At 36.6% G+C, this 144,179-nt stretch overlaps 1 protein-coding gene across 1 annotated transcript; it reads left to right on the top strand.

Annotated features, from left to right (window-relative positions):
* Nucleotides 1-44,649: 44,649 nt before the first annotated feature.
* LOC128862108 (dentin sialophosphoprotein) lies at nucleotides 44,650-121,010 on the top strand. The gene is made up of 8 exons (XM_054100540.1): nucleotides 44,650-44,891; nucleotides 84,951-85,180; nucleotides 86,082-86,234; nucleotides 87,852-88,097; nucleotides 88,797-88,901; nucleotides 112,758-113,001; nucleotides 117,330-118,038; nucleotides 120,605-121,010. Exons 2-8 carry the CDS (start codon nucleotides 84,955-84,957, stop codon nucleotides 120,752-120,754), a joined length of 1,833 nt encoding a protein of 610 aa, XP_053956515.1. The 5' UTR covers nucleotides 44,650-44,891; nucleotides 84,951-84,954; the 3' UTR covers nucleotides 120,755-121,010.
* Nucleotides 121,011-144,179: the final 23,169 nt, after the last annotated feature.

Genomic DNA, 144,179 nt, shown 5'->3' with positions numbered 1-144,179 from the left:
TCTTGCGTTTGAGCCGGATCTTGATCGAGCAATTCCTCCAATTCGGTATCCATGAACTTTGGCGGCGCACCCTCGCGTTCTTCGTCTTCCAAGCCAAAATCACCACTTTTAAAGCGTGCAAACCACTTCTGGCACGTTCGCTCAGATAGAGCATGCTCACCATAAACTTCCACCAAGATACGATGACTTTCGGCTGCTTTTTTCTTCATATTAAAATAATGAAGAAGAATTCCCCGCAAAAACACATTATTTGGCACGAAATTCGACATTTTCAAGTGTGGTAAAAATATTGTTGTTTACGCTTCAAATAAAAAACTTATAGTGACGTTTGTGCCTTACGACAGTAGCTCTCCAATGAATGTTTGGAAATGTGGATCGATGGAATAATAATCAAGTTACGCCATCTGTTGTAAAACCGCACGAACTTATTCATAGTCCTATTACATTACATAAAAAATAATCTAGCTGGTCTTGCTACCTAATTAATTTAATATCTTAATAATATTGAATACTTAGCCTATCTTTCTGCTTCTACTGCTGCTGCCGCTGTTGTTGCTGCAGTAGCAACTGCTGCTGTCGTTTCTGGGCTTTCCTTTCCTAGTCAATGCGGTTGACGTTTTTGCGGTGTCCCATTTAGTGCAGGTCGAGCACTTATCCTGGACAAATCTTGCGTGGGATGGCGGGTGTTCGAATGCCTTCGCAGCATTGCTCGTTCTTCTCTGAAACGTCTGCAGTGAAAGGCCACATGTTCTACGCTTTCGACTGTATTCGAGCAACTCAGGCATAAAGGGCTTTCGGCCAGCTGGAAACGGTATAGATATTCAAGCAGCCGTGCCCGGAGAGTATCTGAGTTAGGTAGTAGTCAATATCACCATGCTTCCTATTCATCCACCCTTCAAGGTTCGGTATGAGTTTGTAAGTCCACCGGCCTTTGGTTGACTCATCCCATCTTCTTTGCCATTCGACCATCGATCGCGTTCTTTCTACCACCTTTTCAGCTATCGTCGGTTTCACTTCTTTTACTCCTTAGAGGCGATACAACTCCATCGCATAAATATCCACTGGTATCTTTCTAGCGCCGTCTGATAGCGTTCTATAAGCGCATGCAGTAATTAGTGCGCTGCGTCTGTGGGTGCGAACTACCTCACGCATATGGCTAGGTTTAGCCCCAGCCCATATCAGCGTCGCATATAATACGATAGAGTCCATCTCAGTCGATATCAGTTGTCTCCTCTCTCCTTGGGGGCTACCTATGTTAGGCGGAATTCTCGCTAGTGCGCCATTGACAGTCACTGCTTCACAATTAACTGCTGCCAGATGATGCTTGAAGTTTGGTCTCGTGGGGAGCATGACTTCGAGATACTTAATCGCCTCCTGTGAGAAGCGTTTTAGTTTTGGCTTCATATATATGTATCTAAGCCCATATTTTTCTTGCTTTTTCTATACTTTCGAAGGCTTCTTTCAAATTAAGCAGCGATGATGCAATAATGTCCCTATCATCCTCGTAAGTCAGAAAGTGAACCATTTTAAATAAAATAGTTCCCTTTGTATTTACGCCTGAATTTCTGATAACCTTTCCAAGGGCAATGTTAAATAGAGCACATGAGAGTTCATCCCCCCCTCCCGTGATAGATCGTTTTGAACTTTTACGACGTTCTTTAAAATAAAACACGAGAAAACGAAAGCCATGAAATAGTCAAAGAGCAGCCTCTTACCTCTTATCAAATTGAGAATGTTGACCCTTTTACTTATTTATCATTGCCGCTGAACATGCGAAACTATCTACATAGACGTTATCGCCAGAATAAATAAAGCAAACGGCGCGCATGCGCAGCTCCGATTTATTTGGTCGTCGAGCATCTGCAGCGTACACACAAAATTACGGATTTTTAGGTCAAATGTCTTGAATGGATCGGAAACCTGAGTCAATACAACTGGATTGAAAACAATATTCAAAGCTGTGTGAACAGCAGTTTACGGAGGATATTCAAGATCTATACTGAGAAAAGTGGAGGTGGATTGCGCATACGCCTCGCAAAGATGCAAATGAAGTGTGTAATCAAGTACTGGATTGGAACCCACAAGGTGCTAGCAAGGTTGGCCGTCCAAAAATATCGTGCGGGAGAACGGTCCAGAAGGAATTTGAAATGACAGGAAAAACTTGGAACAAAATCAAGCTTCTTGCAAAAAAAACCCCCAAATGGAGGTGTTTTATTGAGACTCTATGCTCCAGTGGGAGAAAAAGAAACCGATGATGATGGCGACGTTTCTTACATTGTGCATAATCGTCCGCGTCACGCATATTAGCTTATCGGGAATAACGAACTTGGCCATCATTGAGAAGAGCTGGTTTCGAATTATGCTGTCGTCAGGTGCTTTGAAATCTATGAAAAAGTGTTACATGGTCATGTTGTATTCCCGAGACTTTTATTATATCTGCCTTAGTACTAAAATTTGGTCAATCGTTGATCTTCGTTTTTGAAATGCGATTTGGTAGCTACCAAGATAGAAATGTTTATATATTGTATAAGCAGGCCCAATTTCAGCAATGGGGCGTGAAATCTAGAATTTGAGTTCTTAAATTACTCTTGAGGAATTGCCAATGCAGTTACTTTCAAAAAACTAGAAAGAAAAAAGGCAAGCGATAATATGTTGCATGCTACTCTAGGTAAGCCTCAAAGAGGTTACAATTCACTTGTCTTCTAAAGTCGAATTTGTACTCAAAATAATTACATTGGGTTATTATTATAATTGTGCGGGGACCTGAAATACCTATTGTGCGCCCTTCATCGATATGAATAAAAATTTTGTCTTACCGTCTTCATAAAACTCTCAACACAACTACACAAACACAATATTTCTACCCACATTGTATACCCACTGAACCACAATGTGTACATAATACTCGGGCGCCCTAACTGAATGGTTTCGAGCGTGCCTACCATTTGGAAGTGCGTAGGTTGGAATCTCCGTGCATGAAACACCAAAATGATAGAGAATAGCTGTCACCCTTCGGCAAGCAATGGCAAACCTCCGAGTGTATTTCTGACATGAAAAAGCTCCTTATAAAAAACCATCTGCTGTTCGGAGCCAGCTTAAAACTGTAGTTTCCTCCATCTGTTGAAAAAATTCAAGACGCCTAACAGAAGTGTACGCGAATTTTTTTTTTTTTTTATAATTGGGAGGAAATCGAATGAGTATTCAAAATTTGCTTATGAATTTGAACAAATAAAGCAAATATGAATTTTTATGCGCACAACCAAAAATTAGCATAAACATAATCCAATGAAGGGAAAAAACTTTCTTTTAAATATTTTGCCATTTGCCTAAATGCCAATTGACTGACTAGTTATAGTGTTAACTAAATATTTGGTTGATCGGCTGTTGCCTATCTGAATACTTGTGTTGAAGTACTATGTTGTTGAAGTGATAGTTGAACGAACGAATTGATTAAATGTTGGCGATATATTTGCGCATGCGCAATCGTAGCACAATGTATGTAGATTATACGCACGCAAATTGTGTAAACCTGAGTATGCATGCCAATTTACGTCGGTAGAAGTATGCTTCCAGTGTGTCGAAATGTTAACGCATCGAATTTTTTCGTCAGCGCGTGCATAAAAGGCATTTGCCAAAACTATTTACGTATGCTCATATATGGGTATGTGTGTGTATATCCGCATTAGGGATGTCTTTATTTTTAACGTACGAGTTATCATACACACCGTTAGAGACCCTTGCTTGGGGATAGCCGATATTGGGAAAAACTCTAATTATATTGGGTGATTTTTTAGTTGGGGGCTAAGATCCAGGCATCTTGGCTCTAACTTCTTTGCTACGCCTGCTGATATAGCTGGCGTTGACATTAAAAATCCGATGAATTTCATCAGCAGCACACAACGGTTGACGCAAAAGTCATCGTTCGCAGCACAAAGGAGAAATCAGTTTTTCTTCGTCCAAGTGTGCTCATTCCTTTGGGCAGCCATACCAACCCTAGCCCTAAGCTTTGGCAAGTCATTATGCATCGTTTAATGATAGAACAATGCTTCGAATTTGTGGAAATCTTATTTGATTATTAATCACTTAATTAATTAATTAATTAATCTGCTCGCGAAGCTCATGGAGCGAAGTGTTGAAGAAGGCGCCGACCTGTCGATTCGTCGTCGTTATCAGCTTGTTGGCCTTTGTCCTTCGATTACGTGGAGAATTTTACCTAAAAATTTGGCTTACGCCCCTATCAAATACAGCTCGTCCAAGAATTGGAGCGAAATGTCCATCTTTTACGTCGCATTTTTACTGATTGGGCAGTCGCATTATTCAAATTTATTGCAAAAAGTAGTCAAAAATTTGACTGATCGAGTCGACCATGTAACTCATAGCCGCAGCGGACATATGCCGGGTATAATAAATATGCCAGATTATATAAAAAAAAATTGATTAATAATATTTTTGGTTTGTATTATCATTTTAAGTTCTCAAACTCTTAAAAAACACACTTCACTATTAAATATAGTCTCAAGTTGAAAATAGCTTTGAAAGTTGGTAGCGAAGAAATATATGATATAATTTCCAGATCATAACTGACTATGTGACATTCAAGTATGCAAGTATTTCAAGTAACAAAGTGCTAAACTTGTTTTGTAGACGGTGTTGGGTGTTTTCTTCCCTATAAAAAACTTGTCGAACATTCGTTGTATGGGGCAAATGCAAAAGGCCGCCAGGGAAAAATATCAAAATGTCAAAAATCAGCGCAATTTGCAATTGCAAACTTTCGAGTGTATTCCTACCATGAAAATGCTCCTCATAAAAATAAAAAAAACATCGGCCATTCGGAGTCGGCTTAAAACTATAGGTCCCTCCATTGTGGGCAAACATGAAGAGGCAGACCGCAAATTGAAGAAGGAGGTTAAGCAAAGACCAAATAAAAAGTGTAATCGCGCTCTAAAACTGTTTACTCACAAAAAAAAAAAAATATATTAATTTTTTTAAAATTCTGATTAAAAAGTTTAAGATTTCGATGAAAATTTGTTGACCTTTTCTTGAAGGCGAATGAATTATATTTTCTTCGAAAATTTTGTAACGAAATAAGAACCAAATACAGTTGTTTAACACATTATAGAATACTTATAGTTAGCCTCGAACACCTCCAATGCGCACGTGGCTAAAGGATCTTACAATCTCCCATATTAAAGAGCTCGCCCGTCGCTCGCTTGCTGAAATAAAGCCCAGCTACTTAAGAGCAAACCGCATGTAGCTAAACGAAACCCTCACTATATTTTCTCCGCAAAATTACCCCAAGATTGTCTGAACATCCCTAATGCCGCGCTTTCAGTCAAAATTTAATAGAAATTTTTTCATGTGCATGCCAAAGTAATTGACAGCATTTCACTTTGTGGTAACGGTTCGTTGTCTATTGCATAGGCTTCCATACGTACATATATGTAAGAGTATAGGTTTTTGTCACTTCCAAAACGCGTATACATAAGTGTGTGCCTTGAATATAACTTAATTTAATTTCCGTAATAGTAGATTGAGTTTACTGCACAAGTTAATTTCAATTTCTAGCTCCTTTCTTTTGAACGCCAGTTAAAGCGGCGGTAGTTGAAACAATTTCAGTTTACATATAGATATATAAATATATTTTAAATTGTAAATATGTATGTACCATATAAACTCTTTTTCAACGCACATTACAATTTTTATTTACAATAAATAATTAAAATATTAAATATCAACGGGCCAACTGAGTACTTTTCATTGAATCATTGTCAATTTGCCTGCCTGTCATGTTTAACGAATTCATGCACATCAAAGAGACAGCATAACGAACAACAACAACAACCGCACTGGAATGCAGGTGACAATGCCTGTAACTTTAATGGCGACAGTGGTAGAAAATGATATGCTATAGCTACTGCGTCACTTTCCAGCTTATGGCATTAATATCCATTTGTATTAAAAAAGCGCAAAAATACGTGTGTATGCGCGTATGTGAGTTTATGTTTATTAGCATTGACTCATTGGCATTCATACTGTGGTTAGCGAAATTTCGACTCTACCATTGCTGTCGCAATCAATGGCATTGCTGTTGGCTTTTAGTTAGCATTGCCGTCGCTTTTGTCATTCATTTGCCATACCTTTACTCGCTGGGCAAACGAAAGTGCCCTAAAATCGAACAATTTCGTTTTCTTTCTTATTTGGAAGGCAATGAACCTATTTCATTATTCCTAAATTACTAAGGCGGGTAGAACGTTGCTTATTTAAACTATTTAATAAATTCTCACAGCATAGGAAAAATCAACAAATGGAATGAATGAATATTTTTATATAAAGTTGACCACTATTTTTAATATAAAAATTTGTATTTAATTTAATGTTTAATAAAAACATTACGCGTATGTAATGAAAAATGTTTAGTTAAACTATATTCATCAAAAAATTAACTCTAAGAAATAACACTTACATTTGCTATGAATGCGCGCAAAACATTGAGCCAAACTTGACAACTTTTATGTACACCCAACTCTTCTTTTACACGAAGGATACCTTCTGTAGAAAAGCTTGCGAAAAAAATCGTGTAAAAAATACATGCGGCATATGGTAAATTTAGCGATATGTTCCACTTAAAAAAAATGGTGTAAGATGAAAGAATTCTAAATATTGTCCCAAAAAACCGTGTAAAAAATAGCAATGAAATCCATCTAACATAAGAATTTATAAAACAAAAACAATTCATTTTTATTACAAAAAAACTAAAATTAGTCCAAAATAAAAACTCAATTACAGGTATAAAGCATATAAAAATTCAAATTGATATTAGGGGGAAAAACAATTTATGGCTCCTTTATAGGTTAGGTTATGGTCGAGTCAGTCTGCACAACCAACTCACTTAGACATAACAGGTCCGTTCTGATACTACTGTGGAACCACTTTTTGGTTCTTATGAAACGCCAGATAGCTCTGTAAGAGAATTAAAAAAGTATTTACCTAGACAACCAGCTCTGATTTTAGCTAGGGCTGCACAATTGCAAAAGGAAGTGCTCAACTGTTTCTGTTCCTCTTCCTCATCTCTGCAACTTCTGCAATATTCATGGGAGAAAACTCCTAGTCTCAAGGAATGCCTGCCAAATAGCCAATGATCAGTTAAACAAGCCGCGACCTTCGAGATATTAGCTCTTGACAGACTAAACAATTATTTTGGTATTTTCTTGTTTATTTGCGGCCATAGAAGCCTACCTGTTATACATGTATCTTCATCTCTCCATGACCTATTGGCTTCTTGGATAATGTTCTTTTTGATTATTAGTTTACTCGTGGACATGGGTATCCCAATGGTACTTTTATCACTGAGCATTTGAACAGCAGTACCTTTTCTGGCTAGATCATCAGCTTTACAATTTCCCTCAAAATCTCTATGCCCCGGAACCCAAAAAAGGCTGACCCTGAATACGACACTAATATCATTTAGGGCTGCCCGGTATTCCTGTGCAACCTTCGATCTTAATAAAGCCGCATTCATTGATTTAATGGCGTCCTGGCTATTCGAGAATATATTTATAGTCGTTTTTGTTACGGCATGCCACTTCTTTTACAGCTAGAATCTCTACCTAATAGCTTGGAATCATCTGTATACAAATTTAATTCCGCCCTTCTCCATGGCCTTGGTGTCTGCCACTCCCTTCTTGACGGTATACTCATCTTGAAGAGCCTTTCGAAGATGAGTCTAGGAATATAGTCGTCAATTTCTTGTTTATGACTATTCAGAGAGTGCAAAATAGAAGCGTGGCCAAACCTCTTGATAACAAGCGTTCACGTTTATTGTGGGCTGAACCAAAAATGATTTTATCAGTAGAAACCGTATGTCAAATACTTATATGTCCAGTCCATCCGTGGCGTTTTATCCAAATTATTAATAGCTTCCTATCCGAAAATTTATAATTTTTCCTAATAGTGTCACACATCAGTAATATTTCACCGTTGTAAACTAGACAGCTGCAGTGTACAAACAGATAAGCAATGGAGTGCGTAAAGATCAAATAAAGAATTACATCACTAAAAATTATATTTTTTGTTCAGTAGAGAAATGATTTAAAAACATAATTGGACGACTAATTTTGCGCCACCTTGAATGAAATTTTGATACACAGTCGGACTTGGTTAGTTCATCGCATTGTTTTTGAAGAAACATCGGTATGTCATTTGAATATCTTTACTTAATATTACACGAAAAATGATTACTTAATAAAGCTTTCTTTTATGAAAATTTGTTTTGAGATTCGTGCAAGAACTAAAATTTCGTGTAAAAGAAATATTAGTGAACAGTGTTATTTCAAAATCGTTTAAAAATCAACCGTGTAAAAGAGAGCTTAGGGTACATATATGTATAATTATGTAGGGTGGGTGGCTACTATTCGGGAGTGTTTACGATCGAAACTCCGTGCATGAAACACCAAAATGGTAGGCAGTTTTTCTAACAGCGGTCGCCACTCGGCAATGGTAATGGCAATGGTAAACTTCCGAGTGCATTTCTGCCATAAACAATCTCTTCATAAAAAGAATATCAACCGTTCTGAGACGGCTTAAGCTTGTAGATCCGCCATTTGTGAAACAACATCCAGACACACATCACAAATAAGAGAAGGAACGCGGCCAAACATCCAAAAAGGGTGTAAGCGCCTATTATATATACGAGGCTGGTTCAATGAGTGCCTGTATTAGAAATGAAAGCACCATTTTTCAAAAAAAAAATTTTTATTTTCAAAATAGTTCACTTTTAGAATAATGTACTTATCCCAACGCTCTGGCTTTTGTTAAAGCCCTCCAAAAAATGGATCTGTCGTACTCCTCAAATACGCCTCTGTCTCGGCGATGACTTCCTCGATTGAACTAAATTTTTTTCCCGCGAGCTATTTCATCATGTTAGGGAGCAAGAAAGAGTCGCGGGGGCTAGATCGGGTGAATACGGGGAGGAAGGCAGCAATTCATACATTATCGTGGTGAAACAGCACCTTCTTTTTCGCCAAATGCGGCCATGTATCTTTGAATTTTTTGTGAAAGCGGTCCAATAACTCACTGAAGTATTGCCCAGTAGTTGTTCTTCCCTTTTCTAAAAAATCCATGAGGATGACGCCGCCTGCGTCACGAAAAATCATCGCCATGACCTTTCCGGCCGACGGGACTATCTTCGCCTTCTTTAGAGCAGATTCACCAGGAGGAATCCATTGTTTTAATTGTTACTTAGTTTCTGGTGCTTCATCAGCGGTGACAACTCGATGCAAAAATTCCTTCGGATCTCGCTTAAATTGCTCCTAACACTGCTTCGAAGTTAACAGCCGCATCCGCTTGTTGTTGCTTGTGAGCAATCGCGGCACTCATCGGGCCGACGTATCATGTAAAATATTAATTTCCGTTCCGCTTGACACACCCATGGCCTCTGTTACTTTATGAATACTCGAGATTACTCGTATCTCCTTTGGAGGCCAGGCATAAAGAAACTTTGTTTCACTTTGCGGGTTTACATATTGTGGACATGGTTTCAGTCATGTTTTTTTCTTTATATAGGGTTTTTCAGTAAGAGCGCTTCAACTTTTGAACTTTTTTGAATAAAACACAAACGGTTTGACTTTTTTAACTATTTTTTTTTTATTATCGAGTTTGAACATATACATTTAAGTATGAAATTCGATTTCTTTTGCATGACCACCGCGTGCACGTTTTACGAAGTCCAATCGTTGAACCCAATTTTCGACCACTCTTTTGCATAAATCGGCCGAAATTCCAGCAATTTCGCGTTCAATATTGGCTCTGAACTCACAAATCGTCGCCGGCTTGTTACTGTAGACCAATGATTTCACATAACCCCAAAACGGGACGGCTTGTTAAATGGACCGTAAAATGGCCGTAATGCTCTTAAAGTAGCAGCAACAGAACGATTATTTTCATAAAAAATTTGCACGATTTGCAATCGTTGCTCAAGTGTGTAGCGTTCCATGATGAAATGTATACTAATGAAGTTTACAAATGACAAGCGAAAAATAAAAAATATTGCGTCGTTCGCCCTCCCTATCGGAAAAAAATTGAAGTGCACCTATTGAACAACCCTATATTTGAATTTTGCTTAAAAATATTTATATACGGCACAATCTACTTTTTTTCATTTATTTTTTATGTATACACATTGAGTTAATAAATTTGAAAGTTTTTCTTAAAATAAGAACGCCGATTTCTTGACCTTCCAATCACGATTCCACCAGATTAATGTTTGTAAAAATAACAAAACATAGGTTTATATGCAGTATGTCAGGGCTCAATAATAAAAGGATGGCTCAGTAAACATCTTATTCGTGCCCTCTGGATAAATTTGGCTCTCTTAGCAAGACACTGGTTTGAGTCTAAGAATTTTGTATCCCTACGAATTTTGATCTAATGTGGAAGAAAAGTACATCTTGTAGAACAATCATTTCGTCTTCAAAAGTCTACTTGGGGGGTGCCAGAGCAAGATTAAGTAAAACTTCGAAAGACAGTTAAATTTATTTAAACAATTTTCAAAAAACATTTTCTTTCCCGAATTTAACTTTGACCTGTAAACAAATTTGTTAATTCTTCCATTGAGATCCCTTGTAATGGCGGCATATATAGATATTTCTGCTCCACTTCGCTTTCTATCTACTCTATTCTTAATCCCTAATCCAATCAGCAGAGACGAGTTGATTTCCCCACTTCTTCAACTAAAAAAGTTCTGCGCCGAGAGCTTGTGGGTTGGAGCCAGCGTTGGACCATTGCTCCGATAGTAATAAATCCAGTAAGACTTTAACTTCTGCCTTTTCAGTAGCCAAATTTTATTCGTGTTATGTCCCTTTAACCTTGGCTCTAGTGACCTTGAAAGCTCACACGGGTCTTCCTCGGTTTGTAGGTCATTTGTTACGCCTATAGTGTATTCGTAAATTTTCTCCAGTTGATTACAAAACGGTGATTGTTTAGATGCGCCTTCCCGCTGATTTAAATTTCATGTCTGGGCCATGTCAACCACCTTTTCAGTATGTTGAATAATGCAAGTCCACGAACACAGCAAATAATAACGTTGAGATGGGACAATGGTGCCGCTGTGATAAGTTCAGTAAATTTTCACATGAACGCTTCTATTTTTTCTTAAAATTTTTGTGTTTTTCACTTTTTTATTCACACTTTATTTTTGATAGCATTCATTTTATGAGAAAAATACGATAATTAACCGCACCAAAACGCCAGCGGAGGTGGTTGTAATGCTGCCACCACAGCTACTGACCCATAAGTCTTGTAACCACTAGTCAAACGCGTTCCGCAATCTGCCATAAAATCAGTGAAGCAAGCGAGCTTGTGAGAGGGAAAAGAAAAACCATTGTGTGTGTCACTACGATTAAATTAATTAGCAAAAATGACAGACTGCCAACCAACCAGTCTGTCAACTTACGGTTCAGTGATTTATTTACCCCAAACGGGAGCAAAAGTAACCTGAGAAATGAAGAAGATGAAGCGCGAATGCGATCAGGTGGCTTGGGTTTGTCATTGACAAAACTAGCGTTGCTAAACACATACAAACTACCCAGAGTTATAGCCACAAGTGTATGTATGTATTACTGTAAATAAAATAAATGCAGTGAGGTGAACATTAAACCAGGAGTGGCGAAATCGAGGGGCAGGCAGGTAGTGTGGCTTTAGATTTGCTGCTGATTTATTAAATCGTTTAACTAGTAGGGCGTGAAAAGCGAGAAAAGTAAGCAAGAAGTGGAGTGAGCCGAAGAAAGCGTACTCTTGCCAGGGTCTCGGACTTTTGTGGTTGGAAATCAAAGGGAAAATAAACAAAAAATAATTAAAAGGCATCTTGAATCCATTGCCGCGCGAGTCAAAGTAACACCCACAGTTTACCCCATTCCATTTTCCGGGACAGCTACGAAAGTCGCCGGCGTGTTTACATGGTTGACTAACTGGCGCAAATGCTTCGCACTTTAAACTCTCTTTCACAGATTTACAGCTGGGCGTTGAAGGCACGGGTGGTTGTTTGTGCTTGGTGTCTCGACCAGTGAACGAAATTTCAATTAAATTCAAAACAATTTCACTTTGTTCTGTTGCTTATACGGTGGATTAGTGCTGGCTTATTATTGACTTTTAACATTTGCAGGTATGGCATATGTTCGTTTCATGTCAAGTAAAGATACTTAATTACATACGTACATACCATAGATATGCTCATGATGGATTTGCATTTCTATTATTTCTTTCGAGTATTTAACAATTACGCTTACACTAGGGCATCTAATTAAGAATATTACTAAAACTTGTTTTAGGCAAAGAAAAATTAGGGTCGTTAGATGTTGAAATTTGGTTATATTCGCAAATAGCTATTGGCTGAGCACTGCGGGCATTCATGCGTTCTAATCTTATTATCATAGAAAAGCAACAACGTGCGAAAATAAAGGGTTTGCCAATAAAAGGTGTTATGTATCGCTACCGAGAGATGATTAACGATTTTTTATGGCCGGAGTTGGATGGTATTGATCTGGACAACGTTTATTTTCAACAAGACAACGCTAAGTGCCACACAAGCAACGATGCCATTGATATTTTACGGGAAAATTTTCCGGACCGTATTATCTCTCGAAGAGGTGATCACAATTGGCCACCGAGATCTTGTGATTTAACACCTTGTGACTTTTTTCTTTGAGGCCACGTGAAAGAGAAGGTCTACGCCAACAGCCCAGGGTCAATTCCAAACCCCAAAGATGGAATTCGTGAGGCTATCGAGGGCATAGGGCAGCCACTTTGCAATTCGGTTATGGAAAATTTCATGAAAAGGATATTGTCCTGTAAGCGTGGTCGTTGTGTTCGTTTGCCTGATGTTATTTTCCATTATTAACGGCATATTCTCCTCTTTATAATGAAATAAACATCCGATCATTTATATTAAAAAATAGCATTTTTCTTTGAATATCAAAATAACACCTCTTATTGGAAGACCCTTTACTTGTACGGAACATTAAACTCTTTTGAAAAGTCGTGGACAGTCACAAACTCCTTTTATAATGCAAAGTTCAAGATAGTATTGACTTTCTTTCGTCTAGTGATTTTAAATGGAACAGCAATTAACGTTCACTGCGGCCACTGAGCCGAGTGGTTGGCGCGTGACTACCATTCGGGAGTACGTAGATTCGAATCTCCGTGCATACACATCAAATAATATGAATCGTTTTTTCTGCTAACGGTCGCCCCTCGGCAGGCAATGGCAAACCTCCGAGAGTATTTCTGCCATGAAAAACCTCCTCATAAAAGCCATTTGCCATTCGGAGTTGGCTTAAAATTGTAGATCCATCCATTTCGGGCGCAACATGAAGACGCGCACCACAAATAGGAGGAGGAGATCGGTCAAACACCTACCTAGGAGTGTACGTCTATTACTTTTTTGTTTCTGTATAAAAGTATGGGATGCGAAAAGCGCAACGAACGCCAGACAAATTTCAGAAACGCTCTATACAATCAAGCTGGAATTGTTTGATAGTACGTCAGATTATTGCCGCATACTTATGATGTGTGCGTATAAAAACGTAAAAGGTGGCGCCACATGAATTGCCTAATAGGAAAACTTACACGTCAATCAGCTGCAGTATACAGTATAACAGACAAATGATAACGCCTAATTTTACCCCACCTCGTATATAGCAGTTTTATAATGTATGGATAAGAAAATTCAATGTTATTTCGTCGCACAAAACCATCTATTGCTTATGATTTTGAAATAACCAAATTAATGTGACTGCAGAATGAAAATTATACAGCGAATATGTACAACGCCAAGATCCGTAATTTCTTCGACCAGTTGCTTATTACGAGTGGAGATACTGGAGATACTACACTAAGTCCTTAATAAATTGCGTAATTTTGAAGAGGAAATATTTTTTGAAAACATGAAAACGAGAAACATGAAAATGATTTGATGTGAAAATATGATGTCAAACACCAAGAATATAAATTATCCGTTCCGAGTTGGAGTTTTATCTACATATCTGCAGTGTTAACTACTAAATAAATTTTAAAATCATCGGAATTGAAATTTTTTTTCTTTTATCGGAGCAAATAAGCAAGTACAGCAGTCGGGTTTCCTTTTTAAATTTGTTTAAATCTGCCCAGCCTCCAAAGAAATCTGAGTAGATCTTGTGCTGCCAAGGAGCCAAGGTGATCGCTTTTTAACTCATCAGTGTCAAAGACCCCAATTCTAAATCGAGCGAAGGGTTTAAAGGTTTCTGCACTTTTCTACATAGGGGTGAAGGTCCTCTTAACAAATAGACAACGTCATCCGCATATGCTTGTGCGTAGACACTAGCATCATTTATGGTAATGAATAGAGGATCGACCACCATTCAATGGAAACATCACTTCGGCGTGGAGGCAGCCTCTATTAACCCTGGATGACATCAGCAGACCTTCTCCTGCTCGCACCGTGACGATTCTTTGGGCTAGAATCCAACGAATCCATTCACTAGCACCCGGTTTATGCCATGCCCACTAGCAGAGCTGCAAATAATGTCAAAAGTGGCATTTTTAAGCGTCTCCTCTATGTCCAAAAATATGCCCATAGCGTAGTTTCTCCTATCGATGTCTCGCTCTACCCTAGCACCAAGGTTTTGCAGTGGATCGCAGGATTTTCCACTTTGATAGGCATGCTGAAATGGAGAAAGAGGCTGAACCTTCAGCGACTTCTGACGTATGCGCAATTCCACTAGTCGCTCGAGATTTTTCAGCATGAAAGAAGTCATACGAGTACTGATGGGTCTAACGCTTTTGGGGCTGGTTTAGTAATCTCTTCCAACCTTAGGGATGAAGACGACCCTCGCCATCCTCCAAGAGCGTGGTGTATATACCAGTGCCAGGCATGCAGAGAAGATTTTCTTCAAGGCTGTAGCCACGGAGTGTCTATGCCTTCCTTAAGCATGACATGATATTTGCCATCTGGTCCGGGCGGCTTGTAGCTGCCAAAAGATTTTATGGAAAATCGAATTGCGGCCTCATTCACCATAGATCTGGCAATGTACTAGTGATGCGGAGAAGGTGTAGCAGCTCTGATAACAGCCTTTTTCAATCCGGCCCACATTTATCTGATAACCTTGAGAGTGAGATGTCATCAGCAGTCTGAATGTCTCACTTTGCCTCTGCGTGAAGTAGCCATCGGATTTCCTAAGTGACTCCAGATGTGCGGTTGGACCTCTTTTCAGGATCCTTACCAATTTTGCCGTGTCACTCAGGGATTCAATACCGCCACAAAATTCCCTTTAAGAAGTTATGTTCGATTCCCGAATAAGCTTCTTGTAGTCCTTCTGAACATGACGCCATCGCTCCTAGTCTTCAGTAAGATTAATCTTGCGGGCCCAGCTTTGAAGTTTTCTCGACTCACTCCTCAACGCCTGGAGCTCTTGATTTCACCAAGGAACGGGAGGCCGGTCAAGGGGAGGTCGAACTGGACAGGCTGACTCAAAACATTCAGTTTAGGAGGTGCTGAGTTTCTCAACAGCCGCCTGAATATCTTGTTCATTCCAAAGTCTTGGTGGCATCTGTTTTTCTGGGGTTTCTTGAGGGCAATGACATTTTCACCTCCTCACCACACTGTCGCAAAAAGTTGGCGAACAAAAAAAACAAGAACTAATAAACAATGTAAAAATACAAGGAATGCTATATTGGGGAACGCAAGAAGTGGCAAAATGAGATTCTGATTGAGCATCATCAAATGTGATAATGCTTTAACATCAATTCAAATAGTATTTAAGCCATTACAGAAAATAGAATGAGCTGGATCAATCAACAGAGAGCGAAGGGTTAAAATTAGTATAAATGCAATATAGTAACGAATACCCTTTTGTACCCTGTTAGACACAACGTTTTGTTATATAAGTATGTTTAGAAATACATACATGCGTCTACATCAATATATTTGTTGGCTTACAATTAATTACAGTCATTAACAGCTAACGACTTGAAAAGTTGTTGAGATTAAGCGATTATTTGCAGTTGCCCAAAGAAACCGATTGCGATTTGTTTCAATGGAAAGGCCAAATTTGATATGTTGCATTCATACACATACATATATACATATACATGTGTGGATTATAATTATATCAAACAACAACTGCTCTATAGTAGATTTTTTCCTGCTAAAAATAAGAACTCTAATATAAAATACGCGCCAATCATCAGGTTATTATTGTTTAGTTTTATCAATAAATTTATGGTGAAATATGTGCGAATTCGAATGCCTTTTACGTTTCGACTTCGCATATTCTTATAATTTAGTGCATTTCTGACTGTAGAATGTTATTAATTCGATCTAGATTGCTCACCAAATTTGTTCGCAGACCTCATCACCAGTTGAAACAAGCACAAAAGGTGCTACTTAAATTTGATCTCCTTTGAGATTTTCTGACCTACATAATTCTTTAGAATTTTGAAAATTTCCACTATCGCTGCCTTAGAGCTTGGTCTGCCACACAGTGGGGATTTTTTAACACTTTTTGTTCAAAAATGGCCACAAAATCCAATTATTGACCGATTTTAATAATTTTTTCTTAAAATGCTCCTACATGATTTTGAAAGAGATTGTCTAGGCCCTAATTTCAATTTTTTTTATTACACCAAAACACGTGAAATTATAGATTTTATATAGTAATTCAGCAGCCATCCACAGTATTTTATTGAGGGAGAATTTGAGTCTAAGTAATGGTAGTACAATGGCGGCCGCCGTAGCCGAATGGGTTGGGCCGTGATTACCATTCGGAATTCACAGAGAGAACATTAGTTCGAATCTCGGTGAAACACCGAAATTAACCTTCATGTGCCCGGGATATAAAACTTACGTACCCGGTCGGCTTACTACATTTGTAGTAACTACGTAATTGCATGCAAAACCAATGTAATGTTAAGAAAAAAAGACTTGTATGGTGCTGTTTTTTTACTTGTATCTGTGTAATAACCTTTTTATTTAAAAATATTGAATGCAGGTGATAATGTTAATACAAAAAATGTTTTAATTTTCAGGAGTTGAACAGCATTTTCCCAAAATATATGTTTCGGCATGTGCATTACACACTGCTTTTTTGCACCAACTACAGATTTTTCGTGTGTTGTTACGACTTCCTATTTCACAGTATTGACAAGGTGCAGGATATTTTGGTTGTTTATCGTTGAAAATGTCAGGTAAAATAGATGAATCAACATTAGATGTAGCAGAAAGGGATCGATCCAGTGCCATTTAGATAGCTTTACGTGTTTGATGGAATCCCAGCACCCGGGAAACTTGAGAGCGCTGTTCAATTGCTGGCATAAAAAGCTGCTTAGACAAGCTCCGCAAGAACTTTCGTCGCGCGTCTGTGCGACGGTTATATAGATTGTTTTCCGAGTAAATGATGAATGATGCAAGTGCTCTTATGTCCAGCATGTTATAAAACATGGCCAAGGGCCAACGCAATGTTGTGCGTTTCGTTGAATATGCAGAAAGCATTTTATCCATTACGCCGACGCCTCCTTTGTTTGCATTGTAATCAAGGATGTATTGCGGCTTGTTTTTCTTTTCAGCTAATAGGACTATGAATAAGTTCGTGCGGTTTTACAACAGATGGCGTAACTTGATTATTATTCCATCGATCCACATTTCCAAACATTCATTGGAGAGCTACTGTCGTAAGGCACAAACGTCACTATAAGTTTTTTATTTGAAGCGTAAACAACAATATTTTTACCACACTTGAAAATGTCGAATTTCGTGCCAAATAATGTGTTTTTGCGGGGAATTCTTCTTCATTATTTTAATATGAAGAAAAAAGCAGCCGAAAGTCATCGTATCTTGGTGGAAGTTTATGGTGAGCATGCTCTATCTGAGCGAACGTGCCAGAAGTGGTTTGCACGCTTTAAAAGTGGTGATTTTGGCTTGGAAGACGAAGAACGCGAGGGTGCGCCGCCAAAGTTCATGGATACCGAATTGGAGGAATTGCTCGATCAAGATCCGGCTCAAACGCAAGAAGAGGTTGCAAAAACTTTGGGAGTTGATCAATCAACCATTTCCAAACGTTTAAAAGCCATGGGAATGATCCGAAAGGTAGGCCATTGGGTGCCGTATGAATTGAAGCCAAGAGACGTTGAACGCCGTTTTATGGCATGCGAACAACTGCTTCAACGGCACAAAAGAAAGGGTTTTTTGCATCGAATTGTGACTGGCGATGAAAAGTGGGTCCATTACGACAATCCAAAACGTCGGGCAACGTATGGACACCCTGGCCATGCTTCAACATCGACGTCGGCGCAGAATATTCATGGCCTGAAGGTTATGCTGTGTATCTGGTGGGACCAGCTGGGTGTTGTGTATTATGAGCTACTGAAACCGAATGAAACGATTACGGGGGATGTCTACCGACGACAATTGATGCGTTTGAGCCGAGCACTGCGAGAAAAACGGCCGCAATACGCCGATAGACACGACAAAGTTATTTTGCAACATGACAATGCTCGGCCACATGTTGCACAAGTGGTCAAAACATACTTAGAAACGCTCAAATGGGATGTCCTACCCCACCCGCCGTATAGTCCAGACCTTGCGCCATCCGATTACTATCTCTTCCGATCGATGCAACATGGCCTGGCTGACCAGCACTTCCGTAATTACGATGAAGTCAAAAAATGGATCGATTCGTGGATTGCGGCAAAACCGACCGAATTTTTCACAAAGGGAATCCGTGAATTGCCAGAAAGATGGGAAAAAGTAGTAGTAAGCGATGGACAATATTTTGAATATTAAATTTGTAACCATTTTACGTCAATAAAGTTTCAAATTTCGAAAAAAACCGCACGTATACCGCATAGTCCTATTACAATTGAATTTGTCAAAGGTGTGCTGGCAAGTATTATAACTGATCTGCCTCTTTTTGGAACATAATATACCAAAGAAAACTTTCCATCGAGAAACCCGAAAATGGAAGATTCTTCAGCACGATTGCGGTCAGCCTTCATTTCCTATGGTACAAACGTTTTATTTTGACGAACAGTACCAAGAATAGCAAGACCTTTGGACATTAAATACTTGCCTAAGTTTAGCGATGTAAAAAAATTGTCACAAATAATAGTCCTTCCGGTGTTCTCCCAATGGCATACTAACCTTTGCACAACACCTTCACCTACGCTATTTGCTCGACCAGCATTTGAGTTTTTTCCAGTATACATTTCACTTTTGAGTGGATAGACGACTTAGCATCGCATGCAAACCAAACCTTTATCCCATACTTGGCAGGATTAGAGGGTATGTACTGATTAAACCTAGTTCGACCGCGATAAGCAAATAATTGTTCACCTACAGTAATTTCTCCAGATGGTTGGTAATATTTGCGCAGATTTGCCTTCATTTGTGTCCACAATTCAGATATTGGAGCAGCCTTATCGGCTTCTAGCCTAACTGCTCTTGCACGCTCGCTGTCAAATCTAATGAATCGAACAATTGATTTGAAGCGTGACTTAGGCATTACTGCTCGATAAAAGCAAATGCATTCTTGGCTCCATAGCACATTCACATCTTCGTCATTTCATTTATTTACACCTGCTAGTAACACAAGACCTATAAATGCTCTTAGTTCAATTAAGGTTAATTTCTCCCAGATTCTTTTATCTCCAGTGCAGTTTTTCTCGTTCCAAGTCTCATAGGCTTTCCGTGCTTTTTCATTCGTATCTACTAGAATTTGTTGAAGCATTGGTGGAGTGAATATCAACTCAAAGACGTCACACTCAATTAGACCCTGGGTAGCCCGAGTGGGACCCACAACAGTGCTCCGAAATACATTATGGCTACTTACGCGAACAGCTTGGCTAGGAAAGTTCTTAAGCCATGCAGTTTGATCTTTAGAGGTCAACGCATCATGTCGTTGGGTAATGGGCGGTTCGCCTGAATCAAAATCATTCTCGAAATCTGCTTCGAATATTGCACCCTCTTCTTGCTCATCATTGCGAATGTCATCCTCTTCAATAATTAATTCACTTTCAGCGTCGGATTCTTCTGTATTGATACCAATCAAACCACCAGCGCCAGTATCGTTCGGGTTGGAACTCTCATCATTGCCGACATTGCTATCATCCTCCAAGTCGAAATGCTCTTCCTCCTCATCAAGCTCGGGCAATATGTTTTGCACATGATCCTGAAGTTCTTCGTACCTTATGCGGTTACTAAGCGAAGCGACAGTTATAAAAAATCGTGTTGCGACAAGCTGAAGTCAACTATAAAATACTATTTTGCATACATTTTATATGGTTACTACAAATGTAGTAAGCCGGCCGCAAGATGATGTTTTTTTCAAGTAGGGTCTAGAGGTCAGGCAAATAATAGTTCGAGTGTTATTATACTCTTAATTGACTTAGATTTGATAATCAGGAAGCTACTAAAAAATTCGGGCATTGTTGTTTCGGAAAATTTTTTTTTATCTCACTTTTTTTCACAATTTACTACAAATGTAGTAAGCCGGGCACATGAAGGTTAAGAAAAACATTTTCCTAAAAGCGGTCGCCCCTCGGCAGGCAATGGCAAACCTCCGAGTGTATTTCTGCCATGAAAAAGCTCCTCATAAAAATATCTGCCATTCGGAGACGGCTTGAAACTGTGGGTCGCCCCATTTGCGGAACAACATCAAAACGCGCACCACAAATAGGAGGAGGAACTCGGCCAAACACCCAAAAAGGGTGTACGCGCCAATTATATATATATATAATGGTATTACATACAATGGACCTGTATGCCTAAGTGGGTCCCCTCAACACCCTTATGGAGAGTGGCGGGCACCGCAACCTAAATGAACTTATACATATTATTGCTTCATACTGAGGTTTTCATTTTTTCACCTTTACGAGTAATATTTTTAAGGGCTTTCAAGTTTCAAAGGTCTACATTTTCAAAAAATAGTTTTAAATGCTTTTACTCACTATGGTATTATATTAGCATGGATATTAAATGAAAGAGGATATATTCAGCTATTAAACAAACTTTTTACTTTAGTGGCCTTGAAACAAGTTAAATTGATAAAAGAATGAAAAACTAAGTACGCAGCATTACTATGTAAAATTTGTAGTTTCACGTACATATGCAAATTTTCCTAGATACCAAAAAAGTTGCCTTTTTTCGCACGGTGTAGTAATTGTATTTGTGTATCTAACTATACAAATTAAATGAATGGCTGGGCATAGGTCACTAAATAATTAGCGCAATAAGCGGATTTTGCGATTTGAAGATTTAGTGGTAATGAAACTCTTATTTTAACGACCACTAAAAAATTTATGGTAGTGCAATTTAGTGGTAGTGTAAAATGCCCAAACGGGTATTCAATATTGTCGGTATTTGTTCACTTTGTTAGTGTAATGAGTTATCGAATTACATTTTGCTTGTTATATATCTATCGTAGTATCTTTCTCTCGAAGACTTCAAGCGCCGCCTCATGGGATAGTGTTAACGCCTAAACTGCTTCGCCATACACATACATTAGGGCGGCTATAATAGGGATGAAAATTTAATTTTTACTCATCGAGAAAGTCGTTAGTTCAGTGTAAAGAAACACTTGTTGGAGACATTTTAAAGCGGATATTAATATATTTTATTTTTTTCTTCAGTCATACTTCTTCCAGGTGAGCCTTCTATCTACAGTCATGCCAAGATATTTTAAACTATCATTTTTTGGGATGGGATATTTAATATATTTTTTAAAGGTGCATATTTCTCTTTCTTCAAAGCTAATGTTGTTTGAATACACATACATCAATTTTCTAAGCACTAAGCCAGAGGTCCAGCTTTTTTAAATATTCCTGCAACTTAACATATTTAAAGCCTCTTCAGGGTCTGAATGAGTGCACAAGATATTATATTTATATAACAACGTCATCAGCGAATGTTGATATGCCTAAGTTATCACCCGTTGGTAAGGCGCTAATTCATATTGCATATATAATTGGCTCAAGAACACTCGCTAGAAGGACCATTGCATATACAGGGTGTTTTCTAGAATTGCATGCATATTTACAGAAACTACTATTTTATGTGTATACCAAGCCTTCTAGTCAGAAGTTATAGAAAGCTTGAGAGTCGTCTAAAAATACGCTTCTGCGATATTGCTTCATCTAAAACGCTTTTTTAACACTGGAAACAATCCTATGAACTTACTCTGTAGCGCCAAGCTTTTCCTGAAAGTATTATTTGTTTTCGTGCAAGTAGAGGTGGAATTTTGTTCAAGAAAAGCTTTGTTAATGTTTTTTTGGTAATAATTGATATTATAAAGTAATAATAGACCTTATGAATATACTACCGTTGAATTTTTGCCTTAATATTATAATTAAATAAATTAATTTCTGAGACTTTTCATGAGTCGAGAAAATGCTCAACCTGAAACATACTGTTAAAATATAGGTACGAGTGTTACAAATCTGGGTACTAAGTAAACGATGTACTCTACTTTTTCTAAATTCTAACTGTCACTTCTAGATTTGTTCGCTTCACTTTTTATCCCATAAGGAAAATGTTGAAGTGACGGTGCGCTTGTTGGCTAATGGTATTAATATCTTCCGAATATGCGCTGCATGACGAACAGTGTGAGCAGGTGTGGTACTAAAATGTTCATGTAAAATCTATCCAATTTCTTCTTCACTAATCTCTAGCTCTTTTGCTGTCTATCATAATTTAGTTTTTCGATTAGACGCCTATCATTTTTTGACTTTCTGCACATTTATTCCGGTCAGTGGTTTTTTTTCACTATTGAAATAGCTGAGAAATTGATTTTATTGTTTCTATTAATCGCAATTATGTTTTTTGTTTTTTCCGTTCTGTTGTGAGTTACAGGGTGCTAACAATGGAAGTCAACAAAGAGAAAATTCATCGTTTCTACAATTTTTCTTTGGTAAAGGTGAAAATATAGGGGGCTTCAATAGGTGCGCTTCAACTTTTTTCCGATAGGGAGGGCGAACGACGTAATATTTTTTATTTTTCGTTTGTCATTTGTAAACTTCATTAGTATACATTTCATCATGGAACGCTACACAGTTGAGCAACGATTGCGCCCTGTGGCAGCCATTTTGTTTTGGTGACATCTGTCAAATCTTTTGTTTATTATTCAGTTGTTTATGCCAAATCATCATGGCAAGTTACACGATTGAACAGCACGTTCAAATGATAAAACTTTATTATCAAAATGAGTGTTCATTAACGCAAACGTAGTGCGCATTGCGCTCATTTTTCGGTAGACGTGGTGGCCCTTCCAATTTCTTATGGCCCATATTGAACCATATGGACCTAGACGACATGTGGTTCCAGCAGGACGGCGCTACGTGCCACACAGCAAACGCCATTTCATTCCATTACAACATCTACCTGCTCTTATTGAAAAACCCTATACAAGCCATACCGCTGAAATTGTGAATGGGGTTTATAGTGTCGATAATGTAATTGCTAATTACGTGCAATTTCGGTATCGGCGATTACGTTCAGGCATTTTTGGTGTTAAAGAAAATGTAGATAATATCGAAAATGTAGATAAGATTACAGAAATAATCGGAGTTGAGCGGCATGTTAGTAGTCGTACCATCGCCCAGGAGTTAAGGTCGACCATAAAACAGTTTTAACCCTGCTACTACGTTAGGGTCTTTTGATGACCCAAATTGCATATAACATCACCGTATTTCTAACTGGTGGAATATATTTGAAAGTTCTTACTACTCAGTGCATCAATTGTTGAAATATATTGAATTCAATTAGTTTTATCACCATTTTGGGCTTAGAAAATTGTTTATTGCAAGTGCTTACGCATATCATGTTCATATCATATATAATGTAATATCCCCAGTTGCAGAGTCATCGTCTGGAACACCTCTCTGTTGTGAATGCGGGAATGCGTCTACAGTTATAATTTTTGTATTCAATAACAACGAAACCAAATACTTTCAGTTCTGTGCTAAATATTGTAGTGATCAGTTGCTATTGTAAATCTAAGTTTATAGACGATAGATTTTGATAAAGCATGGAATCTAGACATACTGTAAGTATTTATAATCTACATTTTTTTCTAAATTCATACTAGTATTTATACGGTAAAATTCGTTGTTGTATTTACTTGGCCATAATGTCAGCGTGGACAAATGACTGAGCATGACATTGGTGCATTCTTGAGTGACCTTGAAGACGATGCAAGTGATGATTGTGATGCTAATTTTGTACTTGAGGAAGACGAATGTTTATCTTCAGAACAATCCATTTCCAGTGGCACAGAAGCCTTCATTTCATTGACCGTAACTAATAGCACAGAAGTTTTTGATAAAGATCGGATGATAAAGTGGACAACAATACCTTCTTTGCAATGTCTAAGTCGTGCAGCAAGTGAAAATATTCTTCACGGAAAACCTGGAGTGACTTCTTATGTTATTCATCGTATTTCAAAAATTCGTTATACTTTTGATGTATGCCTTACAGAAGCTATGAAAAGGGATATAATTCACTACAGCAATTTGCAAGGAAGTGCTGTTTTCGAAAATTTTCAAGCTATAGATGCTACTGAGTTCGATGCTTACCTGGGACTTCTTATACTTATTGGTATTTATTTACAATATATTTTTCCTATTATAATTGTATAACGGGCATTTTATTCTTTTAGGAGTCTACCGGTCATACGGTGAAAGTCTTAACTCCCTGTGGGACGAGTTTCATGGACGTCCGTTTTTGAGAGCAATCATGTCTTTGGAGCGATTTAGCAATATTTCTCGTGTACTAGCATTTGACGATAGGCATAGAAGAAGATCAGAACAAAGAGGAGATAAATTTGCCCCTATTCGCCCATTTTATGAGCAATGGACTCAAAACTTGAAGCGGCTTTACGTTCCAAGTGCTAACATAACGATTGACGAACAGCTTATTCCGTTCCGAGGTAGATGTCCTTTCCAAGTAAACCTGGGAAATATGGCATGAAAGCGTGGATAGCAGCGAATTCTGACACCTCATTTTGCTTACAGTTCCAAATATACTTAGGCAAAGTAGAAGACAATGCTGCGTAAGCTTCCAATACATGCAGGTAAATTTTTTTTCATGAAAAAGAAACTGTAGTTTTGTATGTGCCTAAAAAATACAGAATGATTTATTTGCTTAGCATCCTTCACCATAATAGCAACATTCTGGAAGATCAACCAAAAAAAATTCCGGAAATAATTGAATACTACAACTCGACAAAAGGTGGAGTCGTCACATTGGACCAAATGGTTCGTACATATTCGTGCAAAAGGAAAACCAATTTATTAGATATTTCTGCTCTAAACGCTTTTATAATATGGACCTAAATATATCCTGAATGGCAAAAAAATAAATTGCACAAAAGGCGCCTATTTTTAGAGCAACTCGGTGAAGTTTTAGCTCAAGAACTTATCAAGAGGCGTAGTCGGTTTCCTCGCGCAGAAGCCTCTGCATCATTGGTACGAAGAATTCGAGAAGAAGACAGTGCATCACCATCTACGAATTCGCCTTCTCCAAAACGAAAATGCGCTAGTGAATGGAAAAGGTGCAAAGGAAAAAAAGACCTTTACTGAGTGCATAACTTGCAAAACACCTGTTTGTCCGTCACACCGACATACAACCACTCTAACGACGACATATTGCATTGATCACAAGCCTTAAAAATATTTTCGAACTGTACAAATTTAAATTTTCTCAATAAAAAATGTGGGGTCAAAATAAGACCCGAACATAACATGTGTATTTTTTTTCTAACATAGTAGCAGGGTTAAACCATTCTTTTACTCCAACGTAATATTTCCTCTCCAATTTACGTATCTCAAATTTGCGGGTTGATTGCTTTCAGAGGTATTGATCTTTACTGGTTCAGTGATTTGGTCGGTCAAATAGGTCGGTCACGCATTGTCATGGTGATGACAGTAATCTGTTTTGGGGTAGCATTTTCGTATTTTGTCCGGTGCTACTCTTTAGTAATTTAACTATTCATTACTGGATGATATACTTCTACACAGTTCTTATGTCCAAGAAACAAGCAATCATATGCTACGAGATGCGTCATGCACAAGATAATTTTATCAAATTTGAATCGATTCATTCCTTTGGCTTTATTTTAGGCTTTCCTCTATAGTTCTATCAAATGTACAGTTACTTACGGACTTATGCGATTAGAAGCTTGCATAAGCTAACGCAATACTTCATACGACATAACCAAAATATTATGGTAACCTAACACTCCACACGCGCAACCAAAAGTCATTGAGGAAATACCAGCAAGTATTAGAATTAAACTAATTTGTAAGTTCTGTTGTAAAATATCAAGCAACCAATAAAGATCGGCCTCTTCCGAACCAATTATTTTGTAAACCACCTTAGCTGGGTTGTTTAACTTATATCGTGACGGAATCTGGTTGCTTCTAAAAACTTACACTCTTTCACCCATCATTACCGGGACTTCCTTGGTGCTGTACTCAGGGAGGTAAAAATCGCAAACCATAGAATGCCTTTGTACGAGTATGAGGTAAAATGAAAATTTCTGACCATTTGTGGTTAGATTTCTTCTAGGATGTTAGGATTTCTTAATCACAAAATTATGAAATTGCCTTCAAAATTCACAAAAGTGATCTTATAAAAGCGTCGCCATATTAATTTCGAGCGTTCGGAAAAATTGCAAACTTTAGTTGTTCGAAAACAAAATAAAGTTAACAAGACTATAGTTATACAAGACTCGTGTAAATATATTATATTTAGCAATATTTTACTACCACTCACAATAATTTCTGCCATGTCTTTACATTTTAGAGGAAGCTGTAAAGTACTCGTGGTTTGCCCGTATTACGCTACTTATTAGCAAAACATATGTATGCACATATCTAGGCGTGCAATTAAATAATCGTGAAAATTGTTCACTTTCTTTTTAGCACGAAAAGCGTAGACCATAAAATGCCATTGTCCACTGCTGAGTCGCAGTTGATAAAAACAATGCTTTTAAGGATTGCAAAACTGGTGTCACACATTTTTATCTAACTAATTTATGACAACATTTTATTTGAAGAAAGTAGAAATTTTTACGTGTGACAATAAAGTTACATTTTGTTTTCTATTGTGCAATGCTTTCAAGTCTTATGGAATGATTTTGTAACAAGAGAAATAAAAACATTGCGAAGCGTTTTGTTAGTTTTTTCTATAAAATAAATTACATATTTACTTACAAGTGGAAGCGGCAAAAAAAGCAGTGGCAATAAATAATCGCTGTAAGCTGAACAAGGGAAGCAAACGAATTAACAAGTTTAAATTAAATAGAGATATCTCTATGTACGTATCTACAGTGGAAGGCAAAAGTTTTTAGATACACGCTTGAAAATTTTTCATTTAAAAATACAATAGAAATATATAGGAAAGAATGCTAGTACTCAGTCTTTTTTTTTCAATTTAATAATAGTAATAAAAACGAGGATACGTCTTAAGTTTGTCACGTGCGGTGAAGTAATTACTTGGTACTTTTTCTAATAGGATTTTTTAACACAACACACCTGACACTTGTCAAACGAAATAGATATTTTTTCAGAATTCATTGATATCACACCATGGAAAGACTCCCGCCTCTAAAACGATTACAAATCGTTCAATTGTATTACGAAATTCGATGCTTTGTGAAAACTGCGCATCGCGCGATCAGGTCAACTTATGGTGTTCAGCTTAATACCCATGTCAATAAGCAAATTTTCTATAATTGGACTGAAGATTAACCCGAAGTCATTCAAGCACAGCTAATACATCCATTGAAAATAACCGTTTGGTGCAGCCTATGGGCTGGGGGAAACATCGGCCTATATTTCTTCAAAGGCGTGGCTGGCGCCAATGTAACAGTTACCGGCGAAAGCTATCGCGCCATAATAAACGATTTTGATGCCGGAAATTGAAGCCCATAATCTCCACAATATTTGGTTCTTACAAAGTGGCACTACTTGCTGTACAGTACGTGAAACGATGGATTTACAGCGTCGTCGTTTCGGTGACCAATGTAGCTCTTGTCTCAGCGCAGTGGATTGGCCTCCAAGATCGTATGATATCACACCTTTCGACTTTTATTTGTGAGGGAATGTAAAGTTGTGTATAAACCAGCTTCAAATGAGGCCTTGGAAGTCTTGTCTTCCACCGAGTCATAATAAATTGGTGTTTACAGATGGGCTAATTACAGTGCAGTTGCGACCAACATTTCAAAGAGATTATCTTTAACAAATTAATTTCGTAAATACAAGAAAAATAAAGATAGTCAAACCAATTTGAAGTTTCGTTGCTTTATTTCAATTTAAAATCCGATACAACGAAAAAATTTAAATATGTATTGTACCAAAAATATTTTCTTTGACCTACCTATTTCTATTCAGTGTTAGTTATTATTGGAGCCTTGTCGGTACATTAAAAATAAAGAAAAACTTATTAAATAGAATGTATGGTCAGATATGGAAAAGAGACTTTCTCTTCATGACTTTATGGCCGAGACTTTGAGGAGTAGACAGATATTCAGAAATTAATATATTATCTATGTTTATAGTTAACTGATAAGGTAATGCCGGATTCGGCGAACATTTTCACCCTATAAATGGTTCAAAGAGCTATCGAAAGACATACTGTTAAAAAAATATCGGAACTGTTCATTTAAAAAGCGCGCATTACACATATACTCGTATATGTCTAAATTTTTTTTGCTTGTATTTTGGTACATCTGTTCTCTATGGTGCCGCAGAGCTTGAGCGTGATCTGTCAATTAACTTGTTTTAGGCATTTAATTATATCAGTCAACCACAGGAGTGCTCTGCGATTTTCACCATGGATAAAAATATCGAACAAAGAATTTGTCCTAAATTTAGTCTTTTGAACGGGATTTCGTGTGCCCAATCATTGAAAATGTTACAAAAAGTCTATGGTGAGAGTGCTTTATCAAAAACACGGGTCTACGTGTGGTATAAGGCTTTTGCAGAAGACCGAGAAGTCGTGAAAGATTTGCCCTGATCTGGGAGCCCATCAACATCTTCAACGGATGAAAACGTTGACAAAGTCAAGGAAATGCTGCTGGAAAACCATCATTTAAATTTGAGGGAGGTAGCTCGTGACTTAACATGTCTCACGAATCAATTCGCAACATTTTACACCATCAATTAAACATGAGACGCGTGGCTGCTCAACTCGTTCCAAGAGAGTTGAATTTCTTTCAAAAAATTCATCGGAAGAGGGTAGTTGAAGAAAAGCTTGAGCAAGTGAATTCGGACCCAACGTTTATCCAGCGCATCATAGCAGGTGACGAAATGTCGGTATATGAGTTTGACATGCAAACCAGTCAACAGGTGGCTGAATGGCGCTATCCACATGAGTCAAAACCCAAAAAATCACGTCAAAGTCGGTCAAAAGTGAATGTCATGCTACTCGTTTTCTTTGATTATCTTGTTTTTGTGCACTCAGAATTCATTCTAAATGGTTCTACTGTAAATAAAGAATATTATGTGGAAGTTATGCGACGTTTGAAAGCGAATGTGCATAGGAAACGTCCGATTTGTTGGAAGAAAATTCATAGATCTTCTACTATGATAACGCACCGACCCATAAGGTTCATATTGCGAACACTTTTTTGACCAAAAACTCAACCAACATCATGGAACAATCACCGTATTCACTCGATTTAGCCCTCTGTGACTTTTTCCTTTTCCCAAAACTTAAATTCCCACTCCGCGGATGCCGCTTTGAATCGATAGAGTTCATTAAGGAGAATTCGCTGAAGGAGCTGAAGAAGATCTCTTCAAACGTTGATTTGAAGGCAACAAAATAAAGTTTCATGATTAAACAATTATATTGCGCTTTATTGAACAAACCCTGCCACTTTTTTGACAGAATTTAAATGCTATCGGAGCAAAAATTACACGGAAGAGACTTGTAACCACTTAAAAAATTTGTTTAGGAATATCCAAGGACACTTTTGGAGGAAAGCTCAGGACTCGGAGTTTGATAGTTTGTGGAGATCGCTGAGCTATTGATGCGAAAATGGGCAGTTAATTTAATGTAAGGGACCTTCGCGCTCGATCCTGGACGTAATCTCGTACGTACAGCGGCCATTATGGTGAAGACATGCCTGTTAAATTTGGCCGGAATATTTACGTATGTTGTTCTATTGTTATCCATGAAACACTACAAAATTCTAGAACTTGCTGAAATTGTTAAAATTTATTACTAATTTATTATTAGTTTTATTTTCGCCATTTGTGGCTGGAATTTGAAGAAAAATTTCGGGAAGAAAATCATCTGCTGTGATTCAGGGCTCATTTCTGGTTGGTGGATTCGTAAATAAGTAAAATTTTCTTATACAAGTCACTCACTTGTTGTGAATTTTAGTTCGGCAGTATGAACGGCTCTTATTACATTGCTTGGAGTTGCGCTCACCCTCCATTATTGGACACAAACTTTGTGTAACTTAGTGTTAAAGGTATTGATTTTACAAGCCTGGGCTTTAAATAGGATGACGACATTTGCCCTAATGCATGGGAACAAATTAATTGATTGGATGCGAAGTTCGATCCTATCGTCATCTCGTTGTGATGGCATGTTCTTTCGGGCTTTTCCGTCGTACTTGTATGCAGACAAACCACCGATAATGTCGCCGTGAAAGCCAACATAAATTGCGTTCTTTATAAAATTGGGCACCACCCAATGGTGCTTTGGTCCACTAAGGTGAGGTGTATCGTACATACCGTCATGAAGTCGCGGTGGTTATTTGTTTTAAATTTTTTTTCCAAACTGAAAGTCATAAAACGCATACAAAAATATAAAAAAGCAATTGTGTCAATATTATTTAAACTGTTTCTTTTATTTAAATTATCGAGGAATTATTTTCAAGGTGATGCGTGCTTATCTGATATCATCTCTACTTTTTAGATATTTTAGCGATTTGAAATAGATTGAGAAGTTTTGGAAGATGATCTAGTGTCTGTGAAAGAAAAACACCGTTGAAGTTGTGCGAGAGTCATAAAAAGGAGCCGATATTTATAAGTTGTATATTGCGTTACTTAGGTATCAAAATATTTTGTTTTCTGTTTTTTATTTATCAATTATAAACTGCGATCTGTTTAATAACATTTAACAATATTTATACTTAAAACCAAGATAATCTACGAGACATGTATGGAAAGCTCCAAGTGGTGCAACCATTTCTCAATTTTTGCTTTTTACCACATGAGATCTATTGTTGATTCCCTCTTCAATCTGTTAGAGGAAATGGGATTGGTGGTAATTTTTGTTATTACCGTTTACGTAAAGTCTTATATGTGTGATAAGGAATGCTTTTTGATCTTCTCTGCTATTGTGAGAACTTTGAGATCACTGTGAATTTGGGCATTTGTGTATAGTGCGTTCGCGATCATTCTGAGAGTTTTCGATTGCGGTAGCTGCGGTACCCCAGCGTTGTATAATATGTCATATGTTCATACTGGTTTTCGGATAGCTGATCTGAGTGAGAGCTTATTTTCGAGGGGTGCAGGGGATTTGCGATCTAACAACCAATAAAGAGTTCGAAGTTTGCGTTGCGTTTAGTAAAAATATGGGTTTTCATGTGAGTTTGCAGTTAAGATTCATTCCGAGTTATTTTGGAACATTACTTTCGGGTATGATTGTAGGTGTTATTGAGTTTAACGTATGGGCAAGTGTTTCGCTTGAGTGTAAAAGTTACTTGAAACGATTTTGTCTCATTTGATTTTATTTTCTAGCCTTTGAGTCATTGAGTTATTTCATTAAATTCTTTTTGGAGCTTAAGCGGTGTCATCTGCAAAAGCTCCGACGATAGTTTCCTTAGTAACTGGTACATCGTGAGTGTAAAGCAAATATAAGATAGGCCCTATACTACTTCGTAAAGCTGAAATTGTTTTACTTTGTTTTACAAAAAAGGGCGGATGTTTTAGGTAGAATTCGGTAAAGATAGAATGTGGTTGATGATGGAATGTGGTGTGGAATTTGTGGTTAGAGTAGCCTTTAATTTGCAAAGTAAACCGTCATGCCAGACCCGGTTGAAGGCTTCAGATATGTCAAGAAATGCATCTGTGCAAATGCGCAGCCGAATTTGTGATTTGGAATTAATTTTTGATCTTCAATTATAGACATCATTCTTTTGAGAAATGGTGACTCCAAAACTTTTGAGGTAAAGGGCCACTTTTTCCGGGCTTAAGGGTCATTTTTATTAGTGCAACTTTGCATTGAGGAGCCATGATCTGAAAGTACCGGGAATGTTTAAATAAAACAAAACAGAGTTAAATTTCAGGTAAATTTATTTTATCTCCTTCAAAATATGACCCGTCTAAAGGAACCCACATGTGGCAACGTTTAACCCAGTCCTCCATGCAACCCTGGTAGGCCGACGAAGGGATGGCTTTCAGCTCCTTCGTCGTATTCTCTTTAATCCCCTCTATCGACTAAAATCTCCTTCCACGAAGTGGTAACTTCAACTTGGAAAACAAAAAGAAGTCGCGCAGGGGAATACGGAGTGTGCACGATGGTATTTACTTGGTGCTCGTTCAAATAACCCAGCACAATTTGGGCTTGGTGCGATGGCGCGTTAACATCATGCAAAATCCAAGAATTTTTTGCCCACATTTCCGGCCGGCCAGTCAGACACTAATGATCCGATGGCGCTAAAAAGTGACAGATGTGTGTTTTACAGTCATACCAATATAAGAAAAAATATGGACTGGTTGCCACGTGGGCGGTTCGTTTAAATTAAACATTCGCGGTACTTTCTGATCATAGGGTAAGCGTGTGGAAATATATTCCATCTACTGGGAGTTGCTTGAGTACTTTTTTGGGAGCTTATTTATTCACTTTGTTTTTAGAATTTTTTTTATAGTTGAGTGCATCTGATGGATGAGCACCAAGGTGTCTTTAACTTTTTGAGCAATGCTTAGCGTAGGTTCGATATCATATTAAAATAAATAGACATTTCCTATTTTAGATTTATGATTTGTCGTGTTCGACCAGTATATCCTGAAAATGAAAGTTGACGCTTGTTGCACGATAATACGCTGGCTCGTTGTTCAACTTAATTGACAAATATTTGACCAATATTTTGACCAAAACTGGCCTCTGCCTATTAACCGCTCCCAGTGTTACATTTGGCCACGAAAACCAATTGTCAGGCAGATTGAAGACTTTCAAAGGTCGCTATTGCCATCCAGCACCAAATTTCTAAAAATAGTTAGCATAGCATTTGATATGCTGCACGATCATGCAAAGCAATGCACAGAATCCGAAGGGAACTATTTTAGGGAACCTTTTTTAGTTTTCTCCCAATTTTTAATAATTTTCCCAGGCCGGAAACTTTTATGAGAGATCTTATGTAATCTATCTCGTCAGCTCAGTAATCATCCAGAAATATTGAAACATATTTGTGAATTATTTCCCCAAAACGATTTTATTCGACGTCTTCAAAGTGTAAATATTGCTTAAATATCGGAAATAGGAAAATTGGTTTTATCCATTGCCGTCAACGGGCAGCAATTGAGATCAAAATATAATTTCAGCTTAACTTTACCAATTGAATGAATTTTGGGCGAGAAAGATGCCTTTTTGTATCTGTATTTAAATCTTGGTTTATTTCTTATGCTTTTTTGATGAATTTCCTTTTATATAAACATACACATACGCCGTAAAATATTTCTTTTCATTTATTTTCCCTTGTAATATTTTTATCGTACAATTTTTTTATGGCTGTACTTAAACTTTTACCTCTAACTGTTTGGTAGTAGTTGTGCCTGCACTAGCAAGTTCGCAGCTAACCCTCTGACCTGCTGTTAGTTTTAGACTACATAAAACGATTTAAATGGCTTTTTACTTGAATTGCTGTCGTGACTTCTTGCCTCTCCCACTGGCCTCAACATTTGACATGAATCATTTTAAATAGCAAAAAGAGACTTCGGCGCTGCAGAATGAAGCATGACAAGAGCAGAAGAATTATAAATATATTATATACTACATATGTACGAGTATGCATGCTTTGTATGTACCTATGTATGTTAAAGAGGCGCTCTGATAGAGACTACTCAGAACATTGGTGCAAGCGGCTGAAGACTTCAATTTAACTAAACCAACAACAATTCAACATCGATCCAGTAAAACATGTTTGAATAGAATTTTCTTTTTGGGTTTTATATAAAAAAATAGAAGAAAATCGCGTGAGTCGAGCTGAGCGCACATGTATGTAGGTATATGCATATGTTTGAAGTGTTTTTGCTGTAGGAAACGCCAAAGTAAAATTGAGTGTATGAGAAGTGGGTAAGGCCTGTAAAACCGAAGATGCGTGAGAAACCAGGCCTCTATTTGACCACTGTAAACATTTAGAAAAAAATAGCATCTCGTCTTTGGTTACCGAAGATGAATTACTGAAAACATTAAGGTGGGAAAAATTTATTTTGAAATTTGGTGCAGTGTGCACCCAGTTGGATGCGTACCGCAGCAATTTTTTGTGAAACTACCACTTCATTTGTTAAGTCGGCCGGAATGAGACTTATAGTTTATAGCATCAGCCGAGCGGACGGAAGTTTAGTTATAACATCTAAAAAGTGGGAATGGTTTTTATCTGCTCCCAATAATATTTATGTCGCATCTAAATAAGGTGGGCAGCAATACGTGTCCCAAGTTTTGGCGAGATTTATTAAGCCGTTATCTACGTATACGTATTTCCCCAAAAGTGGGCATGGCATAGCATTTTTAGGTTAGGATAGTTTTTTGTGGCAGTGAGTTTTAAAAATAGCTAAAATATTTAGATCTTGCAGATCCGTTGTAGTACCACTGTGCAATATGGGAACCTCAGTACTTATTTATCATGGAACCAGTTAGACTCTGTTAAGAAGCGTAGGGTAAGTTTTATCCCAACAGCGGATAGTTCTGTGAGAGAGTCAAAATGGGATTTTCCTAACAACCTTGCTAGCTAAGGCTGGAAATTGTCCATTATTCTACTGTCTCTTCCGCGTCTCTACAACTTCTGCCGTAGCCTAGAAGAGTACCTACCTAACAGCCAATGACCGATGGCATAAGCCCCGACCTTCGAGGTGTTCTCGCTTGAGAGGTCAAACAACTCTCCCGATCTTCTCTTATCTATTTGCGGCCAAATTAGCCTAGCTAAATTACAACACACACGTATTTTCTTCTCTCCATGATCTATTGGCCTCCTGGAGAATATTATTTATTATCCTTAATTTCCAAGTTGCCATAGGAATTCCAATATTGCTTATGTTTTCAAGCAGTGGAAGATTAGTATCGTTTCTGGCTAGCTCATCGGCCTTGCAATTTCCTTCAATATCTCTATATCCCGGAACCCATATAAGACTGATTTTGAAGAAGGTGCTAATATCATTTTGAGCTGCCAAGATATTCCTGCGTAACCTTTGATTCTAGTATAAGTTCCTCTATTGATTTGATGGTTTCCTTCTCAACGAAAACTGGGATGTGTCAACAGAAATAAGATGTCACATCGAAATGGCAAGGTCCGCATTAATTAATTATGGCAAAGACCTAAAATGTCGCGATTTCAATCTTCAATTAAAAATGCATTCATAAAATCGTATGTATGGTCAGTTTTACTATATGGCATGGAAATATGTACCATAAAACTCTCCGACGTGAGTAGACCGGAAGCATTTGAAGTGTGGCTTCTCCGGAGATTGCTCAATATATCATCCATGGACCGACCACGTTTCTAATGAAGAAGTGCTGCGAAGAGTTCACGCTGACAGACAACTACTCAAGTGAATGAAGCGATGAAAAATTTCATATTTGGGGCATATTCTGCGGAGCCCGAAATATAAACCGTTGCAACTTATATTGCAGGGCAAGATTCGAGGAAGAAGAGGTATTGGGTGTAAGCAGTTTTCTTGGTTGGGGAACATAAGGCGGATAAATCGTGAAGTCCCCTCTTGGAAGCAGCTAGAGACCGCGAATTTGCAAACTATCACAATTAAATCAAATATAGTTCAAACTTTGTATTAAAAGTTCGAAAAAAAAAAGCAATTTGTGAAAAAACTTTATTACTTTTAAATTGTCTAATCGCTTACGTTCGATTACGAATAGCAGATAAAGACGAAGAAGAGGAAGAGGAGGGCGTGCTTATTGTTCGATATCACCCATTTTCACTATACCGATTAAAATTTACCTTTCCCAAAGAGTAATACGTGTACCAAGATTCAATGGAAATGGGAATGGACAGACGGACGGACAGACAGACAGACATGGGTAAATCGAGTGATGAGAGAACTCTAAGCATTTTGGTATATATATGTCTATCTTGAATCCTTTAAGGTGTAGCATACAACCGTTTTGTGAACAGAATTATAAAACCCTCGTACACAAGTGCGCACAGTACCTTAATTTAGTTTATAACACGAATGAACAGTCAAGACGCTTTTTCAGAACTTTCACTTATTTCATTGGGCCATTGAAAGAAATTCGCAAAATATGCACGTATTAATTTTTTCCACAGACCTCAGTGGTCTAGCCCCTTAATAACTGCACTTTTGAGTAGACACGCTAGCACACACACACACAACACAAACACCACTAACAAAACATAGCCCAGAGTAGTGAGTGAATGCCCATTTCAGCGTGTCTGCTTTGAAGTGCCATTCATGCTTTAACTTGGCACTGAACTTGCAAGTTAGCTGCATGGCTGCCGCGCAACGAGTATACATCGCCGTTTATAGTACTTAAAGCACGCCCATATGCCGCTTGGTATGCCCGCCAGTCTCTGTCTTAAGCGCCAAAAGCAGTTAACTAGCTCAACGGCTTACTTTGTATGCACAACCAGCCTGCCTACAAATATACATACGTTCATATGTATGTATGAATAAGCTTTTTGAATGCAGTGTTGGTATCGGTTATTCTTTCGCCATTTCGGGCCCGCTGAGTCCAGCGTATTGTGCCCATGTCAAGCGAAGTTTAAAGTGTCAGATGTGTAAGCTGCCAATAAGTTGATGATTGCATTATACTGTGCCAAGGCATGCAATATTCAGTTGATTAAAGTACGACACTCCAAAAAAATTTTCAATTCTAGTTTCATGATTAACTTGAACAAAAACCATAATTTTAGTTATATTTACTATGCGCTTGTTAAGTCATATGTAGATTAGAAACGATACATTAATGCATTTTCATCTGGGAGCAAAAATGGGTTGTGGTAGAAATAAACATTTACTACTCATGGTTATTCAATGCAACGATATTTTTTTCAGATGTCGTGCTTTCGTCATAGTTGCAAACACTTATTACAACCCAACAGCAAACTTCGGAAAATCCTTTAAAACTTGGAAGCTAATATAGCCGAAATATCGGTTATTTCAATGATGATCGAAGAAATACTTATTACACTATATTTCAAATAAAATTATTGACTTAATCAGGGTTGAGCATATTTGCATTGCTGTATTCACTATTGAGTGGTAGTTAATATGTGAAAAGATTTAGTGGCAGTTAAAATAAAAAATTAACTCTCACTAAAAGTCACATTTTAACTATATTTTAATTTATATTTTATGTCTGATATCAACTAATTTGTTGATAAAAAAATGCTTCTTGGTGTATGGGCCGTGTAATTAAATGATGTCATTAAGTTAATCTTCCGCATTAAGTCACGAGGTCAACAGCAAACCGATTTATTTAGCACTCTCGAAATTCTATTGGGTATGGGAATAAGTTTCCGACCTCGTAAAAGAGGTGTCACTGCTGATACTATTTTTATGTTCGCTCCAGTAATTTGATTTGTGTATATGTGATATCTCGATCGCAGTAGTTGACACTCGGTTGTAGCGTAAAGATCCTTTTTATCTGAAGAAAGGACTGTTACTTATTTCCATACCCAATAGAAGTCAAAAATAGATTAGAAGAACCATGCTACAAGCTGGAAATTTAGACCTTTAATGAGGAAGAAATTGAATGTTTGGAAAAATATGAAAGAGTAATGCAACCTATCATAGAGAGGTCGTTGGTTCGAGTCTCGGTGAAAGCAAATTAATAAAAACATTTTTCTAATAGCGGTCGCCCCTCGGCAGGCAACGGCAAACCTCCGAGTGTATTTCAGCCATGAAAAAGCTCCTCATAAAAAAATCTGCCGTTCGGAGTCGGCTTGAAACTGTAGGTCCCTCCATTTGTGGAACAACATCAAGACGCACACCACAAATAGGAGGAAGAGCTCGGCCAAACACCTAACAGAAGTGTACGCGCCAATTATTTATCTTATTTATTTAATGCATCCTATCGCCTTCCTTTGGCGAGAATTAAATATATTACAGCAAAAGTTTGAAAAATATTGCTTAACTCCTGAGATGAAGTCCAAGCATTATCCCCGATATTAAATTAAAATTTTGCAAAGTCTTGCTGAAAAGTGGCTAGTTATATACTCTAGATGATGTAGAAGATTAAGTTAAAGAATACGCCCTGCACCTTAAAAGACAACCGATGGGAGAAGAACTTAATTGCAGCTCTCCATTATTCGAATTTGAGGGGGAGTTCACAGGCATTCGATTAAAATAAAGCAACCTGCGAAATTTTTGTAAATAACTCCTTTTTTTAATGAAAGTTATTATATGTATACATATACACCCATGGCGGGCCTATAGCAGCCGAAGTAATTTGGTATTAGAAGAACGATGATAGAGTATAGAGTTTGAACCGCTTTGGTGCAGTATAATTAGAAGCTTCTACTCAAAATTGTGGTTTACTTTGGAAACATTTCCTTATTTAGCTCATATAATTTCACTTTTAATTTTCAAGAAGCATTTTTATATTATTGAAAAATGTTAATTATCACTAACGATGTTCACTATCACTAAATATTTATTTTTTTCACATGCACAACTCCCATGGTTTTTTATTGCAAAGAGTAAACCTTACCATATGGAGCACAATTTCATTCAAATGTTTTCCACCGCTGACTATGTAGTGCCGCGTTCTATCGAACCCTATATTCCAATACATTTTCGTGAGTTTCGTTGTCTTGTTTAAACACCTGAATTATTCCAAATGGTTGACTTAACATTTATCCTTAAGGGCGCACAAAAAAAATACTGTAAAGTTGCCAATTGGCATCACCGTTTCAGCTGACTATTTTCGATTATATTCGAATCTTTCTAATAATTCCCATTCTGTAAATATCTCGCCATAAACTAAATTCTAGCTTTTTCTTCTTACTTACCCAAGTGACTGATAGCCTGGCTGGGACAATCAACGGGTGGGAAGTTCTGCAAGAATATACTGTATATCACATTCCGGATCAGTGCGATTACTGATAACACCTAAAACAAAGATCACTCGTAAATGGAACATGGCCAAAGTGAAGCGTTTGAAGTGCGCAAGAAGACGACCTGTGAAGCAGAGGCGGAAGCTGCTGATTTCAGACAATCCCGAAAAGCGCTGAAGCAAGCAATCATCGTCAGTAAGAAGGCAAAATGGGAGGAACTTATAAAATTGTAACGGGGAAGCTAAACGCCAACTCCACAGCCGTAAATCTAGACAGTGATGCTATCACCAAAATAGTGCACAGACTGTTCCCAACGCACCCTATGCAGTGCGGGGACCGAGACCCCAAGGTGACGAGATGCTCCCACCCTTCACCGAGGAAGAGCTTAAAACCGCAGCAAGAAGCTTCAAAAGAAATAAAGCTCCAGGCCCAGATGGCATCCCAGCTGAAGCTCTCAAACTTGTGGCTGAAGGCCGACCAGACGTGATGCTCGATGTTTACAATGCATGCATTGCTCAAAGCATCTTCACTAAGCTGTGGAAAATACAGAAACAGATGCTGATCAGTAAGGATAAGGATGATCCAGCGCAACCGTCAGCTCAGCGTCCGCTTTGCATGCTGGAAATTTCTTAAGAAACTCATGCAGCGCAGTCTGTGGAGAATGCAGGAGAATTATCAGCAGGGAAATACGGTTTCCGACGGGGGAAATCAACCCTTGGTGCAATAGAGGAGGTGGTAAGCAGCGCTCAACGCAGACCCCACTACCCGAACCGCATCACCGTCCTGACAACGCTTAATATACGAAATGCCTTTAGCAGCCTACGATAGATAGAATACCTCCAGAGCTACCTGAGTGAGCTTGAACTGCTGTAAGACACACCAGATGGTCTGAAAACAAAAGCGACAACGTCTGGCACAGCTCAAGGATAAATTCTCGGCCCTGATCTCTGGAAGCTGAGCTACGATAAGTTATTGAGCATAGAAATGCCAGAATATACATATCTAGTGGGGCTACGCGGACGATATAGATCATACCATACCTGCTCGGGACACTGAGGACATTAGAAAAAGTTTAGCCAAGTCATGATAAGGACGCAAATATGGCTTGAGGACCACGGCTTGGAGCTCCCAAACATAAAACCGAAGTCATCCTCATGACACGAGATCACATGCCACTCGAGGTCAGCTTGCAAATAGGCGACATGTCCTTAGTGACCCAAAAAGTAATGAAATACTTAGGTATTCAACTTGACTGCAGGCTTACTAAGTTCTGAACTGGTTTTGCCGAAAAAATTTGTTTTTATAGGATAATTTTTGAGAATTTATGTGGAAATCTATTGGCATCATAGGCACATAAGGCCTTATGAATATGCCTTAGGTAAAGTTGTAATATGTATATACAACTGATTATTTGGAAAGCCAGTTTCTAAAAGGATACAATAAGACGGAGTATTTGTAGTCATGTTCAAAAATCTTTTTAAAAAACAAAACTCAGTTTTATCTACTTCAATAAGAGTTTCTTGATACTCCAATGAAACCGCCGAACAAGACGCGTAGTAAATTTAATATGATAAAATAGGAGGACATAAAACTCAATAAAATAGGACAAATACTGAAATTTATAGAGGAAGTTGAGTTTAGAAAAATGCTCTGAATCCATGGCACAATATGTAGATAGTTTCTTATTTTGAAATGTCGTATGAATCTGTCAAGGAAGTCAGTAGTTGACTTCCTTGGCATATCCAACAGAACATTGAAAACGTTCAAAATTTAGGGGATTGCATACTCGTATATTGAGTTTACAACGCTCAACATTTCATCATCTGAGATGCTTTATCGCCAAAGCGTAAATGTCAGTACTCCCCAAGAAGTCTGCCTTCTATTTGTTATTTTGAAATTGATTACAGCTCAGCTTCTTTAATTGCGTAAAAAAATGTACATATATTGGATTGCGTTTGATTTCTTTTAATATGAATAAAATAACTTTATTTCAGAAGTTTTTCCAAGCCTGCTATGTATACATGAAAGTAATCACTTGCTTCTGCACAATAAATTGCTGAGTGAAGCTGGTTAAAGTGGTTCGCCGACATCTATTGAATGACAAATCATTGCCTATCGACGTGAATGGCGTATGATGATATGTGAGAAAAAGTTTACGTATTCGCAAATGAAATGCGTCCTATGGTAGATCAAGTGTTTTCAATACAAGTTTAGCCGAGTGTATGGGCTAGTATGCGAGAGTATGTGTGTGAGTATGCACAAGCCCACGATTTCACTTCACTTGACTGGAAGTACTTTGATAATTACGACTGAATGTGATATTTTTATTATTATTGTTATTGTTATTCGCTTATGTGTGTTATTGTTAGCTTGAAGAATATTAGTATTTTATATGAGTTCGTTAATTATATTTTCTCTTGCCATAATAATACATATATACTATATAGCTGGCTTTAGGGGATTTTGAATAATTTTTAATTATGTATGTATAGTATGCATAGGCCTTTATTTGGAAATTTTGCCTACTTTTTCAGATAATTTATACTTAAAAAAACAAACAAATGTTACCTAAATGAGTAAATTTTAGGCAATTTATGAATGACAAAAAATATTTTGATTCTAACCAAAGAATATAGCAGTACTTAAGTTTGCTTGGAACAATTTGGAATTTTGCAAATATTCTTTTTGAAATGAAGCAACGTCAACGTTTTAAGCTTGTAGGTTATGGAATAGTTTTTGGGGTACTTTGTTAATTTCGTACGGCTGCTTTGGCTGGACTCTTTTGCCAAGCAAGCCTTGCTATGCCGAACATAAAAAATGGTTTAACTCTGTGTACTTGATTACTATGCAATATACAGTCCGGTTCCCCTGATCAGAGGTAGGTACTCAATTAGCTTATATTATTTGCGCATCAAAACTGTGAAAAGGGATCGTTTTTATAAGCGTTCATTATGTTGAGTCAATAACTTCTTAATTCTAATAAAATGGAAAATCAGAAAGCTTTAAGACATCACGAAAAAGGACAAGTCAATATCTTGATCTCAGAGGCACTTTTAAATCGCCAAATCGCCAACAAGTGGTCAAAGTCCAAATATAGTGGATCTTCACGTGAAACAAATTGCCTCTTATAGTAAGAACTAAGATGCAGAACTACGATGGCTTTAAAACAATAATATGATTCTCTTACGGGTGATAGCCATTGATCTTGTGAACAACATATTAAGATTTCAAACAATTCGGTTGAATAGGTTTTGTTTTTTTGACAACACCAGGCAAAAAAAAGCCATTTTCGAGAAAAATGAGTTTAAAGATTGAGGTACAGCGCGCGGACCGCTCTCTACCTAATTAAGGGGGGGGTAAGGGATAAACGCTAAAAAAAAACACTTTTTTCATGAATTTATTGTAGCGAAACGGTTCAAGTCAGTTTATTAAAAGTTCTTGCATATTATAAAGTAACATTTCAAGAATATTTGATAAAATTTTCATGTAAAAATATTGCAAAATGAGCGAATGAGAGCACATTTACGTAGACGTCTTTTCAAAAATACATTTTGCAGTAGTCAGCATATCTCAGCGTAGAATCATCTGAAATCAAAAAAATCGAATAATTTAGTTAAAGTATGAGTTAAACTTCTCCCCAACGTTTATTTTGACGATTTATTTTCATTTTCAGCCATTTGGTAGTCGTTTGAAGTAAAAAGTGATTTTTGACGAAAAAATGCCGCCATTTTGTAGGTGTAAAACCACCTTAATATAAAAAAAAATGGCGAAAAAAAAACGTTGGGGGGAGGTTTTTTATATGTAAAATATGTGTGCAAAATTTCAAAAGGATCGGTTGAGTAGTTTTCAAATGCCAATGACTACGCACTTTAAAAAAAAGGTTCGAGAAAACCGCGTTTAAAGTTTGTAACGCGCGCAACTGCTGCGTCTCGGCAGATGTTTGAGGCGGCTCGGCTTTATGCTCTATAACTTAAAAAGTTTTGCTCGGATTGACTTAAAATTTTAACACGGTATTTTTGAAATGTTTTACTACAATAACATGCAAAAAAAAAATCGATTTTTATCCCTTACCCCCCCCTTAATGGGCTATAATATTGAAATTTTCCACATGAAAATTTCACAGTATATTCTTAAGAGACTATACTCTCGAAATATCGAAAAAAAAAATAAAAAATAGATTTTAACTTTTGTTGCTGCGAAATACTGTTGTATGGAATAATACTCTGATGCGGGCTTATTTTCAGCAATATCCCGTTTATCCTTGAATTATCACTTGATGAAATACAAAGCCTTATTCTATAAAAATTATTGCTTTGCATCAAGTGAACCGCAGTGTAAGTATTCATGGTAATAAGAAATCTGATCTGAGTGGAAATCTGCACAGAGTGGATTATGACTAAGAAAAAGAAAATAAAATATGGCATTAACTGTACGGAAAATGGCTTAATAAGTCGCTCAACATGGACTGAAAATTCTTGAGAGGCTGCATCTGCGCTGATCTCAAACATCAAAGGTCTGATTAGGTAAATGTTATCACTGAGTAAATCGAACTGCTTATAGCCTTTTGCATAACGCGCAAGAAACTTTTCATCGTACAAATGTCTGAATGCGATCGACATATATGACAAACTCATTTGCCCAACTTGCCTTGAGGAGGCTGAACATTTTCTTCAAGAGTGACCCGACTTTGCTGGGATTTTGCTGGCAAATTTTGGAAAATATATAATGAAAAGTATCTGAGCTTTTTAAGACCAAGTGATCTTTTCACATTCATTCGTGTTGCGGTAGATTTAAAATGCATTCAAAAGAACTCGAATATTGTAGAATGAATGTTAGCTGTCTTCTGCACGTTTAAAATATATATACCTGTTTATATACTTATATATGCATATGCAGCTCAGTACCTGTCCTCTTTTGTTTACATTTGGTGGGAAGAGAAAGTGATTTGAGAACATTCACCCAGACTCAATGTGCGACTGCATACGTAATTAGCAAGTAAAAACTTATACAAATTGGAGCAAGTAACTAGCGAGGCTTCTCCCAAAAAATTTTCTCAATAAAGTCACGCTGCACCTCTGAGGCTCTCAAGTAAATGTTGTTAATCGATATAGCTGTAAAAAGTCACATTCTTCTGCTACCTCACTTCTGCAGACAATATACACTTAACTGTAAAATGCTGCTTCAACGCCGCCAACTTAACGAGCCAAGTTTATTTGCACCGAAACTCTCAAATCGCTGCCACTAACCAAAATAGCAAGTGCCCGTAGCAGAAGAAACTGAAAATGAACACCTTGGCAGCACAACTAGCGTGGTATGATGGTAAATCAAATCACAAACAGCGATCAGTTGCAAACTTAAGCTCGTGTTGAACAGTTGTGCGCATGCGCGTCGCGTCGTAAACAACAAGTCGAACAATCAACCAACGAAAAGCCTGAAGTTGCCAATTGGATAATTTAAAAGCAAAATAAGCATCTAAAAAATAAGAGGTAACAGACGAGACGCGTTACGTTACATACATACATATTTACATACCCGTATACTACGCACAATTGTTGTTATTTTCGTCGTTCATAAAGTAGAGTTATTGTGGTAACCAGTTCCCGAAGAAAGGTAAAAAGCTAAGCTACACACATAAATTCATAAGTACTTGCAACAAAGAAAAGCAAGAAAGTTAAATTGTAATATAAACACGCTTACATCAACACACGTACTCGTACTCACATACATACATACATAACTTAAAATGCTCACCACGTCTTGACGGCACTTTAGACGCTAGCCAAGACAGTTGCGCAGTCGCAGTATAGCTGTTGGTGCGTTTTACTAACAAACAGTAAAAACCGTAAGAGAAAACTTTTACCGACGTCAGTCGTGCGGCAAATGGCCAAGAGTGAAGTGTTGTGGTAATGGCTTAATATTTTTCAAAAACAAAAAACAACATATATTAGTGATATGCATTTATGAGGAATTGACCGAAATAATAAATAGTGCGCTTTTTTCTGGCAATAATTTTTAGAGCGACAAAACTTTCAATAAAAAAAAATTGTTTAACACCTACAACACAGTCGGCGTTTTGTTAAACAAAACTAAAGCTCAAGGTATATATAAATGAGACGCTTTTATTTGATTTAATATTCAACCTAAAAGTGGTATATACATAACAAAAAAACATTGAGTAAAATAATGGAAAAAGAAAATAATGAAATAGAAAAAAAAAATATTTATAACTAAAAGTTCAGAAAAGCACCCAAAATTTGCCAACTATGGAAATAATATAGAAAAAAAATATATTTTTATTTTAAAATTAAAAGATAATAAAACGACTAGAAATTTGCTAAATATCGAAATAGAAATACATTTTTTTTTTTTTTAAATTAAAAGTTAATAGAAAGACCATGAATTTGCTAAATATGGAAATGGAAATTTTGTTTCTTTTTTAATTTTATATTTATAAGTTAATAGAAGAAATAAAAATTTGTTAAATATGCAAATAGAAAAAAAAACTATTTTTATTTTTTTAATTAAAAGTTAATAGAAGGATTTTCTAAATAAGGAAATAAAAAAATATAATTAACAGTTACGAAAAGGATTACAATTTGGTAAACATGGAACCATATCTTAATAAAAATTCAAATAAAAATGAAAAATAAGGAAAATATTCATTGAATAAAGCAAGGCATGGGAAGGAATTTTTCATATTCAAAAATGATTGAGTACATAAAAGAAATTATATGAGTTCGCTGAGTATTGTTACGAAAAAAAAGTTCTTTCATTTTAGTTCATTTTCATTTTTTTTGAAGTTTTAAAAATTTGTAAAAAAAAAGAAACATTTTTTTTTCAAAGTTTTAAGAATTAAAAAAAAAAAATTTTTTTCAAAGTTTTAAAAATCAAAAAAAAAAATTTTTTTCAATTTTAAAAATGTAAAAAAAAAATTTTTTTTTTTCAAAGTTTTAAACATTTTTTTAATTTTTTTTTATTTGTAATTCTAAAAAAGAGAAATTATGTGAGTTCGCTCAATCTTGTCACAAAAAATTTTTTTTTCAAATTTTTTAAATTTCAAATTTAAAAAAAAAAATGTTAGATATATTTTTAGTTCTTTTTTTTAATTTTGTGTTCATAACAAATATTGAAGTAATTAACAAAATCATTGTTGAGAAATCTACCATTGCACGCGTTTTATAAAAATAAGCATTAAAGTAATAAAAAAGTTGTATTCAATATTAAATCATACATAATAACAGTAATAATAATATATAAATAAATAGTACCATTTAAAATGAAAAAAAGAAAACAAAAATTATTAATGCGATTACAGAAAAAAAAGTCATCAAAATAAAAAGTAAAAATAACAAAACTCGTATAAAAGAAGTTTACTTACAATTAATTACAAATTTTATGCAACTAAGTCCATCTGATATCGCTAGGGACCAAAAGGTCTATGCGTAGCTTATTGCCAACTAGGCTAACCTAACCTAAATACAAACGAAAATGTTTCTTCAAAACTAAAATAAATAAGACATACTACGATTTAAATACAATAAACTAAAATAAATACAATCAATAAATAAATCGTAAATTCAGTTTCGAAATAAAATTTACAATACATACTTATAAAATATAATGAATGAATTAATGTATGAATAGATACACACATACAAACTCAAAGATAAAGATAATCTCCCAACTGCCTGTATTATTATTCTACAATAGTATTTAAGCATAAATAAGTAAGCAACATGCAGTTGAAAGCGGAAATAATATTTGGAATAAGATAAAAAATTTTAATAATTAAGAATAAAAAATAGTTAAAATTCACTCAGTAAATAAGAAAATTTAATAGATTCAATAAAATAAAGAAAGAAAACAAAAAATCAAATAAACTCATATCAAGTAAAATAAGTAAATTGTGGAAATATTTCTAGGAAATAAAAAATATTGCAGAAAATATTTACGCTCACTAAATGCAGTAGTTATAGCTTCCTTAAACACATTTCGAAAAATTTCTTTAAGCCAATACATATTTATGTGTGTTTGTTACCTTACCTGTTTGCATTCTAAATTTGAAACTTAATTATGCTTTTTTAAGCAAGAACTATCAAAAGGCTCTATAACGACTATGTAGAAGTAAGATTTAGTGTGTGAAACTTCAAAACGGCATTTAAGAAAAACAAAGATTAAAAAAACAAATGCTTTTCTTCTGAACTAAGGCAATTTTCCACATACAGTATTAGCCTGCAACTACATAAATTTCTCGCATCTGCACACTTTTTGTCGCAGCCACTTTCGAACAAGTTCATAAAACTACTCAATATCACAGCACAGGCACACGCACATAAGCACAATAACCCAGCAAACACAAGCAAACATTTAGTTTCAGCATTCATTGCACTTTTCCCAGGCCTTGTCCTCAACTCATGCTGAAGTTGAATAATATTTGGGAATTCATTAACAACTCTCTTGCAGCATTGAAGTTTTCCTTGCCATTTTATTTTAAAAATAATGCTATTATTTAAAAAAAGTGTATGTAACTAATAGTTAAGTAGCTGATATTCGAGTTGAACTTGCGTATTTTATTTTGATTTTTTCATGTCGTTGCTAAGTAATTGCAGTACCTGATCAATTAAGTATCGAAAATTGAAGTAATTTTATTTTATGTAATTTATCTTTTTTTAAATTTATATAATTGATTTTCAATTGAAACAATTTATTCAACTTTGGAATATGTGAAATCAGTTAAAATTATAAAATAAAAAAGATTATTCCACTTTATACCAATTGGAGAAATCTCTGTGAATCAAGTGAGGAATTATTTATAACTCAACTTAACAACTAAAAAAAAATCACTATAAAAGGTGCCTGTTAAGTTAAAATTCTGCTGAGAATTAACGTTGCAAATTTGAGAAAGCAATTTCACATCATATTCATCTGAAGTTGATACCAAACTAAGGTGTTATTGGGGAATGGCAAACTGAAAAGAAATTTTCACACGTAGTACAAATGTACGTACGTACGTTCGTTAGCTGCTGTACTGAACATTCATTCACGTACGAATGTATCGTACAATAATATAAAAAGAAAGTGTTACGAATTGGGTGTGTTCGAACTGGTTAAATATACAAAAGAAATGCTCTTCACATTATTCAAAGCCAAGTGGAAGTCGGCAATGCCAGAAATCAATGGTTTTCTTATGCACACACACACTTGCGTGTAGGTATATTAGATGTGTAGGTTTGCTTTACAGCTCGTTAGCGTGCTGAGCATGCGCGACCAGTGTCAGTGCCAACCAGCTTTAGTGCCGACAACCAATCGATGTCGGACAACGCCTGCCGTATTGTGCTCTGGTGGATATTGTTGACCCAGTTTTCACTTTGATGCATATTTACCAATTGTTTTCTTGTTGTTTTTATTGTATTGCAAGTAATTAATAAAATCCAAAAGGATTGAGTTAATTGAATTGTTTTCGTACTTCCGGCACCTTCAACTAAGCGAACTTCAGCAATGTAAAGATACATAAGTAAAGACATACTTACATACATATGTATGTATGTATATATGGATAAGAAAAGAAAGTGAGTTTGGACCCCCAATATAGCCTGAAAAATATCTACCTCAACTTGTATGTAATTATAAATAGAAAGTGGTGTTTGTTGACAATTTTGTTGATATATGCGCATTCAGGTATAGACATATGTACAGATGTTTACAAAAGAAAAACCAGTATATTTGTAGAGAACGACGTGCGCATGCAATTTTTGCATTTGCTCCCATTTGCGACATATTCGTCCCTATATTTTTCATAAATGAAATCTAATATCACTTTTCTGTTGCAAACAAGTAAATGCGCAGTACTCGCCACGTCAAAACTACTGAAAACCTTAGATTTATGCCGCTTCTTCTGGAACTCGTGCACTGCATATCCTGGTAAGGAGTTTCCACCACGAGAACCAGCGAAATACTGATATTGCAGTGAATAGTGATCATTTTTGTGAACCTCTCTAGACTGGGTATCAGCCAGTAAGACATTCTAGATCAGCATATGTAAATAAAGAGCTTAAAATTAACAATAACTTTTTTCTAAATTTAAAAAATTGAGTTAAGGAAATGTTTATTTCTATCTTTACGTCCTCCATTGCTGGTCGCTTTGCATACTGCAGCTGGGTAAATCACAGTTGACAAATTTGATAGACTTACACCAATTCCAAAATTTATATAAATTTTCCGATAGGGTGATTAATTTTTTTCATAATTATATTAATATATAACTGCAGATTACTTACCTTTCGGAGTTCAAACTACCCCACAAGAACTGCATTTGTCTTGTCTATTTTGAGGAAGTTGAGCGGGAAGAAGACTTTCTCTCAGCCTGAAAATGTGCACCCTTGCAAAAATGTGTATATAGATATATATATATATATATATATATATATATATATATATATATAATTCGCGCTTACTCCCTTTTTGGGTATTTGGCCGAGCTCATCTTCCTATTTGCGGTGTGCGTGTTGATGTTGTTCCACCAATGGAGGGACCAACAGTTTCAAGCCGACTCCGAGCGGCAGATATTTTTATGGGGAGCTTTTTCATTGCAGAAATACACTCGGAGGTTTGTCATTGCCTGCCGAGGGGCGACCGCTATTAGAAAAATGTTTTCCTTAATTTTGGTGTTTCACCGAAATTCGAAAAAAATTTATACTCTGATTTATTGGTTCAAGCTGCATAAGCCTCTTGCAGAATAACTACTGCTGGTATATGTATGTAGGTATAAAAAGGGTTTTCCACTGGTGGGTTCTGAATGGTAATGATGCAATGAGTTCCAAGTTCTAATATCACACTCTTAAAGGTAAGGTACTCGGCTGCAAAGAAGATGCCTCTCTTACCACTTATATTCCTTCGAACGCCACCATAACAAAGAGCTGAATTCTATCAGAGAGTAATCGAATAAGACTCAAATATTATCAGGTGCAACGGCTTAATTAGTCGAGAAAATATTCCTAGACCGCCACTAGAAGATCTTGTGAACTTACATATACCTTAGTATACATCGCTCATTTATTGCAAGAGTGGAACAGACCAAAATATATTTTTACAAAATTATAAAAATAAAAAATGTTTAAATAGATAAGCTGTATAAAAATTCATGGCAATATCAGTTAAAAAGTATCTCCTTAAATGTAAATATGTATTTACTTTCAGTTAGGCGGACATAGTAAATTGAAAACTTTGAAGCCGTTCTTCACGAGATTTTGATTTTTTTTCTTTTAGATTCTGATAGTCCTAGAGCAAACGAGAGATATATCTTGGTAGTCACCCAGCTTTTTAAGAGCAATCCGCAGCAAGCTAAAGGAACTCCCCCATACTGGCATTGTCTGAAAAACTACCTCTAATTAGCTCGACCGCCGTAGCCGAATGGGTTGGTGCGTGACTACCATTCGGAATTCACAGAGAGAACGTAGATTCGAATCTCGGTGAAACACCAAAATTAAGAAAAACATTTTTCTAATAGCGGTCGCCCCTCGGTAGGCAATTTCCAACCTCCGAGTGTATTTCTGTCATGAAAAAGTTGCTCATAAAAAATATCTGTCGTTCGGAGTCGGCTTAAAACTGTAGGTCCCTCCATTTGTGGAACAACATCAAGACGCACACCACAAATAGGAGGAGGAGCTCGGCCAAACAGCCAAAAGGGGTGTACGCGCCAATAGGTGCGCTTCAACTTTTTCCGATAGGGAAGGCGAACGACGCAATATTTTTTATTTTTCGTTTGTCATTTGTAAACTTCATTAGTATACATTTCATCATGGAACGCTACACACTTGAGCAACGATTGCAAATCGTACAAATTTTTTATGAAAATAATCGTTCTGTTGCTGCTACTTTAAGAGCATTACGGCCATTTTACGGTCCATTTAACAAGCCGTCCCGTTTTGGGGTTATGTGAAGTCATTGGTCTACAGTAACAAGCCGACGACGATTTGTGAGCTCAGAGCCAATATTGAACGCGAAATTGCTGGAATTTCGGCCGATTTATGCAAAAGAGTGGTCGAAAATTGGGTTCAACGATTGGACTTCGTAAAACGTGCACGCGGTGGTCATGCAAAAGAAATCGAATTTCATACTTGAATGTATATGTTCAAACTCGATAATAAAAAAAAAAATTAGTTAAAAAAGTCAAGCCGTTTGTGGTTTATTCAAAAAAGTTCAAAAGTTGAAGCGCTCTTACTGAAAAACCTAATTAAGCATATCAGCTATGGCTAGAGTCTTCAGAAAAAGCCCAATCCTCAATGACAGCCTAATCATACTAGACAGAGACAACGACTTTTGACGCTTTCAGATATACCAAAAAAGTTATTAAAACTGGCACTGGTTTCAATCAAGAATTGCGCATTAATTTCTGTAAGTTTTTATGTGTTTCTTTTCTTTTTTCTTTACTTTTCGTTACTTACTTACTTTTCCCATTGAAGAGCCTTTGTTGCTCCTCTTATTGACCAGGCTACACTGCATGGAGTTCTCACTGCATTTTGTAAAATGCAACACTGCAACAATTGTAAAATTTATTAATCAAGCTCACGTATTGTAAATTAAGTTCAATTAAAGCCTGATTTACTAAAAATTTCCCATACGATCTTTTGTGTGGTTATGCTGGAAATGGAGCAACTTGCAGAAATAGCTTGCAGAAATGGTGTATTCGGTCTGCATACCGAAATCAATAACACTGCCCTCATGGTGATGCTGAATTCACCTGAAGGTACAGGGTTTGATTCAAAAGTAATCAGCCTTATTTTTTTAAGCAGTTTTATTAAACCTTTTGGCTTATACAACTAATATTCTTTAAAATAGGACCCTTGAGCGTCAAAACACCGCTGGTAACGGTCCTTCCACTGCAGGAAACATTTTTTGAACTCATCCGCCGGAATCGCGTTCAATTCGGCTGTCACAGTTTTTTGGATCGCCTCGTTGGAGTCGAAACGCCTCCCCTTCAGATTTCTTTTCGGGTGCGAGAAGAAGAAGAAGTCCGAAGGGGACAGGTCTGGGCTGTTGGGAGGGTGGGGAAGCACCGGAACCCCCATCTTGGCCAATGCAGAGGTGCAGAGGAAGGCGGTGTGCGCCGGTGCATTGTCGTGATGAAGGGTCCAATTGTTGACGAGGTCGGGCCGAACCCGGGCGACGCTGTTTTTCAGCCGAAGGAGCACTTCTTTGTAAAATGCCGCGATTACAGTGCTTCCTGGAGGTACAAACTCCTTGTGGACGATGCCTCGAGAGTCGAAAATGATGATCAGCATGGTTTTGACCTTGGATTTCGACATGCGGGCCTTCTTGGGTCGTGGCGACTGGCTCGTGTGCCACTCCTGTCCTGCGCACTGGATAGAGATTGGTCACCGTAAGCCTCCTTGAGTAGCCCAATGGTTTCGGTACTCGTTTTGTTTAGCTTTACGCAAAATTTGATCGAGTAACGTTGCTCCAACGATCGCTGCATTTTTGCCACTGCAAAATCCTAACACACTTTTAAAACAGCTTTTACGCGCGGAGCGATGTTGACTGCACCGCTGTTGCCAGCGAACTGAGACCGGTTTCTAGTGGAAGGGCACCAGCCAATTCGGTTGATCGCTTGGCAGACGCTCCCTGCGGGAAGGCTCATTACTTTTCAATCAAACCCTGTATACAGACGTATGTGTTATGTATACACTATGACGCTTACAACCGTTGCTTGGGTGTTTGAGCGAGCTCATCCTCTTATTTGTGGCGCGCGTCTTCATGATTGGCCCCGAATGCGGTATGATGCCGAATATGAAGTATTTTTTATGCCCTATTTTCGAAACTGTGCACTACCAAAGGATAGTCACGCACCTACCCGTTAGGCCACGGCGGCTGTATGTATGTATGCATATATATATTTATTTGTGAAAACAAAGAATTAAAGCAGATTGTGCGCAATTTTTTGTCAGCATCATTAAAAATAGCATTGGTTCGAATCAAAGGTTTCGCACTAATTTGTGTGTGTTTGCTCCTTTTACTGAAAAGGCATCACTGCATGATGTTCTGACTGAATTTTTGTGTCAATAAGTACTAATTGTGAAATTTATTAATCAAGTTCATGTATCGTAGGTGTAATTAAAGCCTTTGTGTAGTTATGTTGGAAATGGTGCGGCTTGCAGAAATCGCGTGTATGCTCTGTATACCGAAATCAATAATCACTGCTTTCCGCGTCTTCATGATATGCCACAAAAGGAGGTACCTTCAGCCTTATGCCCCCTTTAAACGGAAATACGCTCGGAGGCTTGCCATTGCATGCCGAAGGGCAAGCGCTAATATAAAGTATTTTTTTATGCCCTGTTTTTCGAACCAGTGCACCACCAAATGCTAGTTACGCACCAACCCGTTAGGCCACAGCGGCTGCAAAACTTGTTTATTTTTTAGCTATTCTTGTTTGTGATATTTTTCACTTTTCTTAATTTTATTCATCGAGTGATCTTAATTTCTTTGCACAAACATTAGCTAAGAACTCTGCACTTAGCATCGTCCATGACTTGAAACAATTCAATTTTTACGAATTGCTTGTTTTCACACTGCTTGAACTCGTTGTATGCACTTCCAATTGACCCACATTCGGCCATCAGGCATGTGCTATGAAGATACATATGTACATATGTCTGTATGTGTAAGAAAACCTAGCTATTTATAAAAAACACAAAATCAAATGCTTGTACTTAGAGGAGAGTTATTTTATTTTACAAATATTTCTATTGCCTCTTGGATATTTTTGTAGCTACGAGTTTTGGTTTTTGAATTTTTTCGTCAGATTGCGTTTAGCTGAATACACATACATAGATACCATATATGCTCTTTTGCTTTTTATGCAACTTCTATTTACTTCACGCTCGCTTGACTTGTATGCGGTGGTCTAGATTTAAATGCATTACCAGCCACAGCTTCTTTTCTTAGTTTACCCACAAAAGCAGGCACTTAACTTAAGTAGTGCTGTACAACAAAGTATTTGCAAGGAAAGTTAGACCTCAATCCAAAACAAAAAAGACTAAATTAAATTATATGGAATTCAAAATGGTGTCATTTATTGCTTCTAAAAGTTTGAAGTTGGCAGTCGAGTGACTGGTGTTTGCGCCTATTCTAAAGCAAATCAACTCTATGTATTATGCGTATTTTTGCAATCCAAAGAAGGAGCTGCATATGCAGAATATCCGAATATGGATAAATTCGTTTTTATTTTGGTTTTATGTGGTCCACCTGAGTTTTGATCCCATGCCCCCAACTATAAATATGTATATTGGGTATTCAATCTAGCCACTTTCTTTATTTATGGTGTGCGTCTTGATGTTTTCCCAAAAATGAACAAACCTACAGTTTTATGACGCCTCCGAAGGGCACATGGTTTTTTATACGGAACTGTCTTATGGCAGAAATACACTCGGAGGTTCACCTGCGGAGAGTTGATCGCTGTTAGAAAATGTTTTCCATCATTTTAGTGTTTCATGCCAGGAGATTCGAACCTGTGTCTTACCGAGTGATAGTCACTCACCAACTCAAGCGGTTACGATGGCCGCTGCCAACCGGTGCACACCCAGCTACTGTTACGTTAATGCACAAAATCTGCATCTAGTCTGCGAAAAATATTTTTTATTGTATATTATTTTTTTTCTACTTCTAATAGTGGTTAAGGGTGGTTAAGTTTTAAAGGCCACTGTTGATTTTGAATACAATACAATTTTTTTAAGAAATTATTGTCATTTCTCTTTATTATAATAATACTGGTATGGCTCAATTACGTATAGAACAAAATATTGGCCAAATGGCCACCGCGGCCTCGGCGGCACACTTCAATCCGATGGTCCAAATTTTCGATGACTCTGAGGCATAATTGAGTTTCTATGCCGTTTATGTGCCGAATTATCTCATCCTTTAGCTCTTGAATTGTTGCTGGCTTATCGACGTACACCTTTTCTTTCAAATAATCCTAAAGAAAGAAGTCCAACGGTGTCGTTGACGTTTAGGTGTGGTTCACATTCAACATCGGCCCTTGAAATTTAGCCACCCTTTATTTAGAATCGATAGGATTACAATTGTTCATAACAGGCAGTTCAGAGAAACCGATTTAATAGTGTCTTGTTCTTGGATTTCTTATACGGGCTGTCTTGAAAATAATAGTCATTAGCAGCCTACGCTGCGTGCTGTGAAAAGTAAAATGTGTTAATTTTATTGGCGGGATTTTATACTATCCAGCAACCTAACAACACATTATTCTGTGGATTCAACAGAATTGTAAACATTTTTATAAGCGAAACTATTTTGAAATAGCGCACAGTAGGCCGCCTCATACATGTAACTACTTTCTAACGCCAGCAAAAGGAGCGCACGTTTTTCTTCTATTGTAAGCCAAAATACGCATAGTAAATCTCACCCTATTTTAAGTTTTAATCATATTTTAAATAGCAATCATTTTTGCTTTTAATTTTCATAATAGGACTATGAATAAGTTCGTTTCGGTTTTACAACAGATGGCGTAACTTGATTATTATTCCATCGATCCACATTTCCAAACATTCATTGGAGAGCTACTGTCGCAAGGCACAAACGTCAGTATAAGTTTTTTATTTGAAGCGTAAACAACAATATTTTTACCACACTTGAAAATGTCGAATTTCGTGCCAAATAATGTGTTTTTGCGGGGAATTCTTCTTCATTATTTTAATATGAAGAAAAAAGCAGCCGAAAGTCATCGTATCTTGGTGGAAGTTTATGGTGAGCATGCTCTATCTGAGCGAACGTGCCAGAAGTGGTTTGCACGCTTTAAAAGTGGTGATTTTGGCTTGGAAGACGAAGAACGCGAGGGTGCGCCGCCAAAGTTCATGGATACCGAATTGGAGGAATTGCTCGATCAAGATCCGGCTCAAACGCAAGAAGAGGTTGCAAAAACTTTGGGAGTTGATCAATCAACCATTTCCAAACGTTTAAAAGCCATGGGAATGATCCGAAAGGTAGGCCATTGGGTGCCGTATGAATTGAAGCCAAGAGACGTTGAACGCCGTTTTATGGCATGCGAACAACTGCTTCAACGGCACAAAAGAAAGGGTTTTTTGCATCGAATTGTGACTGGCGATGAAAAGTGGGTCCATTACGACAATCCAAAACGTCGGGCAACGTATGGATACCCTGGCCATGCTTCAACATCGACGTCGGCGCAGAATATTCATGGCCTGAAGGTTATGCTGTGTATCTGGTGGGACCAGCTGGGTGTTGTGTATTATGAGCTACTGAAACCGAATGAAACGATTACGGGGGATGTCTACCGACGACAATTGATGCGTTTGAGCCGAGCACTGCGAGAAAAACGGCCGCAATACGCCGATAGACACGACAAAGTTATTTTGCAACATGACAATGCTCGGCCACATGTTGCACAAGTGGTCAAAACATACTTAGAAACGCTCAAATGGGATGTCCTACCCCACCCGCCGTATAGTCCAGACCTTGCGCCATCCGATTACTATCTCTTCCGATCGATGCAACATGGCCTGGCTGACCAGCACTTCCGTAATTACGATGAAGTCAAAAAATGGATCGATTCGTGGATTGCGGCAAAACCGACCGAATTTTTCACAAAGGGAATCCGTGAATTGCCAGAAAGATGGGAAAAAGTAGTAGTAAGCGATGGACAATATTTTGAATATTAAATTTGTAACCATTTTACGTCAATAAAGTTTCAAATTTCGAAAAAAAACCGCACGAACTTATTCATAGTCCATTAGTAAATTTTATTTTGAGCTCATGTGGCTCATTTTAACTAGTCAAAAACTAGGCCATTTCGGACTAGTAAACAAATGCATATGCCTACATAACCAGATGCTTTTATTCGCCATTTAACTAGTTTTTTTGCCTTTTAGTAATAATTCTCCTCTCTCACGTCATACCCCATGTTCGTTAATATGTATTTCTCCTTTTCACATATCACATGCACATTCAACTACATATGCATACACACACATATGCACACATTTAAAAACTTATTTTGGTTTGCATGCTAAAAGAATATGTCGAAACATTGCGCATTAAGTGCACTCGCATTGCAATTTTAACTTATTTTAACTTGCGAATGAGACTTGCAGAAGGAGATTATGACACACACACTACGAGTATAAGTGCATATGTAAGAACTCGGCTGTATGAGCTCTCGCCGGTTTGTGAAATTTGGCACTTTCAAGTATTCCATTTAACCCAACTATTTCCCTCCTTTGTTAAGCTGCAAGACAGAATAAGCAGTAATACAGATAAAGTAGATATGTGAGAAAAATTCTTGCGAAATTTCTTTCACAACGCTTCAGGATGTTAATGAGTAAGACAAGCAAAAAGTGTGAAAGCGTGCAAAAATGAGCGCACAATGAAGAAGTTTTAAGGCGAAATTGATGTAAAAGAAAATAAAGCGGCAAATTGTTTACCACTCGAAACTAGGTGCATTAGGGTGCTAATTATTTTCTTGTATCGAAATCATTTAAAAAAAAACTATGTTTTAATTGAAAGTAGTAAATAATAAATTCGGTAAATATTTTATGAGCACTTAAAAAATACTAAATTGCTAAGTTGATGTTAAGTGAAATATTCGGAACATTATCTCAGTCCCTCTTTCGCTCTGGCTATGACACTACACTGTTTTCCAAATATAAAACTACTTTTTTTAGTGTCTGGCAAATCTGATTTGGCGCGCATTCACAACATTTACCACCTTATTAAGCGCACGCAGTGGATAAAATTCACTGAATTATAAAGGAGGAGTGATTTAAAAAGAGTTGGCTTTTGTCGAGAATGATTTCAATTAGCAGATTTTTGTACTTTGCATATTATTCGTCACGTTGCACAGTAGGTCAAATCACCACTTTTTCTGTGCGAAATTAGTAACAGCTGCAAAGCCATATTATATTATATATATATATATATATATAATATATAATTGGCGCGTACAGCCTTTTTGGGTGTTTGGCCGAACTCCTCCTTCTATTTGTGGTGTGCGTCTTGACGTTGTTCCACAAATGGAGGGACCTACAGTTTCAAGCCGACTCCGAACGGCAGATATTTTTATGAGGAGGTTTTTCATGGCAGAAATACACTCGGAGGTTTGCCATTGCCTGCCGAGGGGCGACCGCTATTAGAAAAATGTTTTTCTTAATTTTGGTGTTTTCGCCGAGATTCGAACCGACGTTCTCTCTGTGAATTCCGAATGGTAGTCACGCACAACCCATTCGGCTACGGCGGCCGCCATATTACTTGCAACAAAAATAGTGAAAAATTGTATAAAGCAGAACAGCTTTAGTAAAGATGCCAAATTAACCCAATCACAACCAAAAATACATCAGTAGTTGTTTTCAAGCCATTAATTTAATCACAAATTATTCTTATCGTCAATTATTATTTTACATTATTTGAAGAGCAGTACTAGCTACTGAGGCCTTTGGCTTTTAAACAGAAATATACTTATGTACTTGCTTTCATGCTCAGTCAACTACGTTTTTGAAAAGCGCCTAAGAGCTCTCGCCTCATTTGAAATGGTATTTTTTGGGTGTTTATTTAAAAGCGGATAAAACGGAAACGAAAAAAGATTTTTAATTTTTGTTTTTATCATTTTTTTGATACATTGTTAAAAATTTATATTTTTTTGAACATACGAGGTTTATTCAAAAAATTGTCAGGCTTCAAAAAATGGTCTTCCAAAAAGAAGTGTGTCACTGGCGACACGGATTTCGGGACTCTCAGGTATCTGAAATCAAAAAGAAAAAAAATGTTCTTCTTCAGGATGAATGTGGTTATTGTGTGAACTACGATATTTAAAAATAATTTTTATTTTTTAACAATGGATCAAGAAATAAAATACTGAAAACAAAATTAAGAAATCATTCTTCGTTTCCGTTTTACACACTTTTAAAGAAACACCCAAGAAACACCATTTCAAATGAGGCGAGGGCCTAAAATCTTCGTTCGTTTGTAGGTTCTCCCATCCAAGTTTCAAATCGGGCACTTTATTAATTCCGTGGCTACTTGCACAATTTGCAATTTATAATACATTGCACGGAACTTTTATTATTACTAAATTTAATTTTTTAGCTCCTTAAAAGAAATCAAAAAGGGTTAACATTTTAAAAGTGTTAAAAGTGGTAACCAATTTTAAGGCTAAGGTTTATTTTTAAGGTTTCTATTAAAAAATTACTGCCTGCAAGAAAACAATTATTTCATTCTACAAATAACATTTTATGACGTAAAGAAAATACGTTTCCATCGCCTTTGGTAACTCCCTCCGCTTTTCTAATTAAGTTAAGTACAAGTATAAATGTGTGTGGGATAGCATTCATAAATAACTTCAGTGTGTGTTGAGCACTCATCAAAGGCTTGAGCTAAGAGTGTATTAGTGTGAGTGCTAACAGGCTACTAACTATCAGGCAGGCCAGCATATATGGGCACAGTATTGCTCGTTTATATAGTTGCAAGCATTTTTTGTACGCGAGGTTCTAAAGTGTGAACATGTCTAATCTCTGTTATGTGAACATCACCCGAATTTTTCTTGTTTTTATTTAAAGATCCACTATCCTTTGCTTTTAAGTAATTTGTAACGAAAATAGCAAAAAAGAGTGCAGTTGTACTTAGTTAAAGGGACGCAAAAATTTCGTAACGCAATGAGTACAGGCAATTAGATACACATTTCAATATTTTGCGACGAGTAGATGTGTGTAAAATTAAGCGCAAAACAAATAGAATAAATTATCCGTTCGTTAGAGAGAGATGGCATTAAGAAATTCATCGAATGGGCTGACGAAAATTCTACCAGGGATGAAATGCACAGATAAACCATTGCAAAAAAAGCTAAAGTCTTATAAAAAATTACAAATAACAAATAAATAAATAAATAAAAATTTCGAAACTTTGTAAGTTGCAACTGTGCACTATGACTATAAACTTTTCAATAAAAACCTTTTATTATTTAGAAAATAAATTTTTGAGGTTGTCGTTTCGTTTATGTGAAGAGGGTTTAAATAAATTAATTCACCTAAATAAACGTAATTTGGCAGAAAAACAAAAGCCAACCAATTGTCGTATTGACATTTCGCCCAATAAACTTCAAGAGCAGGTTTATTTATTTATTTTTTTCAAAGTAAATTTCCATAATTCAGAAGCGTTGTTCTGGCACTAAACGATGCATGATGACTTACATACCAAACCTTACTGAACAGAAATGTCAACACAGTTTGCGTTCTCAGCTGTCAAACCATAGTTATCGATATCGATAGTTCTCATGCAGCTAAACAAATACCTGATACAACAGCGTTGGCAATAATAGTACCGCGAAATTTTGTAAAGTCCTCACTTTTTGTTTATTTCTTAATTAATTTTTCCTATTTCCTATTTACAAAATTATATTTCATACAACTTTGAGCAAAATTATAAAAAAACCATTCAAAAATGTTTTTCAAATTTCAATGCTTTTTAAGTGATTTAGGAGCAATTTCAAGTATGTATGTAGATTTATAGCCCAATAAATTTGGTTATAACAAAATGCAAGTGCAAAGTGACCCCAAAATCGAGTTGAATTTGGAATTTTTTCTTTTAAGCGGGCTTGAACATTTTCTCCATACAAAAAACTATAAGCGTTCGTTATATGAAAGAAAATGCAGAGCACCGGCAATAAAATATATCAAAAATCAGCACAAATTTGAGCTAATATTAGCTGGCACAGTAATTTATAAGCTACATAACTGCATAGCCAGAATTTGTTTAGAGATTCTGAATAAAAAGTTTAAAGGGTTCATGAAAATTTATTTTGTTTTCAATTTGTAGAAAGTTGAAACTTTCAGTTATTTAATTTTTGTTGTATTAAAAAAAAAAAAAATTGAATAAAAAGTAAATAAATAGTCAAAGCTTTCCAACATGCCACACCGCTATTATTGTGAACACAGGGGTATGTGTTATGTTTGTTTTTATTTACAAGTGCGCATTTATTTTGTACTTTTCGCTTTCCTCTTGTATGTTGCTGTTGTTTTAACGCATTTTAAGTTTAACAAGCAAAAGAACAAGCACAATTTGCTGTTTCCTTTACTCTTCTTACACAAACATCGATGCACTATACTGTATATGTAGCAGCTACACGCAACGCAGCGCATCACATTGCTTATTTGAAACTTGCTGAAGCTTGGCGGTGTTGTGCTGACATGGCTTATACGCCCCAACGTCTCAACGCTGCAGCAGAACTTTTCTTTATCTTATTTCACTTTGATTTTCCTCTTTTTGTGTTTTGTTTTTAGTTTTGTGCAGTTTCCCACACACATATTCGCGTGTTCCTTTAACCCACTTTTCCGCATGTGCATACAAAGATACATCCAATTGTTTATATGTTAGGTGGTGTGTGTGTGTGTGTGTGTGTGTGTGTAGAGACTCTGTTATCTACACCCAAATCGACGCTTGCGCTTGCCAAATTGTTGTTGTTTTAATTATAGTGTTTGCACTATGTTTCAGCAACGACGCTGACGACGAGATTGACGATGACGACAATGAAACCAACAAGGGACCTAACTATAAATTATGCATGCAACAACAGTTCACCGCTTGCAACATGCAAGTGGCAAGTGGCAAGCGTCTTCATGGCAGCCAGCAGTAGAATTTGCACACTCCCATACACTTGCATACACGTGCATACACTATACATAAAAACATATTATAGTAGAAAGACAACAATTACAAAAATATCATCCACAGCAGCAGGCAACTATTTTCACCTTAATTCCTGCTGCGTACGCTTGCATTTAGCACCGTCAATAAGGCAGGCACTAGTTGACGGGTCTGCCGCCTTCCTTTTACGTGGTAAATGCTAGCTAGTTGGCCAACGCCGGTACTACCGAATTTATTGCACGATGCTGCGGAAATTCAACTGTGATCACAACCTTCGTTGTTCCTCGCTATTTGCTGTTTTGCCATTTTACCATAAGGTGCCAGTTTCGCCTTCGATTTGAAGTATTTTGGTTGGCTACAGTTTCAGTTCCGCCTTTAGGTGATTTTTAACTATGTTGGAGTTTACTTTAAGTGCCATTTTACAAGCATCACGTCACACTTTTGCTTTTGTGTATTGAGTACAAGGTGTTTTATGTTTTTTACATCACACAGCATTTCCAAAACTAGCGGCTTAACAGCTCTGTAGAAATGAGTAAGTAAATAAAAGAAAGCGAACGAATACAGTTAAAAATCAAGAAAAAAACTGTGAAACTAACGTAAACTTTAAAGTTATATACGTAGTTTCAAATCAAACAAAAGTCACGACACAATTCCCTGCAAAGTTTCTTCTATGTTGCGACACATTATAAGCCACAGAATTGCATTCCGAAACGGCTGGTGTTGTGGCTTTCTGCGCAAAGAATTGCGGCCAAGAGTAGACTTGTAACTGATACTTGAAAAGTAATTGTTTCGTGTGTTACAAAGTTTTTTGAATTATTTAGGAAGAGTTAAATGTTTGCAGGCATACATTCGAACCAATATTATGGCTCACTGATACAAAACTTATCGCCCTTAGGAGAATGTCTTTGAGCGTGGCATGTCGCTAGTTGTTTGTGGATTCAAGCCAGCGGTAAAAAGGGAAGAGAAAATCTTTTAGGCAAGCAATGACATGCCCCGATCGCTTGCTATTGGTAGTTATCAAGTACATTTGTAGCAATATTGCTAATGATGATGGTTAGTTGCAAAGTTATTACCGATAGTTACCAGTAGAGTATCAGAAATCCAGGAAAACACAGGAAAAATGAGTGAGTAAGGCCAAAACATATTTCTAATAAACGAACTGAGCATACTGTAATTCTTTTACAGCTTAAGTAAAACTCAAAAATGTATAAAAGAAATTATCTGGCGGAATCATTACATTATTTTATCTGACATCTAAGCTTCAATAGATATCGACTTCAGGTTTCAGTTTTCCATCTTAAAACTAACTCGAAAGTATTTAGTTTCACAGCTATATTCTGACTCGTACAAGGATTACTATTCTTACTTAATTGAAGACACAGACTAGGCTAGTCTAAGTGCATTTTAATAAAAAAAAAGCTTCATTCGTTTTCAGCTTTGAAATCACTTTTTGTACTACAAGCCATTAAAAGTCAAAGTGACATAAAATCTTTATGGAAAACAAAGGTTTTAAAACTATTTGTTGCTTTTTTTAGATTTTTTACTAGATAAACGTAGAAGATAGCACTGAATGACTTCTAACGGTTCTTGTTTCACAATTCATCAGATCAACATTCCACATACTTTAGGGCCTGTCGCTCACATTTTCCAGGAAAGCAAACGAACGAAGAAAACGAACAAAGTGCATGAAGTTTGTTAAAAAGTTAGTTTGTAATTTTGCAAATATGAAAATTCTTAAGCAAGCCAGTAAGAGGATTGAATTGTTCCATAGACATTAGGGTGGTCCAAGATCCTATGGTAAAAACTCAAGTTGGATGTAAAAGCCAATGGACCCCCCAATTCTTTTCTATTTGATATAAGAAGTAAAGAGCTAAATTTTCAAGGTCATAAGTCACTTGGAAGGCAGTGCTCAACGCTGTTTAAAAAATGAAAATGGGAGTTTTTTTTACAATTTTTGAAAAAAATGACAAGACAAAACTTAAATTTATTTGGTTATTTTACATTATAAATCATGTTAAAAATATGTACATTTTATGGTGAAGACCATAATAAAAATGCAAGTTTTTACGTTTTTTCTTTAGAAGTGGATGGTTTCTGTAGGCTTTCTAGAACGACCTTCTTCGTTGGTTCAGTCGGAAATTGTTTCCGATTAGCCTCTACAATCTGCAGCAACAGCTGTTTTTCCTCCTCATCTTGAAATAGTTTAACACCTCTTTCTGCGATGTCATTGACCACTTTGATTTTATTTACAGTATTTTTTGCCTCTTTGAATTCTGGCGTCTGTTCCCATTCACTTGGGTGCTTGTTCAAAAAGCTTTGCTTAATGTTTAGCTTAGTAAACAACATCATTGTTCTATATTACTATTAGCGAAATCTGCCAATTCACATTCATCACTTAATAAATTGGCATTTCCTCTAATCATCCTGGGCGGTGCAGGGACAGACATCTTATTCACGATGCTCACTTTGTTTTCAAGGCTCACTTTCGTGGAAAAAAGTGATAATCCGACCAGTTCGTCGGATAGATACCACAAATGTTGCCGGAACGCTTTTTTGATGGTTTTAGCTATCTCTCCATCAATCGCGCTGTATTTCCTAGCCTCTTTCCAAAACATTAGGTCGTTGAAAGCTGCATTGGCGCTGATTGGAGCCTCAACCCAGTTTTTCACGTACAAAAGTGCTCCGAAACGGACAAATCTGTCCAAGTTTTCTTTCTCCTTGTTTGTGAGATGGTAAACTCCCTGACCTTGGAAAAGGTACAATTTATATGCATAAATAAGCTTAGCCATCCACCGAGCGTGGTGTATAGGCCCAGGTGCTCTCCAGTGAATTTTTTCTATTGTTTGTCCCAACACCAACAGTGTCAGTTCAATAAGTTCGAGGTAGTCATCTCGAGGCTGGTCTTTCTTACTAAGATGATGTATCAGGGATTCGATGGCACTGTTTTTTAACTCAGCTTCTCCAGGGGAAAAATTTAATGGTGTGTAATCTGATCGATCAACTGCATTCCATGATTCCTTTAACCTTTTAAATATGGGAATTTCAGGAGAGCTTGAAGGTCCCAAACATAATGTAAGTACTTTGCTCAAAATGATTTCCATTATGTGATGGCGACACGGCAACCATAGAAGTTCTTTGTTCAGCGTATTTTCAATGAAAGTGCATGCACCACTCTTGACACCAGTGTTGACGGCTGTTGTGTCAAATCCCATACCAATGATTTTATCATCAAGATTCCATGTTTTAAGAGTTTTAAGTACTGCATCTCCAGTTTTCGAACCTGTTGCACTAGCCAATTTTGGCACCCCCAGTAGTTTCTCATTTCCACCAGCATAGGAAACTAGCACTGGTAGTATATCTACTTTTTGTGAACCTAAAATGTCGGGCAAGATTTTGCTGTCCCAATGAACAACAACTGGTTCTTTGATGTCTAAGTTTGATTTCATCTCTGTTGAAAAATTCTGCCTTGCTGCTTCTCGTTTTCTTTTTATAGAACTTCTTGAAAGCGGCAATGCCGCAGGATCATGGCCAAGTGCGGCGGCAATAGGAATGATAAGCCTTACAGCTTCACGATCGGAAACTTTATTCCTGTCTAAAGCCCCTACCACATTCATGTCAAAAAGGCTCTTCTTAGCCTTTCGTTCAGAAACATCTTCGCTCTTGCCACCTAAATCTTTTTCTAAATCTTTTTTGGACGAAGGTTGATATAATTCATCATCAGAACCACTTTCAGAAATGCTTTTGGCACTTGAACTATCATTAAAGTCACCATCGGGTGGATTAATAGAAGAAGACGTGGATTTTGCAGCAGAAACAGACTTTTCTCTTCTCTTCTCTTCTTTTTCAAATCTTTCTAGTGCTCTTTCTTGTTTTGTAGTATACTCTTTGTCTTGAGATGAAATGATCATTTTTCTCTCAGTTCTTTGGTCAATTAAAAAATCTTTGTCTTGTTGTATTTTCATGAGAATTAGAGCATCTTAATGGGCAATGTCAAAAAGCTTTTCAATTTTGTCTACAAATGATTGCTCGTTTGTTCTTTGTTTTTCTGTTTTTCTGCCTTTATTTTTCTTTAAAAGTAGCCACTGTGAATGCACACTTTCAAGTTTTTCAATCGAATCCTTGGTATATTTAGTCGGGATTAGGGCTTTGCTCCAAACTTCATTCAATTCTTCAATTGTGCTATGACTAGCGTTCCTGACAGATTTTTTTTCACTTAAAAAAAAGTGAAATCTTAACAAAACTTCTTTTGTTGTAGGAAGTTGGTTCTTCTTTGTTAAAGGTTCTAAGTCCTTAACACCAATTAAGTAAACACTGTCCGCCTGACGCGTCTTAAGAGCAGTCATTTTGATTGAAATATAGTTCAAACCTGAAACAAAAAAAGGCGTTAATTACCCGAAAGTATGAGTTTTTTATAGAAATTTATGAAAACTAAACGTTGTTGAGCACTGCCTTCTATATGTTCTAGGGTGCTAAGATTTTGCATAGATTATTATTTTATTAGATGTAACAAAATGAGAGGGTCCCTAGGTCTCTAAAAAAAAACTTGAGTTTTTTGGACCACCCTAATAGACATTCTAAGCACACAATTTTAGTAGCGTCCATCCAAGCGGAAAAACTCGAGGGGCAAAAAGCTTTGTCCAAGTATTCTTCCGAATAATTAGACTGCCTGATCAATCATTTGAAAAAATTTCAATTTCGGTGTTTGCCAAGAATATTTTTCATATTTATAATTAAACAAAAATAAAATTTGCCATTTTTGTTTCAGAATACAAAAAAAAAAATATTAATTCTCGACATAGAATATTTTCAAATATCTACTTAATAATTTCTAAAGTGCACAGAATCGATGCATATATGTATGTAAATAAGTTATCGTATATACCTACATATAAACACGGTAGCGCGGAAGCTCGCACCCAATTCTTATAATTTTTTGCTAATTAAAAAAAAAAAGTTGTTTGTCTATTTGTATACAGCAGCTTTCTAGTTCACAATCATCAAATATGGCTTAGGTACGACACCATTTGCAAACATTATATATCTTCCGATAGCATGATTAATTTTGCGCCACCTGCAGAATATCTATACAATTGGCGCCTAACTTCTTTAATTAGAGCCTTTATTTGGTATCAGGCTGAGCTTCTCGTTCTATTTACGGTGTGCGCGCTGAGGTTTTCGCACAAATGAAGATATCTACAGTTTTACGACGCTTTCGAATGGCAGTTGGTTTTTTATGAGGATTTGTGCTATTACCTACCGAACGGCTATTAGAAATAACTTGTTCTATCATTTGGCATCTCATTCCCAGGATATCGAACCGAAATTGAATTGAATAAATTTTGTATTATTTTGGATTTAAATTTACAGCGAATAGATCATTAAAAGGCCTTTTCTTTAGTAAGTGGTATAAACTGTATAACTGGTATAAATGAATTTATTTGTAATAGCAATTACATGTGTTCTTAAGAAAGTGAATTATACAAGTTTTATGACGTAACATTACTCGCTAGCGGTGAATCTTGCTCGATAACTTTGTTCTCGCTTTGACATGCAAATGTTTCATCAAGTTATTTGAGCAGAGAGCAGCGAGCAGAGAAGTGACGAATAGAAGAGGTCTAATACTTTATTAAACAACCTTCACCCATTCTGAAGTGAACACTCCTTCCTTTGAAACCTGTCTGAAGTCGAAAGAGACCTCTCTCTCATTTTCTTTTGTTTGCCGCCAATAGTTAGGCAATATTTCATCCATACGTCCGCGATATGCAGTCGTATGCTCAGTAAAATCGCTGGTATATTCAGACCGTGTATATGAAAGATTCATTAGTCTTTATATGGAAGTTGACGCCTCCTCACTTCTCAGTAGATTTCATCAGCGCTTCACCAAGATTTCACTTCAGACTCTTACAACTGGGTCAATAGTTGCGCTGAACTGGAGTTATAAAACGAACTTATGAATTCGGTTCCATATTCATAGCATAAATGGAGCCATACGATGTCTAATTCGGAATCATAAAACTTATTTCTTTAAGATTATTTTATATAATTGATCTCAGTAGAAATTGAATTTGAATTTAAGTTTTTCGCACTATTCCACTAACAACAACAAAATCAACAACCTTGAGTTATTCTACTTTACAGTTATAAAGCGGCATACGTCCAGTCAAATGCCTTAACATTTCTTAGCTGTAAATAAAGGACACCAAGCACAAGTGCCACCACCACTTCGGCCACATGAAATTCGAAGCTAACTTTTCTAATATATTTCAAAGTATAAGAAATAATCAGAAAGTAGTTCATACTTTATAGTCAACTACATATTATTAACAGCCTTAGTGTACAAAACACACGATGAAGTTGTTAGAAACATTGTCGATTGCAGCTGCAGCATCCACGTCAATGGCATCTGTGCGTATAACTACTTAGGTAGTATTTATGTACACATACATGCACATGCGGGCATACTTGCATACATTCTACATTGCTATATAGGTATAATATGTATGTGTGTATGTATGTATGTATGCATGTGTGTATGTATGTGAATGTACAAGCTTACTTCTACAGACGTATGTGCATAAAAGTATTAATAGTTCTAGGAGCTGATAGCTTGTATTTGTTTTTATAGAAATGCACACATTGCCATGTCAGGAATATCATTTAAACCGACTCGACTGCTGAGAACTCTCGACCTGTACTCAGCGATATCAAGTCTGTGAGTACGTGCAATATCACTTACTTATGGGTTACAAATTCATTGCCCTGTTGCTACTCATGCGTATGGGTGTGCGTTTTTAAACTTTGCAGTGGCATTACATACAACTTTGTCAATTAACTTACGATATACCGTCAGCTAGTAAACAGACTTTTAGTTAAAGATAACCCAGTTGAACATTGCTGACTTTGAACTTCTACAGATATATTAGAATTATTTCGAAAATAAATCGTTCTACTGCTTGGTATGTGTACTTACACAGCCTTCGCTGGAACCAGACTTGAAGTCATTGGCACTGATGTGTTAAGAAGCGACCACATTGGCTCCTTGGCGCTACAAGATCTACTCAGATTTCGGCGGAGGTCGAGTAGATTTAAAGAAAATTAAAAAGGGAATCCGAGTGCAGTACAAAGGACTTAATTGTGACTGAGTGCTGTACTTGCTAGTCTGCCCCGACAAAAAAAAAAATTGAAGTTGTTATTAAGTACCTTTATTGTGAAATTGTTTCCCTTCGGGATGGTGGCATGTCGTGTGCACACCAGAATCGAACTAATGAAATAAAAGTAAATAAAACTTTATCGGTGCTAATTTTATATATTTATATATAGTTTATAGTTTTGCGATGAGAAGCTTATTTCATATACACTCGAAGATTAACCACTAACAGCTCTTCATAGGGTGGTGCTACAGGTAGAGAAAGCGCTGCACTATGAAAAATATTTGATGGGAGTCTTTCTTGATATATACGAAAGCTTTGATGGAAGGCCTGGAGTCAACTGGTGTAAAATCTGCATTGGCAGCCTATTAAACTGTCGGATAATGGTGGCCGAATGGAGGTCTAGTAAAATTTCAAAAAAAGTCAAACTGTGGGTCTCGAGAGGGGGGAGTGCTCGCCCCTTTTCTTTGGAATCTAGTAATGAATCAAATTCTCATTCAACTTGGGGATAGCGGACCAAAACTGACGACAGTTGATCACGACTTTACTATTATTATCTCAGGCAGGTGTCATCAAATGATGAGTGAAATACTTAAAAGGACGCTCAGAGAAGCCTTCACAGTGGACTGAATTGGTCGGACTAGAAGTAAATCCAGATAAGGCGGACTTCCTACTATTCACAAGAACAAGATTCCCAACTGGTCACCACCGATACTTGGTGGAGTTGAATTAACACTTAAAATATCAACCTAGCGATTATTGCGGATAGTAAAATGTCATCGATATTTAATTTGGAAGAAAGAGCATTTCTTATATGCATGTGGGAAAGTGCTCGGTAGGACTTGGGGTTTACCTCCTCGTCACACATCCTCACACATTGGATATACCTGGTGGCTATCAAAGCAATAATGCTCTAAGGTTCGCTAGTACGGTACACTTCTCATCTCTGAAGGATATTGCTGACTGTCCTGTTTATTAAAATTCGCCAAAACTTGTCTCACGCACTATGTTTAACATGACTCCAGTTAACACTGATAACACTACGGACCCTTGTCGTCTATGTGAGATCTATCCAGATTAGCCATATATACCTAACCTAACCTTGTCGCTATTAAAAAAAAAACGTTTTCTAATAATTGGTGTTTCATGCCGGGGATACCTGTGAATTGCCGAATGGTAGTCACGCACCAATCCATTCGGCTACGGCGGCGACCATAGTTTATATAATGAAAAAACCAAGAACGAGAACTTGGAATATAACAGATGTAGTTTGTTCAGAATCTATTCAATTGGAACGGATATTCATTAAGAAAAGACTTTAAGGGATCGAAAAGTAGGTAGGTAGGTAGAATGGTTGAAGTACAGGACTGGCATTCCTTAAGTAGTACTAAAGCGGCGTTTTTATATCACTATGAGACCTTCAACGGGCAAATATCTACAGCCAACCAGAGCTGTTGATATGATGTAGAAAATTGATGGAACTTAGGTTGGAGCACTGCCCCAGGCCGTCGAAGAAAGAGCACCCATTGACCTTATTCGTCTAGCTGCGAATTCCGAACAGTTGAGACATTTGGACACCAGAGAAAGTGGTCGATAGTATCTTTCTCTTGAAGTAAATGGGATCAAATGGTAAACCTAGCTTTTCTGCCCGAGGGCCGGTCATGCAATGACAGCTAAGTATAGCTACAAGTTTTGTCTATGTCCTGTTCCTATTGTACTGGGGACATTCGAAATACCACACGAAGAAATAGAGCTCCATCAGATCGGTGTTTTCCTGATATAAAAGTAGTGAAATTCCCCTTTAACAGAAGTCTGTGGAATACCTATGACCGGGTGAGTCACCTCTGAGACCAATTCAGTCGACCATTTACTGGCAAGCTCATCGGCAATTTTATTTCTCTCCATGTTAATATATACCGGAACCCAGATCAGAGAAATTTTATCTGCACACCCAAGATATTATATTTGATTTCCTCCTTACGGAGTAGACCAATTTGATCTATTCAATTGGTGTCGTCAGAGCCTTGGCCGCAGCTTGACTATGAGAAAAAATGTTGATATCTCCCTTGCTTCTGCGTTCCCTAAGAATTCTGAGTGCCTGCAAGATCGTAAATACTTCTGTCTGAAAGACACCTGCAGTATTCGACAGGTTTAAGGAAATATAAAAGTTAATCCTTTCTAAAAGAGACGGCCAGTCATTTTAGCGGGACTTGCATACTTATATGACGGGACAGGATGAGAGTAATTCAGTGCTGACAGAGCATACTGAAGGAAAAGTTTTTGTAATCGTTCCGATTGAGAACTAATGGTAAGGTCTAAAACACGGCATATGCTAATATAGATCACACATTTCTTCTCATAAAGCTAGAATATGAATATATACAGAATAAAGTTTATATGACTTTAAAATGTAGATCGCGCGTCAAAAATAACACCCAGATCTCTGATTTTTCCCACAGCTTGAAGAAAAGTTTATTGAAAGCAAAGATATAGAAGTTTTGCTAATAAAATTGTATGCGGTACTTTATTGAATGCTTTTAAAAAGTCCGTATAGATATATATATATATATATTATATTATATATATATATATATATACAATTGGCGCGTACACCCCTTTTAGGTGTTTGACCGAACTCCTCCTCCTATTTGTGGTGTGCGTCTTGATGTTTTTCGATAAAATGGAGGGACCTACAGTTTTATGACGCCTCCGAAGGTCAGATGGTTTTTTATGAGGAGCTCTTTTATGGCAGAAATACGCTCGGAGTTTTGCCATTGTCTGCCGAGGGGCGACCGCTATTAGAAAAAACATTTTTTATCATTTTAGAGTTCCATGCACGGAGATTCGAACCTATGTAGTGCCGAATGGTAGTCACGCACCAAACAATTTGGCTACGGCGGCCGCCTTGCGGCGTAGTTGTTTGATAATCTATTTAACAGAGCGCTTAACTAGTGTTAAGTGCTTAATGGAATCAGGCTATTAGGAACTTAATTCCAATTATTATGTTTTTTTTTTTCAATTTATAAAAATATTTTTTTAACGATATTTATTTTCACGCAAAACTATAGTTGAAAAAATTATAAATAAATATAAACGAAAAAGTAATATAAAATAATAATATATTGTATATAAAATAGTTTCTCGCCATTATTTGCGTCCTGACACATGATTTCATTATGTATATTTATCATATATTGAACTTACATGTATGTGTGCATATTCCTACATTGTATGTGTATGCTTTAGTGCATGCATATATGAGGAGAATTCGACACATCAAAAAAGTTTTGGATTAACATTTAATACTTTTACAATTATTTCTCAACTCTAAATAAGCATTCAAGCGAAAGCAACAACGTACCTTAATTTCACAGAAGTCCACAAATTTAGATCAATTTGTAATGCTTATTGTGTTCACCGTGCATATGTATGTATCTGTGTGTGGGCTTATTGAAACTTTCACTTGTTTCAAGGCAAACACTTCCAAGTTATGTGACCACAAAAAATAGAAGTTAATACGAACTCAATTCGAGAAAATATACAACACGCCTGCCTGCATGTATTTGTGTGTCATTGTAAATATTTACAAGTATATATAAATACAAGTTTTCTTTTGGCAAATCCACTTTAATTGCTTGTATGAACTGATTCATGCCATCTACGACTATTGCACATGCACTCGGATATTTAGTAGAAATAGTAAATAGGATCATATTTAAGCCTTAATTGCCATTTTATTTTAATAACTCTTTAAATACAGGGTCGAGAGTTTAAGTTGGAGTTAATTTTTGAATTAAAATTAAATACATACTTTACATCGGTATTCCGAATCTTCTATTTACTTATGCAGCAGCATTTGGTTAAATTTATGAATGACAGATAATATTTTCCAAATGTTCCCCGTATGCACGTTTACAGATGTAGCCATTTTTTGGTAAAATTTTCGAAAGCATTTGAGACTCTTTGTGAATGATTTGATGCCGAATGTTGTTTTTCAATGCTTCAGTTGTTTCTAGGTTATTCACACAAACTCTATCTTACGATGGCTCCACAGAAAATGAGCAAATTGATGAATATATAAGTATAATATCGTTAAACTATATTTCTTGGGAATTCCGTTTATTAACAACAAATTATTCCGTTTTTCTTGCATTGGTGAGTGTTACTTGAGCTTCGGGGTGAGGTCCTTTATTAGTTTATTTATTTGAGCTTTATGGCTCAGAAGATATTTAAGGATACATTTGTGTAGAATGACGCTAAATACTTTCGGATGAAATTATTGGTGAGCTCTTCAGAGGTTTTGCTCCTATTATAAAAGTTGATGAGGGACAATGCGTGCCCATAGTAGGCATGCAGGCGTGCTTCAATTTTACCAATTTAGATCTTTTTTGAGAGATGCAGCGATCTGCTCGGCAGTGGAAATGATAAACAAACAAAAAACACTTGCTGCATACTTACGTCAGGGAATAAATTTAAGCCGCTCAAGCCACTCTTGTACATTGTATTCATACCGTAAACAGTAGACTAAAATCCGTTGTTAACGGTCGTCGATATCGTAACTTGTTTTCGAATTCACCACCAGACAAAATTCTCACTTGAAAGGCCAGGGTGAACGTGCACTGTTGTTTTTATTTCTTATACCGAACAGCTCAGTTCTAACTTTCTAACTCTAACTTTTCGATTATCCTTTATATTCCAAGCTGTCAAAACGTCCACAAGTATTAAAAAGTTCGCAGACTTTCATGGATGCACAAAACTATTTGGTAGCGCAATCAAATTCGTACAAAGCTGTCAAGCGAAGTCATACCCATTTTAGTAAAATGTAGATTTTCAATATCTCATCAGTCAAAAGAAAAGTCGAACTGTGACAGCTCCAATTTTAAATACCCTTAACATTGAGTTTTTTTTTTTTTAAGTTTCTCCACAACATCCATGAAAACAACTCCATGTGCCAAAGATTTCGTTTTATGTTTTCACATATATATGTATGCACATTGTGCCTATTCACATATACATTTGTGTGTATGTATTTATATACTACGCTTGTGTAGGCGACAGTACGTGCCAATCCAGTTATGTCTATATTATAACACCGGGTAACATTTTCGAAAATACTTTCTTCTTTTGGTTGTCACAGTCTGGATGCCAATGTTGATTTGTTGTTAGTTGTTGTTGTACTATAAGATTATTGAAAAGAAAGTTACACTTCCTTGCGCATATCTCGCATGCATGCACATGCAAGCACATAAGTAACAAGTGCATGCAGACGTAATATGTGTGGCAGTAAGGTAGTATGGCATGCAGGAGTTCAAACCATTAATGGCAGTATGCATTATTGACTTACTCAATGATATTTTTACATTTCTACATATATATAAGTATATAGGGTCTCTCAAAAGTGACGCCTACTACTACTAGCGGACTACTGACATTTAGTGAATAGTTCCTAGACGGTACCTTTTTATACCATCTTTGACATTTATCATCGACGTTCTCAACTATTAGGCATTCATAAATCGACGGTTTGGTAGATTTTACCTGTAGACGTGCTCATGATGGGCATTCAAATGAAGTAATTCTTCGCGTATAAATGTTAAGAGCCCTAGTTTTTAATAAAAAAAAGAGGTTGTCTGTAAAGTCGGTTTACTGACGATAGTTTAACGTGACAACGTCATAAGAAAATACTGATGTAATGGTTGCAATTTTCAAAAGAAAATTTTAATTTTATTTGTTTGATAGATATTTTGTATGGACATAGAGAAGGAGGTAAATGGAATCGCAATGGAATTGATCAAGTTACATTTACACAAACGTGAAAAATGACGAAACATTTATCAAATTCATGAAAGATATGTTCAATTTCGATTGTGCATCAGACAGTTAATAGATCAAAAACACTAAGAGGCAAAATCATCGATTTGACTTTTTCAAGACACTTTACACTCGAAACACTCCCTTTCATTTCCTACATTTCCTATCATCGCCCTTTTCTCAGAAGGCATATGCAAATACAAATATGTGAATTTATATACATATGCACATATACAGGGCCCGCCATCTATCGTTACGGATTTGAACTAGGTATTATATGAAGAATGGTAAAACTTAGCTGTCATCTGATTCGACAGAAAATTAGTTTTATTCTTCCGCTGAACGAAAATGGTTGAGTATACGCTCAAAGAACGCTGGGAAATATGGCGACATTACTTTGAAAATCATGGTAATGTTGTAGAATGTGTACGAAAATTACGAACGGCAATGGGAAGAAGAAAAGCACCGAATGAAGCGTATGTTCGTTATGTTAACAAGCAAAATTGCCGCATTTGGGGTTTAGAAAACCCGCACGCACTCGAAGAAAAGCCGATGCATTCACACGGAGTCACTGTTTGGTGCGGATTTTGGTCGAGGGGCATCATTGGTCCATTTTTCTTCGAAAATGAGCGAGGAGTGGCCGTAACTGTCAATGGAGAGCGTTACCGGGCCATGTTGAACGAATTTTTGTTCCGAGAAATTGAAGAGGAGGATATTGGTGGCATTTGGTTCCAACAAGATGGCGCTACTTGCCACACAGCGAATGCTAGGATCAATCTTTTGCGCACTGTCTTCGAAGATCGCATTATCAGCCAAAATTCTGATATCGTTTGGCCGCCTCGGAGCTGCGATTTGATGCCGTTGGATTATTATCTTTGGGGTGCCGTCTAAGACCAGTGTTATGCCACAAACCAATAACAATTGATGCACTGAAGACCAACATACGCTATGTCATAGATGAAATACAGCCGCATGCAATCGAAAATGTGTTGAAAAATTGAACCGATCGTATGGGATGGTGCATGGCTAGCCGAGGCAGCCATATGAATGAAGTTGTGTTCCATCATTAACCGGAAGGATTGTACTTCAAAATAAAAAAAAAACAGTTTGGAAAAATATTGAGTAGTTTCTTTTTTATAGCATTTTTAATTCCGTGAAGTTATATGGCGGACCCTTTACATACATAAGTATATAGCCTCACTCAAGTAGGAGAGCCAGATGCCGAACGTTTCCGAACGCGGGGGCCGATTGTGCCTCTTTGTCGTTCGTTCCGCGCTCTCCGCGCAAGATAGCGCCGCATAAGCAAGATAACAACGCATTTTTTGGTGCGCGCAGCCGGCTACATCGAATTATAAGACGACAATAGTGAGACCTGTAAGAATCTTAATGTTTACATATTTTCTTTTAAAACAACATCTAGACGCGTATTTTGAAGGACCCTTTTCTTGCTCATATTGGAGTAGTGCTCGTATATGCTGTTTGAAGTCGTAGTAAATTAATTTAATGTAATTGATTTTTGGGCCTTTGTATGCTCGTTTCTGATATCTTAATTACTTCAGTATACAATTGAATCTGTTTCGATTGAGATGGCTGATAAAAGTGAATGCCTTCAGTATACTTCATACACATAATTAATAACTAGAATGCTGCACAGGAATACAATTTCGGCTGTTCGAAACTATTGACTAGTTTAAGCTCATACCACCTCAATTCATGTCGACATATCGCATGTGATATTATCTATGTACGGTGTGAGAAAGTACTATGGAAATACTGTTCTATATTTTGTCGAACTTCGTACTGTGCCGGAAATATAATGGGAGAAATATTGGTTATACGTATGCATTCACTTTTACATATATATATATATATATATATATAGTATGTAATTGTAAATCGTACAGGTTTGCCATATTAGCGACGTTTAATTTTTTGGATAATGCAGCTTAAAAATATGGTACATACATGTATACCATCGAAGCAGAGCTCAAAAGAGTTGTACAAAAGCTAAAGAACTTCAATTGGCATCCCACTGGACTAATCGTAAATATTGTTTCAATATTTTATAAACCTCCCTAAGAACAAATTGAAAAACAAACAGAAAAGAACTTAGAGGCGAAGGAATCCGCAATATAACATCTCTTGCTGACTCTGCGACGCATCACCGGAGACAGCGTTACATTTGATTCTCGAATGGGTTGTCATAAGAAGATTTTCAAGAAAAAGTAAAAATCTCGTTCTTGTATAACCGGAAGTAAGACTTATGCGCTCGACTCAGATTGGCACTATCGTAGACTTCTGAAAAGAACTGGGTTTGGATGGGATAGTGTGAAGAATAAAGGGCACAATGAACTGAGTTTCTCTACGTGGCTTGGTGTTGTTTTACGAATGAAGGGAGTTGCTTCCTAACGGCAGGTGTTTTTTATGCGAAAAATACATTCAGAGATTTACCAATACCTGCAGAGGTTTGCCAGTACCATTAAAAACTTTTCCTTTTGCAATTTGATGATTAATTTTCCCAATCGGCTTTGAGCCCGAGCTCAACGAATGGTAGTATTGTACAAGCCCCCTTTATAATCTCCAATGAAAAATGGACAAAATTTCATCAAAATCTTAGTTCGAGTTTTTACGGCATTATTCTTTAACTATTAGCAATAGAGACTGAAGATTTGCATCGTCCTGCACTTAAACTAAATTAACATACCCAAAAAACTAAAAAAATAATCTATAAATTGTATTGCAAATTTTGAAATACTTTGGCAATTTTGCGATTAGTCTGAGGCGATAGTGAGGCGGTACTCATGGCCCTATCGTCCTTTGCCATCGAAAGACGAAAGAGTGGACACATTGGCGAGAGAGGCTGTGGTCTCGCCTTTAATAGGGCCCGAGCCCTTCCTTGCTATCGGGCAATACACCATCAAGGAGAAGCTTAGGAGTGAAGAGCTAGGGCTATAGAAGTTTGCTGGCACCAAACTATTTGGCTATGCCAGGCGAAATCCCTACTGCCAGGGTACAACCAAAACAGGTTTAAAAATGTCGTAACCTTTCCCAAGGATAAACTGAGAAGGCTCACGGGCATCCTGAGTTTAAAAGTGAACTGGATCTGGATGAGGTACTGTGATGAGTAGAGGGCACAAGAGGCCATGGGGCCGAAGTGTAAACCTCATACAGCATCTAAACTCTATGAACTCTATTGCATGGAAGGACAGGACCAGTAAAAATTTAGCTACATACTTGGGGACCAAATGAACTCTGTAATTTATCCTTGACTAATCTTAAATTCTTGAAAATGTTCTATTTTGACTTTGAGAAATATGTTATCTTGCCTAAACTCTCTGTCATAGGTAGCTAAATAACCAATAGGCAATAATGACGTAGTTTATTTAAATAAAAAAATTATATTTGATAATTTAATACGTCTTTTTAAACGGTTAGAAATATTTTGAATATGTGAGCTTTAGCGGGCATTCTTACGCCTCGAATATTCGCAGAAAAAGTATTTGAATGATAGAGTTGTCAGTTAGAGTCAGAGAAGAAAAAATTGGGAAAACGAAAATAGGAAATTGCTAGCAACAGAATTTTTGGAAATAAAAATTTAAACCTGCCACTTTTTTACACTCAAAAGTGAACTATTTGTGACTCTTCGACGTCACCGCTTACAATCCAAAAACATATACGAGAATTTGTGAAAAGGTTGTATTTTTGATTTTTAAATTTTAACTACCCTACGCTAATTAGTACGCTTATCTGTAGGTGTACATACATACATACATACGTCATATGTATATTCGAATACTTCATCATAGAAGCGTAGACATCGTGGAATTGAACTAGATATTGAGTGTTCTGGGAGCCAGTAAAAATGGGCGCAAATTCCTTTCCTAAATGAAGATGTATAGATTCAGATGCTGCAGGTGTACAGAAAGTGGATGTGTGTGTTAAGTGTACATATGAATATGTGCTTATATTTGCAAATGTACAGTGAAACCTCGATATAATGCCTACGAATTTTCTCCACATTTTCGTATATTGAATTGACACTCGTATGCTCATTATATCGAGGTTCCACTGTATTTGTATGAACATTTGCGCTCATGTTGGTGCCATTCAATAGCCTACAGTGGACCTTACCGAAAAGAGTTCAGTGAAAGCACATACTTACCGTTAACATACATATGTATGTATACTGGAGCATTGGGGCTGTTGATGAGGCAAATATGAGTATTGAGAGGTACAAGTTTGCGAGTATTGCATATTTAGGTCAATGTATCGGAAAAAAGGGTTTACCGCAGCCTTGCTAGGAATTGCAAGTGTAGTAGTGTGATATGTGTTTAAGTACTGGCTTCTGCATATGATAGCAGGCGTACTGGAAAGCGCAAAGAAATAGATTGAGCGTACGAAGTGTATAGTGGTGGTTGATGTTGAAAACTGCATAGCTGAATTTATGCACTCTCACTTTGGTGGCCGAGATTATGGTTTTGCTGCAAGGCGTTTATGTCTAAAACGGTTTTAGTAAAACCTATACAATGACTCGAAATATAAAATATTAGTTTGGGTAAAAAGTAATACATTAATTTCTCGGTAGATGGCTCTGTAGTGATCGATAACTCGTAAAGAATCGGTTAAACAATTTAAAGTTTCTGTTCGTTGCTAACTTGACATTTCACACTAAAATGTTTTTTTGCTGTTTCTTGCTTGTTTCATTCAGTTGTGAGTTACAGGTTGTTACAATAGAAATCAACAAAGAGAAAATTCTGTACATTTTACCGTTTTTTCTTTGATAAAGGCAAAAATGTGAGCCAGGAAACTGAAATCGTGAATGGTATTCATGGTGTCGATATTGTAACAGCTAATTTCGTGCAATTTCGGTTTCGTCGATTCCGTTCAGACATTAAATTTGATATTAAAGAGAGTTTCAATCATGTCGAAAATGTCGATAAAATCACAGCAAAAAGCGATGTTGCCCGGCATGTCAATAATCGTAGCATCGCCCAGTAGCCATCCATCCATCCGACCATCAATTTTGAGCCATTTGCACAAAATAAAAAAATTTAAATAATGGATTTATTTTTCTCCAAACTAATATGATAAGAGAAACCTCAATTTTTAAATGATTATCTCCGTTTGAAGTATGCTAGATGGAGCTATAAGTCTCTAGGTTTTATGTTAGTTTAATACCGCGGCGAAAAGACTAAACGCCATAGTTACACCAGAGTTCCCAGATGACTATTTAAAATCAATCAGCGCATTTACTAGTATTGTGGAGCAGAATTGAGAGAATACACTCGGCCTCGAATGAAATTGAGAGAGTCAGCTGCTGAGCTGACGTAATTGAGGAGTTCTGTTGAAATTTTGTTGTTGCTTTATTTTATATATATTTTATATATTGTATATTTGTTATAATATGTAAAAACATCTGTTTTCCTTCCATCATATTTTATATTATCTTATCTTTTTGCATTAACTTAACCTAACTTTTTTCAGAATTTTATTACAATACATATTTTGATATTCTTTTCTTAGTTTTCCTAGACACCTCATTTTCAATAATGTCCGATGCAAGTTGCCCTCATTATTCCACATAAATCGAATGATCGAATCGTTATGGAGGTTCCTAACTAAAGCTGGACTTCTATGAAATTCTTTCCTGGCTTTGCAAATTCATTGCATTTAGCCAATAGACTAAGAGCGTAAAGTCAATGCGGTTAACCTAGGCTTTGTAAATATAATGCAGGCTATTTTCAGGCCAAATTAGTTTGCTATTTCTCAAGAGTAGTCAGTTTTATCCAATCTATTTGGACGAGCAACCAATCTTCATTTCATATAATCTATTAACTCTCTATTTTCCTTTCTATGATCATGAACTTATTGCCTCTACCGGAGCTGATTGCATATCTCATGCTAAGGAGCCGATTTGCTCCAGAAAGTTGACAAAGCCCAAATAGCAGCCTATCCATCTTAATAATAAAGCGACGAGGTCTTTTTGAAGTTGTGGAAGATTTTCTTTCTAAATTAGTTTCAACAATTGAGTAAAATTTTGATATTATCGTTGGACATAACACAGAGCACGATTGGTACTGCTATTTTAGCTGATAATCGACTCTTTATTGCTATCAAAACCTTGCATCTTAAAGTATTTCTGAAATAATTTTGCAGTTATCCACAAGCTTTGATTCCAAGTACTTAAGGGTAGCAAGTCGTCGATCCGAATAACAAATAATAGGGTTACCTGCTGGTTTATAACCTAAGCATCAAAGCCTATACTGAAAAACTTTGAGAACTATTACTACTTCGTTTTTTACCAATTAAAGTCATGAAGATATAAATATTGCACTTCAGCTGCTGCCTATTGGTAAAAAAAAACTTTCTTGAGCGAGTCAATGAAATGAAAAAAGTGGAATAAGTAATAATTCGAAAGTCGCCTGCCCACTTGCTATGTAAGCATATATTAAATATGAGTTCGTGCCGACAACTATCAGCTCTCACTACTTTTTATACCCGCGCACACTTCTTATTCTTTTCTGTTTTTATTGTCGGGCAGTTTTTACCCTCAGAGGAGTACTAGGTCTGCATACATACATGTAAATATATGTGTATACATACCACATGCGAGTGTGTGTGCCCCATTTTATGTGTTACATTTGCCTAGTTTTTAATGGCATAGCGAATACGTTTGTAAATATTGCATTGGCCTTGCCTTAGTGAACTTGCAGAATGCATGCCCATAAATTGCGCGAAGTACCCTATAAGCAATTCTGTAGTGACTGCAAAAATAACCCACCTCTATTTAACTTTTATGAACCAATATTAACTTAGCTATAATATGAAACAGAACTTTCTCAAAATCAAAGCGCGCATATTCGGTGCATACATTTTTTTTTGTTTCTGATATATTTCTCATATTAGTTTAAAGCGCAATTAATTGTAGTTTTCTTTGTTTTGGAAAACTGTTTTATATACCTATTCGGCCGCCGTAGCCGAATGGGTTGGTGCGTGATTACCATTCGGAATTCGCCGAGAGGTCGTTAGTTCGAATCTCGGTGAAGGCAAAATTAATAAAAACATTTTTCTAATAGCGGTCGCCCCTCGGCAGGCAATGGCAAACCTCCGAGTGTATTTCTGCCATGAAAAAGCTCCTCATAAAAATATCTGCCGTTCGGAGTCGGCTTGAAACTGTAGGGCCCTCCATTTGTGGAACAACATCAAGACGCACACCACAAATAGGAGGAGGAGCTCGGCCAAACACCTAACAGAAGTGTACGCGCCAATTATTTATTTTTATTTTTTTAATTTGTTTCTTTTGTTCATTGTGAAATGGACTTCAATATCAAGTACTTGGCTCTCAGGTGGAGAAAGACTTGAGGAATGGGTTACAAATTATAACAAAAGGCGCCTATCCAAGCGAAATGCATTGGTAATAGAAATGAGAAAAGTTAATTTTTTTTTTAATTTTTAAATATGGTATATTAGTTAAGTAAAATTGTGAATTAATATAGCGGCCGGTGTTGCCGAATGAGTTGGTGCACGATTACCATTCGGTTGTGCGTAGGTTCGAATGTCCGTGCATGAAACACTAAATGAAAAAGTTTTTTCGAATAGCGTTTGCTCCTCGACAGCCAATGGTCCACCTTCAAGTGTATTTCTATTACGAAAAAGTCCTCTTAAAAGACCATCTGCCGTTCCGAGCCAGCGTAAAACTATAGTTCCCACCATTTTTGGAAAAACGCCAAGACGCATGCTACAAATAAGAGGAGAAGCGCGACCAAACACCTAGCAGAAGTGTGCTGTAGAATGTAGCAAGAAATATTTTAGTTTTTACTGAACAGATTTAATCTTGTTTTATTGTCCGTAAATCGTTATCAAATATGTATGGAAGTAAATAGTTTTTGTTGACCAAGCTATTTAATTCTTCCAATAAAGCATAAAGAAAACGCTTTGGCAAAAAAAATAACATCTTTGTGTAATTAGGAAAATTAGGAAATTCTCGTGTATTTTACCATGTTTTATTATGAGTTAGTTAATAGTTGAGTTACGCCTTACACTTAGCACTTTAACATTTGGAACTCTCTACACTCTACACTATTTTTCTTTTCTTATTATCTTTATTATTTTTTTACGTTCATAGACTAACAAAAACCATATTAGTTCAAAAAAATCAGCAAAACTCCACAAACTTTTCATCCTAATTTCACGATTTTTAGTTAAAATTTCTAGAAATATTTTGGGTAGCAATTTTATAGCCCATTAAATTCCAATACACCAAAGTGCATGCTTCAAGTTGCCAAAAAACTTCTTTAATTTTTACAATTTTTTAATCCTAGCATCAACCACCTCTAATTGCAATGCCGTTAGATTAAGTACAAGCACATTAAAAGTTAGCTGAGTTGCCGGCAGGGTACCCATATTTGTACATACAAGCATATATTTGGAGACATTTATGTACATACATATATGGCATTGAACTTGAAGTGGTGGGTACGCCATAAATATTTGTATCTTTTGTCTCTTCCTTCTTTCTTTATCAATTTAACGGCCATATATTTGAAGCCTTTTCCTTTTTTATGTAACGCTCGAAATTCCATTCATATATCTACATACCTATAATAATTCGCTGAAATACCATGCATACTTCCTTAGCATAGTGATTTTTTTATTTAATCTGCATGAAATTACCAAAAAATATATTTTTAGCAGCTAACCGAAATTCATAAAATTTCGGAATTTTTTCTGTGAAAAAAAAAATATTGTCTGAATACGAGTTTACACGGCTCACAATTATTTAATGTTTATCGAAAATATCAAGTTGCAACGAACACAGGTTTGTCCAGAGAAGTTGGCATGCTAATCACTGTTCAGCGACGATTTCGTTCATTGCACGTGTAATTGGCTTAATATGGATTAAGTTCTGGATGCGGACATCCTCTACTAAACAGGTAGTGACTGGTTTTGACGTTTTGTTATTGACAAATCGTCAAATCACAATTTTAACAGCAGCCATTCATAACTTGCGGTGATTCGTTCTAATTTTATTGATGATTTTTACACGCCCTTGAATAAAAAAAAGAACAGAAATCGGCCCCTCTAACTATAAATTGAGAAAAAGTGGTTGTACATGCATAAAAAAAATATTATTTCTAAGTAATATTTAAAATCGTATACCTCGAAACCCTATTATCAAATTAATCAAAAATTATATATATTAAATAATATTGCGCTTAAGTATCTCGAACGCCTTCCCTGGTAACCCTCTCTATAACGAAGCTATGCTTAAAAGAAAGGTAAAATGCATTTCTTTGCGGGCTTGCTGACACCAAGGTAAAATTTTTACTGCGATTGTAGCAGAATATTTCACACTAGTCTCCAATGAAAGTTGGCCTCAGAGCTGTTGATATAATGGAGAAGATTGATGGGATTTAGGTTGAAGCACTGCCCCAGGCGCACTGCCCCCCAGTCACCTTAATCGTCTAGCTGCCAAACCCGGACGTTTACAGAGAATGTTTCCTTCTCTGAAAGGTCCCCACAGCTTCTGCATTAGGGATTAAATGGTAACCCTAGCTTTTCCGTGTGTGTGGCGATCATCCAGTCACCGGTAAACACAGCTACGAGTTTGGAAGTTGAATGGCGAGGAGTCCAAAGGACTTTCTGAGCCATCCGTATATTGTACTGGGGCCAAAGGGTTTTCCAAATAGCACATGAAGAAATGAAGCTCCATCTTTTCTGCGCTTTCCTGAGAAATAATTTGTGCAGTTCCCCTTTAACAACTGTCAAGGGGATGTCGATACCCGGGTAGGAGGTCTCTGAGGCCGATTCAGTTCCCTTCCTCGCAAGCTCATCAACAAATTCATTTCCCTCTATGTTATTATGTCCTGGAACCCAGATTAGAGAAATATTACCTGCACACCCAAGACGTACCCGTGCACTAAAAATACGTATCATTCATATACGCAAATACACTTCAGAATTATCAATACATAAATATATACATCACTCATTTTAATTCAGAGCAAACCAACTTGACTTTAATTCTTGCCATCTGCTTTTATCTATCTTCCAGCACCATGAAATTCGTACTATTACTTTGCATCCTCAGTGCTGTGCTGCTGCAAATTCAAGCATCTCCCGTACAATTGGTCGAACGTCAGGAGCGTGCCATTGCGCGACAACAAGCTGTCAATGATGTAGCGCCCGCGGCAGCGCCGGCCGATGATGATGATGATGATGACGATGATGATGACGATGACGATGACGAACCCGACCTAGGTGATCTTGTGGACGATGATGATGGTAAGTAAAGAACCAGCAAAGGCGTTTTCTCCTTGCTAAATACCACAACATTTCTCACAAATCTATTACCTACACATACTTATGCAATTTAACACAATAGCAATACAACAATTACCTAGTTTTTGGCTTAGCAAATGAGCAAATTGAATTTAGCCATTTGTGGTTTCTCCACCTGCACCTTCACCTCCAACTCTACCTACTTCGGACTCTATCTACTTCATCAACTACTCATCTGTTCTGCAATTCGAATTTTATAGCACCGCTGAAGACTTTGGTGACTTCACGTAAATTGATTTGCTTGTTTGGTTTTGCATTTCTGCGGCGTTTACGGAATTTGTGTTTCTCTACTTTGTTTCTTCTTTTTTTACTTCTTGTCTTGCTGTTCAAAACAAATGTGCACGTATTCTGCCAGCTATCACCAGTGAGTTGCGGTGTTTTTACAATAGAAGAGCAGCACGATTTTTTGTTGTTGTTGTGAGCTCGTTCTTATACTGATTGTATGCTATTGTCAACTTGATTTTCAACTTTACACTGAACTGAACTAAACTTTCAACCAGCGCAATTGTTATCACCAGCACCACTTTCGTCAGCACATTTTCCTCATTTTCTGTTTCTCGATATCTAAGTAAATATGTTTGTACGTACATATGTATAGATGTAGCGGCGCTAGCAGCACTGTCACGTAAATGTGCACGCACCGTCACTTGACTGTCATGCAACCAAAGCTACAAAAAAAAAAATGTTAGCGCCAGCATTGTTTGGCATTTGGTTCGCATTGACTGAATGAATTTTATTTGTTTATTTGCTTTTCCATAACAAATTTTGTTCTTTTATTTCCATGTGTTCTCTCTCTCTCTCGTATGTGTTCTAAAAACAGTTGTATTTCTTTCGGGGCTTTCAGATGATGACGACGATGAAGAGGACGATGACGACGAGGAGGATGACACGCCACAGGGTCAGGCGGCGCCAGCGGCGGCTGCTTCTGGCAGCGATGATGATGAGGATGACGACGATGACGATTATCTAGATCGTTTGTTCGATGATATTCTAGGTGGTACGTAAAAAAAAAGTATCTTCGATTTGAAATCGGTGCGATTTGCAAACAAATTTTGCATATTTATAATGGAAGTCATAAACAAACACACATCTTTTTAGTGGCAATGCCAATGATTTAGTGGCAAGTTTTTAGCTTTTTGTATGAGAATCTCGCAAATAGGTTTAGCAAATCGCACTGATTTCAATTCATAAGATGTTCCGAACATGTCTGTATATTAAATAAAAGAGTTAAGTGGAATAGTTATTTATAATTGTTACTCTTTTAATAAAAAAAAAAAAAAAAAAAAAAAAAATAAATAAATAAATAAAAGAATGTAGGTAAAGAGAGGAAAGGTAGTGCGTAGGCAGCGAGACAATTTACCAAGCAATAGGCCAATTTTATTACGATGGTGGGTCAATACGTACTTAAAATCTGAAATAAGAAAAACCCTATTCAGCTAAAGAAAAAAAAACTATTTACTTTTGAATGTATTCTCTTCAATTCAATATGTGTACATATGTTTGAGCTCAATAACATACGATTGCTTGAGGCATCTGAAATAGTAATTTTTTCATTGACAGTCTCCTCTTTCCGCTCCAAGTTTAAAGCTGAGCCATTTTTTTCCTACTGAGATAACAGGAAGGGATCACCATTTTCAAGGGAATCAATGTGAAAGGCATGGTGAATATTCCAAAAAACTGTCGTCACTGGCTGGCAGACCCAACTCTGCATTTTTCGGCCTCGATCCACTACTAAAAGTCTACATATTGAATATTCCCGATATCTGGCGTATTGTAGCAAACATACTCGTATATTTATGCATGTCTCGTTCACGGCTACCACCCGCCACAAAAATTTGTTCAACTCTAACTTCAGTAGCGTGGAAGGTAAAATCCCCATGCAGTTGGTTCTACATTACAACAACATTGTACGAATAACCTGAAGCCGTTAATATTTCGGTAAGAAGTCATATATTCATTTTTGAGAATCTCAGATTTCTAGATTAGGTCACCCTCAACTTGAGGAAACAGGAAATTCAGTGGGGTTTGGATGTTTGGACTCGATTGCTAAAGTCTTGTCTCATCTTGAAACATCGAAAAAAAATCTACTTATTTATAGGTATAGGGTCCTGGGAACATATGACTCTGTCACTCATGCTACAAGTCGGCAAAAATCGAAAGGAAATCTAAAGATGAGGAAGAATCAGAATTCATTCACTCTGCGCGGATGGCCCGCAGAATGCGCTTTAGTCTTCTGAAGGGTAAATTTTCCGTGGCTCTGGTAAACTTAGGCAAAGTCTTTTGGAACTTACGATCGAACACGATGATTTAAGGACATGATGGGATAGGACCGTGTACATATGTCCGACTAACTACTTTTTAAGTGCTGTGGGTCTACTCTGTAATGTAAATTATGGCCTTAACCCGATTTGATTCCAGACAAATATGAGTTGAAGCTTGGTTTGAATTTTCTTCCAAAAATAAAATGACATTTAGCATCAAGTTAAATAAAGTTTTCAGATTTAACTGATTTTCCTGTGAAAAGGACTCGTGTCTTCCATATAACCAGCAGCAAATGCGCTCTTATTAATTTTGCAAAATACTATATTAACTAAACACACATTTTTTCTCGCAGATGAAGATGATGAGGATGACGACGATGAAGATGCCAGTCCCGCCATTGCAAGCGCACCCGTTGCCGCTGCGCCCGCGGCACCAGCTGCCTCTCTAGACGACCTTGCACCCGTTGGCCAATCAGCTCTGACTGCTGGCATTTCAGATGGTGTCGATTTACCTGCCGAAAGTGCCAATTCTGCCGACGCAATAGCTTCTGGAAACTCAGCGGATGATGCCATTGCTGCTTCAAGCAACAACAACGAAGGTGAACAAAATGTTTTTTACGATGAAGAAGTTAGTAGCAATTTTGTAGAAGATGGCGGTAGTTTAGAACCAATAATTGATCAAGACGTAGAAGAAGTTGAAGGTAGTATCGTTGAAAATAGCGATGGTAGCGATGTTGTTAGCGATAGCGATAATAGCGGTAATATTGCAACAGATATTGCCGGACACATCACCAATACAAAAACGAATCTCATTACAAATCATCATACAAATACAAAAATCCATAATAGTCAGACACCATCAAAATCGACATCCACGTCACAGAATCTCAATCAAATTCATAATCATAACAAAAATTCGCTAAAAAAAACACACATATCAACAGCAACAACAACATCAGTAACATCAGCAAACACGCAAACAATAAAAAAGACTACACCTAATACAAAAACAAATGGTAGTGGTAGTGATAGTCAAAATAAGAAGCAACAGCTGACAACGCAAAGCGCCGCCGGAGTACTCGTAAATGCTGTGGCTGCTGCTAATTCGGCTGCCAAGCCTGCGACCAGCATTGAGGCAGCAGTAGTCAATCCAGCGGTTGGCGTAGCAGCTGGCGTTTCTAATTTGAATAACAATAATAGTTTAATTAATAAAGTTGATGAAAATGATGATGATGATGATGATGATTACGATGAGGAAGATGATGATGATATTGATGATGGAGTCGCTGATATTGCAGGTGCCATAACAGGTGATGACGATGAAGATGACGAAGCCGATGATGATGATGACGACGACGATGACATCATTGGTGACAATGTCATTGAAGCAAGACGTGAAGCACGTGAGTCCAAAAATCAATCAGCCACTAAGAAACACGTAGCAACAGCTAAGGCCAAAAAATCAACAAGTGCTTTGAAGAGCAAAAAGGCTCTCAAACAATAGATTATGCCAATGAGTTTGAAAAAGAAATTAATTTATTGAAACAAAAAAACACACACACAAATGGACTTGATCATGCGTAAATGTTGAGAATTAATTACGGAAATTAGTGCAAATCGAGAAACGGCATTGAATAAATATTATTAGATAATAGAAATGAACTACGGATTCAAGACGATTTTTGTTACGCCTTGTCGCTTAACGATTGCAAAAAAAAAAATGTTGCTCAGAAAATTTCGTAAATTTTTAGTCCTTATTTTCTCTTCCTACACAAATTTGAGTTGTTAAGAGTTTGGTGCTAGTCAAAATAATAACAGTAAATACGTTGCACAATGGCACACAACAATACAAAGCAGCCAAATTAACTTAATATTTCATTGAAAAGAACAAAATAATAATTATTACAATATAATAATTGTAAAAAGAAATAGGAACAACAATAAATGTAAAATAGAAAAGGTTTTTTATAACAAATTTGAATGGCTGCTTTTCCATACACTGCACTTGTTCGTACATAACGTTTTATAAAAAAATTGTTTTCAAGCACAAACGAAAATTTGTAAAAACTAAAATCTTCAAATATGCCAAAAGCAAGCACAAAATTGTTGAGCAGGGTTAACGACTAAGAGCCGTTGGCTAGCCACCAGCGTACGCTAGTTAGTCGCTTGCCCGCGCCAAAAAGAGACATAAAAACAGAAAAAAAGAAACCGAAAATGCAAAATATTTTAGTTTTTAGCTTAATTAATTAATTTATTTATTTTTGTAAATTATTTAATTATTTATTTATTTATTGTTTTTCGCTCTATAAGTCTTTAAGTACACATTGTCTGTCTATTTGCTAGAACTAAAATGAAAAAAATACTAAAAAAAATAAAATTGTAGTTTGTAATCTTAACAATTTAAACTGGTTCTCCACTGTTTCACTATCATCCGTGCATACTTAAATATAAATATTACTAATTTCATTAAATGAACTGTTTTTGTAAAAAATAAAATCACATTTCCTCATTTATATTTCTGCGCTCGCCTCGCTTGCTTACGCTCTACTTATGGCTCCTTCTTTCTAATGCAAAGAAATCTATTATATTTACTCCTTTCACTCGCTCACATACTCTCATACTATGCTTTCCTTTCCTCGCACTTGCGTTCACTACTCGCTGATTATAAATATTTTATATTAACGCGTAAAGTAGAAAATCCCATGCGATAGTCTGGGCGTTGAAATAATTGCATATGCACTTATTTATATGTGCGTATGTATGTTTATAATTCCTTAAAATTGTATTATGGGATCTAAACTGACACATACATACATATAGAGTGCAATAAATGGGTTGTTGGTTCGAGTGCCAATACAACGCTTGAAAAGAATCAAATAGCATGCCAAATATGTATGCCCCATCTCGAGCACACATACATACATTTATTTTACCCTCGCTTGGCTGCCCGCATCCACTTGTGATCATTATCAGAATCAACAATTTGTTGAAAAATGCAAAATTAATTTTTTTAAATCACAAAATACACTTCATTTTAAATTCCAATACGAAAAATCATCATAAATCAGTCAAAAATGCATTGCAGGCGAGCGCAGCGCATTCTTCCACCCAGTGGTTCCAAAGCAATTAAATTAATAGTTAATCATCTGGATACAGTTCAAAAATAAAATCCAAAAAAATAGTTAAAATAAAAAACTAAAAAATGCATCACACTTTGTTTATCGAAGATAAGTGAAAAAGTCAATAAAATTTTTATTAAAATGTTGAAATTTTGTAAAAATTACAAAAAAAAATCTGGCGTTTTATTTCATTTGAATTAGGTGCATGCTTTATTGAGGTAGACTTAGTGCAAGAATAAATATTTTCAAGCGGTGATTGGCACCAGAACCGAGTTTTTTGGTTTGAAACTTAACTTATCACTTTGTTGGTTGCAAATATGGTTAAGGTGCTGAAAACAAAAAAAAAAAAAAAAAAAAAAAACGAAGTAAAAGTATATTGGTCACGGTGATCTTAACTTAGATATAAGTATGCAATTATTCTTATGGAAGTGGTATCAAAAAGTAAGTGATCCCTTCATGATCACTTTTTAATCACCGATCAGTACGAATATAACCCAATGCAATGTGTGGATCTTTTTTTTTTTTTTTTTTTACGAGGTGTAAAAGCAATCGAAAGCTTTAGTCAGTGTGGGACTTTAACACCACTAAAAGCACCTCAAGTCCGTTCATCCTACAGGGATACCGTTTTGGTAATTACGTCTGGAGGCCGTCGTGAGCAATAAGCTCAATCGTCAGTTATATTCGTCTACAGTTCGTCTTGCTGCTTTTTATCAATGCGACAGTTGTGGTTGCTGCCGCGTGCGTCTTGCGTCATTCCTTCGCCTCCAATCAATGTTGCGAAGTTCCACGATAATTCGAGTTGCAGAAACTTGCACTAGCCTCCATTTTTCATTCGACTCAATCATTTGTGGGACTAGGCTAATGGGAGTCAGAAACATACCAGTTGTTCTTGATAGGGCCTCGCGTTCCTTAACGAACCTGCTACAATAGAAGGCCACATGTTCGACCGTCTCCTCTTCGTCCAAGCACTCTGGACAATAAGGGTTACGGGGTTAAGGGTTACAGTTAAGTCTAGGCGATGCAGATATTTTTGGGAACATCCGTGCCCACTTAATAGCTGTGTTAGGAAGAAATCAACGTCTCCGTGTTTCAACCTATGCGTCCACCGGCCTTTTGATGACTGGTTCCACTTTGATTACTAGCCAGCTATCGAGGTAGAACGTTCTGCTTGTTTGAATTCGTCTGTTAGCTTCATACCTTGCGAGCTGTGCAACCTCTTCTGTAAGTTTGCCCGGATGTTTATAGGCATTTTACTAGCTATGACGCAAATTACATCGTCCGACACCGCTCGATAGGCACATGCGGTACTCAACACTCTTAGGTCTTGAGAGATAGTTCAGTGGAGACAGACAGCAGAAAATGGTCGGAATTTTTTACGCTGGGTATGGGCTATGCCCATAGCGTACACTGCATTCAATTACGTTAAATTACTATAGCACAGGAACTTATTAAAATATTTTGACCATTTATATGCTTCTTATTAACTTTTAATACTTTTTTACGAAAACATAGTTCATTTGCCAACAAAAACCATATAAAACCGAGTTTCAAACTTTGTGCAAATTAATAAACAATTAAATGAACTTTCAACAAAATTTCACATTTCTCAATTTTTAGGGCGCGTAGTTTTATAGCCCATTGAATTTTGGTATAGGAAAAGAAAAATTTCAACTAGCTCAAAAATCCATTTGATTTTTAACAAATCTTTATTTCTCTCATTATTTCTCTTCGTTTTCACTCACTGTTAACTATAGATAAGTTAATAAAATATCTCACTTAGACCCCAAGGGTGCATTGTGTTGGCAGTGCTGGTGTTCGGAGTCGAAGGTATCATTTTATACAATCTAATTCATAGTGCATCTCTTCGCGATTTTTAACAAGTCATTCAGCCTTTTGCCAACAATTTCCTTCAAGGAAGAAAAATATGCTGATCCTAGGCACATTTTTCGAATCCTATAGAGAGCAGGGCAGTGGTAAAATAGGTGTTCCCTAGAGTCTCTAGCATTCGCTTCGTTGCATGCATTACACGCATCACTCTGGACTAATTCTAATTTGGCTGCTAGAGGTGGTGTGAGACAGTGTCGCTCAGTACTTCAACTAATATTTTACAGTCTTTTCTAGACAGTGATAAAATAAAGTTTGCAGTTTTGGTATTTCAAGTCTTAAGCATTATTTTGACAGTTTTATATGAGGTTGAGTGTTCACATATCAACTGCATTTCCAGAGCTAGTTCTTCATTTAGTTTTGTTTTCAGAAAGTAGAGTGATGTGAATATGACTGATGTGCTCAATAGCGGCAAGCGAATATTTGCCTTAGCGAGCTCATCAGCTCTCTCATTTCCTTCAATTTCTTAGTATCCCGGCATTCAGTAAATACTGAGCTGCCCGTTTACGTAGAGCTCCTCTGTTTTGGATCTCCATTGTAGAATGCGTTCTGAGTTAGTACAAGCAGCCATAACTTATCTGCTTCACTATCAATGAAAATGTTTGTGTGGGCATTACGAGGAGTTAATTCCAGAGCTAATTCAGTTGCTTTTGTTGCAGCATAGATTTCAAACTGAAATTGCGAACAAAAGACAGCGAGATCTACTCCTTCCGCCACTTTGAACCCAACTGTAAATAAATTGTGTGAATGCTATTTGGATCCTAAACTTTTCTGACATCCATTTTTCCCTATAAAGGCGCTAGGTTTTTTGCCAAATTTAACTCGTGGAATCACTTAGTCTAACCTACCGTTCGAATCCAGAATAATGCTGTGATCAAAAAGCCTCTGTGAGAATTGTCCTGACATCTTCAGCCTTAGAGCAGATCTTTCGGTTGAGTTTTTTACTACTAATTCGATTGGATGTGAGTTAAGACTTCTTTCTAATGATCGCCATGTATATCCAATGTGTGAGTTGAGGAGATAAGCCTCAAGTCTTACCGAGCATTCTGGTTTGCTTTCAACAACACTGCCTATGTATTTAGTCGACGTTTTTGGTGTCAACTTAACTCTTCCCAGCCGCGAAGGTGACCAGTTAGGAATCTTGTACTTCCTTGTTAGGAGTACTAAGTCCGCTTTGCCTACATTTACTTCCAGTCCGACCATTTCCGTCCACTAGCAGATCTCTTTAAGGGTGAAGTTGATCTATATTTTATACTCATTTTATCATTATTTTTCTTACATCCCTTAAGAACTCTCTATGAATTCTTACTTAGTCCTTTGTGACAGTTTGCAACACGCAAATTTGAAGCTTGAAGTGTCCCAATCAACTTTCAGGATCTAAAATAAAAAAAAAAAAATTAAATAAACTTTTCTCGGTTTTAATCACTATAAAATACAATCATAATTCTGAATAAGTGCTGGTAATTACTCGTAAAAAACTCGAAGTGCGCAAGCCAATGCGATTTAGATGTCTCGTACTCTTGAAATGTCCGTCGCAACACTTACAATTCGGTTAAAAGTGAAAGAAAACAACTTCCGTAATCATTAATATTTTGACTGACAAAAAAGAAACACTTTTTCAGCAGTTTTTAGGATATACGTACTTATATACCCGGCGCATGTTTCCTGTGAAATTTCTTAGTCGAAAACATTTGGAGCCACACAAAATTGTAACTTTTCAGAAGGTTTTTTACATCCTGAACTCAGAACTGCCATAGCGCGTTGTATTCTGGTTTTAACTAAAAAAAACACATTTTTTCATGTCTATAAATATTTGAAGTTATGCATGAGATATCGAGATTTATAATTTTTAAAGAGCATAACGGTATTGCAGGTAAAACTCTGTCTCAGCGAAACTCAATACGACAAGTAAAATATCTGTATTTATTGTCCATACTCAGGTTCTAAGGTACTTTAGTTGTTAATTCAGTTATTCTTTGTTAGGCCACTGGTCGGATAGCATTCAGAATCTATGCTATATGAAAGGTGGGCGTGGTTTTTGGAGGATTTCAATTATTTTTTAAGCATGTTTTTGGAGATTAAATGCATTATATACAGCAAGTTTGGTAGAACTTGATAAAGAAATTTCATAGATATACAGGGTCTTAAAAAGGGAGCAAAAAAATTGAAGAAAACATGGGTCCGCAAACTAACTGTTATGGTATTTGAAACATTTAGGTATGCATCTTTATGTCTATGCATTCGCTGGCGTCAGCTGTTATTTCAAACAACAAATATAAACAACCGTTATAATATCGTAGTGCATCAGTGCTCCCGAGTATAAAAATTACCTTATTTACGAGTACACGCAACCTGTGTTGCTCTAATTTCTGGTTATTAAAAATTCTTTGCAAAAAGTTTTCGCTAAGTTGCCAAAGTACGCTGACGATGTTGAAATAATTCAAATGAAAATTTAAGACAACCTGCGCTTTCACTGATTGTTTGAATTTGTTAATTGCCCTAAATGCCCGGTTTACTGAAGTTTTTTTCTCAATATGCCAGAAAGTTTCGTATTTTGTTTTTCATTTGATACAATTTTTTTCTTTGTTTTTTTTTTTGTTTTTTTTTTTTTTGTTTTTTTTTTTTTTTTTTGCTACAGTAACGTTTTATTAGCAGAAATTCCATTGGAGCTGCGTGAAAAGTGGCAATTAAAAAGTTTTGGCTCAACAGCCAATAAATGTAAAATATCAAGTGGCTATGTATATATACGTATATGTTTCCGTGTTGTAGTGTAACTGTATATCTATGTGTATATGTTTGTACTAGGGAAGATTATTCGATTTTAAAGCACAAATATATAAAAGGTTCGGTGAATTATGAAATTTGAACTGGGAATTTTGTGTAAATTTCTTAAGAAAATTCAACTCACAACTTTCGCTTCATCTGCTCTATAGTACTTGAATTTGTTATATCAAAATTATTATATTTAATATAAGAAATATAGAAATACGCACTCGTCCAACTAAAATTACAAATTTTCAACAAACACACATTCCTCATACCTACATATACATATGTGTTTGTAGTTGTTCATGTACTATGTATAATCACGTATCGAATAACAGTTACGGACGAAAGGTTCCCGAAGTTCAAATTGCTCTTAATCGAATTACTTTTCTGACATACTAATCATAAACTTACGCTGATTAGTACCACCGATGCCTTATGTGTTTTGTACAGGACATATATAAGTATATGTGTGTGTGTGTACCAACTTGATCAAAAATATGTTCAGAATATTAAAAATACAGATTTATTCCCCAAAAATGATATCATCGCTTTCAAAGTGCTATCCATCAAATGCAACGCAATTATACCAGTAGTTAATGCAGCCCTCGAAACATTCTGGAACATCTGGAATTCTATTTTTGGTACATCCATTAAAGCCGTGTTCCATTACTTCCTTTCGGCTGTTAAAATGCATCCCACGTAATAATTTTTAGACTCAATGAAACAGAAAAAAACATGGCATTGAGTCATATTAAGTGAATTCGGTAGCGCTGGATGGTGTTTGTTTTGTTCTTGGTAAAAAAATTCGCGAATAATTGCACTGAGGGCCGGTGCGTGGTGCAAAATCCACGAGTTATTTCCCCAGAAATTCTTTGTTTTTTAGCGAATCGCTTCACGTAAACGTCTCATAATGCACAAACAGAAGTTGTTATTAAATGTGTGATGTGCTGGCATACAATACCGTTGTAATGCAAAATCCATAAAAACCGTGAGCAGTACATGCTGTTTAGAAAACGATGTCCTTGTTTAGGTCTTCAGAAATCACCACTCACTCGTATGATATCTGGACTAATATCGTACTCATAAACCTACGTCTCGTCTCGAGTAATGATGCGTTTGATAAATATTGGATCGTATTCAGTTTTGGAAACCGTCTTCAGCAATGATGCGTTTCATGAATATTGGGTTGTATTCAGTCTTGAAAATCATGTCTCTGGTGATGTTAGTGAGGTCTCTGCTTTGCATGAAATTCAGGTCCTTTGCTACCAACTTTGTAGCAAACCCAAGTCATAAACTACAATGTCCAGGACGGATCCATAAGCAATGCTCAAATCCTCTGCATATTCTCTGGTGGTTAATTTGCGGTTATTGATCAACTTTTCATTCACTTTATTAATACTGCCATTAGTTTTCGATTTCAACGGCCTACCACTACTTTAGTTATCCTCGATGGTCTCAAGATCTCTTCTGAAGCTTTCATGCCACTTGTAAACGGCAGTTTTCTATAAAATATCATTACTGAAAGAGCTTCCCAACATATTTAAGGTGTTCGAACCACTGACTCCTTTTTAATGAAAAATTTAATACTAACCTTTTGCTGCAAATTCAAATCCATTTTTAAAACAGTAAAAAATCGAAAACACGTGCAGTGGTATATTTACTCTAGACGGCGTAACTTTCCCAAGGGGAAGCAATGTTAGGAATTTTAATCACAGTTGTGGTAACCTAACAAAAGAAAAAACAAAACTCTAATCAGTTGACTTAGAGCGTCACCTGGCGATTGTTCCACAGACTTTTTGCTCAACGTGGTATACATGGCCATGGTTCCGATCACCGAGCTGACATAAAATATCAAACAATTATTTATTCTTATAGCCAGAGGCGCATTCATTCTCTGTGAATGTATTTCTGGCATAGTTTGTTTATCTGTTGCGCAAAACTCTACGTCCCCAAACTTGTGCTATGAGCAAATATGTATAATATTTATTATTGATAGAAACGTAAAACCGTATTCAGTTTCTAAAATAATCTTCCACTTGTTATCTCCCTAATACAGATGACTTTTTTTTTATTGTACCCACTAAAGATTCTGTCTTTCGCCTATTCGACAAATTGAGGGTACCTCCAACATATGGTTACCTGTCAGTGAAAGTTCTATTTCATCTTCTTTGGCCCATCGTTGCTGTTGAGTTTCTTTACCTTTCAAAAACTCACGGCTGCGACGCCCATAGTTATGCTGATGATCTCGTATAGTGACTAGTGCCCAGTTAGAAGATGTGTTCATAGACCGCCTCCAAATGGGTTAAACGAAAACCAACATTCTAAGAAAAAACAGCGAACAACGAATTATAATTTCGATTCTGTTTGGGGAGAGCAATTCTTTCGCTGAAGAAAGAAATATGCGGCTGATATCAAGGATACTGAGCTCCTCGCCTCTTGAATTCTTAAAAATACACTACGGAGAGCTCGTTCAACGATCTGCCAAATAAAACATTCTCTAATTTTGCTAGCTTGTTCGTCTCTTAGTATAGCACAGAAGTTTCCGGACTGAAAAATATTTTCTTTATCATTTTCCATAAATGTGATGAAAGAAGATTAGCGCTCAGTGACTTCAGTTCTACGATCAGCTCGTGGGAATGGACTCAGTCCTTTTCTTCACATGCTTGGAAATCCTGCTTATAGGGCGAAGTAAATAAAAGGAAAGATAGAGAAACTTGACTGCGTGCGGTCTATATGATAACCAGCCGCCTACGACAGACTAATGCATTTTATTGAGTATAGTTAGGAGTTCTTACATACGTAGTTTTAAAGTAAATACAAATCGGAAAGCAGGAACTCCACCAATATGTTTGCCTTTTTAATTCTTTAAGCGTGTAACTGCTGCTTTAAACTTTTTATGTTCGCGTGGTGAAATGTCAATTCCGCGAATGCAACTGAAGATTCTACATCAGCTTAATATAGTGATTTACAATCAACCATCTGCGTAGCGTTTTCAGTAGTAATTTAAGCTATTCACAGAGCCCAGCAGCAATTTCGTTACTGTCGTCACCAGCAACAGAATAGTAAAAAATTCTTTACAATTTTTAGCAGTCGACATGGAGCTTAGAGGAATAGAAAGTCTGATGTTAAACCATCCCCTCTTTAACTGATTTGGGTTACACAGGAATTTATATGTACGAGGATACAATAAAGCCATAATGGCTTTATTTCATTTTGCAATTGGAAATAAAACCAAAATTTCAATATGGCGTAAATTCCAACTGGAAATGGAAATAAAGCTATTATAGTTTTATTGCGCTTTTGAAAATTTCAGTTTCGATTGTTTCGACTGTTTGAGAGAACAGTGGTAGCGTGAGCATGTCCCGGGGTGGCCACCATATATAAGTCGTCAAGTTTTGTACTAAATTATGTACTCACATATATAATTATATACTTACATATAAGTAATATAATATATATATACATATATATATAAACATAATTCCAGAAAAATTAAATAAATTTATTAGTAATAATTTGTTCCAATTTAATTCTATTATGACAATCGGGGAAAGTACCTACATATCTACAATACGTATACATATATTGTATAAAAATCTAGCAAAGAACACTTTTCAAAATGGAACAAAAAATTCTAGTAAAATGCGAACAATATTTTATATGTAAATTAGCATCGAATTTTACACAATCGTACGCAAAATTGAACATAGAATTTTAACTCCAGTATAGTCCGTTCTTTCATTCGATAGCAACCAGAGATTCTCAGCAAACGGAATTAAACGATTTCGGTACGTTAACGAGTAAAAATAACTTTACAAAAGAATTTCGTTTCATTTTAAAGCAGAACTAACGAAATAAAATATAATTGTTAAAGTTAACTTTAACGAAAAATATTAACAAGAACACCTTTATTTTGCTGGCAACGTACATATAAGTGACGCATTAGGGCTTTGCACGTAAACACACGAAGGTGTACTTCGTTTGAGGACAATGCCGATCTTATAGTTCTCTGCTAATGGATTTCTTCGAGTATTTGAATTTGTTCGATTTTTTCTTTCGATCTTTTGCTTTTATGTGGCCTGTGCTGGATAAATCTCTGGTGAAAATCTACTTTCCCCAAAATTCCGCATCGCGTTTCCTATTCTTTCCGGTGTTTAAACCTTCTCATTTGGAGAGCTGGTGCTAGATAATTTAGGAACACTCAAGAACTTAACTTAAAAACTGTTTTAAATTGAATAGATTTGCCACTTTTCCCCTAATTTATGCTTTCAATAAAGTCAGTTATGGAAAATAAATGTTATGTGTGAGAACACGCACGATGTACCTGAAAAAAATTAAGGAAGTGGTTACATACGTCCAGCAGCTCCAAAAATGCGCTAAAATAAAAACTGTTTTAGAAGGGATAACAATAGAAATATATATAAAAAGTCTTATACATTGTTTATTAGTACTAAAACTTTATAAAAAAATATATTTTAATTTTTCTTTACAAAAATTAGTATATAAAAAATCACGTGACCCAAAGTACTATGAAAAAAAGTTTTTCCACGGTCTGCATCATTTCTTCTTGAAATATTGATGGATCTGTAAAAAGTAAAAAAAGTCTTGTAAAATAAAGTTGTCGAGTTGGATTTTTGAATTTCGAAAGATTTTGCAATTAATGGCATTTTAAAAAATGTATGCGTTTTACGTCATAAATGTCACACTTTAACTATGTTTATAAAGAAAACACTTTCGAATATTATATTAAAAAAAAAGCTTCAGAAAATATTAAAAACTGTATGAGTTATCCCGCAGACCGTGCCGGAAAAAGTATATTAGTTTCGAGAAAAACGAGTTTAAACTTTCAAGTGCATCATCAAACTATCGTCGGGCAGTTACATTTTCTACCATAACTTTGTACCTGTGGGGATTTTTTACAATCGACTTCCACAGAAATACGCCTAAAACTTTGCAGATCGATTGAAAAACTTGAAAAATCGATTTTTTGAAAATTCTGGACTTATATATAACCCCTTCAAAATGTGTTAATATTGATTAAATGCCAATAATACCAAATGAAAATAAACTTCTTTAATAAAAAATCTACTTCATTGCCAATTGAAATCAGGAAGTTTTCAAGAAGGCCTTTCTTTAAACTGCTGTTCTGATAGTCTGTTAAAAGTTTTGATTGCGTAGTTTGCAACAGTAATAAGGGTATGCGGCATAAAAAACTGATTAATTTTCAATTTGCAAGCTACTGGATGAAGCCTGTTTAGCAACAAGTACAATGCTTTCTATCCTTTTATTCTGAAGCCTTCATTTATTCTTTGGCCAGAATATGAATCCTCAGTTACATTTAGGTAATTTATTTGGAAGATAAACAAAGCTTCATACAGAAGTTGCGAATGTTTTCTGGGTTTATGGTTTTTCTTTCTATATTTTTCCATTTAGATACCCTGGTGATGTATGCCCATTTCGGTATTTTCTGGTTAAATTTTGTGTTTCCCCTTTTATTGAAGGGATTCTGAAGTCCCGATGAATTTGAGCAATTGTGTTGACTAGGGTGCGTAGGGTCTTGGACTGAGACTTGAGCAGGACTTCGAATTTTCATTTTGATACTGTGTCACACAGTTGGATTCCATATATACAGACTAGTTTTGTTACAGATTTGTAAAGCTTGATTTGTATAAGCTTGTTGTCCATTGAGTGGGTAGCTTTATGGTTTAACAGCCAATACATATTTCAAATTATTAATCCCAGAACTTTTCTTTTGGCAAAGATATACGTTTTCCACGTAAACAATTTATCCAAATGAATGCTTAGATATTTAGCAGCATCACGCTGGGGGACTTAGATACGGTTGAAGTTGATATGTGGGCAGTTGGTAAAGGTTACGTTTTGAGATTTATTTTCTTTTACTTTCAATCGCCAATTGCGCAATCATTTGGAGATTTTATTTATGCTTATTTCGAGCATATAAGAGGCTTCTGGGAGATCTCTTGTTGTCATAATAGCAGTCTGATCAACAAAAGTACCGGTTAGTACACCAGTGTGGTTAGCAGATCGTGTGTAAAAATTGGATACAGGATTGGACCTAATATACATATCTAATCTAAATAACAAATCTAAATAAGACCAAAGAGTAAATGCGACACAAACGACGGTCATTTGACGTCAATTCTCGCAAGAGCTGTATTTTATAGGCGCGTGAGCTAAGATCGTTAAGTCGAAGGACAAAGGCTAACAAATTGAGAACGATGACGAATCGACATGTCGGCGTATGCTTCAGCACTTTGCTCTATGAACTTCGTGAACATATATTTTTTTTTTTCAAAGTAAATTTTCACAATTTGGAAGCGTTGTTCTAGCCCGGAAAGCTTCATGAAGATTTGCCACACCTTACTGAATAGGAATGGCAACACAGTTTGCCATTTTCCGCTTTCAAACTATAGTTATCGATATCTATAGTTCTCATGCAGTTAAAAAAAAAACACCCGATACTTCTATCGGAGTATTTTAAGCTCCAGATTATTTAGCACATTTCAAGATGCCGCTGTATAATTAAGTTCTATAATATACTAAGTCTGTCTTTTTTAACCCTCGATGAGTCGAAAGCTCTGTTACTTACCACACTCACTAGTTTCGGGTATTATAGACAAAACGGACTGGAATTTGCTTCTGTATTGAATTTGGAATGAATTGCTCTCAATTCGATAGCGAAAGTTTCATTAAGATTTTTAACTCATGGCTCATGTTTTTTTCGAAAAAAGGTAAATTTTGTTTCAAGGGCGATTCTCCGTCCTGTCGAAACTCGCTGGCTATGAATTACGGCTCGCCTTTTCCTTTATTTGTTTCAATGTTTTATCAGTTTGAGCTGCTGACCCGCAACTGGCAACTTTTTGGTGAAGAGTTGATGTTACGCTTAGCTTTTACGAGAGCATCAACTTGTTGTATATTAGCTTCTTTCAAATCTTAAGAAACAATTAATATGCATTTAAGTATTCAGGCTTCAAGCACGGCGTCACTTCCTCTGTAATAAAAGCTGATGAAATATGAAATTTTTAAATATGCTTGAAGGCGTAATTTATTTGCAACAGTTTCTATATACGAGCACACTTGAATGTATATATTTACAAGTACATATGTAAAACGAAGTAGTGTAGCTATCTACATCTCCAGCACTCCCACATAAATTAGCACTAGCCAAACTTTATGTCAAGTAATTACTGTGGCCAAGCCATAATACGCACCATCAAACATGCATATGAACATACAAGCGCACGAACATGGATTTGTACATAAGCACGCCCTTATATGTACAAGAATACATACATGCCCATATATATGAACTTAAATGACTTCGGGCGTAATTATGTTTAGTTACTATGCATGCATATGTTGCACGAAAATCTGTGTATGTATATAGTAGATCCACGAATAATTTACGAATAATTCGCGACTTTATTCAAATGCATATTAAATTTCCATACTTTTACTTTTCGTTGACCCAAATTAGATTTGCGCGTAATGAATACAGATATGCTCTCATGCACGCAAAAATGGCATTAATTTTACATTTAAATGACGCGGAAAGTATTAAACATAATTCAGTTATATACATACATGCATACATACATACACTCTTACATTCATACACGCATACATGCATACACTCATACATACATATATAAATAAATAAATTCATAATTGGCTCAAAAGTTTCCGAGAGCTCTCACCATTGGTCACGACGGGCTACGGACGGCGAGTTCACTGCGCTGCTTCAATGTCATTTCATTGCGTACTGCTTTTTTAAATTTTTAATCTTTTGTAGAAACAAATAGTTACTAGGTATAATAAATTAATGTAATTCTAATGCGTGTGTACATAAAAAATGATTATTTCAATGTTTTATAAGTACTAATCCAACTATTCCTGCGTTAGTTCATCAAAAAATCTGATTTGATGGTAATAATGCTCCTATCAAATTTTTGTCCGAAAAGTTTATTTTTAGTTGAAAATATGGTAGTTATGTTAGGAAGCTTTGCTGCACTATATTCGCAGTCACATAACTACCCGCAACCTATCAAATCCCATAGAATTTTTTTTTATTTATAAAAAAGGAAAGTTTTAAGTGTTTTAGCGAATTTTTTTTGTCATCAGAAATGGCATAGAAAAACACAAAGGCGATAATGTTAATATTTGCAGATAAAAAAAAACTCATTAGAAACGTCATTGACGTGAAACCGCTATGCGAAATGCTTACAGTAATTTCTTTGGCTTACCAGTGAAGTTACTATTCCAATAGGTTAGGTTGGGTTAACCTGGTTGGCCACAAGCCACGCATAGACCTTTTTGTACCTAGCGATACCAGATGGAGACCGGCCTCTATGAATACCTAAAGTAGACATCATGTAGAATGTCAGCGCTTTTGGCGAATCTAAGCAGCGCTGGGAGTTGCGCTTTTGAGACGTCCTCCAGACCCTCAAACAATGGGGCTCCCAGGCATTTTAAACGCGTTTTTGATAATGCCGGACAAACTCACAGAAGGTGTTCTAAAGTTTCCTCAACATCCTCTCTGCATTTCCTGCGTTTGCCCGTGTTAACAATGCCTATCTTGTACGCATGCAGTCAATAGATTATGACCTGTTAGCATACCTATGATAATTCTGCAGTCCTTTCGCGAGAGCGTAAGTACGAATTGAGTCATTTTTTGTCGGTAGTTCTCCACGTGACTTTTGCTGTTTTGCATGCGATTAGATTAGTCCAACTAGCTTTCACTCGCCTTCCATGTAGTTGTCCATTTCATTGTATATTGTGTTTAGCGGTATGTCGTTTTCTTACTCAAAAGGTAGTCTAACAGCACCTTTTGCTATTTCATCTACTATTTCGTTCCCCATAATGCCTTTGTCACCAGGCATCTAATAGATATGCAGCCTACTGTTTGCGGTTAGCCTTTCTATGGCCTCCCTGCTCCTTCGAACATTTTTGGACTGAATACAATATGAGCTTATTGCTCTTATTGCTGCTTGACTATCCACGTATATATTAATGGTTGAGTTCTTTCTTGTTCTAGTGTAGGCTAGCTCCGCGGCTTTCCCCACAGCAAAAACTTCCGCTTGGAAAATACTGCTGTGGTCTGGCAGCTTGATAGGCTGCCTTATCCCTAGTTTTGAGCAGTAAATACCCGCTCTCACTCCATCTGAAGTTTTAGAGCCGTCTGTATAGATGTGAAAAGTTCTATGGCCAGGCTGCATGCCTTTGTGCCATCCCTCCTCTTCAATTGTAGTGCGAAACCTTCTCATCCAACTAAAGTATGGAGTCATGTAGTCTGTGCAACCTGAGCTCCACTTATTCTGTACTATTCCCATAATTGCAAAGCATTTATGAAGTAAGAACCGGGTTGCCTTTTACAACCTACTGAACCTACTGAAGGAGAGGTCACAGCATCGTATTAAAAAATTCTAAAGTTAACGTGATTATTGAGTGGCTTCAAGCTTACACTTCATTGTACCAGAATTTAATGAACTATAAAATTGAATACCCAAAAATATAAAAATAATGTAGCAACTTTTTTAGTATTTTTTTTATTGGTTTCTTAATATTTTTCAAATTTCGGCATTTCTATTGCTTTTATTACATTCAAGTGAAAGTGTGAAGTTTTTCTATTCAAATGACTCTTAGCTTTTTAGGGAGAAAAAAACTTAATGGATAAATTTTGATCTTGAACGCAGTTCCAGTTCTGCCATGGCGTAGGGAAATCGATCAAATCAAGTTATATTGAGATAATGCCGCTATTTATGTTACTATATATGTAGTGGAACCTCTCCTGCTAACGTTCATGTGGGGAGCGCACTTGCCTATCATCCCAGGGGTCGTGTGATCGAATCGCACCATGGGCATGGTTCTGCACTCTTCATATTTTCCGCTTTTTCGTCTTTCTGCTTGTACAACCATTCTTCTAATTGTTCATAGTACCTCCCTTCCCAAAAAATAATTCAAATCTAGGCCCTAATTTTCTCTAACACTCATCACTACTTACATACTTCGATTAAAACAACCAACATCTAGCAGCATCTAATTGCGTACGTTGGAGTTAGCGCAGTAAAGATCAAATGATTCTTTTAGGATATGCTTGTAATGATTCAACAGTTTCATGCCCCTCTTTTCCATGGTATTTGAACTTGGCACTTTCCTCTTGGCAGGATATGCTAGTCTTGAAAAGCCTGTCGAAGGTGCGTTAAGGGAAAGAGTAGTCGATTTCTTGGTTATAATTACTCATAGTAAACGCCAATCACCCCAGGATCCTGGTAAGTGAACTTTAATACAATAATAGATTTTCACCGCCCCAATGCGTTTCTCTATACATGCACGTAATAATAAAATTCTATATGAGTTTTAGTTGATGTTGCGAAATAATTCTTAAGTTCAAACGCAGCATGTGAAAATCCGTTGTTATTAAGTGCGCACATATGCAGTCACAAACACATGCGCATCATGTTAAATGAGTTTTACAATTTACATAAAAGTGTATTCGCAGAGCTTGCTAATTATTTGTACAGCTAATTTACTTGTAATAATGCGATTTGCACAATATCAGTTCATGACAGGCAGGCAGTCTGACTTGAGTTTCGCTTCCAGCTGTGTCTCGCATGCACACAGCGCAAATGCCACCCCAGCATACAAATGTATATACATCCTAGTACACATACTTATACATATGTCGCCCTGTACTTGACTAAAGTTCTACCTTGCGTTGTTAAATGCGGACGGTATCCTTTTGATAGTTTCCTAAATTGTTCAGTCGAAGTGATTTCATTATATGCATGGCGTACATATGCACATACGAGTATTACGAGGATATTTCATAATTTCATAACAAATTAATTTACCACCGCATTTTGAGAGGAAGCTACTAAGGGAAGTTCTATTTGTAACAATTTTCAAATGACTGGGTGTGGGTGACGTTTTAGTGCGGAACATGAAAACCAAATCCTTAAGCATGCGATAAAACGAAGCTGAAGGGGTGGAAACATGTTTCCTTATAAATATCTAAATTTTCGGTATATTATAGTTATGGAATATCAAAACCTCGATGCCACGAAAAATGCAACATTTTTTTAAAACATTTTAGTTTTTATTGCCAGAGCAAACACTGTTTTGATTTTTCGTTAATGAGTCATCATTAAAAGTTTTCAATTGGAACAAAAATACTATCTTATTTAAGTTTGTTTATAATGCGGTGTAGATTTCTTTATCTGGAGAATTGTTTAGGAATTTTTGATTTCGGTTTGGTTGCATAGGCAAATCGATTTGCGCTATAGTGATCACTCATTTTAACAACAACTGAAACAAAGCTGAATATAACCACTCAAACACTACATTTCATTATGTAGAGACTTCTGCTAATGAGGTCAATCATCAACATATTCAGAATTCGGTATGTGGAGGGTTTTGAGTCGACACTTCGTTGTACATACGGGACTATAAATGTATATTGTGTACTCTCTCTGAATTGTGTACAGTCACTGAAAAATTTGTCCGCTAATGAAAGGTGTCCGCTTATGAGAAAATTGTAAAGAAAGTTAATAGTATTTCATAGAAAGGTTAACGTATTATGGGAGGGTTGTCCGCTCAAAGGAAACAAATCTTAAGAATTTGCGATATGTATTGAAAAAATTGTCCGCTTATGGAAGAAGTCCGCTGTATAATATACCTATATTCCATAACGGACTATACAATATAATAAAAAGTTGTTCATGCTCAAAATTTCTTTGTTGCATGCATGGAGCATTTTTGTATAAATAACTTCGCAATATCGAGGTTTTCTCGGGGGGCTCAGCAAAAAAATTTAAATTGACTTTTCCTTTTATTAAAATTCCCGACTTCGAGGTTTTACTGTAATACTTTTTTTTACGAAATTAGGTCCACTTTAAAATTTTTGCCTTAAATTATTTTTGTTGTATGGAACTACGGGAATTTAGCATTCCGAAGGTATTTATTGCCTTTGCAAAAATTCTAAATTTGTATATTAAATTTTATGACTGAGTGTTGAGTCCTAATAATAAATAATGAGACTGTGTTGAATTTAAAACCAGAAAACTTAAGTTAAGTAGAGTTTCCAAAGAGAGCGAATCGACACAAACTGTATGAGACTTATTAACGACACCGATTAACGATGAAATGCACGCCGCGGGTTCCGCGTGAGATCTGTGTCTAATTCTAGGCCGCATAACTCACGAGAAGGAATGACAGCGTCTTTACCTTTGAAAAGTATAGTCAAGAGTATTTCGTCTTCGCTAGTTTTTAAAAACACTCTTGGACTAGAGTGCGAAGTTTTGCCACTTTGCCGTAGAATAGTTCGCAAAATTTTTCTTAACTTAATTTATATACTTTTTTTTACTAGAAAATGGTGTCAATCTTTTACAGCTGAAGTTTCTTTAAATATATTTTATTTAAGAGCAATTTTAAGTTTGTAGTTTAACCATTAAACTAAAAAATATTTATACAATTTCTTTCATTCAAAAATTGGAAACTTTGCTCAAGCATTTTTCAGAGACGAAGTATTCCCGAACGCATATCCTCTAGTTTTCTTCTTCTTAATTGGCGTGATAACCGCTTACGTAATTTTGGCCGAGTTTAACAAAGTGCGCCAGTCGTGAAGCCAAGTCCTTCTTCACCTAATCTTTCCAACGCAGAGCAGGCCTTCTCTTTTCTTTGCAACCACCAGCTGGTACCGTATCGAATACTTTCAGAGCCGAAGCGTTTCTTTCCATTCCGACGACATGACCTAGCCAACGAAGCCGCACGATGTCTATGTCGTCGTAAAGCTTATACAGCTCATCGTTCCATCGCCTAGGATATTCGCCTTTGCCATCGTGCAAAGGTCCAAAAATCTACCGCAGAATCTTTTTCTCAAACACTCGCAGCGTCGCTTCAGCGGATGTTGTCATCGTCTATACATCTGCGCCATAATCCAAAATTGCACCTATTGGCATGAGAGGTTCTACGTTGGATTTCCAGGCTGCCATTATTATCGGTGTTAATGCTGGAGTTTGTTAAGCGTTGGGATCTTTGTATGTGGGTTTATAGAAAAAAAAAAATCAGCAGCTAATTAGTTATTTCATTTTAGTTTCCGGGAAGGAGGCAACCCTATAACGTCTAGAACACAGCTCTGTCAAAGGAATATTCCAAATTTTTATCAGCCTACTTGTACTTATATATAGTATATTTAATTAAAAAAATTGAAAAGGTGTTAACCCTACTTAAAAATATTTCTGCAAAATCTTCTTAACTGCCTTAAGTTTGAAATTCATACTGCAATATTTTAATCAGCTTATATATTTATTTCGTTCTAATTTCTTGTGTAGTTAGCAACCACATTCAGAGGTATGTTTACATTAAAGCACATTTAAATTCCTTTCTGTTAATATCAATACTGTAATTGGTTTTGCTACTTTGTCGAAAAATGTGTCTTCATGAATACGATCATCGAAAAAATTAATTTACTTGAATGCAATCTTGTGTCGAAATTTCAAGCCAGACATCAGTTATGTGCAACTATGCGCTGAATTTTCCAACTGAATTTTTGTATATAAAGGTTTCATTACAATTAAGGATTTAAGTTTTCAAAACGCAATATTGAAAGCCCCATTTTAGGAGAGTCTCGAAAGAGAATTTTGATTTTAGTTTTATTGATTTCTGTTCTATAGATTCATTTCTGGTACGGAATACAATTGAAAGTAAACCTAGAATTTTTCGATTCTAAGCTTACATTTCTTTTTAAAGAAAAAAAAACAATTTTGCTTAAATTAAACTTGAATTCAAAATCGGGCATTAATTATTCTTGATTAGTTGTCATTTATTCAAATTTCCATGAAGGTTTCCATTATTTTTGTATTGCAGTAAAACTCATAAAACAAAGCTGAAAAGTCAATACATTTTCCAATTTATTATTCTTAAAATATTTTTGTTAATTATTAATTTAATTGCTACTGCTTTTGCTTTCAGAATGACCAAACCAAATATATTTCAAATCATTGCAAAAAGTGACTTGAAAAAATGCACACCACAAAAACAAATAGGTATACATACATATGGTATGTATATAAGGCAATAAATAACGAAACTTGTCAAAATAATTTATACAAAAAGCAAAAGCTCTGACATTTATCACTAATTTATTAATCAATATTTAATTAATAGGGTTAATATATTGCTCAAATGGAACTAAGTTCGTGAATAGCTAAGACCTCTTTTGTAGGTATATTGAATACCATATTTTAGGAGGTGAAATTTACTGATCGGTTTTGGATTCTCATCTAACCCTTTAAGTAAGAAAAGGTCTGCGTATAAAGTTTTTTTAAATGGCACGATTATTGGATAGTTGAAGACTGAAAGAAATTAATTTTTCTTGAGTTATTTTTCCTATTTACAGTCTGACTAACATAAGTGTGATCGTCATAAATTAGAAACTATGTGGCCAACTTGATTCAAAAAAACGGCATTCGATGGGCTTATAGTATTTTTTGTGCGCAATATATTCAATAAAATGTGCAGTTAGCTCTATTAGCTTATCGATCCCTCTGTCACTATCTGATTAGCAATATACCAGATATACTGAGAGGCTCCACCATTGTTACCGTTAATATCAATTCTGCTTCCTACTTCAGAAAGCGTTCTACTACCCAGAAAACGGGTTTCAAGTAGAGTATTGAACGTTTCCGATTTGAAAATGGTTTATGAGCGTTTACTGAGCATTCTAGGTGAAGCTTACAAATCCTAGCTGTTTCCTTCGTTTCTTCGACTACACTACAGAAATTACTATATGTCTCAAGTTTGGCTTGCGTAAAATTTTTTTTGGATTTTTTGTGTGTAAGTCGATGATACTTTGTTTTAATTGTGTTAATTTTTGCGCAAGCTGTGGAGCTAATCAGCACCAAATCATCCGAATTTGAGTCGATGACTGTTTGACCATCCATATTTGATTTCCTTCGCGTTTTTGCGTAATTATTGTTCGAACATTTTTAATAGTATTGGCATTTGGCAAGTGTGAAGGTCAATCCAAAATTTCAATCCCATTTTGCTGTTTGCACTCTATATACCCTCGGATTCGATAGTTGGGATCGGGATCTTCGTGTGAAATTAAAATATCTACGCAGCTAATGGTAATGATGGTTTTTGATAAATTTTACTCATTAAATCTGCATACAAATTGTCGATAAACAAAAAAACAACGGTCACATCCTTTTTCGGAGAAGCAACGCCAAACACGAACCTTACCTGGATGCTTAACAGTTCATCGAAGTTGTCGTTTGTCAGCAGAACATCAAGTGTGACGTATGTAACTATTCGCCCAATTGCCTTTAAACTAACAAGGAAGCCTTGTCTAATGTGGTCAATCAAACGATTATATTTTGAGGTAGTTGTTTGGTGGTTTGAGATTGTATTGCATACTTCTTTCGTATTGGACCCTTTTACAAAAAATCAACGGGGAAATTAGTAGGAATCAGTACCTAAAGCTTTTGAAGACGATTTATCCAACGGTATCGCCTTTTACTAACCCCGGCAAAAATTATTATAATAATATCGTGTTAGCTTCGAAAATGATCTATTTACGAGTATCTACATTTATTTTGTAGCTGTGCCGGAAATTCTTCTAAGCCAGTTTCCTAGGCCATGGAGTTTTTACAAAGTTCATGACTTGAGTAATTGAATACGTAAAATATTTTATATTAAAAGCATCTTTAGTTGACGGCAACGTGCTCCGAATTTCCCCTGAAACCACAATTCCCTTTATGCAGGTGTTGCTGTTGACCTCCTATTACCTGCAGTATTTGGTTATCATTCGGATTTTAAAACCTTGTTTTAATATGTTTTCAAAAAGAACAACTCGATTACGTTTTAGAGGTAGGTAAAGGATTTCGGAAATCTAATTTTTTTTTTTACGGGTTTGAGCTACATAAGCCCTAAATCTGAACGATTTGTCTAAATTGTGTTAATATTTTTATTAAAAGGAGCATCATAATAAGTTGTCATAGGCTGTCATTAAGAAAGCTTTTGATTTGGAGAAATTTTCTTGAGGTCTTTACTTTATGTTAAATGCATTAAAATATTTTTATTATAGTGGAAGAATCGACATACGTCCATCGCGGCCACGAGTTACAGCATTCATTCGATCAGTCCAATTCAATTTTTCCAATGAATCTGGCCGTATGACGTCAATGGTGGCTTGAATATTGCAATAAATAGCTTGTTAATCGCGCTGTATGGCAAGTTACGCCATCTTGGAATCAAATATCGTCGATGTTCAGCTGATTAGTTTAGGAATTCAAAAATTCAGTCAGTTTGTCGCGATAGCGATCGCCATTCAACGTAACGGCAGCTCCTTCCTCATTTCGAAAGAAATAAGGACCGATGATGCCGCCAGCGTGTAAATAGCATCAAATACTCAATTTTTATGGATGAGTCATTATTACATCTTTCACTCTAATGAATGTTTATGGCTAGAGGATTGTCTTCCCTCCATATGTGGCAATTTTGCCTATTGACGTAGCCATTTAACCAGAAATGAGCTTCATCACTAAACACAATTCTTCGATAAAAATGAGTCAGTTTCAAATGAGACAAACCAGCAAAAATGCGACGCAATCGACGGTCATTTAGCTTCAATTCAGGCACGTAAGTCAAGATTCTTAGGTAACATTTTTTATATCGTCGAGGGACAAAGGCCAACAAGTTGAGAATGACGACGAATCGACATTTTGGCGTCTTCTTCAACTCTTCGCTCTATGAACTTTTTCAGGCGCCCTTCTCTTGATTATTAGTATTGATATTAATTTTGATTTTTGGAATAGATACGAAGGCTTTGACTTGAACCAGTATTATGGACATTTTTACTAAGAGTTCACCATGCACTTTTTGGACTTAGGAGTTTTCCCGATGACCTCGTGAAGTAAAACTTGCAAGGTGCAATTTTCCACAAAATCGTAGTTCTTGAAAATAATACCCGTTACACTTTAAAATTTCCTTTTTTTTATTAGGCTATTATTTTATCAATCCAATATTTTAACCTAACATAACAGCTGATTTGCTTATATCTCCACTACCGTGCGTTTACCTACATATTAACTTAGAGCTCGATACACAACACATATTAACTTGTCTCCCATAATTATTTATACAATTGCCTCAGACTAATTATTGCATAACAAATAAACTGTTCAATTGCTTAGTATTGCTTGGTTAGTGGTTTACCGAAACGTTTAAAATAATAGATATGGAATTGTTGAAGTTAGGCTGCAGCTATTTGGGGTATGTCAGCGGAATTGTTTGCTTTCTAATTATGTTTCACAATAGAAATTAACAGGAATTCTACTAAAGGAATTTATTTACATATATTTAATTATATACTAATATAATGCATTATTACTATGTACATATAGTTGCAAAAACACATACACGCACATACCTGTTTATTAATCGGCGTACTCACCCGTCAATATCTAGGAAACCTGAAGAATAACATTATCGAAATGACCAATGACGCCTTCCAGGAGCGACACAATCAATTCATTGATTCGATATTCTCGCGCATCAATCGCATTGTGGCTGACAATTACGATCCCTTTGTAGTGCGCTTGCATACCAGAGCGGCGACTAAGAAAGCACCTACTGGTGGTAGCAGCACGGCGGGACATGTGACGGCAGCAACCAAGGCCAAGCCAGCAAAGTCGACAACAAAGAATAAACTGTAAGTACTGGGGCTGGTAGTTTTTTGCCTACAAACGTTTGATTGAATGCATACAATGGCTCATTGGTGGCACATGTACAATGGAAATATATAACTGTACATACCTTGCAACAAATGCGATTTGTACCGAATGTGCCCGGAATTACTCGCACGGGAACTTGCGACTACTGCCACTTTCAGTATCTTTATATGCATGTCCTATGCGGCCGCCGTAGCCGAATGGGTTGGTGCGTGATTACCATTCGGAATTCACAGAGAAATCGTTGGTTCGAATCTCGGTGAAAGCAAAATTAATAAAAAAAACATTTTTCTAATAGCGGTCGCCCCTCGGCAGGCAATGGCAAACCTCCGAGTGTACTTCTGCCATGAAAAAGCTCCTCATAAAAAATATCTGCCGTTCGGAGTCGGCTTGAAACTGTAGGTCCCTCCATTTGTGGAACAACATCAAGACGCACACCACAAATAGGAGGAGGAGCTCGGCCAAACACCTAACAGAAGTGTACGCGCCAATTATTTTTTTTTTTTTTATGAAGAGACTATTTGTGTCTGAACGAGTATTAAGTCGGACTAACGGGCCAGGAAATTGGAAATTTATATCAATGGCTCACTCATCTGTAGGCAACGCAATAGTCGGTGGGACATACTATTGATGCCCATATTTACGTCCTGGCATTGATAAACAAATTTTACTTAGTATTTTTTTCCTTTCTAAATGGTTTATAAAGTTTAATATTAAAGATTTTTTCATTCAAGTAATTCATTCAAGTATTACAAGTAACTTTTTAGTTGGTTAAAAAACTTCGTATGCCCTAGTGCAGACTGAAACCAGAGCAGTGGGAATTTTAAGCTGTTGTCTTCACTTTACACGATTATATGTCGTATATGATTGTGTGTAATTTCCGTTTGCTTCTCAGCCTTGTTACTTCCGAACACCGAAGGTGAGATTCGAATTTTTCGCATTCGTACCCAATTGTACCCCATGGAGACTAGTACCAGACTGGTCTTTTTTTAGATTAGTCACATAATTTGTTGCTGGGTATATATACTTACATATTATGTGTCTATATATTGGTATATGCCCTCAAGGAAAATTAACCAGCGAATTGCATGTCGCAAAAAAACGAATCATGGTGGCCCTTACTGCTTATAACTTCCATGGTTTCATCGAATTGTGTCATTAATATGCTGCCTTTTAGTTTTCTTTCGAAAATTGTGCTTATAAGTCTTATTTAAAAAGGGGTGGCAGTGGCCGCCGTAGCCGAATGAGTTGGTGCGTGACTACCATTCGGGGTACGTAGGTTCTTCGTACATGAAAGATCAAAATCAAGAAAAAAATTTCTAAAGCGGTCGCCCCTCGACAAGCACATTTGAGTTCATACAGATTAAAGTAAAAATTTCTTGCATCCAAAAATTCTGTAGTCATTGTACACAAAAAAAAAAGAATTATGAAACAAGCAAATGCACAGAAAATTTCGAACATTCTTATATATGAAATTCAGATGCTGACTTCAACATCCTGATGTACCAATCATTATTTCCTGCTGCGATGGGTAAAGAAAAGAGCATTCAGAACTTGCATTCAACACGGGTCGATTACAGATAATTGCAATAATTGGGAGCTATGGTAGTATTTGCATATACGAGTAGTGTTTAAAGTTTTCGTTGCAGTTGGTAATTCACTGGCTTTGAATTCTTTCTACTGCTTTCATTGATATTCCCAGGATTCAATGTACATTTGCGCCCCAAGCGCTGCGAGTTACTGCCATTGTTTGGAAAGTGTGCAAATCTTTCAATCAAACAAGAGATTCTAAAGTTCATTCACTTTTTGACTACGCACATACTCTCCTTGGAAGCAGCAAACTCAATTGAGAGCTAATAAAAAATTCTGCACCAAAATAAATCTTTAAAATTTTATTAATGTAATCTAATAGAGTCAACATGCTTTACATTTCCTATTTTTTTGTCTCACCACCACGTGTCGTTGGTGATTTTCGTTGACGTCAAGTACCACCGCCAATTGTTTCACATCTGAATAAATCATTTGAAAATACACACGCAAAAGCTCAGCGCACACTCTAAGAATAGAACACTCTGCGGTCATATTACATTTTTAAGAGGCATTGTCATATAAAATATGATATGTATATGGGGGCACAAATGTATCCTCTTTTTTGCTGATTGTTAACAAGTGCTTTGCCATATATGTACTATGATTCATAATGATGAGAAGCAATGCATTATGACAACGTCAACCAAACTAAAATATTTTCTAATATCCTTTTAAGAGCTTTAATTTAAAAATGGCTTGGTTCATTTTGACGAGTATTCCAGATTAACTCCCTTAAATGACAAAGGATAAAATAAATTTAAAATACCCTTTAAATAGAAAATTTAAATCTTGAGTTAAAATCCACCAAATTTAGCGTTTAATAGGAATAAAGTATTAAATCGACTTAAGTAGCTGGTGAAAAGTCCAAATATTGGTATTACTTGCATTTTTCGCTATCAAGTTCCAGATAAAAATTTTCGACTTAAAAACTTGAGCTTAATTTAATTACCGATTGCGGAATAAATACAGCCCTCAAAACTATAAACTATAAAAAATTAACGTGTATGCGATATATGGACCAAATGTGCAACCTCGTTAGGAGAAAAAATGGCTAAAAATCGACGCGAATTTTGAGCCACTTCAGGTTTGCACTTTATAAAATTAAGATTTAATGAGCTATAAAATATGAACATTTTTTTTAAATTCTGTTGTTTGAAATTTTGATAAAAATTTGTTGAATTTTTACAAATCGTGCACAAAGTTTGAAAATTTGATTTATAACATATTTATTGTTAAAGCAGAATGGACTGTCTTTTTATAAAAAAATTATGGAAAAGGAAAGTAGTGAAAACTGGGCAAAAATTTATGGTAGTACAATTTTTTGAGGGCTGCATTTAGTCGGTTTTCTGGCCCAAAAAACAAAAGCAAGAACAGAATTTCTAAACAGGCTCTGTAAAAAAGAATAAACAAATATAAAGAATTCTTCAAAAGACGTCCTAGATGTTGTGTTCAAATAAAGCATGTAAAAATTTAGATTCTTTCGGGTTTCATCCCAGTTGAACGCAAGAAAAGTAACGAAGAGAACAATTTGTGGGATGCAAAGCCTCCAAAATCAACGTAGAAACAACCAATTAATTGACTTTTATACGAGTATCGGCTATATTATGTCGACTAGTACTCGAAGTTAGAGGATTGCTCTCTAGTAATTTGATTTCAATTTATTCTTGGTCGCACCAATAAATGAGTAAATTGGTGGACAGAGAAACTAGTTTAGCCTAAAATAGATATTTGCACGTTAATGATAAGGAATAAAGTATGTAAAAATGAGAAAGTTTCCTAAGCGGCTAGTATCCAGGTCTACGCGTATCACAGACTTAGCTGAAAAGTGCGAGTCAATATGCGTGAATCTTAGCCTTGCGGAAGCAGGGTAGTTGGCGAATAGATGCTGACATTATTCCGCTTTATGATCCTAAGCGCAGAAGACCATGCGGGTAAGAAAAGCTTTTGAATAAAAAATTAAACCAATCCGTCTCGGAGATTTTCCATCAATTCTTCAAATTCTCTGATCAACAACGGCCTTCAGTCTTAGGGATTTCTTAAGCCAAGCTTTTATTTATTACGTTTTCATGGTGGTTTGAAAATACCCGCAGAGGTCTATGCAGGTTAGAAAGGCGTTTGACTAAAAACTGAAACCAATCAGCCTCGGACATTTTCTATCAATTCTTCAAAATCTCTGATCAATAACGGCGTTCAATCTTAGGGCTTTTAAAGCCAGACCTCTATTCATTATGTTTTGATGGTGGGTTGAAAAGTTGGGCTATTACAGTTTTATATCACTTCCCATTGACAGCTCAGAGAAGCCTATATAAGACAAAAAACCGTTCAGAGATTTGTGATTGGCTGTTGAGTGGTGATCACCGTTAGAAAAATATTTGCGATAGTTTATGTCCGCATTTGGCAGAGAATCTAAAACCTACTACTGATATATACTTAGCTTTACGCTCACCCAGACCTTTATGTACCGTTAATTTAGTTTAAAATACGATACATACTTTTTAAAAATGGACATTATGTAGGTCACAATTGAGGCCGTTTTTTCTAATGGGTATTAAACTCTGGGTAGGTGTATGTATGCATGGGTGTTACTTTTGTGTGAATATGTTACCGACAGATGTGTTGGAGATATTGAAAGTGCCTGACGAAGAACTTTGTCCCCATTAAAATCAGTTTTCAATTCGATTTCATTCATTTCTTTCACTTTACTCTTCCACGTTTACAGAAAAAATACAAAATCTGAGCCACGTTCGCTGGATGAAGAGCCACGCCGCATTGAAGTGAGTGATGCCATGGCACAAAGCAAATTGCAGGAACAGCTGAAACAGTTGCAATTACACCAAGACCAAAGCATCAAAGCAATTGCAAGCGGAACAAAATCGAGTCCCAGTGATGATAAATTACCTGGAAATGTCAACGACGCCCCCAACACGGCCGCTAAATCACCGGAAATGCGCATCATATTAAATGGAGACGCCAATAGTGCTGTTAGTCAAAAGAAAACTTCAAATAAAGCGCATAAAACACATACGAAAAAAAATCATGCTAATGCCAATACCAATAACAACAACCACAATGCGGGCTCGAAACTAAAGCAGAGTAATAAAAACACCAGCAAGGACAACAATGCCGGTAGTGGCAAGGAAGTTGAAAAACTGCAAAAGGCCGAAGGTAGTCTCTCTGGGTTGGCATCATTGAAGCGTGTCGGCAATGTGAAAGTGGTAGCCAATCCGGCAGGTTCCAATTCAACTATAAAGGCCAAATTTACTTTGGGTCCATTGACTTTGCGTGTGGAAAAGTCGTTCAAGCGCGGTAGTGTGCATAGTGTGAAAAGTGCTACAGCGCGCACCAATGAGATGATTGGCCGCATCAAATTCAGCGTTGTCAATGATCGCGCCACATTGATGTCCATCAAGGTGCAACAACCGAAACAGGTTAGTTGGGTGAGCAAATGCGATGTATGCAAAGTATGTATGTGTATGTGTATGTGCATGTTTAAGGACAGCTGCAAAGTAAATGTAAGTCTGATTTGTTATACCCGTTCGCATTTGTGCACAAGGGCTTTGTAATTTTGTTCAAACAACGGCGCCATGTAAGAGTTTAAATATATCGAGATAGATACAGGTATATTTAGATAGATGGTGCGTGATTATCATTCGGAATTCACAGCGAGAACGTCGGTTCGAATCCCGGTGAAATACCAAAATGAAGAAATAGTTTTTTTTCTAATAGCGGTCGCCCCTCGGCAGGCAATGGCACAACTCCGAGTTTATTTCTGCCATGAAAAAGCTTCTCATAAAAAATATCTGCCGTTAGGAGTTGGCTTGAAAGTGTACGACCCCCCATTTGTGGAAAAACATCAAGACGGAGGAGGAGGCGCTCGGCCAAACACCCAAAGATGTTGTACGCGCAAATTATATATAAATATATTTGGTACAGATGTATATACACCAAAATGCTCATTCCTTGATGAGGGAAGTCGATTTTGCTACGCCTGTCAGTTTGTCCGTCCGTGTGCACTGTACTCGAGCAAAAATTAGTATATTTCAATGCAATTTGTTACCCATATTAATCTTTGCTCAAGGCAGTTTGCTGTTTATATAGGGTGAAATCGGTCAATAACCACGCCCATTAAAAAAAAACTAATAATAATAAAAAAAGCTAGATATCTCTGTTATAAGTGAAGAAAAAACGAAAATTTTCATAAAAAATCATAAGCACACAAATTTTGTATAGTGGGTTTTGAGTAAAAAATCAAAGTTCATATTAAAACCAAAGCTCCGTTTGTCCGTTTGGCGTTACAAGCTATAATTCTCATTGTCTACTAATCGGTTTGATTTCAAAAGTTAATAGCCAGCCCAAATTAAATTTAACTAAAACGTGCGCGGGTAAGTAAAGTTCGCTCCGAAGGTTGTTTGGCTTTGCTAACTGTTTTTCTTTTTTTTTTGTGGTTGTATTTCCACTCGGAAAGCCTTATTCAATAGCTAACATTTTGCCTTCTACGCTGATACCTTTTTCTATACTGTATTTATTCACAACTAAGATGCATTAAATGAGGTGTAATTGATCACTCAGTGCGGCTCCCTTTGAAGGGCCTTTAATGTATGGTTGTAAAATGAAAAATCTTTATTTATTCTTGTAAATCAATTTCATCCCCTTCAAAATAATCCCCTCTCGATGAAATACACTTATGCCAATTTTTCCAATCCCCGAAACATGCCAAATAGTCCATTTCCGGTATAGCCATCAGCACATTCTTCGATTCAGCTTTTATCTCCGCAATCGACTCGAAATGCGTTCCCCGGAGTGGTCTCTTGAGTTTTGGGAATAGCCAGAAGTCACACGGAGCCAAATCAGGCGAATACGGTGGTTGAGGAGCGATATGCGTGGAGTTTTTGGCGAAATGGTCACGAAGAATGAGTGCAGTGTGAGACGGGGCATTATCGTGATGCAAAAACCAAGAGTTGTTGGCCCATAATTTTGGTCTTTTTAGACGAATTGCTTCACGTAAACGACGCATAACGCTCAAATAATATTCCTTATTAACAGTTTGGCCATCATGACCTTTATTTTTGAACGACTTTGACGTGCTCTTTTCGGTGTGACCTCGCCTTTAGCACGATATTCGTTTGATTGGTCGGTTGTTTCAGCGTCGTTAGCATAAATCCAAGTCTCCCAATCCAATCTCCCGTAATGATGCATTTGAGCTTGTCCAGATAGTCTGAAAGCATTGTTTCACACACATCAACGCGACGATTTTTTTCCAAGAAATTGAGAGTTTTCGGTACCAAACGAGATTTGACTTTTCGTAGGCCCAAATGGTCTTTCAAAATGGTTTTCACGGATCCTTCTGATATTCCGATCATATCAGTGAGGTTTTTAACAGTCAACCGACGATTTTTGAGCACTAACTCCTTCACTTTATGGACGTGTTGGTCATCTGTTGACGTCGATGGTCGTCCGGAGCGCTCCAAGTCATCAACACGTTCTCGACCCTCTTTGAAGTCTTTGTACCACTTATAAACATTTTTCTGCGACATAGTCGAATCACCGAATGCCTTCTGCAACATGCTAAACGTTTCCGCAGCCGAAATTTCATTCCGCAAACAAAATTTGATGGCACTTCTCTGCTCAATCAAATCAGACATTGTAAAAATCGGAAAATGCACTCTTGGTCGTTTGGTAAACACAAGCGTAAATATATTACTGATAACGACATTCGCATGAAAGTTGGCCCAGATGTTATTAACAGTGCTGCCAACTCATGAAAAAAATAACTAGAGCGAAATTTTAATCCCGCGAAGTTTGACAAATAAATTCACCTTACTTTTTGCCCACAGTAGTATTTTTGTCAATTTGATACTAAGGTATGCTTTTTATAAGAGCACTGTCAAATTCAGTCACATTTTGTTAAACACATACATTTTGCTTGCAGCATTTTGTCAGTGTGTTGCAAATCTTAGCCTCGCTCTCCCTCTCATTATATATTTTCTTCAACAGGTGGAAGTGGAAAGCAAAGACAACCATGACCGTACACGCGAGTTCGTCTGGCGGCGCACGCCCAAAATCGCTAAACTGGTTAACGAGAAACTAAAATTAGCTGCCGAATCGCTATTCACAACCCAAGGTGTCGAGGTGGTGAGGCTGTAAAATGTCAACGCAAGACGTTCATTTAGTTAAATTTATATGAATTTTATGCATATGTTTAGTAAAAAAAATGGGTCGGTGTAACCAGGAATCCACCACTGCCAATGGCAACTCCATAATTTATATTTACATTATAAAAAAGTAAAAATACGACAATATCATAAATTCATGCAAATGTGTGAATATACAGATATATCTCTGTATATTTGTGTTTGTATTTCAGTTAGCTTCATTAAATATTTAATTAAAAAAAAGTATTTATTTACGAACACATATTTACTTTTAATTATTTAAGCACTTTAATTGCGATTAACTGTATTTAAATTATTTATTTATTTAAAAAATATTACGTAATAGCTTTTTATTTATTCTTTACTTAATACATTCTACTTTAATGATGGAATAAACTTAACAATACAATTATTTTAAAAGGCTTAATCCTTTACCATTACAATTAGTAATTAATTCCTAGATACATATTTATTGGGTTGGGGAATAAGTTCATAGCGTTTTTTAAATTTTCTTTTACTTTGTAATGATTTGATAACTGTTTGGCAAAGCGTAAGTATTCATTCGATGGAAATCTTTCTGCTGTACAAAACTATGTTAATTGAATTTTTGAGTTATTTAATTTTTATTAGTTTTGAGGCTTAGAAATGGAATATCCCGGAGGCAAAAATCAACATTTCTTTCCTTTTAATCGAGGTCAAAAAGCTACCGAAGCATCCCGGGACTTTTGCGACGTGTATGGAACGGCATCAACAAATTGGTCGAGAGGTGGGAAGAGGTTGTAAACAGCAACGGCGAATATATATGTAATTGATTTACTTATTGATATAGTTATTCAGCTCTATCAGGCAATTCCTCGTAGACTGTTTTTCGTAGAAACTAAGAAATTGTAATCATACAATTCGAATAGCTCCGAACGAGCATTCGAAATTCGTAGAGCAGCATGCACTGAATACACTCGTAACGTCAAATCTTAGAGTTTGGTACAATTTTTCTATTTTCTTTCTACGACGACGTTAGACTAACGGACATAAAATAGAACTAGTAATAAAAAGAGGATTTAAAAGGAAGCAAGTAAAAAAGTTGTCCTTGTAAGTCCCATATTAACTAAACTATAAATAAAAAGAAATTGTTGAAGCATATGAATTTCACAGGTTTAAAGTTGAAACAACACAGCATCAGCTCCTTTGTTGGAGCTAATAAAGCAGAAATCAATCATGGCATTGATATTTTAGTAGCCCTTCCGGTTGTAGTAGAGGCATTTTTCTTTAGTGGGGGAAATGATATTTATTTGCATCCCATCGAAACACAAAATGATGCCAGGAAATCTATATTTTTGCCCGCTGAATTGTTCAAGACTGGCGGCGATGTGCTGATAGGGAGCATGCATCAGCTCATTTGCAAAATATGGCTAGCAGAAAGCATGCCTGACGATTGGATTCTCAGTGTCCTTTGTCCTGTACTGAAGAAGGGTGACCCGACGATCTGCACCAACAACCAGGGCATCAGTCTTCTAACCATCGCGTACAAGGTCCTGTCTAGCGTCCTATGTGGAAGACTTAAGCCGTTTGCCAACACACTGATCGGCTTCAGAAGTGGTAAGTCCACCATCGACCAGATTTTCACATTACGCCAAATCTTGGAAAAGACCCATGAAAAGCAAGTCGACACCCATCATCTTTTTGTCGAATATAAAGCAGCGTTCGATAGCCCGATAAGGGATTGCCTGTACGCCACCATGTCTGAGTTCGGTATACCAGCGAAGCTCATACGGCTTTGCAGAATGACGTTGAGCAACACAACCAGGTCAAGGTAGAAAATAACCTCTCCGAGCCATTCAGTACCGTTCGAGGTTTCAGACAAGGCGATCCACTGTCATGCAACCTCTTCAACTTCGTGATGGAAGGGGTGCTCCGAAAAGCAGGTGTGCTTCGAAATGGCACTATTTTCTACAAATGTGTCCAGCTCCTTGCGTACGCTGATGACATTGACATTATCGGCCGCTGTAAGCGAGATGTCACGGCTGCGTTTTCTGCTATCGAGAAGGAATCATCACGAGTGGGTCTGGCGGTGACCGCGGGTAAAACAAAGTATATGCTGTCTACAACGCGTAACACACGGCGTGTAGGAACGCACGTCATTGCGGACAACTATACTGGTGGAAAGACCAGGTGGGGGAAACCCTATGCTCGCTTGGTGTACAGAATTGGAGAAGGCGCGCGCGGAGCAGAGGCGCCTGGAGAGAGCTAGTGAGGTCGGCCGTAACTCGGTAACGGGTTGTTATGGCCACCTAAGTAAGTAAGTGAGTGTTTTAAACCGTATTTAAGTAAACTTTTTCTTTAACAAAAAGGCAAGCACTTACATTGATGCGTCCATATCGAAAAGGTTGCTTGCATCTCTCAATATTTTTCGCTCAATTAAAATACTCAGTTTGCTTGTCTCACTTTCCTCCTCCATTAACGCAATCGCACATGCCAAAAAATATATTTAAATTTGAAAATTCAGCTAACTTGACCAAAACTTAAAAATTAATTGCTAAATTGTCTTGTTTACATTGAAGTGAGCTGTTGTCGAATTATCAAAATTTGATACTTAAGTTTGTCAGTACTTTTTTCGTATTCGTAGTAGACATTTGTATTCAAGGTTTTCTACGACGGATTCTATGATAGGGCTGATTGTTTTTTTGTTTAAATAAAAATCTTCGGTAAACCGCCACGGACTTATTCACTAGCCTAATAATTTTCCTTGATAAATTCTGCATCGGGTAATATTGCTTACTCTTAAGAACTGCTTGATGCTGCCCCATAAGGTGTAGAACTCTGACTATACATAGTAGAAAACTAATTAAGAAGGCATCATTTGCCTCATTGGCACTAAGGCCACAATATGGCTTAATGAAATGCCAAAGTTAGCACCTGTGGACATCGCAGGCAAAAGTGCCGCGATCTGCAGTAATGGGACTGAGAGGCTCGCGTTACAGGCTTGACCTCACTTACGCACATTCAAGTATCATCAGAAATGTTGAGTTTATCCCCTGGTATTATCCACTCACGATCCATCAAACCAAGGGAAGAGTGGGCGGGGTGTAACACTTGTAGAAGAGGCTTGGTGGATGTTCACGAGTGGCTCAAGGTTGAATGGAAAGATTGGTGAAGGAGTATTCCGCGAGGAGCCCATATTCAGACTAGCAGACCAGTGCAGACTGTTGTAAGCGGAGGTAGTCGCAAGGAAAGAAGCCCTCACTTGTGCAACAACTAACTGGAATATTAAAGAAAGTTAAGTAAGAAAGTTTTATTTACCAGGACAGTTGAATAAATCGAAATTCCCTAGAGGACCTATTTTTATAATATATATGGCATGAAATGTACTAAATAAAATACTTATATACTGGTACTTATATCCCTTTCTACAAAAATGATGTGTTGTTAAAAAATGCTTAAAATTGAGAACAAATTTTGGACTGAGTAACAGTGCGAGCAATTGGCGCGTTTCGGTATTAATTCTTTTTGATATTACTGCTTGAAGCGCAATCTGTGTGTCACATTTTTCTGGCAGAAGGACCACACAGATAGTTGAGGACTTCGCTAAATTTGGTGTGTCTGCGCTACTATCGCGATTGCCCGCTTCCTCTTGCTGGCGCCACTGATGCAATGTGTAAATGTGTCTTTTTGCTCGGTTCAGTAGCCACAATGGAAGTAATGCGTTGACATTTTATTTTGTGCGGGAGTAAGGATTGGAAGGATAAGGTTGTTGGGGTTGAGGGATTAATTTTTTTTTTATATAGAAGCTAGGGAAGTAGGTAAGTTTCGAAAAGAGCGAGGACCGTGCTTTACGTGGGACTCGAAGCCACAACCTCTGAGATGGCAGGCTAGTGTTTTTTTTTTATTTCTGCAAAACCCATCATTCACCCTTTATTCTCCAACACAAAGTCTGTCTCTCTCAGTGAGGTGAAATCCTCGATGAAAATCGCCACGTGGCGAACTTTGCTACAAAAATGTGATTTTATGGCTTTTTTCCCCGATAACCCTCAAATTTCAGCATTAAAAAAAGGCAGCGAAAAACTATTTAATGAACACAAAGAGATAGTTTCTCAGCAAGCCTACAGGGATACTCTTAATAGCCGCAATGATGAAGAACACGCAAAGCAAATCATGAAGGAAAACACTAAATCAAATCGACTACGATATTTTATCTCAAAAATTGCAATATCTCGTCAACAAATTATCTTCAGAAGCCTAGCATTATCTGGACTTAATCATGCAGTGAAATGTTTGACTTTCTTATGAGCACTCACTTCTACTGGTGAATTGAAGAAAGTAACGTAGGTGGTAGTTTTTAGTCACCAAGGATTTTGTGGTTGTATAGGGTGCATGAGAACTATCGATGTCGATAACTATGGTTTGACAGCCGAAAAAGGCAAAAAGCGTTGGCATATCAGTTCAGTAAGATTTGGCAATCCATCATGAATAGTTTAACGCCAGTACAACGCTTCCAAATTGTGGTAGTTTAGTTTGAAAAAAAAAAAATCATCGGTTCTTGTTTCTTTCGAAATAAGGAAAAAGCTACCGTTACGGTGATTGGCGAGCGCAATCAAGCCATGCTGACTGAAGTTTTTGTTTCCCCAAATTAATCAGCTAAACATCGACGACATTTCGTTCTAAGATGGTGCAATTTTCCAGAGTGCGCTTGACAATCAATTTATTGCAATATTCAAGCCACCATTGGCGCCATACGGTCAGATTTGTTGGAAAAGGTAGTCAAAAATTGGACTGATCAAATGGGCCATGTATGTGGAAAGTAAAGTGAATGTCATGAAATCATCTAGCAGATTATAAAAAAAAATTATAAAAAATATATTGTAAATTCAATCCAACAATGTAATTGTAAGAATGTTGCATTTTTCTTTGTGTTTCACATATAAGTTAGCTTTTTCATATACCAGTATATTATTGTTATGCAACATTTAAATATATTATATAAGGACTTTTAGTTTTAGGTCGAGTTGATACTCGCACACACGAAAGCACATACAAACATAACTATGGGTACATTTCCTGTAAACGCGGCACTTCAACTAAACACTTCATGCAACTGCCTCAAACAGTAAATACTTCTGTATGCGATGCCATTGTAAATACAGGGTGTCCGGTGGCAAAATTAAAAATTAAAAGCTGGATTAAAAAAGAACTATTAACGATAAACATTTTTTTTTGTTTTTTTTTATTTATTTCCTCTAAATGTTGTCTCTTACACTCTTGGAATCTGGCCTCCGCCCATGTCACTCGTTGGAAAAGTAATGTCGGTAAACCCTTCACCTCGCGAAAGATATTTTCATTTAGTGCTGAGATGATCGCTGGGCTTGTTCCATAGACTTAACTTTGAGATACCTCCACAGAAAAAAGTGCTGAGTGGCCAGGAAAGGTCACTGAACCGGCTTTTCAGTTAGCTAGGGAAGAAATCACGCAGCGTCGCTATGGTCTATCTCTGGCCCTGTGTGGCGTGGCTCGATCTTGCTGAATACAGTATTGATAGAAAATAATTCAGCATGCGGCAATAAGAGACACCGTCCACAAAAGTTGCTTGCAAAGGCAATAAGGGCAAATTTCTAACTTTTTTTCTCAACAAACGGTTGTAACGACTCTTACGAAATATTTTATATTGCCCCAAAAACGTTTAAATGAGTCAACAATGGTAAACCAAGTTCTGACTTCTAAATAATAAGTGGACTACATTTGACGCGCCCCTGCCAGTCTGCTAACCTCGAACCAGCCGGAACTAGATTTTTGTGCAAATATTTAATAATTTACTATTCGCGGAATTTTCAATATGAACATACGATTTTTGTAAGTGTTACTAATTCTTCAATTCGAAAAGCAAAAACTACGACCGATGCTACACAAATGATAATATGAGCTGAAACTATTGACAATTTATGTATGCCACACAAATTTGTTTGCCGATTTGTTTTTAGAGTATCTGATTAAGCAAATCGAAAACTAGAGTTTTGCAAAAAAAAAAAACAAAAAGAATTACTATTATAATAACAAATCAGCCTTACAACCGCCAAAAGACAAATGCGGCTATAACTTAAATACATACAGCTAATGGCTGTCGAGCTTAGGGCAATAGTAAAATGAACTGCATACAGTAGGTAGAAAAATTAAGCTAACGTAACGGTATACTCCCGTTGTCTTTACTCTTGCTTTTGACTTATTCGTACATTTTAGGAACTGCATACGGCCGCATTCACTATTGATTTTGATTTCTACCGACATAGACCTAAATGCGCCGTGGTGCTGAAATTTCCCTGGATCGACGTCTATTAATAAAACTGTATTTAGAAAAAAAATCCTACCTCGAAATTGGCAAATTTGTCGACAAATCACGGCTCAGTGTTCGAAACATCATTATGCATTATTGCAATGCTGGCAAAATAGCTCCAGGAGAGCAGATTTGGCCGCCCAAAAAAATTAACCGAACGACAGGAGCGAATTGTGGTGTCCACGATGGCACAAAATCCAAAAACTTCGGCTGTCAAATTTTGCGAGACCCTGCAAAATTCATTTGAAATCAATTTAAATCCCCAAACTGTTCGGAATACCCTACATAAGACTGGGTGTCGTGGCCGAGTTCCTCGACGCAAACCCTTCATTTCGAAGGTAAATAAGAAAAAGAGGCTAGAATTTGCTAAACAGCATTTAAATAAGCCCGACGCTTTTTGGAACACCACCATATTTAGTGATGAATCAAAATTCAATTTATTTGGGTCAGATGGAGCATAAAAGATTTGGCGAAAGCCAAATAAAGAGCTTCAAGAGAACGGTAAAGGAAATGTGATTTTTTGGGGGTGTTTCGCGGCATCTGGTGTCGGAAAGCTCGTGTTCATAGATGAGACAATGGATAAGCATGTGGCTTGCGACATTCTTAAAGAAGATTTAAGTCCAAGTGTCGAAAAACTGGGTCTTAATGAGATAACTTGATAATTTCGTTTTATCTTGTGCAGAAGTGGTTGATATACTATTGCCTACAGCTAAAAACATCGTCCCAATCGCCAGGCTTAAATCCTATTGAGCATGTGTGGCATCTTCTGGAACGGAAAATACGATCTCACCACATAACGTCAAAAGGATTCTCTAAAAGAGGCAACAATTGATGAATGGAATAAAATAGCACCTTCCGAAGTTTCAAATCTGGTAAATAGTATGAAGAGACTTTTGCAGGCCGTTATTGAGTCTAAAGCAGGACCCAGAAAGTATTAGTACGTTACAGCTGCAATGGAGCAAGCTGATTACGCTTTGCCCCTTATTTTACCTTTCAAGGTTGAGCTTGTAAACCTAAGTCGAAATTAATTTTTTTAGTTCAGATACGTAATAAATAAATACATTTAGAAAATACCGTTTTCTATTTTTTTATAATTTCATTAGAAGAAAAGTTATAGCACTGAGAACTTTGATTTTTCGAGTACTTTTTTGACTCACTTTACATATATGTATTGTTAGTATAATTTATAAATAGTTGCATTAACTTTAAGCTACTTTGATTACTTACTTTTCCTACTCACTGTATGAAACACGTACAACTACATACATTTCATCGTTGTTCGCATAAAAGCATTGCTATTTTGTTTAGTTAATTTCGTTATAAAAAGTACGAAAAGTGCAAGGTACGAAGGTCTAATATACAAGTATTTGAACTTAATGAAAAAGCAAAGTAACTGAGTACCTTTTAAAAATTGCGAAATATTCTCTGAGTCTAGGAAATTAAAAATAAGAATGCGAAAACTAAGTATTTGGAGGTCATTTAAATTATTTAGAAAGTTTCTCCAAATTATTTTAATTACTGTACATAACCTTTAGGTGCAATTAACTATAATCTCTTTAATAAGTGTATTGGATATGGGAATAAGTATCCGTCCTTTCTTAGCCAAAATTACGAATTATTTAAACAAATAATTAATACATGATATTATGTGAAGTATGTGGCTTACACCATCTTTCAGGCACCATACCGATTCCTCTGACGAAAAATTCGAGTTATTTTAACTTGATCCATTCATTGAGCTAGTTTGCGATGCTCTCGCAAGAAGTGAACCGCTCTCCACTAGTGGCTGATTGCACTGCTCGGAACAGATGGTAATCCGAAGGTGCAAGGCCTGGGGACTACGGCGAGTGGGGACTACGGCGAGTGAGGCAAGACTTCTCAATTCTAAATATTTCTAGATCGATTTAGCAACGTGTGGTCTGGCGTTGCCAGGCAGTAAAATCAATTTGTCATGTGTACCGTCCCATTCCGGCCATCTTTCTTTCGGAGCTCGATTAAAGCGCATTAACAGCAGTCGGTTACGATCGCCAGGGATGGTTTCAGATGGTTTAAGGAGCTCATAATACATGACACCCTTCTGATCCCACCAGATGCACGATATAATCATTAAGCCCGAATATTTTTTGTCGCTGTCGATGGATCTGGTTCATCTGCAAGACTCCAATATTTTCGACGCTTAGAGTTATCATAATATATTCATTTTTCATGACCAGTGACGATGCGATGCAGAAAACTTTTTCTTTTCTGCCGTTCAAGAAGCATCTCATACGTCACCAAACGCCTATCGATATCCCTCTACTTCAATTGATGTAGCATTCAGTGACTCCCACAAAAGAGACTCGTACATATATTCACATAGCATTGGATAAGAAAAAGCATACTTTTAAAAATAATTGGTTTTGGAACTAAATGCACCTGCCATATAATTGAAGCTGAGATTTCCGTCGCTCGAACTCGGACGGAACTAACCTGACTAACTGACATTAAAAGAAGTGAAGCGCTATTTTTTCTTGAATAAAAGTACTTATAGTTACGGCTCGTAAATGACAGTAAATGGTGGCCAGCACTAGAAAAAACTACATCTAGAACCAAAATCGAAAGGGTTAAAGGAAACTCGATTCGAGCGAAGGCGGGGCAGACCGGACCGGATGTGGTCCGCCGTCTCATACGCCATTTCACAAGCTGGGGAGAGTACATGTCTGAGATGCCTACCTTTTCCATGTGCTTCGCCTATAGAAAGTGGCCCGTCATCAGTCCAACCAGCTGTCTGCAGTCCCTTATGCTTAATGAGAGGAGGATTTGCGACAGATGATGACATTACAGGTAACATGAGTTTAGTCCATCTGCAGCCTTTCTCAGCCTGCCAAGCTCGCTTGTGAGTTGTAGTAATCCATTTGCTAACCGTGGCGTTGATGGCTGCAGAAGGGAGTGGCGAAACGGGCTTTGGGCTAAAGAAGTTGGCCTCAGAGCCCATCCTAGCTAAGGAATCTGAGGTCTCGTTACCTCCGATACCCACGTGCCCGGGACCCATGTTAGCGTCAGGCTATTATATCTACCGACACAGTTCAGCCTGGATTTACAGGACCCGACTACCCCTGATGTGGTTGGGGGGCTGTCTAAGGCCATGAGCACAGCTTGGCTGTCACTGCAGATACATAATAAAAGGTTTTCCAATAAGAGGTGTTATTCCCGTAAAAGATCTTGTTGAAAATAAACGTTGGCCATAAAAAATCATTAATCTTCTCTCGGTAGCGCAATTCATTCACCGTAACTGTTGCTACAGCTTCATTTTCGAAAAAGTAAGGTCAAATGACTCCGCCGGACAATAAACCGCACCAAACAGTCACACGTTGAGGATAGAGAGGTTTTTCAACAATAAGTCTTGGATTTTCTGAGCCCCAGCCACCGAGGTGGAAATGGGCCTTTTCACTCAAGATGATTTTTCGATGGAATTCCCGATCATTTTCATGCATTTCAACGATCCAATCAGCGATGACACGACGTTGTTGATGATCGGCCGGCTTGAGTTCTTGTGTTAACTGGACTTTATAAGCCTTAAGACCCAAATCTTTATGAAAAACACGTTGTAATGACGTTTGTGGAATGACTAATTCCAAAGAACGACGAGGAATGGACCATCCTGGGTTTTCTTCAACACTTTCGGCTACCACAGTAATATTTCGGCTGTTCTTGAGCGACGTGCACGGGTTTTATTTTCACATCGCTAACTTGTCCCAACAGCTCGAATTTTTTCACCAATTTCAGTATTACGGTCCGACAAGGTGCTTCACGACCCAAAAATGTTCGAGTTTTACGAACCGGTGAATCGGTTCATTTTTTTTAATGGCCTGTTATTGGAAAATCCTTTACTTAGAGAATTATCTTTTAGCCTGAGTTACACTGGGTGGGCCAAATAAGACCAACTAATGTTAAACACAAATAACTTTTGCAATAATCATTTATTTTGGCTAATTGTTTTATACATTGAATATATTTTATAGAAATCATGTATGAAATATTACATCAGATTAGCTCTTTTTAACGCATTTTCCATTACACCACATAATGTTTCTGGTTGAAGGCCAGTATTTCGTCTCGAATATTTTGCTTCAGCTGTCTAATAATCTGTGGTTTATTAAGATACACTTTGTCTTGTAAATATCTCCATAAAAAGAAGTCGTGCGCAGTCAAATCTCTCGAACGAGGTGGCCAAGGGAAATCTTTATTTTTGGAAATCAGACGTTCGCCAAAAATTTCACGCAGCAGGTCCATAGTTTGCCTAGCAGTATGCGCAGTTGCTCCATCTTGTTGAAACCACAAATTAGGATACTGCTCCGCCATTGGCCGTAAATAGTTTTCAATCAATGTTCTGTAAGAAGCTCCAGAAATCGGTTACGGCGTTTCATCTTCATTTTCGAAGAAATATGGACCGCCACTAGAGTTGGCCATAACACCGCACCAAGCAGTACATTTACATGGGTGCAACTGATGTTGGTGTGTTGCCCTTGGATTTTCAATGCCCCACAGTCTACAGTTTTGTTTGTTGACATAACCATTTAAATGGAAATGCGCTTCATCTGACATCAAAAAATCAATTTGTGTGGCTAATTGTGTAAGAATAGAAAAACTCGATCATTTTAACGCGTTGTGTTGTACTGTAGGGTTTCATAATAAATTTCCAACAATTCAATTATAACTTACAAAAAGAGAAAAATAAATATGTCAAAAAATTAAAAAGTTATTTGTGCTTAACATTAGTAGGTCTTATTTGGCCCCGCCTGTAGATGATATTTTTTTAGCTGCATGAGAATTATCGATCTCAATAACTGGGTTGACAGCTGAAAATGAAAAACTGTGTGGAGATTTCTGTTCAGTAAGGTTTGGCGAGTCATCATGAATAGTTGAACGCCAGAACAAAGTTCCCAAATGATGGCAATTACTTAAAAAAAAATAAATATTAAGGGTTCTACACTTTCAAGCCGACACCGAAGGGCAAATAGTTTTTTATGAGAAGCTTTTTCTCGGCAGAAATACATTCGGAGGTTTGTCATTGCCTGCCGACGGGCGGCCGCTATCAGGAAAATCTGTTTCGTTTCGATTCGAACTTACGCATTCCCGAAAGGTACTAACGCGCGAGCCCATTCGGGTTCGGTAGTTGCTGCCTACAAAATAAGCTTGAGTAAGAATTGAAACCTGATTACCATCACTTATAGTACGTCACATTTTTGCTAATTGCGCTCATTAAGATTTAGGTATTAACAAAAGTAGTCAAAAATTAGACTACTATATAACTGGCAGACGCGGGACATATGCCGGATATAATATTCAAAAAATAATGTTCTGTGTCGTGTTATTATTGTAAGTTCTCAAGCTCTTAAAAAAGCACCCTCTAGTTAAAACCTACTTATGGAAAGTGCACAATTAGACTAACTTCAAATGGCCTGCCCCATACTCTGCTCTTCTGCTACATTTTTATTATTTTATTAATATAAATAGTCGGAAAGTCATCGCAAAATGTGTCATTTTATATGCGTACGTCTGTATGTATTTATATGTGTGTAAATTTCCTAAAAGCAACAAATTTCAATTTACATAGGCTGTCAAACGAATTTGACCACTTTAGTGTCCGTTTTCCTAAATTGAAACACTTTCAGGTACTTAAATTAGTTTTAGGTTTTAGGTACTTAAATTAAGACCAACTCACGCCCAACCTAAAAAGAGAAATTGTTTACCATTTCGCCTCCAATATTTAATGTTGCAAGCTGGAATAAACGAGTAAGTGTGCACAAATATACACACGTGGAGTTTGTATTTATTAGCCAACACTATTTACCGCAATACTAAAACCGCAAACAATTAATTGTGGTATTTATATATGTAACATAATAGTGTTTGGGTAATGGTAACCACTTTGCCAAAAGTAGTACAAACCCATATGCATGTAAAAGTATAGGCCTACTCGTACTATTACCATAAAATTATATTAATATAAATATTTTACGCACAGCCGTTAATATTAAAGCAGTTAAAAGGCAACAATACAAAAAATTATGTGCAGCGTAATGGGCTGATTATATTTTTGCATAGTTAATTGCTTCATTGTTTGATAGTTATTTTTAGTATTATAATATTTTACGAACTATTGTATATTTGATGTATAGTATATATATAAATTACGCTTACCCCCTTTATTGGGTGTTTGGCCGAGCTCCTTCATCTATTTATGCTCAGCGCTTCACAAATGGAAGGACATACAGTTTTATGTCGCCTCCGAACTGCTGATGGTGATTTTATGAGGAGATTTTTCATGGTACAATTTCATCTGGAGGCTTGCCGAGGAGCGACCGCTATTAGGTCAAATAAAAAGTTCTGTTTCATTTCAGTTCAAATTATCCGACTTAGATAAAATGTGTTCTGGCAGTAATTAGAAATCTCAGCATCAAAAAAATCACTTCCGTCAAGACTAACAATGAAATATCAAGCGCGATACCGGTGGAAATAAGGATAAAACAAGGCGATGTTTTAAGTCTTATCCTATTTAGTCTGATTAAGGAGGATATACTGTACCTGGCCATTGAATTATGACCGATGGCATTTTTTCTGAAAACGTCATATATCAGGTAAAATTTTTAATCTAATTTGGACTTTTCCAAATAAAAAAGGGTATTAAAGGGCTTTTAACCTCTTCTTAGATGTTTTTAAGAATTTCCGGTTAATTGGCCTGCGACGATTAGAAAAGCATCAGGTGAAAAGTGAAAGAATTGAATAGTGAATATTCATATATCTAAAATATAACAACAGTAAGTACAAAATATACGAATTTGGCACGGGGATTATCCTTTTTTTTCAATTTAACCAGTTTTTTTTAGAAAATGGGCTAAAAGTCGGATTTGACATCGGGACATAAACAACAAATTGTAGTTCTTTTGAAGGCCAAGAACCTGAGCTATGCAGACATAGCAAGAACCGTTGGAATATCTAAGGCGTCTGTGGCAAATGTTTCCAAAAAGTTGAAAAATACCAACAACGTTTTAGCGGTAACTTCAAACAATCGCCAAAATTGTCGCCGAAAACGCATCACCTCAACCAGGCGGGGTCGCAAAATCGTCCAAACAGTTCTCTGAAACTGATATCGCATGATTTTGATAGAGGTTCAGGAATCTGGAGTAAATATTTCGGAAAGAACGTTACGATGACGCTTATACGAAAATGGACTTTTTTGCAGACGACTAGCAAAAAAGCCAAAACTGACACCCTGTATGCGAAATCGGCAGAAACTTTGGGCACAACTTCACAGAGACTTCGAAGCGGAATATTGGAAAAAAGTCAAATAGCAGTAGTAAGAAGATGTTAATATTCACACTTTTTTGTGGTTGTGTGTTTCTTCTTACAGATCATCTTAAGCGATGAACGCCGATTGGAAGCGGGCACAAATTTTGTTCGCAGAAGAGCCGGAGAACGATATTCTGAAGATTATGTGCTTCCAAGGGTCAAACACCCCCCAGTGTAATGGTTTGGGGCTGTATAACCTCAGAGGGACCAGATCCGCTACATTTTGTTGGAGGAACAATGCACTCTGTCCAGTCCGTGGAGGTGCTGAAAAACGTTTTGATGCCATATTTAGAAACGGAAAGAGTATTGAACAGGTTATCGAACTCTGCTACTTGGACACCTTAAGGGGACAGATACCTGTAAACGGCCCTATTTTCCCTGATTTCCATTAAAATTATTTAAAATGAAGAAGAGAATATATTTTTTTCAAAATTGGCATACGGTTTATTTCCTATTTATGTGCTACATTAAAATAATATAAACATTTTTTTTTTTTATTTTAATCTTTTAATATGGCGGATGTACACTCGATTCTTCCAGCAAGGTCGCAACGGGGCTTCTCAATCGGCGGGCATAGAAGCATCGGCGTCGGTGACCCGAATACAAAAAACCAAACACGTTTTTGTTTATTAATGTCATAATTTCTATATGAATTAACAATAAATGAAAAAAACGCGGAATACAATGTTTCAACAAAAAAAAAGGGTTTTGGGGCGAATTTTCCTACTATTTTTGCTTCGAAAAAATTATTATGTGTAAAAGGTTTAAGGGAGATCGGTCAATAACTTTTCGAGTTATCGTGTACGAAAATTCGGAAAATATAGTTTTGAGAAAAACGCGTCTAAAGTTTGAATACAACGTGACTAACTATACCTCTTCCAGGGCTCGAACGGAAAGAACAGAGTAGTCACGGTTGACGATCTATAATATAAGAAACTAGCATTACCCAGTGGGCTTGGCACCACCAAACATAAAATGTTTTTTTATATCGCAAGAAATTTTTCATATTAAGTTTTCTTTATAGAACTCGTAAAATGTTTAAACAGTTGAATTAGTTGATATTTTTCATTCAACATACTTTCTAAAGATGTCACAATAGCCTTTTCTGTACTTTTTTAAAATTTGATTGTGGTGGTCACCTACATATATACAGGTAAGGTGAAAGAGCTGATAAAAACTTGTAATTAAACTTTGATTCTTTAATTTCCATTTCAATTTTTTACGCTAAATAAATTATGCTAAAATAAATAAAGTTAAAAATGTTTTTCCAGTTCCTCCTGGAGCATTCAATTTTTTATTATATTTGCGTCCAAAATGACTTGCAATTCGATAAAAAATTGATGCGAAAGTTGATTGCATTGCAAAATAAAATTATTTTCTTGAGGGCGAATCATCAATCGATACGATTAAAAATTCATCGCACTGACGGTTTTCGTTGATTTTTGACCTGCGATGCAAAAATTAATTAGCGTATGAAAATTATTTAAAAATCATATTTAAACAAAAATAAAATGTGTATGTACCAGTTGTTGGATTTATCATTGGTATGTTGATATGATAGCCATCGTCCACTCTCCAAAACAAAATGGGGTATTGCAATGCATCATAACAGCGATGGAGTTCTGAAATACGTTGTTATTGCTCATTTCTACGATACAAAACAATATCTCGTGGCTGAAACTGTAACAACAATAGCTACTTCATCAATCGTTGGTACATTGAATCGTCTGGCGTGCTCCCAATTGGTGTTTTATCGGCTTTTATTATGATTTTGTGGCCATCGGTGGGCATCAGATCGAGTGCCACTTTGAACAATTTCACCAATTCATTGTGTTGATGGAACATTGTTTGCAATTCATTCACGATTGATCTTCTCGTATACGTCGAAATTGCACAGCGCTGATCTAATTCACGATTCTCCTCACCAATAAAATATATTTGCAAAAATTGATGGTCACCATCTGGGAATGGTAGCAAAGACCCAGCTCTATGGTATATTTGACCTTGAATCTGTAAAGTTCGAGAAATATGTGTAGATAACGGATCTGAATTTTTAAAAACATTTTAACTAGTTGTAGTACATAAGAATGCAATCTCTTAATCTGAAGGCGAGTTCCCAATTGGTCTATATCTGGAGTCCTAAGTTACCCAGCGAAAAGAAAAGTCCTCTTTTCATTAGCATTTATCAACAACTTACAATGGATACTCATGTGGTTCAAACACATCCTAGGGTTATCCAGGTCCACATTTTGGTCTATATCTCGAGACCCTAGTCACGGAGCGGCATCAAAAATACTCTATACTATAGAATCATCAGCAGCTTCCATTTGCTACCCATGTTGTACAAACTCATCCTAGGGTTACCCGGGTTCACGTTTTGGCCTATTTCTCGAGACCCTGGTATCCGATTCTTAAAATTTCAAAACACAAACCATCTACTGAATAGTCCAAACAAAGCCTAAAAATTTGGTTTGGATAGGTGAGCCCGTTCTTGAGTTATAAGATTACCAAGGAAATGTAACTTCTTTTTATATATATATATAGATATAGATATAGATATATAGATATAGATATAGATATAGATATAGATATAGATATAGATATAGATATAGATATAGATATAGATATAGATATAGATATAGATATAGATATAGATATAGATATAGATATAGATATAGATATAGATATAGATATAGATATAGATATAGATATAGATATAGATATAGATATAGATATAGATATAGATATAGATATAGATATAGATATAGATATAGATATAGATATAGATATAGATATAGATATAGATATAGATATAGATATAGATATAGATATAGATATAGATATAGATATAGATATAGATAGATACTTAAATTTACGTTCTCAAAATTTGTTGACATATTCTTAAAGGATTATACAATATTAATATTTTATGAAAAATATTTTTTTTTATTTTCGAAATTTTACCCTTAATTACATCATCGAAAGAATTAAGAGTTGAAATAAACAATCGCATGAATGAAGCATCACGAATCTCTGGATAGCGAAATAATCATCTCAGACAAGAAGGCAAATTCCGAATTTAAAAAACATGCATTCGACCTGTAGTCATCTATGCAGCAAATACAACTGCGATATAACAACCAATAAACAAGGTTGAGATGACAACATTACGATCAATCACAAGACTTGCAGAGAGAGAGATATGTTGCGAAAAGAAGATATTATAGGGATATGCGACACAAAACACATTGTTAGATGGAGCCAAAGAAGAAGAGGGGGAAAGGAAAAATCACAAGCTAAGCATGCCCGACAATAAGCTGACTAAACCAGTAATGACGGGGAAGCCGATGACTACAAGGCTACCCAGATGTCCTCCCAAATACTGGAGTGAATGTTGGCATTCAGCTCTATCGATAAAAAATATTATTTTAAATGCAATACAATTCAAACAAATTGTATATCTTGTTGAACAACAGGATTTAATTCTATATTAAAGAAAACAACTGTTGTACATTTTGAAGGCAATCTCATAATTTTTTTTATTATTTCCCTTTTTAAATTACGATCTGTTAAATTTAAACAATAAGTAGATAATAATTTTAAAGTAGTTTGGAATTCTTTGTGCCCAATGCCAGATAAACAATAAATTTTGCTTCAGATTATGCTACGAGAACATTATATTATTTTCTAAGTGTTATAATTATTACTATTTTTTGGTTTTTTTGTTTTTTTTTTTTTGTTTTGTCATATTGTTCTGTTGGAGTTAATCGTTTTAATCTTCGTTTTCCCACTTTCTCCGATTGTGGTAGTTTGCGCATTTGTTCATTTTGATGTTTTGTTACTCGTTGACCATTTTGTGTCGATATTGAGGTCGCTGTGGATCTTGTCGTTTTGTATATACCAGCCTGCTTTTGTCATTGTTCGAAGTATTTCGGATTGGGCCCTTTGGTATTGGTTTTTTTTGCAGTGCCCCAGATTTCTATGCCATATTTCCGAATGGATGACATAATAAATTTATATATCACTACTTTGTTGTTAAGGCGTATTTTTGAATTTTTAGGCAACAGCCATCATAGTTGTCTGAACTTGGTTTTGATTTCATTTCGTTTATTTTCTATATCTTATTTCCAATTTAGTTTTTCATCTTTAGTTATGTCAAGGTACTTTGCTCTAGGAAGAATTTTTATTTCATTGTTTTTTATTGTTAGTTTGTGTTTCTTGGCTTTCTGTTTGTATATATTACTTGTACCGTTTTATCTTTGTTCACTTCTATTCCCCATTTATCGAGCCATGTTACAGTGTCATTTATAGTTTGTAGAGGAATGTCATTAGCTTTTTTTTTCTATTTTATCTGATGCCATTATAGTCCGGGAGCCAGGGGTCATTTTGATCTTATCATTTCATGCCGACGGATTTTAATACTGAAAGCAGGCGCCATCCAATGGACGACGAAACCAACCGTCAGCTGGTCCAATAGCGGTGGGGATGCTGCGAACGTGGGATGCTGCGAAACGTGTCGAAAAACAATTTTTAACAACTCAATTAATACCGGCTATGTATTGTTGACATTTAGTTAGTTTAGTTTTACAAGTTCTTCTGTTCAGCTGACGTATTTTCCCCCCTCTACGACGCAGCTGACTATTTTTTTTTTATTTTACTAAATGTCAACAATACATGAAAAAAATTTCAGCCGGTGTAAAATGAGTTTGTAGAAATTGTTTTTTCGATACGTTTCGTACCATCCCACAATCACACCCAGTGCGGGTGCGCCAGCTGACGTTCACTTTCGTTATTCATGAAAGCTAAATCACAAATATAGTCAAGAATTTAACGGTATAAAAACGCAGTCCAAAATCGACCCCTGGCTCCCGGACTATTAAAACCATGTCATCCGCGAATGTGGCTGTCATGCAATTTTTGGTTGTTGTTTTAATTTCGATATCCATAGAACCCGAATGGAATCGTTAGAACTTTCCTGTGCTGTTGCATTCGGTCACTAATACTTTCAATTCCATGATATAGGCAAAAACCATCTATATTGGAGTTGGTGCATTTATGCGTCGAACCTATCATAAAATAGAAAAACCGTACAGTTTACCCAAGCTAATCAAAGGACTTGGTATATTTCTTGACCTTCACCTCATTTATTCATAAACTGATTCGAAAATCTCACAATAAACAAGTTATTCTTCACAAAAATTTATATCACACAAATGATTCGAAGTTATTGAAAAATATTAGCTTGGGGGCTCAGAATCAACGTTTAAAAAGGAAAACTGCTGATGAAAGGAAATAATTCACATTTAAAAGGCATTTAAAAGATGTTTATTCAATAGGATGCAGCAGTCCTATGACTAAATATTTCTATGGAAGTTACAGTGGAAAACTCTTTTTAATTTGCTGAAAAATATCACTTTTTTCTTTTCTGTTGAGATATTTTATTACTGCCATATTTAATTTTTAAATTACAATGTCAGCCGCGTCAAATCAGAAATTACTTGTTTTTTGGTAAGCAGATTGAAATCAAAAGATCAGGTACATTATCAAAGGATGTAGGTGAGGCATACACCCACTAGCACTACGACATTCCTTCTCCTTGGCTGATTTCCACATTAGAACCGCTTTAGAATTTCTTCAACGTGGAGTCGCGTTTACGTCTATTGACACAAAAGGTTCCTGCGCCCAGGTTCAATTGTACCCACTTTTCCCATTGCATTCACAAATGGTTTAGGAGGGAATGAAACATCGGATAATGTGCAATAATACGATACTTACAATCTTTTGTCTTGCCCTTTGTTTGTTACTCCATTGAGTGTTTGACTCAAGCGCCGGTTTGCCTAAACACTTCATTTCCACTGCCCAACTGATTCTACTGCTGCTGCCGCTGTTGGAAGTGTTGCTGTCGTTTGTTTCTGGGCTTTTCTCTCCCATCCAGAAATGACTTAAATAACCATGTCCTTAACTATCTAGAACGACTTTCCCAGCAGCCCTGTTTATGTATCAGGTCAGTCCATAAGTTTGTGCGTTTTTTTAAGGTGGTTTTAAAATTAGTAAAGATGTTTAAAGTATTTATTAATCAATAATATATTTTCCTTCATTATTTACAATGCCTTCCTAATGTTTAGGCAAATTTTTAATTCCCAGCTCAAAAAATAGTTTGTCCTTGGAGCCAAAATACCTTTCGATATTCCTTTTTATAGCTTATTTTGAGGAGTAGTTCTTGTTACTAATATGGGAGTGAAATCCACAGAAAAGGTGATAATCCCAAGGTGCAATATCCGTAGAGTATGGTGGTTGCGGCATTAGCTCCCATCCGAGCTCGTTCAGCTTGCCTAATGTTTGCCTTGCGGTATGAGGTCTTGCGTTGTCGTGGTGAAACAAAACTTTGTGTCTATTCACTAAAGACGGTCGATTTTTGTTAAGTGCCTCATTCAGGTTTGATAGCTGATGGGAATAATAATCAGCAGTTATCGAATGGTTTAGTTCCAGAAGTTCATAATAAACAATACCGTCCATATCCCACCAAATAGACAGGAGAACCGTCTTGGGGTGAAGGCCATCTCGACGGGTCGGTTCTGGTGTTTCATCTTTATCTAACCATTGGCGTTTGCGAACAGGATTATTGTAAAGGACCCATTTTCATCACCCGTAACGATACGGTTCAAAAAACTCTCATTTTCAAGCCGTTGCAGCAGCTGAGAACACACATTCACTCTCTGCTGAAGGTTGGCGACGGAAAGTCTATTCGGAACCCATTTTCTCAGCTTTGAAACCTTTTCCAACTGAACCAGTTGCCTGTGAACTTTTCCATGCGATGAATTTAACCTCTGGGCTATCATATCGACTGTCAAATTTGGCTCAGCTTCCACGAGTTCGAGTAAGGCGTCGGAGTTAAAGACTTCAGGGCGACCAGCGCGCGGGGTATCCTCCACATCGCAGTTACCACTTTGGAATTTTGAAAACCACTTTTGCGCAGTTCTTACACTTACAGTATCCTCTTCGTGAACAGTGTTTATTTCTGCAGCGTGCTTCTATCCGCGATTAAAATCACTTGTTGAATGCACAAAGAAAATATAAATAGTTCCGTTATGTTCCGCGAATAATTTTTTGTATGCAAAAATCGTACAAAAGTGAAATTATGGGTAAAATACGCACGAACTTATGAACTGACCTGATATTTACATTACATAAAATCGAATTTTATTGCTGTTGTTAACCACCAAATATTTTTGGCACACATTTTCCCTTAACCACATTAATGGTGCCATTGTCGCGCTTCTACGTTATTTTGAAAAATTACCTTCCTACCTCACCCAGTGTGCCATAATTTTCACGCATTTGTAATTAATTACAGTATCCTTTCAACGTTCATTTTTGTATGGCACGTCCTACAAAACCACACACACATACTTGTGCCCGGCAGAATGAAAACAGCATTCTTCGCATTCTCAACATACGTGCCATATGACGACTGGATTTTTAATGCAATCCACATTTAACAAAGGGAAATAAATCACTAAAATCGAAACAAAAACAAGAGGCAAGTGCTAATTTCGGTCTAGGCCGAACTTTAAATACGCACGCACATACATATATATCGAATTTTATTTGGATTGTCCCTCAATTTTTGAAATCAAACAAACTTTTACTAGACAATGAGAATTATAGCTTATTACATCAGATGGACGGACGGTATTCTAGTCTCAGTGGTGAGTGCGTGGTTTTCATTTATTCCAATAATATTAAATTGGGTCTAACTCTTTCTGCTCTACAAAACTAAGTCAATTGTATTTTTGAGTTATTTAATTTTCTATTACTTTTGAGACGTAGAAATGATATAGCCAGGAGGTAAAATCAATATTTTCGACACCTGCTCTTCTTTGCCTTATATCGAGGTCAAACAGCTGCCGAAGTTGCCCGGGACATTTGCGACTTGTATGGAGAAGTTGCCATAGGCGAGTCTACAGTACGGAAATGGTTTGCAAAGTTTAAAAATAGTAACTTTGACGTCGAAGACACGTCCCGCTGCGGAGGGCTTTCGGAGTTCGATAAAGAGCCACTCAAATCCATTTTGAAGGAGAAAGGTCGCCAAACCTGTCATGAATTGGTAGAAAACATGAACTGCGATCATAAAACGATTCTCAGTCACCTTTCTTCAATGGGATTTACCGAAAAATTGAATGCCTGGGCATCTCACGGGTACCGAATCGCCCCGAGAGATGAGAAATGATGCCTATACATCAATATGAAGCAGAGAAAGTGGTGGGTGGCTCCAGGAGATACGTCAAAGCCGAGAGTCAAGCCGGATCTTCATCCAAAAAACCTCATTACACCTATGATCAGGAAGTACCGGAAAAGTTTTAATAAAACAAAACAGAGTTAAATTTCAGGCAAATTTATTTTATCTCCTTCAAAATATGACGCATCTAAAGCAACACACATGTGCCAACGTTTAACTCAGTCCTCCATGCACCCCTGATAGGCCGACGAAGGGATGGCCTTCAGCTGCTTCAGCTCCTTCGTCACATTCTCTTTGATCTTCTCTATCGACTGAAGTCACCTTCCACCAATTGGTAACATCAACTTGGGAAACAAAAAGAAGTCGCTCGGGGCCATATCAGGTGAATACGGTGCTTGCACGATGGTATTTACTGAGAGTTTGGTTAAATAATCCAGCACAATTTGGGCTCCGTGCGATGGCGTGTTATCATCATGCAAAATCCAAGAATTGTTTACCCACATTTGCAGCCGTTTGAGACGTACAGCATCTCTTAAACGCTTCAAAACTAATAAATAATATTCTTTGTTGACTATCTGGCTCTATGGAAGATACTCATGGTGCACTACGCCTTGGGAATCGAAGAAAACAGTCAATTAAACATTCCCGGTACTTTTTGATCATAGGGTATGCGTTTGGTGGGACTGGGAGGGCATGGTGAACTAGAAAATGCTCGAAAAGAATGACACGGTCAACAAGGAGCTATACATTGCCCAGCTAAACCGCATTAATGACATTGTTCGACTGAAAATACCTGATCGATATGGTCAAACCATACCACTTCACGACAACGCCAGACCCCATGTTGCACAAGTTGTCAAAGCCGCACTTCAAGAGTTCGAATGGAAGGTCTTCTAGCATCCGCCGTGTTCTCCGGACTTGGTACCAACCGATTACCATCTTTCCCTGCCAAACCATATGAAGGGCGTTCGATAACAAAGAGGTCTTTAAAAACTGGTTCAACAACTTCTTTGACACCTGACCAGGCGATTTTTGGCAGAACGGCATCAACAAATTGGTCGAGAGGTGGGAAGAGATTGTAAACAGCAACTGCGAATAAATAATTGATTAACATATTGGTATCATTATTGTTTTTTGTTTAAATAAAAGTTTTCGGTAAAAACTCCACGAACTTATTCCCCAGTTTTCTGCGGACGACTAGAGAAAATCAAATAATTGTTTGCTGGCTAATATTACTTGTACAGTACAAAATGAATTCGCAAAATAATTTACTCAAATCATGTTATCACAACTATTTATTCGGTGTAGGTATAAACCACACACACCAAGTTTTCACTTCATCGCAAACTATGTATAAGAAACATGTCAGTGATAATTATTTTTGAATTTTTGTAAAATTTTCATGGGATGTACGCCAAATAAAGAGAAGTTTACTCGCACCTGTGTAAACAAAGAGTGTGTGGACATGAAATACGAAAATGCCTGCAGCAGCTTGGCACTCTGAAATGAATCAGAAATATCCAATTT

Source organism: Anastrepha ludens, chromosome 4 (genome assembly GCF_028408465.1).
Source record: "Anastrepha ludens isolate Willacy chromosome 4, idAnaLude1.1, whole genome shotgun sequence".
Classification (NCBI taxonomy): Eukaryota; Metazoa; Arthropoda; class Insecta; order Diptera; family Tephritidae; genus Anastrepha; species Anastrepha ludens.
This window is presented reverse-complemented; position numbering and strand designations above follow the sequence as displayed.

Coding starts and splice junctions, on each gene's coding strand:
- LOC128862108 (XM_054100540.1), top strand. CDS start 84,955: ATGAAATTCGTACTATTACTTTGCATCCTCAGTGCTGTGCTGCTGCAA. Junction 85,181..86,081: donor TCTTGTGGACGATGATGATG/GTAAGTAAAGAA, acceptor CGGGGCTTTCAG/ATGATGACGACGATGAAGAG. Junction 86,235..87,851: donor GTTCGATGATATTCTAGGTG/GTACGTAAAAAA, acceptor TTTTTCTCGCAG/ATGAAGATGATGAGGATGAC.